The 122,944-nt window shown below is 36.7% G+C and overlaps 1 long non-coding RNA gene across 2 annotated transcripts; it reads right to left on the reverse strand.

Moving 5' to 3' along the window:
- Nucleotides 1-14,813: 14,813 nt before the first annotated feature.
- On the reverse strand, nt 14,814-85,719 carry LOC106039561 (uncharacterized). Of its 2 annotated transcripts, none has more exons than XR_001209349.3 (4): nt 85,609-85,719; nt 85,172-85,227; nt 20,134-20,192; nt 14,814-14,974 (listed from the first exon to the last, which is right to left on the reverse strand). It is a non-coding gene; the product is annotated as an uncharacterized lncRNA (long non-coding RNA). The 2 variants fall into 2 exon arrangements; XR_007166776.2 differs by lacking the exon at nt 14,814-14,974 and adding an exon at nt 16,156-17,689.
- Nucleotides 85,720-122,944: the final 37,225 nt, after the last annotated feature.

The raw sequence follows: 122,944 nt of genomic DNA on the forward strand, positions 1-122,944 counted from the left end.
ATTCATTGGATAAATTCAGTTACCAATTGCATTCATAATTTTTCCATATTAGAATTATAAAGCTAAAGGATAAGACTTTTTCATATTACCAATGACACATTTCTTCTTAGACAAAAAACATTTATCTTTCTGCTCATCATCCTCACAGTATTTCTAAGGCTGAAATAAGGAACTATTTAGCATTTAAAAAAAAATAAGCATAAACTTTGAGTATAAACCATGGGATGCTAATCATGAACTGCTAACTGGTAATATATTTTGGTGAATAAACAAAATATAATCAAAAAATAATAATAATATAATCAAAATAATAACAGCCTATTAGCCAAATACTTTAAATGAAAAGAATTTGATACGTTCTTGTTCAAAATAGTGCATTACACTAACACAAAGCAAATTAATATATTACTCCTTTAACTTTTGCAAAAAGACTCTAGATATTAGAAAGCATAGCATTGCCATATATCTTCTGGATTTAAGTAGGTTAATTTGGTGGGGGATGTTTTTTGCCTTTTTTACTGATATTAACTGCTCACACAGAAAAGTTGAGAAATTGTGAAGAAAGGGATGCACTGAAACACCAGCTCACTGGAACACAGACTAAGTACTAGAAATATTAGGAAAAGATAGCAGTTGGCACAGAATACAGATCTCTCAGCTGCAGTCAGTAACAAAAATACTTTCAATACAAACATTTTCCTTACTAGAGTTGCCTTTGTCTGCATAAGTGATTAGAACCAAAATCATGCAGAATGGTTACTTACTAATGCAAAAAGGAGGCAGTATAGTTTGCTCTGCATGTTTCTCCTGTAAGTGTAAAAAATAACCTAATCTACAAAAAAAAATCCCTCATCAAAGAAGCAAGACTTGTACTAATTCTGTTCTTGTAAGTGTGCCTACACTGTGATTTTTACCACCAACTGGATAATTTCTTCTTGTCTCTTATCCCTCTTTGTTGTGGAAACCAGGGAAATAACTATTTATTAGGATAGACATAACACTGAATACCAAAACTGAGTTTTCACAAATGTGTCGTAACATAAAATCACATTTCAGCCTGGAAAAGGTACTGAGTTATATTGAATCCACAAACAATTCTCCAGCACATTCCTTTTTCTTTTAAGCTGTAGTACATTTCTTTAAAGCAAATTTTCAGGGGGTTTTAAAAGAATTCTTGCAGTACTGTGAAGTACAACCCTGGTACTTTAGATTTTACAAACCCTACAAAATAGGAATAGACTTCTATTCATTCAAGGAACTTACTGTTTTTCAATGGAAAGCACCTTGTAAGGCAGGGCATCTCATGCAGGCTGAAAGGAACGCTAAAGGCTGCAGCACACCATCTCTGTCAACGCTGTGCACAGGCTCACAGGCAGGTAGGCAGTGGGGCTTATTGCGTGGACACTAGAGGCCCCTTAGCCTTTCCACTCGGTGGATGCCAATGCCAGATTCAAAAAAGACCTTTAGTTGTGTGGTGGGGGAAGAAACTGAGAACACCTCCAAGCTCTTTTTGTCAAGAAAATTACAGGTGACATGAGAGACCTTCATCTCCTGCAGGAAGACTTTCTCTCCCATGCCTGCAAATGCTGGGGAAGGAGGTGAGTAACTGGTCCTTACCTTCCAGAGAACTCTTGAATGCAGTATGTTGCCGTCCAGGCCTTTTTTCCTCTCTTCTTGATAGGTCAGGACAATAGATTAAAATTTCCTTATGTTCCACAATAAGATGACACAATTTTAGGGCATACAAACTTTGTAGAACATGTGAATGTTATATACAGAAAAGGGTGCAGAGAGACATACATATCTCCCCACATCTTCACAAGAATGAAAAGGCTCAGTTAAGGATATTTGGAGTCTGTGCTCTGCTACTTTATAAGGAATTAGAAATGGTTTTAATTCACTTTGAACTAACTGTATATAGAGATATATGATCTAACTTTCTCCCATATATGATCTAACTTTCTCCCAGCACAGTATCCCATCTGTCTTAGGTGTTGAATATTGATGACAAAAAATGTGATCAGGCTGGATACTGCTACCCGGCTATCTCTTGTTTTACAATGACACGTTAAGAATACAGTGTCCTATCTAAAGACTGAAAGTTTCTGTTATTTCAGGAGCAGAAAATGTTTTGTTCCTGGCATTGTCTTTCTTAGGAATATAACTGCTTTGTGTATTGTCTTCAGTAATTCTCACCAAGCATCTCATAACTTTTCATATGTACCTGTAATTAGAATGGATGTATAATGTGGACATACATAGGCACAAGGTCGGGATGGAACAAATCTGCCCTCCTCTCTATTTTATCTTAGATTATGTTGGAGTAGCGTGAATTATGCTCACAAGTCAACTGACAGCCCTCATTACATAAGACATGTTATTTTCCTGATTTGTTACAAACCTTGTGCAGTATGATCACTTTCTTGTAAGGTACTGTTAAGGAAATTCCCAGGAAAATGATCCCGTATAGTATGTACCAGTTTCAGACTTAAGAGAAACCAAATGCAAACTCAGTAAACGAAGCTACCTGATATTTTCAGCATTCTCGCCCTTCCACACATAATATGCATTTATATAAAGAAACCACTCATACACAGATTTCAGCCAAACCTCAAGCACACTTGGAATTGTGGTAAGAGTCGCTTATACAGAAGTCAAATTCCCTGTTAGAATTGCCAAGTAGTCAAATTTCTCATTGAATTTCAAGGAGACATTCACTTCAGTTCACTTCACTCATTTGCAATGTATCATTTGGAAAAATCTTTTTTGCCATTATTAACAGATTTGTTCAATATCAAACTACTTAATAATCTGAGTTCCAATACACAGTATTGGAACACAATAAATGTGTTAAAAATGAGCTTCAATTTTTCTGTTTCTGATTCCTTTCATGTTTCTGAAACCAGTTCCTCTTACTTGTCCTTTCCCTTTCTGGCTGACTCTTTGTAATTCGTAAGCTTTTCATTAGAAGTAGGCCCAAACAGGAACCATGCGTCCAACTTGATGATGCTGATTAAAACCTACTTTGATTCCAGACTTCCATGAGGAATGCTTTCAGTACTCCTACAGGATTTGACTAACAACTTCTGACAAACTCAAAGATTCGGCAACTGGGAGTTCATTATCTACACCAACACATGAGCAGAAGCAGGAACTGAATATAATACCCTTGTCTTTATCTCTGAAAGAAACACTCAGGCATGTCTAGCAGAAATAATTGAGACAGGAGTTCATAATACTAGAACATACAAGCAGATGAGTTAAAAAGATTATCTGTGCTCCCTCATGACTTCCTTTGTGATGGACCTTAGACAGTATGGAAAACATACAAACATAGCGGAATCCTGTTTCTCAGTACAGGAGAAGTGTCTGATATGGCATCTCAGTCTTTGCCTTTTCAAATACATCAGTGTTGTCACTTGACACTGGTACAGGCCTTATGGTGTTCAACTTGGGGATCAGTGATTATTGTTTAGATCTCCTTTGAGTCATTCTTTAGTTCTTAAGAAGTTTGAGAGATAAGGCAGGAACACCCATGCTAATTACAGGTACATATGAAAGGTTATGAGATGCATGGCAAGTATTACTTAATACACAAAGCAGTTATATTTTGAGAAAGAAAATGCCAGGAACAAAACATTTTCAACCCTTGAAATAATGAAAATTTTTACTCTTTACTGTCTTGCAAGGACACCATATTCTTATCATGTCATTGTAAAACAGGATAGCCGGGTAGTAATATCCAGCCTGATCACATTTTTGTCATCAATATTCAACACCTAAGACAGATGGGACACTGAGCTGGCAGATCATGAGTCCACCACAGGTGAAGAAAGTAGGAAGTGTGAAGACAGGCTTGTGTTATCACATACTTTCAACAAACCTGCAAGAATGCACATGGAAAGGAAGACCTCCAAACCTTTCTTTAATGACAAAACTCCACTAAGGGGAGGCATCTCACAAAGCGTACTAAACACTATTCTGTCTTCCAGAGTGATGTGACCCATGGAAAATACTACAGGCCAAGAGGCCACATATTTTCTCTAAGGGTCAAATAAGACATAAAAGTCTTAACACTGTCTACACCAATTGTTGGTGGGTTGTGTGTGCATGCGACTATTTTTTTTGTGTGTGTGGTTTTGTTTTGTTCTTTGTTTTGTTTGGGGTAGAGTGTGCCTGTTTCCAAAAACAGGGGAAAATAAAGACTGATTTTGAATCAATTCCATCTGTTAGTATCCTCACAAATGACTCCTATATGGTTGTATTTTCTGCCTCTCATCTTCCTTCATTTTCTCTTTGCATTCTAGTAATCTGTTGGCTAGCTTCTACCAATGTTCATACACCATTCTCAAAGACAAAGATTTAAAGTTTTAATAACAACAACCTGACATTTCTTCATGTAATCAGAACTAATCTCCATGTGCATGTGGACATGTTAGAGCTTCCCTGATAAACTAAACAAGCTAAGCTTATGCTTTAGTCATGATTTTCAAACAACCTTATTTATTTCAGTTTTTACCCCAGTTATTTTTAAATGTACCTAAGCAAAACTATACTACTCAAATGGTGTACTTAGCAACAGCATTAAGGTTAAGGTTAAATAAGGGTTATCCCTAATCCTACAGCTAAGGCTCACTTTCCATAATGGACTAGCAAGAATTAGATAGGCAAATGTCCATAATAAATTTGCCAGTTGCTGGGGAGTGGGGGCGGGGCGGTTGTTGTTTTTAATTTGCTTGGGGACAAAAAAGAGAAATGATGCTTTCCCAAGTTTCCAGCCAGACCTCCTCAACTCTACTCCAATGACTCTAGCAGCCCTATTAACCTTATAACAGAATCATTGATGCGGAATCTATCAAGAAAAGATACAATTAACTGCAAAAGATAACGAGACAGGAGATTTCTCTCACTTCCTATTCAAGTGCTTTATCACTATTTCAATTTTTTTTAAACACATTGGCAATAAACCATCTCACAGAACAAATTTTGCAAAATTATATGAATCCTTACTCATTTACACTGATCTTTAAAAAAAAAGAAAAAATAAAACAATTAAAACACATATTTGGCCACATGGTTTTTGCTCTTGAATTCTGTAAACATGACAAAAATTAAATACGAGGCCAAGAGTATCTTCACTAATAGTAATTAAGTATGAAATCCCTTTTATATAACTTAAAAATTGCAAAACCTAAAACCTTATGAAATAGATAAAAATTGAAGAGGTTACATAAATTAATATCACAACAGAGCAATCTTTTGATCTTAAACACTTTATATTACCACAATTTCACATGCTCACAGTATTTCCCCCTACTTATTGACGTGCCGAGGTGATCGGCTCCAGGGCAGACACATTCTGCAGCTGAGCGGGGGATTGAGACAGGCAGGACTTTTTTTCCACACCGAGGCCACTCGAAGCAGCCGAGGGAGCCACCAGGACCCGGCAGCCCTTGCGAGGAAAGCTGTCGAGGCGTAGGCGGAGCCAGCAGTGCCCCCTGCCCAGCCGTGCAAAGGCACCCACGCAACCAACCAGGAGGGGCAAACACGGTGAGGCGCGTCAGAAGGGTGGGGCGTGGCAGTTTGCACAGGCAGGGCAAGCAGGGAGGGCCCCTCGCCGGTCTTTTGCAGCGGTCTTTCCCTTTGGTACTTGTAACCTGCTTGCGAGGAACCTGGCCATGGTATCAACGAGGCAGAAAACCATGGCTTCCGCATCTCTTGCGGCCTCTCCAGCCACAGTCACCGATGTGGCTACTCAGATGGAGGGTCCGGGGAAACACACAGCCGTCCGGGTCTTGGGCTGCAGCGTGTGCCCGAGTCTTCTGTCAGTATCCGACAGCAGCAGCGAGTGGTATGCCTGTGGCGGGTGTGCCCAGATTGAAGAGCTGCTCAGCCAGGTAGCGGAGCTTCGGGAGGAGGTGAGCAGGCTCAGGAGCATCAGGGAGTCAGAGAGGGAAACTGGTGGAGGTGTACTCTACCCTCTCTGAGACAGACTCAGGAGCCTGCCACAGCAAAAGTATCTCCTGCTACGCAAAAGACAAAAGTTCCCTCATCCCGCCAGGCAGTAGGAGGAGACCTAGGCCAAGGGGGGGAATGGAGGCAGGTTCCTGTTTGGGGTGCTAGTCGAGCCCTGTCCCTGCCCACCTCACCTTCCCATCTACCCTTATATAACAGGTATGAGGGTCTGGAACGCGAGAGTCAGAACAACGAAGTAGACGAAAGCCTGTCCCAGTTGGAGAGGGTGCCTAAGGCAAGGCAGCCTACCCCCTGCATTGCTACATCAGCTCTCAAAAAAGAAAGAAGGGTTATTGTCATGGGGGACTCCCTTTTGAAAGGGACAGAGGGCCCAATATGCCGACCGGACCCAGCCCACAAGGAAGTCTGTTGCCTCCCTGGGGCTCGGGTGAGAGACTTCAATACGAAAGTCAAGCGCCTGGTACGGCCCACCGACTACTACTCATTACTGGTCTTTCAGGCTGGTAATGATGAGGTAGCAACGAGAAGGCCAAGAGCGATCAAAAGGGACTTTAGGGCTTTGGGGCGACTACTTAAAGGATCAGGGGCACAGGTTGTGATTGCCTCTGTCCTTGCAATAGGGGGGGATCAATGCTGACAAGCAGACTCATCACATTAACACGTGGCTTTGGGACTGGTGCAACCGGCAGAACTTCGGGTTTTTCAATCACGGGAAGGTCTATGCGACACCGGGCCTGCTGGCACCAGAGGGGATGCGCCTCTCTCAGAGAGGGGTAAGGATTTTTGCTCAGGAGTTGGCAGGGCTGATAGATAGGGCTTTAAACTAGAGTCGAAGGGGGAAGGGGATAAAACCAGGCACGCCGGTGATGAGCTAAGAGATGGTGTACTAGAATCAGAGGGACTGTGTGCTAGTGAGGCCCTTCGGTCGGATACACAAGGTGCTGCGTGTAGGGAGGTGCATTTGAAGTGCTTCTACACAAACACACGCAGTATGAGGAATAAAATAGATGAGCTAGAAGTCTTGGCCCAGTCCCACAGCTATGACATCATTGGCATAAGCAAAACCTGGTGGGATGAGGCCTGTGGATGGTGTGTTGCAATAGATGGTTACAGGCTCTTCAGAAGGGACAGGCAGGGTAGGCGAGGTGGTGGGGCGGCGATATATGTGAAGCATGGGCTGGACTGTGTGGAACTTCAAGTCGGCGATGGCAAAGTTGAGAGCCTCTGGGTAAGGATTAAGGGACGAACAAATAAAGGGGATGTCGTTGTGGGAGTCTATTACAGACCACCTGGCCAGGACGACAACGCCAATGAATTATTCTTTGCAGAACTAAGAGATGCCTCAAGATCAACTCCCCTTGTCCCTGTGGGGGATTTCAACTTGCCAGACATCAACTGGGATCACCACACGGCTGACACGAGCAAGTCCAGGAGGTTCATAAAGCACCTAGATGAGAACTTCTTGGTGCAGGTGCTAAGGGAGCCAACTAGGAAAGGTGCCCTCCTAGATCTGTTGCTGGAGAACAGAGAGGGTCTTGTGGGAGACGTGGCAATTGGTGGCCATCTCAGTCATAGTGACCATGAAGTGGTTGAGTTTAGAATTTATGGTGACAGAAGGAAAACAGCCACCAAAACTTCAGCCCTGGATGTGGGGAAAGCAGACTTCAGGCTGCTCAGGGAATTAGTCAGCAAGGTCCCCTGGGAAACTGCTTTTGAAGGCATTGGCATCCATCAGTGCTGGTCCGTCTTTAAGGACTGCCTCCTAAAACCTCAAGATCAGGCGATTCCAAAATATTGGAAGTCATGCAAGCGGGGCAGAAGGCTGGCCTGGCTGACCGGGGATCTTCTACTGGAGCTAAGGCAAAAAAAAGAAAGTGTACAGCTGCTGGAAGGGGGGTCAGGTGACGATGAAGGAATATAGGGATGCTGTTTGTGTTTGTAGGGAGAAAATTCATGTGGCCAAAGCCCAACTAGAGTTGAAGCTGGCCATGTCTGTGGGAGACAATAAAAAAGGTTTTTTAGGTATGTGAACAGAAAAAGGAGAACCAAAGAAAACATAGGTCCGCTACTTGACGGGGAAGGTCTCCTCACAGACAATGACATAGGCAAAGCAGAGACATTTAATGCCTTCTTCGCCTCTGTCTTCAACACTGATGATGGGCTTCGGGACCCAGGGTGCCCTGAGCTGGAGGACCATGACGGTGGGAATGACAAACTCCCAACTGACCCTGAACGTGTGCGGGATTTGCTGCTCCACCTGGATCCATACAAGTCCATGGATCCGGATGGGATTCATCCCAGGGTGCTTAAAGAGCTGGCAGACATCATCACGGGACCTCTCTCAATTATTTTTCAATGATCTTGGGAATCTGGTGAGGTCCCATTGGACTGAAGCTGGCAAATGTTGTGCCAATTTTCAAGAAGGGTAAGAAAGAAGACCCTAGCAATTACAGGCCTGTCAGTCTCACGTCAGTGCCTGGTAAAATTATGGAGAGGATGATCCTTGAAGTTATTGAAGCGCATCTGGGGGACAATGCAGTCATTGGTCCCAGCCAACATGGGTTCATGAGGGGTGGGTGCTGCCTAACAAATTTGATTTCTTTTTGTGATAAGATCACCCATCTAGTCGATCAAGGGAAACCAGCTGATGTGATCTTTTTGGACTTCAGCAAAGCTTTTGACATGGTTTCCTGTAGGATCCTACTGGACAAAATGTCCAGCATACAGCTAAACAAAAACATCATACGATGGGTGAGCAATTGGCTGACGGGCAGGGCTCAAAGGGTTGTGGTAAATGGAGCCACATCTGGCTGGCGGATGGTCACTAGTGGGGTCCCTCAAGGCTCCATTTTAGGGCCAGTCCTCTTCAATGTTTTTATGAATGATTTGGATGTAGGACTAGAAGGTGTTTTGAGCAAATTTGCCGACGACACTAAACTTGGAGGAGTTGTGGACTCGGATGAGGGTGGAAAGGCCTTGCAGAGAGATCTGGACAGATTGGAGAGCTGGGCGATCACCAGCCACATGAAGTTTAACAAAAGCAAGTGCCGGGTCCTGCACCTGGGACGGGGCAACCCTGGCTATACGTACAGACTGGGCGATGAGACGCTGGAGAGCAGCCCTGCAGAGAGGGATCTGGGGGTTGTGGTTGACAGCAAGTTGAATATGAGCCAGTAGTGTGCCCTGGCAGCCAGAAGGGCCAACCGTATCCTGGGGTGCATCAAGCATGGCATTGCTAGTCGGTCGAGGGAAGTAATTGTCCCTCTGTACTCTGCGCTGGTGCGGCCTCACCTCGAGTACTGTGTGCAGTTCTGGGCACCACAGTATAAAAAGGACGTGAAACTGTTGGAGAGTGTCCAGAGGAGGGTGATGAAGATGGTGAAGGGCCTAGAGGGTAAGACATCTGAGGAGCAGCTGAGGTCACTAGACCTGTTCAGCCTGGAGGAGACTGAGGGGGGACCTCATCGCAGTCTACAACTTCCACGCGAGGGGGAGTGGAGAGGCAGGTGACCTATTCTCTGTAATCGCCAGTGACAGGACCCGCGGTAATGGTGTTAAACTGAGGCAGGGGAAGTTTAGGCTGGACATCAGGAAGAGGTTCTTCACCAAGAGGGTGGTTGTACACTGGAACAGGCTCCCCAGGGAAGGAGTCACTGCACCAAGCCTGTCTGAATTTAAGCAGCCAATGGACTGTGCACTTAGTCACATGGTCTAAACTTTTGGGTAGACCTGTGCGGTGCCAGGAGTTGGACTCGATGATCCTTATGGGTCCCTTCCAACTCGGAATATTCTGTGATTCTATGATTTTAAATCACTTTAAGGGGATTCTTATGAGGGCTTGATAGGGGCCACAAAGGGGATTACTGCTACCACATATACGTTAGGAGGTAGCAACGCATAGTCTCCAGTCATCTAGTCAGTCACCCACACTTAGTGCCTTTGCTAAAATTACTACTGATAGGTATCCTGAAATAGATAACATATCACATATCTACAACTCTTGTTTTACTGTGAAAAAACATCACATACAATGTGGCATCAGAAAAAAAAAAGCAAACAAAAAAAAAGCACTTTAAGATCTGTCATTACTATAGTGTATACCAAAGGAATCAAGATTCCTAATTTTATTTAAACCTGTAACTTGCATAATCCATTGGATCTCCTTGAACTAAAAGCTCTAGATCTGCCCTTTTCTCCTCTGTACTTTCAACATAATAGGTATTATTGCCCATAACTTTTTATTTAAAAGAATTGTGCAGCCAGGAAAATGAATGAATTTAATTATCAATGCAGCGTGAAAAAAATCATTAGAGCAAGAGCCTGGAACACTACGTATTAAAAATAAACAAAGGCTATTAAAAACAGTTTTTAAAAGTGTCATTCTTTCTTCAATTCTTAAAATGTACATAATACAACACAGAAACAGGAAGAACCATATGTAAATATTTGTAGTTATTGGCAAAAAAATGACCCTAAGAAAATGCTAAATGGCTGACTGGATCATTTAATTTTAAATCTATACTTTATGTGGCAATATGGAGAGGTCATTTGATTGCTACGCATAAAAAATTTAGAATTCTAATATGATCTAAAAGTTTCACCTTCATAAGACAAAATTTTCATTATAAAATTCTCTTTAATGGTATTCATACATATCTGCCACCTCAGTTTAGTAATACTATATTTCTATAGGCTGTCGAATACACATTATAGAAACATCTATTTTAAAATAGTATATAACTTTTTTCCATTAACTTTAAAAATTGTCTAGTTTTCTTCAGGAAAACTTGTGGCCTCAAACACAAAGTACAAGTGTTGCACTAAATAATTTTATCAGCTAGAAATCATCATTTTGCAGCCGCATTTTCTAGGTATGCTCAGCCATATGCTTCAGGCTTCATTCTCTGCGAGTAGACATTTGACCTGAGTCATATTCAGCCTATGAGAAAAGATTTTTATATTTTCATCCTATGATTTCACATAAATTAATGAATAATGTGGGCCATTTTTTTTTTCTCCCCAGTGGCAAACAAAGCCTCCTAAATACTCAAGAGAATAATTTAGACCAAGAGTTGTGGCTACTGAAAAGTTATCAAAAAGAAGAAAGTACATTAAATATGCAGTGTTGTTGTGAAAACACAGGCCAAAATCCTAACTTCAGATATATGGGAGTAGTTTTTAACTGAAGTTTACAAATGTATTTCCAGACTGAATTTGGCCTTGCTGATTAAATTTTAATTTACTGAAGTCCTGATTCAGAACTGCTTTTCAAAATACAGTTATTTACTTAATTATTTGGTTAAAAAAAAATAAAAAAGTAAACCACTTCTATGACATTGAATTCATTCAAAAAAAAATGCTATTAGATAGCACAGCTACACACTCACTAGAAGAGCTGGTATTACTTGTGCCAGGAAGGAATTGTCCTAAGTGTAGCTGAATGAAGTAATACTGATGAATAGGAAATAAACAGCCAAAGAAGATAATATGTAAGGGTAGTAAGTATAGGAATGTATCAAAGGTCAAGCATAAGTCATCTTGAAACAAGCATCATTACAAAATTGGGATATTTCTACTGATGCCTTAATAAAAATACTGATACAGTGTAAAAAGAGCAATTAAAGTATCATAGAGTTTATGAAATAACTTACTGTATTAGGTTCATTAGTGGTTATTTAATATGGGGCTCCTTTTGTTTGGTGATGCCCTTCGTAATGAAGTCATACAACATTCTGTAATCTTTCCCAGCATTAGGCATTATTCTTCAAGCCATTTCAGGCTATTTAGCTTTACTACCGGGAATACTCCCTACTGATTTCAAAGGGATTACTTGTAGAAGTGACTACAAGCAGAAGTATTTGCAGTAGAGGAGTCTCAGATATCTTTTCCCACACTTTTTCCCTGGAGAAATCAGAAGGGAATCCACAGTTTGAGACGTTATGCTAGAGGGCTAAAAAGGTACAAAGAACTAAAATTTTAAGTGAACCATGCCATAATGCCAAGAAATCTTCCAAAGTGCAGTGCTAGAAATTAACCGCAGGTCTTTCTGGGGGAATAACAAGACAGTAAACAGGTTAGAAAGATAGATGTTAATAGAAAACAAATGTGAAACAGATTCACCCAGATTGTTTAGCAGTGAAACTACTGAAGGGCTTAAATTGACAGTACTAATGATATTCATGCCAATCGAAACTTAGACATCTAATTTATCAGACTGCACAGTTTTCCTCCACAGTCAAAGGAGGAAGTCTGGCTCCTCCAGAGCACAATTATGAGCCAAGTCAGTGTCTAGAACTTGGTAGGTCACTCCAGAGAGATGTCTTCAGAGCCTTCCCCCCACCCCTCAGACTCTCAGAGGAGCCCAGAAATGGCGATGTTCCAGCTGACAGGAAAAAGGAGCCAGGAGTATCCTGCACAGCAACCTCTGCCCTGTCTACTCCCCACTCTTTTGTAGATGCCAAACTCACCTATGGCACACCTCTTCAGAACCTGGAGCCCTCATTATGAGGCTTCATGCCCAGTTCCTGCATAGATCAATCTGTTGAGGTTACCAGGAGTAACCTTCTTCCCTTTGCCACTTAGAAGACCATGCCTTCTACAGCAATAGAAAAATAAAACCAGGGAATATAATGGAGATCTGGCCAAAGCACATTCTCTGCCTGCTAACTGAAGCCATTACCTACAGACCTGAGGTATTTTCACATTGAATCATTTGGTGAGATCAGGCACAAAATATTTTATTCCCATTCAGTTTCAGATTTTGAAGCTTTCAGGATTTATTCTAAATGCTAGAAAAAAAATCAGATAGCTAAAGTCAGGGAGGGGGAGAAACGGGAGTCAGATTATATAGGTTCTTTTTGCATTCTCTTATGGGCTCACTGGGCAGATCTCAGCATGGGGCAACTTTCCAGGAGATGCATTCTGCCCACACTCCCCCCGGTGAACAATACATAGCAACAACATAGCAACAATGCTACAAAACCGTCTTGCAAAATATTTGAGATCCTTGGATGAAGGGCATTTATCAAAGGGTTTTTCTGATATTAACTGTGAGAAAAATAGTAGAATAAAGATAGTCCTTTTTCTTGCTCACTTGCAGCAGTGATTTAAAAAAAGATGCACATTATGCCACAGTTTCAATCAGTAATGGAGCAGTGACAATAGACTAACATCAAAGAAAATATTTTGGAGGAATATAATTTATTTTTCATGATTTTATACATAATGCTATAGAATCATAGCTCAATCTTCATATTTGCAAGTGAATAACCTCTATCTGAAAGTACAATTCATATGTGAGCTGAAAAGAAAATGTCTTTCTTTAGCATTCCCACTACTAGACAAGCAGATGGCTAAATCTAAATGACCATGTGAAAGAAAGAAAAAAAAAGACCAACACAGTTCAATATCCTCACCATGATTCCTACATCCCAATAAATACCAAACCATCAGGAGCAACAGCAGAGGGATCAGACAGCATCAAAATATCATTTTAGGAAAAAATCGTAAATAGCTAAAACCAATCTGAAAACAAGCAGCTAACATACTTAATAAAAAGAAAGTAAGTAAAAGCCATAACAGCTTACTCTTACGCCTATGGTTATCTTGTAAGTAGCAAAATAAACCACCATAAACTGCAGTGTATCACACCCATATGCCACAGAGAGAAATATGTCAAAAGGAATAATTAACATTTCCACATAAAACAGACTGTACATTTCTGGTTTAAAAAATTTATTATTATTTTCTTTTTTTTTCTTTTTCTCTTTCTTTTTTTTTTTCCAATGGGCAAAACCTACTCTTTTAGAAATACTATGGTGATGTCAAATAGACAAAGAAATGCCAGATACTAATCACATTAGTGCTTGCTCAACACTGGAGAAAACACACCAGGCCAGCAGGTTTCAGAAATTCAACAGCAAACTTGCAAGCTCTGAGCAGACCTCTCTGCTGGCCGCATCTGAATCCGCGGTCCTGCGACAGGTGGCTCCCTCAGAGGGTGGCATCAAGGAGTGGATCCATTGATTTGTTAAGATTTGTTGCTCTGAGGCACAGCCATTATGTGTGTGTGTCTTCAGCGATATAAACAGACTCGCGAAGCCATTGGCTCTGTCCTGACCTAAACCTTAACTCCACTGACAGAACAAACAAATTTTCAAAAGGCAAGGCAGCAGGTCATTCATACCTATGGATAACACCTCCTGCAGGAAGCAAGGTACACTCCTGCAGCAGAGCTCTTCCAGGTACTGCAGATGATTTAGATACACTCACTCATTCTTCCTGTGCTCAATCTAGCTTGTCAAAGCAGTGTGAACACAAAGCCAGAGAAAGTATCCTCCACCTCCAATAAATAGCAGAAACCTAAGAGATCTGTAAGAATATTTCTCCCTGCACAGTAACTACATCCACAATTACCTCTGAGAATTCAAAGTACTTAAAGTTCTGAGTGCAGACAAGTACCTGTAAAGTACAGGTATTGGTAAAGGCCAAGATCCCCTCATCTTCCCCAACCTTTCCTCCTGTAAGCTAAAGCCATGGAGCTCAACAACCAAACTCTCTCTGGAGCTAGTGGTGAGAACCAGAAATCTGGGATGTGCGTGTATCTGCAACAGGTATCTGCTACACAGTTGGAACATAGATCTAATTCTAAAAAACAAATTAAGCACATAAATCAGCCCTCTGATGGAATTTCTTATCAATAAACTTCACCTGACAAAGCACGTAGTTTAGAAAGGAAAATGGAAGATTAAAAGATTAATGCTAAACTATATACCAGATTATTCCATATAGATATTCTGGGCCTGGACACATCACCTTGTCACTGTACAACACTGTGTAAGGAAATTTCAGCAACCAAGTCTTGTATTACAAAGATTTTTCTTCCCATATTACTTCAAGTGAAACACTGCCAAAGAGGGCTGAATTGCAGGCTCCTTGAAAGGTTCCAAAGAGTTCCTTAAGACTGCTGAATATGTCTTATTAAAGGTTGAGTAATCACCTGGGTAATCAAAAGCAAGATATTAGAAAGCATCTTAGCCATCACCTGTGCAAATTCTCAAATTTCTTGGGCAGAACATTGGATACATGAGCTTTGGAAACAGTAGGCCAAGAGCCAAGTCCCAAAACAATGCAAAAACTCTATGCAGTCCTGATAGAGACTGTTCTACTTTGGCCAGAGTTCACATCTACAGCTTGTATGCATCACTAGATCACTAGAATAAGGTTATCTGTTCTCTGGCATGGATACAAAGCCACTCTATTGCTTGAAATCAATGGACTTTGGAATATATCCTCAATGAACACTTTTTATTTACTTACATAAAAGTCACAAACCCATAAAAATAATAGTTTTAAGAAAAAATATTTTGAATTTTTATCTTAATTTATTTGCCCATCTTCTACTATGATGTTATATCTTTATTAACTCTGCTGTGGTATAATGGTCTATCTGAACCACCAATTTATATACTTCAGTCTGATCCAAGAACTGGTCTGTATAGTGAGATGCCATGAACTGGTCATTATACTGAGCATTTTTGCTTTGAGTTGCCTGTGGATGGAAGGGTGAGCTGACTGACAGTATTTGATTTTTCAATTTTCAAAATTGAAGGACACTAGGAGTGTGAATTATATTGTATTATAAAGAAGCAACAATAATTTTAAAAGCAGGCCACTAGTGTTCAAGTGTTCACTAGTCTTAATTTCAGTCATTTAAACAAAGTTATCCTTTAAGCAATATTTATTTACCTACTAAAAATAGAATTACCTGCATGTATTTCCATACCTAAGCATACTCTATTCTTACAAAAAAAAAAAAAAAGAAAAAAGAAAAAACAAACTCTCTGTTGACAAAGCTAAGAAATAGAATTCCATCTTGAAGCCCAAACGCAAAAATATATACTCTTTAGCCCACTGAGTGTTCCAATCATAGCCGAATATTTTACTTTCTAGAAGGACACATTTGGCCATTACTGTCTTGGGATCATATCTAGCCGTTTAGAACAAGGACAGTTTCTAAGACATGGTGAAAACACCGCAGACAGTATTACTAAACAAGTGCTTTAAAAAGCTCTTAGTATAAAACATCCTACAAATCCCACACATTCTCATACAAACATCTGAAAATAGCCCTGGCTCAAGGCTCTTTAAATCTTTTCTAACCCAACGTTTTATAACCCTGTAAATTTTGCCTTTTATTTTAGACATCAAATAAATACATTGTATTTCTACTGTTATTTGCGTAAAAAAAAAAAAAAAGAGGTCAAAGAGCAAAAAGTAGTTTATTAATGCACCAAATGTAAAATTTGAACATTGCCCAAAAGCAACTATAATTTTCATTTTACCAATGTGCACGTGGCATGCAGTGCAAATTAGGGTGGATTAACTTTTTTTTTTTTTTTTAATTCAGACATCACAAAGCTTTGGAGTTCAGGGCACCCTTATTCGTAGCCTTTGTGGCAGCCTTAACCTGAAATGAAGAGACGTTAAGGGCCTCTGAAGCTGACCTAAGTCAACTAACTTGATATGTCTGAGAAGAATTAAAGGTGAACCACATTTGCTAGAAAAAAAAATAATAATAAAAATATCATGTTTCTAATTTTGTGCCAGCAGTTCATACAGTATGTATAATATTTAAACATGTTCTAATTCTTATGTGTCAAAACAATCATGTTCATTAATATTTCCATTGTGCCTGTACTACTTTCGGTATACAATTTTATAAGAAGCATTCCCTAGATACTTCTCATCGAGGAAACCAAAAGAAATGAGAATCAAAAATTATAACTATATCCAAATTACATATTGACACCATCAGTGCTTAACTAAACTTGTTTAGAGACTTGAAGCAGACCAAAAAATAAATCCAGGAACCTTGTAAAATGCTGCTGATCTTGGAAATCTTTTTCCACCAGGGAGAGAATCCATTTGACTAAGACAACTTTTTTCTTTCTCTCCCTCTCGAAAACATAATCCCCACCCCACCACAGTCATGGAAAAATGCAGTTTCTAATATTTCAATAAAGAGAAATTTTCTAAGCTTTTTGTTCTCTTTAAAGAAATTTCTCTGTACTCCCCAGTTATGTTAAAACATGATATTCAGATAGAAAAGACAAAACAGTAAATCTGAGAAAGGAAAAAAATGCAGAGCACTTTGATGAGTGTTAGCTATTTTCTAAGGAATTTATCAGGCTTGCTTAAAACTTTTATAAACTAGCTGACAATACTTCTCTTCAGACTGGCTGCAGTTATCTGAGAGCTCTTAAATATCATTCATCTTTATAACCTCATTGGCAGTAAGCATTAAAATTACAGAACGATGGTAAATTGGAGTAAAATCTATATCATTTCAGATAGGCTTTCGAACTGTCATTAGAACAAACCCATCGATACAGGATGCAAGTGAAAATAGTTACCGTAGGCAAGGACCAAAGGCACTTTTAATTGTTGGGCTGTATTTCTTGCATGCCCTGGGGAAAAGAAGTTAAGACAATATGCAAAGTCCCTCGGCACTCCTAATGCAATCTCAGGAGCACTGGTATGAATTGTAGAAACAGTTGCTTTTCAATGAGAAAGTGTATTCATTTACATACTGGATAAGAGCATGGGAACAACACTATGCAATTGACTGCAAGTAGGAGAGAAAGAGATCTGAGAATTTTGTCGGGGAGCTTCTTCAATGTTTGTGGACCTCTGCTGGAAACATCTCTGCAGCCTAGAAAGAAACACACTCTGGAAAGCATACAAAACTTAGATAAGCTCCACAAAAATGCTGGATGATTTGGGGCTTTTTTTTTTTTTTTTTTTCCCCTCCCTGCTGTTTTTCCTCCCCCCGGGCTTCTAGTTGTTGGTTTTCAAGATCTGTGGAATAAAGCACCAACTACTCCCTGTCTTCAGCCCTTGACGTTCAAATAGCTGAGCCAAAAACCTCAAAAGTAAAGAACGGACAAAACTGCTGATAAATGTTTTACTGCTGCAAACTGTAACATACAAACTTCTCAGTCCTGGCCTGACTCAGATTCCTAATAAAACTGACACAGGGGTGGCACAGGTTTATCTGATTCTCTGCCTCTCTACTGCATTCTTTGGTGGGAAGCCCTAGCAGCCGGTGTGTGAAGTACAGACTTCTGAGGCAGCTTAAGATGGAGGGTTACCAGGATGTTTTCTCTTTCTAGGAAGTTTTATACTTGCTCCTTCTCCCTAGGGGTTTTCAGTTGTTCTTTCTTTAATCTACAATGAAAATCATCTAGATGGAGGGCATATTTTTTTTTCCTATGGATTTAAAAAAAAAAACACAACACAACAGAGGCACGACCTTCACCTGGGGGGGGGGGGGGGTTGTTACACATATTCCAGGCAGCTCTGATCATATTTCACTACCCTGGAAGTGATTGTGATGTCCAGAACACTGAATTATGTCATTAATTAAGGAATCGGGCAGGAGGTAGCTGATTATAAGGGAGAGAAAATCTGTACTTACACAAAAGCATTTTCATAATCAGTGATGATAGAAAGGGAAATAAAGAAAAATTACCTTGTGCTTAATACAAGTGTTCTGGTATATTGTTTTTAGATATTGCTCTCTGTATAGAAGATGCTATTTAGCTTCAGTGGCCAGCTAAAAGCAAATCACAGGTTTTAATAACCTTGTTTTGCATGAAAAAAAGACACAGAAGGGTTTTGTTTTGGGTAGCAAACTTTCATAATTTTAATTTCTCTCAAAGAACATATGAGAAAAAGGCAGGATAAGTGCCATAATCCATTTAAATTCTTTTTTTTTTTTTTTTAATGTTGACTTTACCTGAAATGTAGTGTGCAGCATGCAGGAGCAAGAATACCATTTACTAGAGTATCAGAGATTAGTTCATTAATGGGTTCAAGCAACTGGCCATGCATCAGCATAACATTAGAGGCTAACTGATTTCCCTCTATAAGCCACTTATACAACTGAGCATTTGCAAATCATCTCAAGATGCATGTCAGAGAGAGAGAGATGACAGTGTTAAAGAAATACATTTTTCATTTATTCTATTAGTAATACACACTACTGAATATGTTATAGTGCAGACAGTAAAAGAGACGTATTTTTAAAGCAGTTTGGCAAGCCAGAACACACATTACCTAGAATGTGTTTTTTCCTGTGAGACACTATTCAAGCAACATTTCACTGAACAACAACATTGGATTTGGTGAAATTATGGTTTTGCCAAATTCCCTGCAGACTTGTATGTGGATTTTCAAAGAGGTATCTGATTTTGTTCTTAGCCATATTTAAAAAAAAAAAAAAACTTTATTGATGTTAAGCAAAACAGCCAAAGGTAGGCATATGCTTAAATTCCTGACTAGATCAGAGCCTTAAAATGAGGAAATTACAGAGGTTATGCAAACCAGTCACTGATGTGCCTTCTTAACCCAAAGGCCAGAAGGGTCACTGTGTAATATGCACAGATGCCAGGTAGAATTTGTAAATTGTCACTAGGTATACCTCACAAGTGCACAAAACATTCATGATTTGAAATACAGAGAAGTGGTTAGGTTACAGATGTAGTTTCCTGTCTCTCCCTGTATTTTTGCTTCAGTTAAAGGCAAGATTACACATAAGATTGCTGCAGCAATCTTTCATTCCTGTATGAATGAAAATATCACTTGTCAGCCATCCTCCAGAAAACTGAATTGCAAAATGACCCTAAAAACAATACTGACTGGCGCTTTATCACTTGCTCACAGAAACAGAAGTCTGTGAGTGTAGCCTTCAAGAGGTGAAGGTAGGCAACATCAAAAACCATCAGGAACAAGTGTCTGAAAATTTTATATACTTGGTTGTTCCAGTAGCAAGAACCAAGCCAACAAAATTAGTACATTAACTAAGATAACAACCTGAGACGACACCAACGCCATATCCCATAACGAGAGCGTAGAACAATTCTGAATGTTAAATTTTAAACAAATCAATTCCAGCTGTTCTTACACCAAAAATAAAATGGTTAACTAGCGTATTTGTAAGTCATAACCAATGGATAGTTCTTGCAGTTTTCAAGGACTACACACAAACGTACACATTGCTACAGGACACCTAAATAATCTGTGAAAAAGGATTCATGGGAAGTCTAAATTTACATTTCCAAGGAAACTTTTACTAGGAAAAGGTTAGAAACTTACATTTTCAAAATGAAAGTCCAAATTCTCTTTTACAGGCACTTCAAATTCGAAGTCTCATTCTGAGAAAAAGAGCACATCACATTGCCAGATTATTAATATTGAACAATTTCTCAGCTGGGTTTCAACATGTTTTTTTGGGGGGGTCTTTTGCTTTAGTCCCCCTCAGAAACATCCATTCCACTATTTTTGTCTTTTCACTTGGAAGACATGGAGTTCTGGAGAGGTAGACTGCAGGAAAAGTCTTTGATATCTTTGTGCTATCACCTGCAGTGTGCATCAGCAGGGAGCGAGAGCACACAGCAGTGTGAAAGCCAGCTTGTAACTCTGAAAACCCACTGCCAAAACTCCACAGCAAGAGAGAGAGAGACAGTGACTTGGCTCGAAGTGTGGCTCCAGCACTATTGCAGCAGAGGTCCCAATGCTTAGCAGACCTGAGGTGGGGAATATCCCAGCTGACAGGCTCCCCATGCAAGCTAGCCTTGTTCACTCTCCCTATATATTCTGTCTTTTTTCTTTTGTTTTTATGTTTACACTTCTAAAGGTTACTCTCTAGCTATAATGCTCTATAAATGAGACAAAACTGCATTGAATCATTAAGCATCTTCATAGCTTTGTTTTCATTTAAGCTTATTTTCTCTTTTCATTCCAAGACCATTTTGCCTCAGGAAATTTTCTTTTTCCATCTACATTCTCAAGCAACAAAGCCTATTTTTGTAAGGCTGAAAAGTAATATTCATCCATTTTTAAATACTGATTTACTGACTACAGAGTTGGGCTGGTTTTATTCCTTCTCTCCCCCCACTACCGCAAATATAACCTGAGCAGCTGCAGATGAATTAAAAAATAATTAAATTGTTTTTAGAAAGAAAGAATTGAGTAGGATAGTAAAGAGAACTTTATATTTCTCCCTTCAGTGTCACTAGTTATCGATATACAGCTGCTCCCTCATGTAAAAAAAAATGAAGAGTTAAACTTAAAAAGTAACTGATGGGAGTTAAAAGTATACCCTGAAGAAATCTAATACTGAAAACATTTAAATCATTTTTTTATAGATATCCATAATAAAGCATCTGATCATGTTTACTAATTTAGGAATACGTGTGCACGTTAACAAAAAAGAACTGTGATTGCTAGATTGCTAAATTCTGCATAACACAATATGCAGGCATTCTTTCACCAGACAAGTACATGATATTTCTTCACATTACAGCAAACTATTCATGGACTTCAGTGGGGATGATGATACACCTCGTGGTATTTATTCTTAATGAGATTACACTAATCAAGCTTAAATTAACACTTAAATAATACACATGTTTGTGCAGAATATTCCGCATGCATATACATACAGAATTAGTGTGGATGTACACATATGCAGGCTGGTGAAAGTATTACTAATCCCAGGAATAATGTGCATGTAGTAGAAAGCTCTTACCATTAAGAAAATTGGTATCGAGAATTCTGCAAACATGCCAGGAGATAAAAGTCAACATATTAGAGCGGTCTGTTTCAGGGACAAATAAAGTATGCTATTATCTCATATACTATGGAATGCACAGAACTACAAACAGAAGTGTTTCAATTCAATACAATATGAAATAATTCAAAATAAAATGAAAAGTGTCTGAAAACAAACCAACAAAATTACACAGCAGAGTTGTTAATTATGATTATTTATGATCATTCAGAACTGGCATCGTTATGATAGTTTTCCTTCCAAATTTCTCTAAGATGAATTACTCCACAGCAACTCAAGGATCTATAGGAATGACTTAGCAGCAGTTCATGACTCTAAAAGGTGCCTTACCTAAGTCTGATGTTAATATTATTATAGCCAAGAGAGCAAGGTTTAATTTATTCAAAATTTAAAGTAGGCAATTGATGACGGACATCTCTAGGAGCATCATCAGGCTAGTAAACAAAATATTTGCAACCACTGAACAGTTCTCAGCTGTGAGCAATCAGCCATCTACTATTCTTAAAAAAACAACCATCACCAAACAAACTCATGAGTGTAATCCATTCAGTCCATTGCTACCTGCTACACTGAATATTTCATCAGAAATGACAAGACTTTTTCCTTCTACCTCACTCCCAACCCTGCTTTTTATATTTGCTCACTTGACAACTTGTCACTGCCACATCACTGCCACGCCGGCTGTCCTTGAAACCTGACCTCTGTAGCTTTTTGCGCCCAGTGGTCATGCCGCCCCTGTCTCACTCCAACCATTTCTGACAGGAGACATGCTGATCTCAACAGCAAGTCCTGGCACCTGAGACACACTGGGATTACACAGGTAAATCAGGGTATTCCATGTTGTCTCCTAGCTAACAACAGAAGGAAAAACATGACATCTTGAACAACAGATCCTACATTCGCATATTCAAAAGATTCATCATGCTTTTACAAGCAGATGGGCAAGATTGTTTCTCCTTGCTCTGAGAGGGCAAATCATACATATAAATAAATTTAAAAAAAAAGGAGAGGATACTTTGTTTTGATTTTAATTTTGGCAGAATTAAAGGGTCTGTTGTTGAGGAAGATGTTAGATAAAACAACTGATTAAAAATAAAGAAGGTGAAAAGAAGGACTTGTTCACCAGTCTAAAACAATTTCTATTACATCTTTTATTAGAAGCATCTGAGTTTATTTAGCCCTCTTGTGAACCACGTGTGCCTAATAACAGGTACGATTTGATTCCACAACAGTACAACCTACTTAAAATAAGGTATATTTGTAAAGAAAGGAAAGGTTTCCCTGTAAAACGGCATGTTTTTAAGTTTTTTTGAAAAGTCTGTGTAGAGAAGAACATGAAGTATTTTGACTGAAATAAACACTTTCATGGAAAACAGTGAACCCTGGAGATTATGCCGATTCTTGAAGAACTTCGTACTGTTTTAAGCAGGTGACAGTAATGTCATCGCCTGAGCTTTTTGCCTTCCACACTTGCACAACAAAAAAAGAAGTTTTACATTGGACAGAAAAGCTCAGAACCACCCGTGCAGACAGCACCTTAGCAGAGGCTACAATTAACGTGCATCAAAAGCAGGTTATTGTTACCATAAGGCCAATACTGCCTTTCACTATGAAAAAGCAGCAGTCACACTATGCCTAAACTGAAAAACCACAGTTGGCATTTAATATATTTTCCTTGCAAGTATTTTAAACATCCTACACCACTACCTATGTCACAATCAAACCAGACCAGGCAACTCGGATATTCCCTACACATTAGCACTGTTAATTGTTCCACAGGATATCATACAGAGCATAAGAAAAAAAAAGTAGTCTTATCATTTCATCTTTTTTTATAAGAAAGAAGATGCCCGTAAGGATAGAAGGATAGCATTTAAATACATTTTTCTGTGCATTTTCAGTGATCCATTTCTCAGTTATCTTTTGCCCTTCATAAATACCTCTAGAAAGACCCTGGATTTCTTAAAATCATTTGTTCCTAAAATAATTCATGCCCTAAGAATATTACATTATATTTGGTGATGTCTCAAAGGCTAATAGTAGCTAGTGAACTACATTTTAGATTAAAAAAAAAAAAAGTTTAATTCCAAAATAAATGTATATCAAAAGTACTCACATGCTTTTTCACAATATGTTATATTAATTATGAGAGATCAAAATCATGGACTTCTGTTTGAATAAGAATTTTAATGCACATGGGCTACATAGCATTCCTTCTCTATGTCTCACACTAACAATTACTATGTATTCACAAGTTTAACAGCCTATTCAAATTAAAATATCCAACATTAGCTCCTCTGGGAGTTGTATGCATTCAAGAGGGAATACACCCTTTAGACACTGCTCACTGAAGAAAAGAAATAGGAAAAGAAAAAAAACATCACACAAAGTATTTCATTCCATCTTTTTATCTGTGTATGCTTCAGGCAACTGAAAGTAAACTACACTACAATTTTTCGCTTGTCACAGATCAACTACCTGGACACACAATCTTTAGCAAGCATCACTTAGTTTAGTTAGGCACTTCTCTATAGTTATTATCAAACAGACTTCAAAAAACAGATCATTCCTTCCTATGCAGATGTAGAAAATAGTCCTTTTTTTTTGGAAAAATTAATGCAACCATGAGCTTGAGCAGGAAAATTTATCACATCAACCACAAGTTCACAAGCTCAGGTGAGAACAAACATCCAGGTATTTCAAGCTACAAACCAGAGTATGCAAGTACGCAGTTGCTCCACAACCCCAAGTCTACATTCAGGGATGAGAGCCAATAGAAGTCCCAAGCAAGTTTGTCCATGCAGTGAGTGTAACTTTCAGCCTCTGGTCTTTCATGGAAGAAAATTTTGATTTTAAGACAATTCCATTGTTTTTTTCACTGCTTAATTAAAGGTGGCAACAGTTTGTAAGGTGGTTTATGAGTCCAAGAGAAATTTTAATTGTTGATGTTTGAGGTTATGAAACTGGAGAAGATGATATAACTGTGTTTATTTGTTGTTGTTTTCTTGTGAACGACACCCTGTCTAATTCTAACAAAGGAATCTCCTCCTTTACACAGAGCTAATACAATTCAGGAGCAAAATTCTATTAGCATACTGTATGCTGCTCTCAGGGAGCACGTTTTTAGTGATGAAGTTTGTGAACTAGAAAGAGTTCACAGCAGGTAAGAACATTCTAAAAGGGTCCAGGCATACCTTTAGCTCAGAAATGTTTTTTGAAAACAGTTAACACCTACAGCAATCTGCTCCAGTGGAGAACTAAAAGAAAAACATGAAAACCTGTATTCTTTCAAAGCATAGTTATCTGTCCACTGATCAGGATAGCTTTAACAATCTTGCCTTAACTGCATCCTCTTGACTGTGAATCAGTAGTGAATTCACAGAGCAACAAAATTCTTGCAGAATTTAACCCCTTCTGTGAATACCCCAAGATGCAACTGAATAATCAGTGCAATGTAACTGATCAGCAGCACTTAAGACAGTTGTGCTTGAAAACATATGTAACCAAGTAGCAGCAATGATAGCACTTTTCTTTCAGAGTAATTTACGACATTTGTCACTTCTGTTATCAAAGCCCATCTGTCTATCAGCATGCTCCCTGAGCAAACGCAATTGAATGCTGTCATCACACTGTATCATGTTCTGCAGCATGCCTGGGAAAGCACTACTGTCCCAGGCTCAGAGGTTTCCTCAAATGCAACCTTCTCATTGCACTGCTGGTGAAATTTTCCATTGGGCTTCTGTGCAGTCCAAAAGCACATTCTTTCTCTACAGATTTAAGAAAACATCCATGCTCTTTTAAAGTTCTTATGCTTGCATATACTCAAAGTAGAATATGCAGCCACTCAAGTTCATGTGTTATGTGGATAAGGATGTAAACTCTAAGCTTCTGTGTCCAGCACAGAGAGCATTTGTTACCACTTGACTCTGCAAATTACAGGAGCAGAGACATGCATAATATCGTGTAAATAAAACCTAAGGAAGCTAAAGGCTCTAAAGAAAAAAATAAATAAACCACCTTCCAGTTCCAGGAACACACATTGTTAAAAATTGTATTTCCAAAAGTCATATTCCAAAAAAGCTAGCATAACTTATGCTACCAAATATGATAACAAAAAGGATATGGTTAAAATCAAAGTCTTCAAAATAGCCCAGCCTCTGCCAAAACAGCTGTGGTAGATTTTTATTCTGCAGTAACAGGACCACGGCTTTAAAAAAAAAAATCACCAGCAACCTATCAAGTTAATCTACCTATTTTTAACTGATTTAGCAGTCACAAAGTCAGCTGTAACACTGACCCAGGTCATTAGCCAAGAAAGAAGTGTCATTCATTAGAGCTAAAAATCCAAAGGAGTATCATTAGGCTTCATAGCTTAAGATCCTTCTTACACTTCAGGAATATGTAACGACATTAAATTTAAAGGAAAAGGGAGTCTGTATTTTTCCAAACAGATTATATTTTCTAAATGTAGGAAGAATAATCACCAAGAGCTCTTAGCAAATGTGTGTCAGGAGTTGATGATAAGATTCTCAAAGCAGGATTCCTGAATATCTCAGGAACTTGGCTTGCAGCACACTCCGCTCTGTGTTTCTCTGTTTCCATAACAAACTTACATTTCTTCAGCTTTAATTAACGTTTGACATATTGAGCGCTGATCCCAGATCATAACCTTTCCATACCTTTACAAATGTTCATTTCTTTTGCAGCAGATCATAAAGTTCAAGGGCATAAGTAGATGTACTGTGATTCAGCCATATGATTCATATGAATTCTGCTTTGCTTAACACAGTCAGGAGGCCCTCCCTTCCCCAGGAGAAAAAGAGTTCAATTCATAAAATACTAATAGCTTCATTATGCATGCTCAGAGGCTGAGCTATGCTGGGGAGTGGAGAAAGGCAGAGCTCGCTCTGGAGAAAAATGGTCACATGCTTAAAAGTCCAGCTTCAGGAATACTATGACGTCAGAGTAACAACCTCCATTTGGAGCAAGTGTGCGACTTTTTGCTTTCTCACATTTCAACTGAACGTTTAACATAGGTGCACTACTACACAGACACTAAGCTGCATGTATGAAGTTTTTTTTAAAAAAAATAGAGATTTGGACTGATGCATTCATCTCAACTTTGAAACCCACTGCTCTGGAGGTCCCAACAATAGCAGACTGTGTAGACAAGTCTTAATAGCCATGTTGAAGCAGAAATATCTGCAGAAAGAGAATCTAACCAAGCTGCTGACCTTTGCTTGGTGGTGCTATGGCAGTATAGCTACAGAAAGTCCAGCTATAAGACCTAAACCACCTCACAGAGAAGATGCCAATTGAACAGTTTAGGTAGTGCTGCTTATCCAGTCCTTTTCTACTTTACCCTCTGATTCATATTTCCTCACTACCTACTTACGTGTTTCTGTGCAGAAATCATATATTAGTTAATATATATTACAGTTCCACATTTCAAAATTTCAACATGATTTTGTACAAAGATGATATCCTCCCAAAATGCTGGCCACTAGCCTAAGGCCAACCAGTTGAATCAGGTTCAGTTTAAGATTGAAATATCAAAACTTAGATCTCTCCATGTTTACTAGGTTTCTCCACAAATGCAACAAAGTACTAGCAAATGAAGCCTAAGAGCTAATGAGTTGACCAGGAATACGATACGTGCTGTAGGTTGAGCCACATCACCACATTCATTCCATTGACAGTACTGATTGCATTTCTATTAAAATAGGCTTAGACACTAACATGCAGACACCAGTATTTATGAATTCATATTCAAAGATTAACCTGAAACTTCAGTCCAAAACCATCTCCAGAGAGCTAAAGAGAAGGCATAATTCATTAGCAGAACTGGTAAAAGATCATGGGGAAAAAACAAACAAACAAAAAAAAAAACTTCACACAGAAGACTTGAATTTCAGAATTCATTCTTCTAAATCATAAGTGCCTTAATTTACTAAGTTAGCAGAATCCAACCAAGAACCCAAAAGAACAGTTACAATATACAACGAAAAAAAACAGTATGACACAAAATCACTGCGATGCTGAGAATGCCTTCCTACAAATACCCTTTGTCTCTCAAAGAAATGTGGTATTTGCATACCAAATATGCCTCTAGTAGAGTTTTACAGAACAGTTACTTTTAGTCTGGTGCACGTGCACAGACTGACTCAGCAGTGAAGATATACAATCCAGATGCCAAACATCCTGTTGCTCTGCCTTAGCGATGGCACCTCTCACAATCCCCCCCATGGTTTGCCTCTGCCATTCCTCTTCAGGTTTGCATCTGTTTTCCCCCAGGAAAAAAAGGAAAGCTTTTGGTGTTCAAATACCCTTCTCTGAGCTTACAGTTTATGATTCTCCTTGCAGCCATTTCCATGAGCATGCCAAACGGATGCACCTTTCCTGCAGGTGGCAGCTTGAGCCCTCGTTGCAATACCTAAGGCAACACCTATCCATGGGATACGATCTAGCTGCCTCACCCTGGGGCGCAGTAAACACTGGAAAACAGCTCCCAGGGAAGGAGCTGGAGGGGAAGCTCAGAGTGACAGATTTTAAATGCACTGAACAATCGTTCGCATGCTGTATCCATGTCTTTGCAGCTGGTTATGAACATTGTGGGAGGAGGAAAAGATTCTCAGCAACTCTGCTTCTATAAATTAGAACAAGACTTCCCTGAAAATGAATTCTCAGAATCTGTCCAGCTTGAAAAATATATTTTTTGGACACAATCCAAAGTACACCTAAGTCAATGGAAAGACTGTACATAAAGAGAAACCAATCATTGTCCAGGAAAATCTATTTTCAAAGTGGAAATGTTTCCACAAAGGAGAACTGAGAGACCCCCAACTTCTTTCATCCACTTCAAATATACTGATGAGAGAAAGTAGGAAGACACTATTTACCACCAGGAGCTAGGGGCACTGTTCAGACTCATGCTTAAGGTCACATCCCACCAGCATCATCAATAAGTATTTTAGTTTATTTATACCCTCATAGTCAAAGTTTATTCCACATGTTTAGCAAGAGAAGTATCAACCCAGAAGGAAGAAATTTCATTTTAGATTGTTATTTCTATATAAAATTTTTACAATGCACTAAATGCAAAGAATCTTACAAAAATGCATGCAGCAATTTATTGTACTTCTGTACCCATGAGTGAATTATTATTTTTAATAGATGAACAATCATGACAGGGTGTTAATAATACTAAATTTAATTTGTCTATTTTAACTCATAACCATCTTTTATTGGAACCTATTAAAAATCCATGTCAATCCATGTAAATGGCTGCATTAAAAGCATATATGCACAATGCAACTCAGAATATTCAAACTCTAAACTATGTGCACATGTCTGTATGCTTATTTTCACTATTCTGCACCAACTGTAAAATTAACTAGAAGATACATCTGCACTGACTTTAATCTATTTCATTTTATGCTGATCAGTAGCTAAGAATACTCCACCATACAGATTTATCACATTAATTAGCTCTGAAATTACTCATAGTAATTAAGTATATTGTTCTTAAACTCTTTAGAGATTATTGAAATACTTTTGCTGCTGCTTAAAGGAAACGAATACTGAGGGAAATTCTTCTTCAGAAGAAAAACTTGTCTACTATCTTTTATTTCTTCTAAGCTTTCCTGTCCTTCCCTTTGTCTTGCCTTGGATGGACTTTATGCTATCTTCTAGAAGCTTAACACAACAAAAATAAATAAAAAATTCTAAAACCTTCATAAATTTTTGAACTGTGACTTACAGTGTGTCAAGTTACCACTGATCTTTGAACAATTCTTGTTTGCATGTGTAGCAATCCCAAATATCACACAATGTACTTCTGTACCTCAGATTGCCATGTCACAAGTGCTGCAAGTATATAGGATTTCTACAAAGGTTTGCCAAGTATCGTGGGGGAACTCAAGAGTGCGTGGTCCCACAGGACAAAACATACAAAAGAAACATATATTTGCATGGTTTATCATCAAACACATGAGGGAGGCCTGACTGAACCAAGAAAAATTTTTAGAAAGTGTAAAATCCAACAGGACTAGATATCAGCATGGAGTGCGCTCCCCCGCCTCCCTTTGCTGCCCCCCCCCCTTTTTTTTTTTTTTTTAAGTGTACAGGACTGGCTTGACATCCCATTGGGCTGGTGCGTCATGTCCCTTTTTGTCAGCCCGTCACGTCACACAGTGTAGTGTGGCATTTCTGTGTAACGGACTGAGACACGTCATGCCAATGACATGTCAAGCTTGTGCATTTCAAAAAGACACAGTTCAGTGAAAAACATGGTTTTCTAACTGCCCTGGAGGTTTTAAACCTTAGGAAAAATAAAAAAAAAATAAAAAAAAAAGTCTTTCTTCTCCAGTGATTTTGCCACTGAAAAGCACATGTTTTTTGGTGTTACCCATGTGTAGAAGCAGGTAGCCGCTATCTGAATATTTGGACATCTTTATTAACTGAATCTTAAAATGCTGATCTAGTTGGATAATTAGGAAAGGTCCAGAGCACACTTGTACTCACTGAGCTGATACTTTGATTATTTCGAGTAGAATACATACATAGTGATAAAACTTATGCCATTTAATGATAAGCCAAGTCTAAATATCCAATTTCCACAACTCTCAATATCATGATTCATCCCTAATACTTGTTATGCATATATATGCCCTTGGTGACTATAACAGTATATTATGCCTCTGCTTGGCGACCAGACAGTAGGCAGGGCACTGAGAGTTTTAGCCTTGCCTACCCTCTATGCCAGTTCTAGATTTGCAAAAAATAAAAATAAAAAAAATAAAAAATAAATAAAAATCTATCTGCAACATTAAGCACCTTACAATTTTTTTTCAAAGCCTGCTTTGTCAACAGTTTTAAAAGTACTTCAAACTGCAAAATGAGTCAACTAAGAATAACATCTTTCTCCCCTCCATAGTGCTATTACTTATTCTTCACAATTCCTAAATGCTAAAGGAAAACATGTCTTTTTACTGTGTCCCAAAATGCTTTTATTTTGCTAACATCTATTTTGGACCTTATTCATAACATGAAGCAATTAAGAGCTTAATATAAAAACTATCATGTTAACTTCTCACTAAAGCAAACACGCTTTTTAAGGAAGTTTTAAAACCAGCTACTTTGCTGATTTTAAAAGCAGTAATGCTTACTCAAATGGACTGCTTTCAAATCATAGAGATGTCACATAAATCCACCACTGTAAACTGAATGAAGAAACTGATAAGCCACTAATACTTCTTGTAGAAAACCAGCAAAATGTGCTCCTGTGCAGATATCCATGTTAGATTTGATGTGCACCAAAGTCACATTGTGGGTAAGTTAATATCATTTTGAGGTTGAAGAGCACAAAGAGTAATTTGATGAAATATAAATATGCAAGAACAGACGCATAATCTCTACTCACCACCAGTACTACACTTCACCTGCGCAGCCAGCAGTGTTTGCAGCTTGCACGTCTGCAGACAGCTTGACATAAGAACAGAGAAATCAAGATACCTCGTTTTTCCTCAGCACAACCTTTTCCACTGTCTCTAAATGGAAAATATATATGATTATCAAAATTCATTTATACATAAATTACTTTGTCTACATCAAAAAACAGGTCCATAAGGAAATGTGTATTTCCTTCGAGGAAATCCAAACCCTAAAAACTGGTGCAACTTCTGCAATATTATCCTGTCTTGCTCTTCCACTCTAGCTTTAACTATTTTGCTGCCATCAGCAATGAACCCATTTACACACCTAGTATTAAAAGATACTGTACAGAGATGCAAGCCTTAGCTTACATGTGTGCTAAAGATTTGAGCTGATAGGTCTTCACTTGTAGTTATAGAAGACTAGGGACAACAAAATCTACACATAACTATACATCAGCTAGCTCTATTACCTGTATGCCAGGACTGGTTTACAAAACATTAAAATATTTCATCTGTTCTGCTGGGGGTGGGGGAACACTATCTTTATGATTAAAAAAAAAAGATTGTCAGGTATTTCCTCTGGATAGCTGATTAGTTACAGACTAATACTAACTCTCAGACAATACCACTTTTATTCCAGAATTGACAACTGTTCTCAGCAGAACATACTTAAAAATTAGATCTGTTACACAGCTTCCATAGCTTTACAAATCTTCCAGAGTTTAGCATAAGCATCCTAAATGAAAGGTAAGACACAAAGATCTTGGCCTTTGGAATAGCTATTTTACTAAGAATCTTTTTTTTTTCTTTTTTTTTTTTTTCTAACAATGACACTGGTTGAAAATGCAGTAACAAGATAGATAATAAAAATAAAAGCACAGCGCTTTTCATTATAAAGCAGCTTTATATGATAAGGTACTTTTCTGTTAATAACAAAAACATTTTAGAGGTTCATAATTGTATTCAGTCACAATGCCATTAGCACGCTACAGTGCTAATAATGGTGAGCTAGGAGCTGCGTTCCCTTCTCGGTGGTGCATATGTAACACACTTTAGAAGAGATCAGTAGCAGCTGATTGGCACCTGGCCTGGGACTCCCTTTCTACATGCAGCTCCCCCTTTCTGCAGAACTTTTACTCAAAACAGAGGCTTTCCCTTCTCCCATCAGCCAGCCTCTGTGCATCAAGAGGCACAGATGTTTCCCTTCCCGGAGCTCCCATTTGTCTCCCTCATCAGGAAGATGGAAGTAACAAACAGTCCTCATTTTGTCTCAGCTAGCACCCAGTTCCTTCTCCTTCCCTTCCATGAGCTTTTAATAGTCAATTTCTGTTATTTACCGTTCTCTTCTCAGTTTGACAGATGCCATTTAAGGCTTGATAAGTACCTTATTCTCTTTTGAAAACTGCCTTAATAATATTAGCACCAGTTTGGTTGCAGCTTCTTTATAGCACAAAACATGGTACATCTCTTTTGACTCTCTCTTGTGGCTTAGGGGAAGAGAAGACCTTGCTTCATCCCTAAGACCAGTTTCCTAAACGACTTCAATCTCAAGGAGAGCTCAGCCTCTGTTCAAATGTCATGGGATTTTCCAAGCCACAGACTTGCTTGTACAAGCCTCAGCCCAATTCAGTTCTTATACTGTTGTTAATAAAATCTGCAGCCTTTCTTTGGTCATAAACTACTTGATAGAGGCTTTTTTTTTTCCTTTGGTGTTGAGATGGATGTAGTTATTTTAATATGATAGAAGCACAAATACAAATCTAAAACGGAAAATCCTCAGTCTTGTTCCTACAGCTGAGAAACCATTAACCTTTCCTCCTCTCCTCCCCCACATGCCAATTTGTATATAAAAACAACCTGCAGGACTTAGACCTTGGGTGGCAGTTTTAAGTCTAAAATCAATTTTTGAGTTATAAACTCTCTGAAAGTAGGGGGCTTATAATGGAACCACTGGCAGACCCTTAACTGTAGCGGCGCTAGCGGGCACCACTATAATATACGAATAAAACTCAATTACATCACTTGTCATCATTAAGAAAAATTTTCATTTCAGTTCTTCATTTGAAAAACACTGTAGTTAATGAATGATTACTGAGCCATGACACCTAAATGACTAAAATACAGGAATTATACTGAGTTCAACTCAAGTATTTTTTAAACCATGAAATTAAGGCATCTTTTTGCTTTGGTATAGAATACCAGTCCTGGCTATTATGCTCCCTTGCAACACTGACTTTGAGCATAAGGGAATGGTATGTATTTCTATATTGGAGATTAAGGTCCCATGCAAATTTAAGAGCTGAACATGATTGCCCAAGAGTGAGGAAGCATGGGATTCTTTCCTATGTTCATACATGTTTCCTTCAAGCACCTGTTTTCTTTATGCTCTTCTACATGTAACTAACTTGAAAACAAAGAATATTTTATGGCAATAGAAGGCAGAAATCTTATTCTTGAAAAAGCATATATAATTATTCAACAGAAAGTCCAGTAACTTAAATTTAGTAACCCGCATTTAAGTATACCAAATCTTTTCAGCTAAGGCACTTAAAAAGACTTTAAGGTGAGACAGGAGTACTGTACTATCATGCAATGCTTTGACAATGCCCTAACCATATCCTGTATATTTTGATCTTTTATTAAGAATGGGAAAGCCTTACTTTCCACGTCTTTAGACTTTTGAAAGAAAATACAAAGAACCAACTGTAATAAATATATAGAGATATATATGCAAAAATTTCTTGCATATGCATTGTTTCCTTAATTTGAAGCCATTTTATATTTCCTTTTAACTTGGAAAATTGAGACACACTCATGAGAGACAGAATAATTTCAATTGCTCAGACAATACAAAGAAATTAAAAGGAGCACAGTAAAGATATGAAACAGAAAAAGGAGGCAAATTTTATTACTGCCGTCCAAAGATTCCAACTCTGTGATACCTCCCCAGTGCACCTACTCTGCTCATGTTCTCACTGCACTGAGTCTGAGCACTGCTGATCATGAAGATTTATCTAACACCTGAAAAAATGCCAAAACCAAGGAAAAAGCATGCAGGGTCTACGATTAGAACACACATCCGAGATTCTAGCTTTATGGATATATAAAGTAGTATTATGCTACTTAGTGTCACCATCCTTAGGTACTTGCGTTTTACTGAGCTTACATCGGGTTAGTAAAGTTGACTAAGCAACTTCAAGATCTCAAAAGATTGCAGCACAAGCATTATTAATTACTTTAACCTCAAAAAAAGAAAATTACACTGAAACACACTTGCACTTATTCAATTGTTTTCATATCAAATTTCACACACGTTTTCCAGTACATACTCCCCAAATGCTACTTTAAGTGTATGTTGCTTCCCAGTCTGCAAAACTGTTACTACTATTTGGAGACAAAAGTAGTAGTAGTAGTGAAGGTTACCAAACTGAAAACATTGAATGTAAACTGCATGTTAATTGTCATCTAGCTGGTTCGCTTGTATTGGGCATGCAGCTAGTGACAGTCATAGATGCTGATGGACTCCGACCCATTTTAAGAAGCTGGCTTTTTGGAAAAAAAGAAACAAAAAACCACAATGGCATAGAAGCTATCTCTGCAGTCTGTGGAGAAAGAAAAGGAGAGAGAGGGGCTTCTGACAGCTCAAGCAGAGGAGGAAAATTAGAAAGGAAAGCCAGTACCACTACCATATGTGCTCATAGCTCGTCAGGACAGCTGGCAAGAAACATTGCTCTTCTCTTCTTTACTTCCAGGGCTTTGATACATTTCTTTATATGGGTATCAGTAATACTGAATGATTAATGCTAATGATTTATGTTAATTTCATTATAAGCTTTATTTGTTGCCCAGTGTTGAATTAAGCCTGTCAAATCATCCTTTTCTACATTGCTAATGATTCTTAAAATGCAAAGCTAAACATAACATCTGATCATTAATATGTTAATGCACCTGTTTCATATATAAACGGGAAAACAAGAAAACAGCTATTTAAAGTTGATTCTAAGAACAGTAGTTCAGGGATCCTGTATGTACTTACTCCCAGTTACTTAAATACTGACAGGAAAAAAAAGGCAAAACAAAGGTTGTTCTGTGATATCAGGTTGCATAACGCCATTCCTTAAACAGTAAATAATACATTACACACCCTTCAGTGAGCAAGCAAGCTCCCTGCTGAGACCCCCGTTTTCCACCATTCTACATTAAGCTACCTCTGACTGTTCAAAGCAAGTGGAAATATGACAAGAAGATGTACAGGATAGTATTTAACTATGCTAACCAGAAATACCTCCTCCAACTCAGACCATCTTTCCTTTCATGTTTTTGTCCATTTTATGGAGGATAACTGTTAATCCGTAACTTCTTATTCTCAGATTGGGTTTCTTGTTATCACCACCTTGGGCTGAAAGAAGGAAGAGGGAAGTCGTTGCTGTTCCAGAAATTCTAATCCTATTCCCTGGCTTCCTTAAAATCCATTTCTGTTAATGCAGCTCATTTGAACCTAGATTTAACCTAGAAAAAGATCCAGACAGAGACCCATACCAGATTACTTTCAAGCTGCGAAGCCACAACTGGACACTTTCCCGCCCTGTAGGGTGGTGAGGATCCCTATATATAGGGACCAACCATCTGTTGTTGACAGAGGAGAGAAATGCTTCCAAATACAAAAAAAAAAAAAAAAAAAGAGAGAGAGAGAGACAGCAATATTCACAAAAGCCTAAGAAACTCCTCCTGGCACAGGAGGACTTGTCCTACATGGCAAGAGGTAGAGGAACAGGGTTTATGTATCCATCACCATACAGTCAGCACGTAATGTCTTAATCGAACCCCTAAGAAACCTTGAGAGGGCAGCAACCTTTAAGCAAACGCTGTCCTTTTTCTCACTGCATGCAATCAACTAAGTCACAAAACAGGGAGAGCAATGTCATTTTCCTGTTTGCTTATAAGGGTGTAAAATATATTAGCCTCTTAATCTAGCAATGAGGAATTGGCAAGTCTTTTTACTTATAAGTTTGCTTACAAATTTTATTTTAAATTTAAAATTATAGTTTTTCTTACAAATGTACTCATAAAATCCACTCATAAATAACTTTGAAATAAAAACAAATACATTAAATACATACAGTAACTACAACTGTTTCTTTGAATTCAGTTTACAGAGCACACTGCCACATGCCTTTCACAAAGGGATTTATTTGGCCCTCTGAGGCTGGAAAGAAGATTTTGACTACTTCTACTATCCAAATGACAAAATGCCCTCTTATTTTTTTTTTCCTGAAGTGCATCCAAAGTGCAAGACTTTGAGACTTCAGAATAATTTGAGCATATATTATAAGCAAAAAGCATTTGAGAGAAAAGATGTGTGGTATCCTTTGCAAGTAATTCAGAATTTTGACTTATGGGCTACATGAGCTCAGATTTCAATTTGTAAAGTTAAAAACTCTTGCCTAAAGTTTCATTAACCTTTCAGTCTGCTCTGGATATTCTTGTTACAGCATATCTTCCATTAAATTCCCCATCATTACCTCTTTTTTTGGAAGAGGATAAGTTTTGGCGGAAGATGGAAGTGAACCCTCTGAGGATTCTGTTTGATCCACGATATAGAGAGACTGAGATAAAAGAATATAACTAGGATAACTACAATTTTATGAGACCTGAATCCTGTCAACTAAAAAGCCATGAAATACAAATTATGTACATTGTATTCATAAGGTGTAATTACAACTTTAAAATATATATATATAAACTATATTGAACAACTTGAAGTTCCTATTTTTCTCCCTTGGAATCTATTACTTGCAGCTTTAAAACTACAATATATAGGTTTTGTACCAAAAAGGAAATATTCTATTTGCTGTTCCTGCTTTTTATGATAGAATTACAGTTCTACCAGTTGGTCTGGGCTATACAGCTAACAAATGTCAAAATGTATAGACCAAACCATTTATCAAATAATCTACTCCTTGAATAGATAGGCACTATCAGCAATCTGGTATTGATCTTTACAGGCTACTGCTATTGTTCATCTGAGCATCCAGAATGCCAGCAAGAATTAATGAAAGAAAAAAAACAATGCATACCAAGCAAGCAGCACACACTTTTTTCTTTTTTTTTCTTTTCTTTTTTTATGAAGTTTGATAAAATTTATGTAGTTATCAGAAATACATTGCTATAAACAAAGTATGCAGACAGGATGGGAGACATGTTGGAAAAATCACTTCCCAAACATTAACTTCTGCAGACTTCCAGTACATTTACTTCTAGATCTCAACTGCACGTAGGTTACACTAATCTAGCATGATAAATTCCGTGCAGTGTGTTACACTGGCATTCACTATAGCTGAGACTGAGATGGCACTTTCATTAAAAGCTCCATTTCAGGACATGTTTAATGTCTTGGACATTTCAAATTGCATCTGGCTGAATCTTGGCATACAGCTTGTCAGTCCAGATGCACATTTTTTGTTTGCTTATTTTTTTTACAGAAAATTGTATAAATTGGTTGCGACATTCATGAGTTCCATTGTGACTAAAAATATTAAACGTTAGTATTTGGGAAAGAGGTTTGTTTTTTGTTTTTTAAAGGAAAACACACATATTTAGTTGTTCCTTTTTCATATTTGTCTGTGCATTTTCTCCTGTATTGCCTTCTGAAAAGTCCTCAAGTTCACCACATTACTCCTTCAAATTCCTCTATTTAATGTATGGTATTTTGATTTCAATGACTAACACTTGAGATCATCAACCCACTATGCAAAAGTTTAAACATACGTGTTACAACCACTCTGTGTTCAGTGGCTCCTGTACAAGTAGCACAGTAGAGGAGATGTGATGGGTAAGCAAAGAAGCTATAACCAGATTTATAGCTAACAATTACATCTAGCAGATCTCCTTCTTAGCTAGCACAATGAAATACAACTACCCAAACTAAATACGATATGCAAGAAAATCTAGTCTTTTCTGCAGGGTTCAGAAAATAAGGTCCGGAACCCAAACCTCAGCTCTCCTCACTGCCTCCTCTCTTTCCACAGATATTTCTCAGGTACCCATCGCAGTTACTTTACTGCAAAGAAATATGAGGGAGGAGTACAAAGGAGCCACTGAGAAGCAAGAGGAGCAGCAAAGCAAACAAGCCTGGACTCAAAATCATTGCTCTGGACATTGTCAATACCACTTCCAGACTGGATGATGCTCTTTTCTAAGGTTCTGCTCAAGCAAATAAGACTGTAACAGCACTGATCTTGTTGACATTTTATGTGGAAGAATCTGTCACACTGTTGTTGTATACAAGCATTCCTCACCATGAGCTTCTAAGCTTTACAACCTCAATTCCACAATGCAGACATAAGTTCAGGAAATAGCTAGGAGTTCAGAAGAACTCTCCTATGTACAGGAGGTTAGTACCAAGTCTAAAGGAATAAAACAAAATCTGATATTTCTATTGACATGACCACTAACAAAGTTCTGAATATTACACGTTTCTGAAACGCTTCCTATTAATTGACTGCATGAGGAGACTCATGAGTTGCAAGTTTTGCCCAAGTTTTGTTTAAAGATATTACTAATTTTCAGTGATTAATATTAAATTTAAGTATGTCAGCACTTCCATTATAAAACCTATTCTCAAGGGTTTATAAAATTATTGGAAAAAAATTATTCTGAGGTAGCACTCAATACTTAGGGGTAAATTTTCAAAGTACAGCATGCAGTTTTAGCTCCCGATCTCTGAACAAAGTCAATAAGAATCTGCAAAGAGGCACCTCTAGTCAATGCTTTGAAATTTTACTTCAACGTCTCACCCCAGGAACAAATTCTGTCACACAAACAAAACAAAACAAAAAAAAAAAAAATCAATTTGACCTCTTCAAATCTGAAGCATTCATGCACTGTAACTACTTTTCATAAAGATTTTCAGTGTTACCTAAATCTGCCCAGCCAATCATAAGCAACAGCTTTGGGGAAAAGGAAGAAGGAGTAGAGAGGATGTACAGTATCTGTAAAGGTAGACCTGTTGTTGCTTTAACCAAAAGCAAAACCAGCATAAATACTTAGAATCATGTTTCCAGCCTGCTCTACAAAAAAAAAAAAAAAAAAAAAAAAATTTGTTCATGTATCAACATGACTGTAGACTGTAGTAAACTGTACTGATTAAATGCAACATCAATAATCAAGAAAGACGACCCTTTTCTATTACCAAGAACCAGGTAAATGACTCAAAACCAGTAAAATTGTTAGACATTTTATACTGAAAGATCTGAAGGGGAATACATTGAACATAAAGATGACTAGTGTTGTGGCATTGAAGGAAAAACATAATTTTTCATTAATGTAAGGCAGCAGAGCTGGAAAGAACACAAATACAACAGTAGATCCATTAACTGTATGACAAGAAACAGTGTTCACATCCACTTACTAAACTGTTTTTGAATCTTTAGTACCAACATGCAGAACGATCCTTACATTATGTTGCCAAGGAAAGCCTAAAATGCATTTATTTCATAATGTAGCTTTCTGCCATTATCATAATAGAGCCATCACAGTTGTTGCAAACACTGTATGGCATCAAACACCTAAGTCCAACTGTTAAATTGGACATTTTTTAAGAGGAGGACATTTTAAACCTCCCTAGAGATTTGTGTTGCCTGGCAAACTCCCAGCAGCAACCATCTATTACTACAAAACCTTGCTTACATGTGAGGGAGGAGGAAATGATCTCAGATAACAAAGGGGACATATTTGGAACCATGACCAGAGAATGGCTGCTTCAAGGCCATAAAAGTTAACACCGTACACTGACATAGCCTTGGGTGGAATTTAGGCTGAACTGATGAGTCTTAGGGAGCTCGTGTTCATTCATGGCAAGTGTTTTTTTCTCTCCTCTGATACCAAATTACACTTTAAACTGTTTTTATCCTGAAGCCCATCCCACCTGCTCCCAACACTTGAACTTTGTGCACAGAGAGGCCAAGATTGGATTGCGAAAGGGAAATATAAGATGGTACAGCAACTGAGACTCAAATAAAAGCTCTGTAAAGTATGCCCTTCTTTAAATAGGAAGAGTGCAATTAACAGGGTTTTTTGTTGTTGCTGCTGCTGTTTTGTTATTTAATTACGGCCTTACTTATCAAACACAGCAACAAGTCAGGGACAGATGGACACTTTCTCCTTTGCTTTAGGGTGAAAGTCAACAATAACATCCTTACAATCTATACTGTAACATCCATGCTTAAGTCTGTTTTAATGTTTCATTAATAGCATCATGTGATATTTTAGTCATGTAGCCACTGTATTGATACTACCTTGTCAATTACCCACTAATTCAAAAGAGCTCAGAATGACTAATCAAGAGTTAAATCTATTTCATATCCATTTAATTTAAAGTATCATTAATTTCACGAGGATTTGTTTATGTATTGAATCAAACTAAGAAACACAGACACCTTTGTTTTGCTTGTCTTTTCATATCAAAAGAGCTTTTAGACAATCAAAAATATTTGTCGTGGATTAAAATATGGCACTTGCATTGATCAATGTGCCAGCTTTTCAGCATGTGTTGAAGTTTTACTCTTGCCTGTAGCTGAGACAATCCTGACAATCAATTCTCTTCTGAATTAGCAATAAAAGTCTTGCTTTTAATTTCACATAAACAGTATTTGCACCAATATGCTGTTTGCACTGAATTTGCATAACCAATATTACAATATTTCATAGAATATCCTGAGTTAGAAGGGACCCACAAGGATCATCAAGTCCAACTCCTGGCACCGCACAGGTCTGCCCAAAAGTTTAGACCATGTGACTAAGTGCACAGTCCAATCTCTTCTTAAATTCAGACAGGCTTGGTGCAGTGACTCCTTCCCCGGGGAGCCTGTTCCAGTGTGCGACCACCCTCTCGATGAACAACTTCTTCCTGATGTCCAGCCTAAACTTCCCCTGCCTCAGCTTCACACCGTTCCAACGGGTCCTGTCACTGGTGATAACAGAGAATAGGTCACCTGCCCCTCCACTCCCTCTCGCGTGGAAGTTGTAGACTGCGATGAGGTCCCCCCTCTGTCTCCTCTTTTCCAGGCTGAACAGGTCTAGTAACCTCAGCTGCTCCTCAGATGTCTTACCCTCTAGGCCCTTCACCATCTTCATCGCCCTCCTCTGGACACTCTCCAACAGTTTCACGTCCTTTTTATACTGTGGTGCCCAGAGTACACAGTACACAGGCACACAGTACTCGAGGTGAGGCCGCACCAGCGCAGAGTACAGAGGGACAATCACTTCCCTCGACCGACTAGCAATGCCATGCTTGATGCACCCCAGGATACGGTTGGCCCTTCTGGCTGCCAGGGCACACTACTGGCTCATATTCAACTTGCTGTCAACCACAACCCCCAGATCCCTCTCTGCAGGGCTGCTCTCCAGCGTCTCATCGCCCAGTCTGTACGTATAGCCAGGGTTGCCCCGTCCCAGGTGCAGGACCCGGCACTTGCTTTTGTTAAACTTCATGTGGCTGGTGATCGCCCAGCTCTCCAATCTGTCCAGATCTCTCTGCAAGGCCTTTCCACCCTCATCCGAGTCCACAACTCCTCCAAGTTTAGTGTCGTCGGCAAATTTGCTCAAAACACCTTCTAGTCCTACATCCAAATCATTCATAAAAACATTGAAGAGGACTGGCCCTAAAATGGAGCCTTGAGGGACCCCACTAGTGACCATCCGCCAGCCAGATGTGGCTCCATTTACCACAACCCTTTGAGCCCTGCCCGTCAGCCAATTGCTCACCCATCGTATGATGTTTTTGTTTAGCTGTATGCTGGACATTTTGTCCAGTAGGATCCTACAGGAAACCATGTCAAAAGCTTTGCTGAAGTCCAAAAAGATCACATCAGCTGGTTTCCCTTGATCGACTAGATGGGTGATCTTATCACAAAAAGAAATCAAATTTGTTAGGCAGCACCCACCCCTCATGAACCCATGTTGGCTGGGACCAATGACTGCATTGTCCCCCAGATGCGCTTCAATAACTTCAAGGATCATCCTCTCCATAATTTTACCAGGCACTGACGTGAGACTGACAGGCCTGTAATTGCTAGGGTCTTCTTTCTTACCCTTCTTGAAAATTGGCACAACATTTGCCAGCTTCAGTCCAATGGGACCTCACCAGATTCCCAAGATCATTGAAAAATAATTGAGAGAGGTCCCGCGATGATGTCTGCCAGCTCTTTAAGCACCCTGGGATGAATCCCATCCGGATCCATGGACTTGTATGGATCCAGGTGGAGCAGCAAATCCCGCACACGTTCAGGGTCAGTTGGGAGTTTGTCATTCCCACCGTCATGGTCCTCCAGCTCAGGGCACCCTGGGTCCCGAAGCCCATCATCAGTGTTGAAGACAGAGGCGAAGAAGGCATTAAATGTCTCTGCTTTGCCTATGTCATTGTCTGTGAGGAGACCTTCCCCGTCAAGTAGCGGACCTATGTTTTCTTTGGTTCTCCTTTTTCTGTTCACATACCTAAAAAACCTTTTTTATTGTCTCCCACAGACATGGCCAGCTTCAACTCTAGTTGGGCTTTGGCCACATGAATTTTCTCCCTACAAACACAAACAGCATCCCTATATTCCTTCATCGTCGCCTGACCCCCCTTCCAGCAGCTGTACACTTTCTTTTTTTTGCCTTAGCTCCAGTAGAAGATCCCCGGTCAGCCAGGCCAGCCTTCTGCCCCGCTTGCATGACTTCCAATATTTTGGAATCGCCTGATCTTGAGGTTTTAGGAGGCAGTCCTTAAAGACGGACCAGCACTGATGGATGCCAATGCCTTCAAAAGCAGTTTCCCAGGGGACCTTGCTGACTAATTCCCTGGGCAGCCTGAAGTCTGCTTTCCCCACATCCAGGGCTGAAGTTTTGGTGGCTGTTTTCCTTCTGTCACCATAAATTCTAAACTCAACCACTTCATGGTCACTATGACTGAGATGGCTACCAATTGCCACGTCTCCCACAAGACCCTCTCTGTTCTCCAGCAACAGATCTAGGAGGGCACCTTTCCTAGTTGGCTCCCTTAGCACCTGCACCAAGAAGTTCTCATCTAGGTGCTTTATGAACCTCCTGGACTTGCTCGTGTCAGCCGTGTGGTGATCCCAGTTGATGTCTGGCAAGTTGAAATCCCCCACAGGGACAAGGGGAGTTGATCTTGAGGCATCTCTTAGTTCTGCAAAGAATAATTCATTGGCGTTGTCGTCCTGGCCAGGTGGTCTGTAATAGACTCCCACAACGACATCCCCTTTATTTGTTCGTCCCTTAATCCTTACCCAGAGGCTCTCAACTTTACCATCGCCGACTTGAAGTTCCACACAGTCCAGCCCATGCTTCACATATATCGCCACCCCACCACCTCGCCTACCCTGCCTGTCCCTTCTGAAGAGCCTGTAACCATCTATTGCAACACACCATCCACAGGCCTCATCCCACCAGGTTTTGCTTATGCCAATGATGTCAGAGCTGTGGGACTGGGCCAAGACTTCACGCAGCACCTTGTGTATCCGACCGAAGGGCCTCACTAGCACACAGTCCCTCTGATTCTAGTACACCATCTCTTAGCTCATCACCGGCGTGCCTGGTTTTATCCCCTTCCCCCTTCGACTCTAGTTTAAAGCCCTATCTATCAGCCCTGCCAACTCCTGAGCAAAAATCCTTACCCCTCTCTGAGAGAGGCGCATCCCATCTGGTGCCAGCAGGCCCAGGGTTGCGTAGACCTTCCCGTGATCGAAAAACCCAAAATTCTGCCAGTTGCACCAGTCCCAAAGCCACGTGTTAATGTGACGAGTCTGCTTGTCAGCTTCGATCCCCCCTATTGGAAGGACAGAGGCAATCACAACCTGTGCCCCTGATCCTTTAAGTAGTCGCCCCAAAGCCCTAAAGTCCCTTTTGATCGCTCTTGGACTTCTCGTTGCTACCTCGTCAATACCAGCCTGAAAGACCAGTAGCGGGTAGTAGTCGGTGTAGCTTAGGTCCCCTCCTGCTGCCTGGCGGGATGAGGGAACTTTTGTCTTCTGTGTAGCAGAAGACATTTGTCCTATGGCAGGCTCGTGAGTCTGTCTCAGACTTTAAGAATTTCAGACTAAGAATTTCTTAGCATTATTTGCATGAATAATTAAATGTGAAAGGTGTGCCTTGGCACATTATATTATCATATGCAGCTCAAAAATAACTATATTAATGTTAACTGGTCAGCAGTGCAGCATCTTGACATTTACTAGGGGAAGAAGTAAATCAGTTACCAGTTGCATTAATAATAGTATCTTGAAAGAGCAAGAGTGAGGAATAGGCTTTATTTTGTTAAGGCATGAATATTGCTTTAGAATTTCTTTGAAGTTGTTTTCCTTACTGTCAACATCTCAGCCCCAAGGGATGGCGGTTTGATATACGCATTACAGATTCTTCTGCAACCTCGTGGCCTGATTAAATAAAGAGACTTTTTCATTTGTGACTGCACAGGTTTTGTGTCACCTCTCACCAGTTGCCTCCCTGTAGCTCAGCTGTATGCTCTAGATCAGAACTTCCTTCTCTGCCAGCGTGATGCCAAGAGGAGCAGAGACACCCTCACAGGCCTCAGAGCTACAGAGCCCCACACCTACTAAGACAGCAGTATCTTATTGGCTGCTAACATATATATGCCCAAAAGCAGCGCATAAAAATTATACACACATTCCCTCGGTGTCCATACACAGTACCTACCTGGGAAAACACTAATATCATTGCTTCAAAAATAGTACCAGTGTCATAGGACATACATTTAGAACTTGGTGTATATATTTTTAGATTGATGTGACTGGTTATGACAACATCTAAAGCACAACTCTCATTTGTAAAACTACATAGTACAATTATAAATATATATATATGCATGATATTAATTTGACAACTTGGGGTAAGAGACAAAGATGTCAGGGTGTGGCTAAGTGCCTACTAACATAGACTTGGCAGTTTATTGTAGGAAAATATAAACACTAATATTATACATTCAATCTTAGGAATGGAATTCAAACATCAATCCTAAACTACAGCTGAAAGAGGGAGCAGCTGCTTTCAACAGCACTTAGCTGGGAGAAAAAAAAAAAGAAAAGAAAAAAGGAAAAAAACATATACTCCACAATCTGCCTAGCTCAGATTACTTATCTGCATACTTGTATTATGCTAAGAACAGCAACAGGCTCAGATGTGTTGACAATTGAAAAACAAAGAGTACAGGGTTCAGAGCTATAGAGGGAAGAAAAAAAAAAGAAAAAGAAAAAGACTGCTTTGTGTACATGATTTACTAACAGACAAAATAGGAATGAGACTTTTACAGAAGTACTGCATTGGATGAAGCATATGTACAAGTTTATCTAGTCCTGAAGAGCTCCACCAGGAGCTCTGTCATGCTGCACACCTTATCACTACATTTTGCCATTCTTGTGAAACCTTCTCCACTTACTTTTCCTCGTAAATCTCTCCAAGCCATGGTAAACTTTAGCGTGGTAGTACCTGAACAGCTTTGGTATTAAGTTCTGTATTCTGAAGCCAGAGCCAATGCTTCTGTGTTTTCTCTGGGACTGCTAGAAATCAGTATTATTCATCTCCATATGCTGTGCTTCCACATGGATCTTTCACAAAACCAACTGTGCATGATGTAAATACAAAACATAATTTTTTACATTTGTTCAAGTTGTGCAGAGACATGTTGAGAGGTTCACATGGGGATCATGAATGTTCTACAGTTTTCAGGACTAGGTACAGTAAATGATATCTCCTTCTTTGCATTCTTTATGTCACCAGTCTCCTCTTGGTTTTTTTTTTAGGCATTTAGCAAAGTCTTGCATATGCAGTTCCACAAAATAGGGCCTTGGTTCTGGTATTTATATAATACTACTAGCAGCTCTTAATTGTGTTTGATAGCTCAAATGTCATCTCACCAATTAAAAGTCACCTGTATTATACAGCTTGAAAATTTTCCAAGAAGTCCAGGCTCTAACAGCCCCTCTCGTTCTATTTCAATTCCCAATGCTAGATATTGGCTCATGAGCCTCTTAAAGGTTCTCCTCCTTCTAATCAAACCCCTAGAGGCACTTTAGCAGCTAACGTTCATGATTATAGGCATTGCTGTTGTGATTTTCTAAATTATAAATGTTTTTCTTAGTCATCAGCTTCAATTGTGCAAAGTTGCCCAACTGTAATGGAAGTTGCATGCAGAAATATTGTTGAAAATTTAATTTGCATGCAAATCTGCCCACTTGCCATCCTTTATTGTGAAGTGTTAATGTCGTCACACAGCGCTGCATTCATGGGTTACCAGGATTTTCAACCAAGCACTATGACTACACCCACTTGAATCCTACACATCCTAAAATGTCCTCACAAAAATTCTTACTTAGGTTCATCACTAACAGATGTGTGCTTGCAGGTATATATATTCCAAAGAACACATTGTTGTGTATATGCCCTTCTATTCGGTAGTAACCACAATAGCTAGAAAAATATATACTTTTTAAAATTGAACCATTTTTAAGTTGTAGTGTACAGAAAGCAAAATGTTTTAAATATTTACATTTTAATTGAAATAAAAAATAAAAATTGAATTGAAAATTTTGAATTTTATTGAAATTGAAAAAAATGAAATTGAAAAAATTAAAATTGAAATTTTAATTGAAAAAAAATAAAAAATAAATTAAAATTGAAATTGAAATTATTAAAAATTATAAATTATAATTTATTAATAATTTATAATTTATTAAAAATTATAAAATATAAAAATTGAAATTAAAATTGAAATTTTAATTGAAAAAAAAAACCACCACACTGGCAAAACTTTTCAGTGTATATCCTGAAGGTATGTCCTGAGGTTTTACACTTGTCTGCTCTCAGGGGGTCCTTCTTTGTCTTTTAATCCTCCTTTATTCACAAAGACACGTACGCTTAAAGAAGGGCAGCTGGCACACTGTACAACACTTATGACTTCAGGCTGCATCAGCAAGTGCCCATCATTATCACCTACCGTGTTTTCTGTCTGATTTTTTTTTATTTAAGAAGTTACTGTAGATTTAGGTAATTAAAGAGTACTGCTCTGGTGTGATGAATAGTCACCACACAATTTGTGTTACACTGGAAAAGTGGAAGTCTCTTTCCTCCTTGCTTCTTAGGCTTTACAAAACAGCTGATGTGCTGCTTTTTATTCCAGATTTTACACTTGCAACATCCTGGATCTAACTAATTTTATTCATATTTTTAATGTACCACTGGTAAACAGTACAAGTTTTTTGTTTTTTGTTTTTTTTTTTTTTTTTTTTTTTTAAGAAAAAGGTGAAAAACTTGCAAGTGCTTGTTCAAGAGTAAAGAGAATTCTCGGTTTGAGACAACTTTGTTTGCTTTTGGAAAGTCTTCCACCTGTACTAATACAAATGCACACAAGAAGTGCATTCTAAACTGACACCCTCTGGTTCTGTAGAAAGTTTACACTGTTGATGGACCTTCATACAGTCACTTCTTTCAACACTTGACTGAAAAAAACAGAAGCAAGAATCACATGCTTCAAAGGTTTAGTACCTGCTTCTGTGGGTTTTGAATCTGAGCACTCCCAATCCACTATGACTTCCTAGTAGACCTGCTGCAGAATTTGGGCACATACTCTTCACAGACAGCAAATGCTCTTTTCCGTTCAGGGAAAATATACCCACCATCAGGAACAAGAACTGCATGATGAGATGAAGGATAATCCAGACACATGTTTCAGAGAACAGACACTGGGACCTAAGCTCTATTAATTTAGTGAAAAGGATAACATTTACTTTAATGAACCAGCAATTATTTGGCAAACGTTTCATACCTTGCTATTCACTTTTCATAAAAGAAGGGAAGCAGAGTCCTTGCTAACAGAATAAGTGCACTAATTCTTTATCTGTAGGGTAGAAATGTGATTATATGGCCCTATCATTACAAAAAGAAGCATTTTCAAAAATTTTAGTAAACGGAAAGGCCTTTTCAGAAACAATTTGTGAATTCCAGATTTTTTTTCGAATTACAAAGACGTAACAAAGCACACAACTATGGTTTTGGTTGTTGGGTTTGACGATGGGGGTAGAGGCAGTGTGTTTTGTTGTTCTTTTCTTGAACCAAGAAAATTCACAGGCTCATTTGTTGAATCACAGGATACAAGAGCCTAGACATGGAATAGGTCACAACAGGTCAAGTATTATTTTTATGTACAACTCGAACACTGTCCCTGCAGTAGCTCTGAATGATACGTGAAACAGTCCCGTAACGACTGTTATCACTTAATTTGGCATTCTTATATGAGATTTCCTCCAAAGCCTTTCCATGTGTTCTAATAGTCTAAAATATCTTCAAAATACTTTATTACTACTACAATAAGCAATTTCAGAACAAGAGAAAATTTTACTTTTAAGTTTGTATCAACTGATATACTGAAATAAATTTCAGAGTGCTAGAAAAGAGAAAAATCAGTAAATAATTAATCTTCCATAAAGAGATGCAAGGCAAGGCATTTAAATTTTACAACCTGGAGACTTACAGCTAGCAGAATTTGCAAGACTAAAACAACACAGCAAGTTTTAGTTTTTTGTTTTTTTTTTTAAGTACTTACTTAATTCTATGTACACACTTAGAAAATCTTTAAAGAAAATAAGAATTAAAAAATCCAGTCTTCTCCTGCCTCTCAGTTCATGTCAAATTCCACTAATAGAGGGAAAGTTGAATGTACTGTTCTTATATACCTGACCTCCAACTACATTTACTGCAGAACTTCTTGCAGAAATACAACAGATCGAAAGCTCTGATGCAACTGATGCAATGGTCTCTTAGGCTCTTCCAATATTATTCATTTTTAAAGCACTCAGTCAAACGCAATAACATATATCCCCCATTATTATTAAGTTCACTTACTCAGAGGAGTTATTCCCTATCCCCCCAACTGTCAGGCAGAGGGCATTTCTATCAAAGAAGTGAAGAGTAATGCAGTCTACAGGTTCTCAGTGTACTCACTGTGTGAGAACTCACTCAGTGAGAACTCTCGGTGTACTGAGTGTTCTCAGTGTAGGTGAAAGAGGAAAAGTTGTCTTTTACTGCATTTCTGAAGTGTATCTGATTTTTAGATTCTTTATACTTCAGTTCATATCAGAACATCCTGACTGGCTCCAAACCCACAGCTGCCCTTGCTCCAGTGCAGCAGACTTCACAAACATGCCAGGTGGAGCCACTCCCACTTTGCACCATGTAAGTTCCTAAAAGATTTAAATGAATTATCTTCAGGTGAAATTTTCTTAGTTAGCCTGAGTCCAGGTGCAGGCTAGTATGCTGGGTGCATGCTTTGAACTAGATTTCTGTTATTGTTACTTTAAAAAAAAATCAATTTAAGTGAAAAACTAGCACTGCACTGCTCTCCCTACTTTTCCTGCTGCTACAATTAGCTCTTTTCAAAGGCCCAAAATGACCTACAAACAGTTTGTTTATAGAATGTCACCAAGCAACAAAAACAGAAGTGAAAAAATGCTTTGCTTTAATACCTACTTAAAAAGGATAAAAAGACTCAAAATTTATCTTCAGTAACCTATAGTTGAGGATTTGTCTTATTTAAACACCTTCTCTTATGACACAAACTCAAATATGAGCTGTCTGCATTAAAACATGCACGCATTAGATACAGTCCAGAATACCTTCAGTTTTGGTGTTACTGGCAACTCTACATACAACAGAGAAAATCTACATGCCTTGCAGAGCAGAGTTCTTGAGATGCATCTACTGTTATTACCCAGTAGAGATTGCTGAGCACCTTCAGTCCAGGGTTCAAGCAAAATGAGTCTGGGCAGCTCCACATCCCTTCTCAGGGTCTCAGCATCTGCCAGCCTCTTCCATTTCCTTCAGGTACATTTTATCTGTGCTTTTATCTTTTCCTCCCCTTATTTTGCTTTATCTATTTTTGACTATAGTGACTAGCACAGTATAACAGCATTATATAAGCTTTTTACAGTGCCATGTTTTGCTTTACAGAGTGAGCATAAATGAGGAAACACTAAGTTAAACTCTGACAGCCAATGCTCGATGTATCGGCTTGGCCTATAAATAAGCACTGATCACGTCCATTTTATTGAACTCATTTTCCAGGCAAGCAAAGACCACAAGATTCCTCTGCAAATTTTCCCTTTACACTCTCCAGCAGTACTGCTAGTGTCAGCTGCGACAGATTTATAGCCTATTCATTCATGGGAACAAAAACCCTGCCAGGGATGGTCAGGCAACATGAAGTAGCAGTTAGTTCAGAAGATAACAGCTGCAATACCTCACTTCCTTATTCAGCACTCTATAGCATACCCTACTTTGGAGATAATAAATGTTTCTTTTTTGTATTTCTTGAGTAATATCAGAGGAAAGGGTCCGCATTACAACAGTATGAAGTGGCACTGCAACACAGGGGGATTAATCTGTGTTTTCATTGTGTTTATTCCTTCTCCAGCTTTATGGTTCTATAAGTGACACAAAAAAGTTACTCCCGACTATTTTTATATACTGTCACTTCCAAGGATAGTCAAATATTTAAATTTTGAATATAGTGCCCATTTAATTTAAAAGGTTATTTTGAATTATATTGAGTACTGAGGTCCTGCAGTATGTAGTGCTTTAACAGCAAGAGACCTTCACTGTTTGTCAGGATTAACCAATTATTTTCCTTTGCTCTCAGGGTCAAAAAATGTGCTTAATCTGAAGCAACTGAACTATAGATTATAAAATTACTAGATTCCTTTCACTGTTTTGAAAAAGTAAACTAAAATGTGTGACAGGATAGTAAATATTCCTTAGTTGCAATGCAATGTGCTGTCAGAGAGAGGATGCCAGACTGAGACCCAAACTGCTTTTTTGGAGGTGGTGCTCAGAGCCAACTTTGAAAGAGATGTTCTTGCAAAAAACATCTGTTTGGGTTACATGCTGGATTATTATTTTTTTTTTTTTTTTTTTAGCAACGCACAGTGGCCTCTTTGCAAACTGGGTAAGCCTTCATCCTTTTCTCTAATGTTCGACTGTGTCTGCTGTAACTACATTTTCTGTTCTTCTGTGGCAACCCGCTCCTTCTCCCATTGAAAATACACACAAATGTTACCCTGAGCTCTAACCACAGGCAGCAAGGTAGACTAAGGCCAAGACCCACCTATGCGCAACTAGTGTGTATCTTCATGGTCCCTTTGAAGGAGAAACTGCAATGACTTGAAAAGTTAAATGAACTTTTAGCAAGTTGTGATCTCCATCTTTTTCACCTCTTTCCACTGCAGGATAATATTGTCTTAATAAAGCCCTAAAGTGTTCCTTAAATTTACTTTTTAAGCAAATTTTTTTCTAAGTATTTCTTAGGTTTTGTGCTGAAAGCTGAACATACTCAGATTTTAGAACTCTTTAGTAAATCAGAAATGCTAATCCCACAGAATTTTGCAACCTCAGTCTTCTTTGAGAAATACATCTTTTTTGTGCTTTCACCAGAAGAAAATGCATAGCAGTTTGTAAAATAGTGGTGCAGACCACAAACACTTAGCATCTTGAATTTCTTATGAGTTTTTATTAAAGTCGTGATCTAATGCCCCAGGTTATTAAAGCAATTTTTAATTTGATCATATGCACCTATATAATATGGCATATTGAGAAGTAGATCTTTCTGTAAAGGTGGGAAATATGAGAATAATCAAAAAAAATCCTCTGAAGTAAGCAAACCATTAGCTAGTCTAATTAAAAAATTAACTTATAAAGACAAGTCTCAGCTCTCTTTGCATACCAGAATATACAACCATTTTACAGAGCAGACCAAAGGTCTGAAGATTACAACTGCAAATGTAAATGCTCAGGAACAAGAAGCTGCTTAGACCACAGCAGCAATCCAACCCACTAAAAGCACTTGTGTAACCTCCTCAAAGTCATGCATATGCTCTAAGAGTGCTCAGCTAGACTTCCAGATTTAACCCTGAACCTCCTTATTTCAGTCACTTTCAGTCCATGAAATGCCTAGAAAATATGGCATCAGACATAAGTTACTGTAACTACATCCTTTGCTAACCAACCAGGTTTTATTGTGTGGACTCCGGCTCAGCTCACAATGCTGGGAAGAAGCTACCGCAGCAGTTTAAAATTTTGCCTGTTTAATAATCCTTGCTAATAGAGGGCAGGGGGGAAACCCACACACTGTGTCAAGGTTTGTAGTAATTACCTAAGCTTTTCCTATTGGGTGGGGAGGAAAGGGAAGCAGAAAGGATCTTCTGAATTTGAAAGTGGGGGAAGAGTGTAAGAAACTGACCACACAATGATCCATCCCTGCATCGTCCTATTCTGGCAATATAAATCTCAATATATCTACATATAGTTAATTGTACAATATTTATACAGAAGCTTTTATGAAGGAGTCCTGTTTTATTTGCAAAAATTAGCTACCCCCTGCTGTAAAAACTGGATTTTTCCCACTCAACATAGAAATACATTCATTCTTATAATTGTTCTTTTCTTTCAAATCACCTAATATAACAAATGCTAGAAGACATTATAGTTCATCTGCTAAGCAGTCTCTTTATGAGTTGAGGCTTCAATGCTTTAATGGGGAAATTGCCTGGTTTCAGTAAATCATGTCACCTCCATCCAAGTAATCACATTTGTTGCAGACTTCTGCTGACCTCATCTCTACAGTAAAAACAAAAACACATTTACATTTTCAGCTTGAGATATTTGGTTCAAATGATTTACAAATAGGTTGTAATGTAAACTAATTTTAGCCTACTCCAAATATACTATTTAAGTTCTCTGTTGCCAGTGTTTACAGATATCTAATTATTGGTTATTGTCATTTAAATAGAGACAACATTGTTACAAAAAAAAGAAAGCAACTTGTGAGATAATTTCTATTAGGTTACTACGTTTAAAAAAAATGTTACCCTTATTATTGTTACCCTAAATGTTACCCTAATTATGTATTTGCTGGGATAAAAAGTTTCAGGTTGTTTTTTTCCATTTGTTTTGATTTTTTTTTGTATATACTGTTTTCCACTCTGCTTCATACAAGACATCTTTCAGAATTGACTTTCTGTATTATTCGCATCATAACTTTTCCATGTGAAATGTTTTAAATTAAGCTCCACTTAACCAGTCTTATGAAATTTCAAGCAAGTTTTAAACAAACGCCAGGGGAGGTTTAGGTTGGATGTTAGGAAGAACTTCTCTACTGAAAGGGTTGTTAGGCATTGGAATGGGCTGCCCAGGGAGGTGGTTGAGTCATCATCCCTGGAGGTCTTTAAAAGACTTTTAGATGTAGCCCTTAGTGATATGGTTTAGTGTAGGACTTGTTAGTGTTAGGGCAGAGGTTGGACTAGATGATCTTGGAGGTCTCTTCCAACCTAGACGATTCTGTGATTCTGCAAACAAAAAGATGTTCATGAAGTTTAAGAAAAGCTGACAATTCATTTAGAAGTAGTGAACAATATTATTTTAATTTAATTTCAAATTTGAAGTACAAAGGTGAGATCTGAGGAAACTGGACAAGGTTTACCTTGTTTACCTAGGTTTATACAAACCTAGTGGAAATCACAGAACCATTGGATTTTGTTCACTATGCCGTGAAAACATTTTTGGATCACCATCAAGCTTTCCTCCCAAATGAGGCAAGTTTTTTTTTTTTTTGCTATGTTTTAACAGTTTAGAATACTTCATAACAGACCCTTTCATGTGTTTTTTTTTTTTTTACTGTTTCAAAGACATTGACATATACATTTTTGTAGTGATACATTTGTGATACATTTAATATCACACTGATATTAAGTTGCCTACCCAGTAGCATAGGATCCTTCAGAAAGGCTTCCTTTATTAACACTTCTTCCGCTAAAAGGAGGGAGTCTCATGTATACTTCTATTGGATACCATTTCTTCTCACCAAGAATAGTTAGAAGAAAAAGGGAGATAAAGAGCAACTAAGCAAGACTCAACATTTTGCTTTAGCTTCAGTCCTTTTTGTGGGAGTCTCTCCACTACAATTCCTTTTCATCCATTTACAGAAAGATTAGCTTGTCCTGAGTTGTTGCAGAAAAATCAGAAGGGAGATGGCAAAAAAGCTTCTATAGGCAGTAAACATAAAGGTGATAATAGTGGTAATATAAAGGTGATAATTTACCTCAATGGTTACTCTAGCCTTAAAGCCTCCAATACTTGCCTTTACAAATGATTTAATGATTAGAAAAGTGCCTAGTAGGTCACAGTGTATCATACCAGAAAAAACTATTTGCTAAATACTTCACTGTCTCACTCTGAAGCATGATCTCAAACCATTCCTTTGAAATTTACAGTAATGAACCCAGATCTGGTTACCCACTTACATGTCTAATACACCAAAATAGCAGTCCCACATGACTTCTGACAAAGGGTTCCCATACTGTTCTCACACTGGGGTGATACAGCTTAATTTTTTACTTACTCCTATTTCATACTCATTCTTTTTCAAATTAATTGAAGGTTCCTATGCGCTAGAACTCAGAACACTGGTGTTTAATTCATTAAGTACCTAGAACAAGCTTAAGCTAGAAGTTTTTTAAAAAAATCTTATTTCAAATTCATACAAATTGCTTTGGGCCCCTGGCAACGTAGGCAATGGTTTTCCCAAAAGCCCATAATGTTTCGGGCAATCTGCATCACTTCTGAAATAAAGTGTACAATTGATTAGATTTGCCTGCCAACAATCTTTTTTTCTTAAATATGCTTTCTATCATTGATGACCGATTTTGCAACATCTTCATAGGTAGTATAGAAGCCCTCTCCTTTAAAAAATGATAATATCGTTGTCTTCATCTTTAGCAAAGAGTCTGGGCTAGCAGCCTCATAAAAAAACATACCCCATAAGAAATAACAGAGTGCCTATATGTGAAGATATTTTTAGTATTGGTCATTAAAATCAACTTCAAAAGCTAAGCATGAAACTGAAGAATATTACCAAAATAATACTGGTGTCCACATTCTCAAAACTAAAAAGTCAAGTCTGGGCCACTAACTGTAGTCTAACACTTAATTTCATAATTTCTACTGCTTTCACGTGGCTACCTTGGATTTGCATCTGTCTCTCCTATCTCTTGCTCACCACAGTAATCAATAACAGTACTTATTAATTCACAGAATACAGGAATGATAGGAACAGGCCATATGCTTAACTACTAGAACTATAGCAAACAGTATGCTCAATCATCTTTATCAATCTAAAAAGAGAAATGTTGGGTTATATGGCTTCATGAACAACAGAGAACTTCAGCAGAAGCTAGCTATCATTTTCCAGAGCGTGCTTATTACCTTAGCTCTGAGATGCCTCGTACAGTTCATACAGTTCATTAAAATAGATATTGCCATAGTCTCTTCCTAGAAAGATGTTATGGTTTGTTACTCCTATTTTCCCCAATGCCCCTTAGTTTAAAAAGATCACATGGAAAAGGGTTTGCTTTTCCCACCTGAACTACAGTTTATCTCAGAAACCACAAAGGCAGCTGGAAAAAGCAGACCACAAGTAGAGGAAATTGAGAGAGATTCTCTGTATCTGTTATCATCACTCTTTCCCCACTGGAACTGCTTCATCTTCAGGTGCATGTACAAGGGCTTTTAGAAGAACTACATGATGCTGTGCAATCACCTTAATTTGGTGAAAAAAATGACCTGGCGGCCTTAGACTTCATATGCCCACATTTGTTCCTAGAATAGTAATTTTTTTTTTCCTCATTAATAATAAGATGTTAAAAAGTCAATTACATTTCCCAATGAAAAAATTGCCCTTACCTCAAAAACCTGCTGATTATTCAATTATTTCAAGGTAGCATTCTAGAGGACCATTCACAAAACTTGAGCAATGATTAATTAAATCTGATTGATGTGTAATGGAATCACTATTCAATGTTTGCAACAAGCTGAAAAAGAAGTCCACAAGCAGTAGAAGCATTTGTAATGGACAATATATTTGAGGCCTTTAAGTATCTCAGAGGAAAAAATGGACAAAACGCTGCTCAAGTAACAATTTGTATCAACATTTCTATATGTACATACAATAGCAAAAATTTGGTTTGAGTTTTTTTTCATTTTTAAAATAATCAATGTTTCTTTTTGTCCTGGGAGGGGGGAGGGTGAGTGAACAGCTGTGTGGTGTTTAGCTGCCGACCAGGTTAAACCACAACACTTTTCTACCCAGTTTTAATTTTTGTCAAAAGTTATTCCTTTTATATGGCATTTTCACGTGAGAAAATTTTCTTTCCTCTTTGTAGCTAGGGACTATTTTTTTCAGTTTGAAGGACTGATCTGATATCAGAAAGATGACAGGTTAAATTTGTCTAAACCATACTGCTAATCACTGGCTTTCCCATGTAAATATTAGCAGACCAAACTCCCCCTAAGGCTTTCCTCCCTGCCTTAAAGATCGGAATTCTAAGAAATTGCAACATACAATTTTCTTATTTAAAGAAAGTCAGAACAGAAGCATAACAAAAACATTACTTTACACGACCCTCTGTGGAACAGAAACAAACCTTCACTAAAACTTGACTTTGTAGGCTTCTAATGACTACAGCCTCATTAGACCTTTCTTGTAATTGATATCTGCCATGTACAAGTAATAAGGTGTACTCAGTAACAAGTCTTCTAACTATCATCCTCCCTGATACACAAAGGATAGTGTCATGTGTTGAGATTAAATAAACTGTGTGTGATTTTATGGGATGCTACTTAGAAAGCAGGCGAATACAAATAAGAAGCAAAGAGGATACATGACTATACAGAGGTGGAGGGAGGAAGAGTATGAGCTCTAACTGCTAGATAAAAATGCAAACCCTCCTTTCTCAGAGCTAAGTCCTTTGTAGCTACATAATAGCTTTGAATGAAGCTTCATATTGAAGTGTGAAAGGTGTTTAAAGTTCTATTTTAAGTTTTGTAAACTGTCAAAAGGAAGCAGAAATTTTGTTTTCAGTATTATTTCTGTCCCTTTTGAATGGAAGGCTCTTAATTTTATTACCGTTACTTCATTTACCTTAAATCCTCTTCTCTGAAGTTCTTTTCCTATCTTTCTCAGCACTTTTTCCTCTTTCCTTCCTTCCCTTTTTTCTTTATAGAGTTGTCTATGTCTTCCCTTTCACAATACATTCATGTAAAGATGACGGTGAAACTGTTCTGCTCACCATAGGATGCTGTTACTGACAATTATAATTAGCGAGCTATCACAATCACTGAAGGAAAGAACTTGCTACAGCCCCACTACGGTTGTTGCCTCTTCAATTTCTTATACTATTGTTTTTGAGATGTTGTTAAAGTTATATTTAATGACTGCTGTTTAGATTCGTTATCACAAAACTTTATACGTGCAGGTTATTCACCCATTTACTTTGAAATCTCCCTTCTATCGTCCTCCTTTTTCATTATCTACCTGTTAACAGGAATTCTGCTTACTAATATAATTAATTCCTTACACTAATATGTTACATACTTATAAATATGTATATTTACATATTTACATATAAAGACATTTGCTTATTTTGCTAATTTATTGCAGAAGAATAGAGTTTGTATTTTCTCCACTTAATTTTTTTTCTTCTCAGTGTTTTTGGGGTATTTGCTCAACAATTGTATTCTGATCAATACAGAGATTAAATGGAATCACACATTTCTCCAATGTATGTTTATTCTTGTGCTGAAAAAAACACCTGTTCACTTTCAAATATTTTCAGTTTTGCTGGCTGGAATTAACTCTTATTAGCTATATTGTAACTTACACTTGGAACAGCCAAGAATTATGAATACATAATGATAATAAACAGCAGAAAATAGTGTAAAGTTTTAGGGTTTTTATTTGGTCTGCTTCAGGTTTTATTGTTTGTTTGTTTTTAATTGTGCTAAGAGGAAAGGTATGATCTTGCATAATCCTTTCAACTAGCAACAAAAAACCGCTTAGGCATGCAAAAACTAAAGTCTTTGGTCACCTTATATTCATAGGTGGAATATATATCAAAGCTGAATAACTATCCATATATTTTTCATCATTGTATTAACTGTACAAACTCAATTCAAGTACTCATATTTGGCATTCAAACATTCTGTCCAAGTAATTCCTATGAATTATTCCAAATTCATGGAATGACAAGCAAGTTCAAGCTGCTGTTTAATTTTGGTTGGGCATATGGCTGATATAACATTGTCTTAACTCTGCAAATAAACAAACACAAATGAAGGATTCAAGTATCTGTTGCAAATAGCCACATGTTCACGAGTTCAGTACTTGCTTTTCCCTGCACGAGGAAACAGGATTTACTTAAGTGATGAAAGACAACAACAGCCAGAGAAAACAGTCACAAAACAAAGCAGGAAGGAAGGAAGAAAGGAAGGAAGAAAGAAAGGAAGAAGGGCTGCAAGCACGCATAGATTTGATTGTGTTCCTCCCATGACTCAATGCCTTTTCTTCTAGCAAGACTTCTACAAGCTGTCCTAAAACAGGCAGTAACCTGAATCTTTTTTTGACTTAGCCTGCTTCAACAACCTAATTACTTCTCCCACTCAAAAACACTCTCAGAACAGTCTTTTGTTATTTATTTTTCTTATCTCTGCTTATTTAGAGACTGGGCCTGCTTACACTACCACTAATGGCTTCATGATAGGATAAACCCAATAAAATAGGGACAAAGATTGAAACATTTACCTTGTAATTTCAGGCACAACTGAGCTACATAATACTAATGATTATTTCAGTTCTCATTTCATTATCTTTGTAGGTTTCTGTAGCAGTTGTTTCAGTTGGAATTGTCTAAGCAAATAAAATCACCTGAAAAAACAATCACCAAATGAAGGAGAAATACCTTCATTTGTTATCTTCTAAAGTATCAATCTGTTGCTACTCTCTCTTCATCTTTTACACATGCAAAAGGCAAAAAAAATGAAGCTCCAACAAGACATGCATGCCTGCTCTCTTACAGTATTTTATCTGATTCAGTATGTTCTCAGCAGTTTTGAGAACTACAAAGTGCGATTTTCTATTTTATTGATGAACTGTTCAATTTTCTTCACATTGTATATCAAAAGTTTAAAGACACTGAACACTACATATCTATAATCAAAAGTTAATTTTTAAGTATAAGATCTTTTGAGCTATATATCTTCTTTTGGCCATACATACTCTAGAACAACACATACTGAACAAGTGTTTTGAACGGATAGTACCGGATCCACGCAAGGAGTCTTGCCATTGTCAGGTTACACATTAACCTGACATGTCCATGCAGGCTTCTTACAGAAGGCAATTAGTTCCTCATGGATTTTGAGCATACTGAATGTAATGTCATCCTAAAGGGACTGCACGTATCCAAGCAAAGACAGACTATTTAGCCCAGTGTTAAACATAGATAGGCAGATGGACAGAAAAACACACACCAGCCAAAGTTTCCTAGCTCTGAGCAGGCAGTAGCACAAGGCTCCCCCTCACCAGAAGGTGGTCAGGGAGATCCTGCCTGGTGCTTTCTCCCCTGTGGCACATGCTGCCTTGACCTTCACATGTAAAACGAATCCCCCTATTACCCATATCTTCAAACAATCCTAGAACAACCTGTCAGAACATAACCCAGTAACACAGTAAACAGTGTTTCTGAACTAATATCACAGCACAGAAGGAAACTGCCTAAAAACATTCTCCTCTTCCTGATACTGCCACAGTGAATGCCCTATAAGCTGCAGCATTCACATGATTTGCTTCAGATGCCATCGTATGCTCATGGGAGACTGAGGGCAAGGGGCACACTTTGACTCTTCACATGCCAAGATGAAGAAAATCAATTTCAATGCCCAAGGGAAGAAATTACTGCTAGAGAAGGTCACTCACCACTGCAAGCTGCTCCATTATCATGTAATCTTGGAAGGCATCCTACAAAAATTAGGTAAGTGTTGAGTCTGAGCTACTAAGTTATAATAAATAACCTGGGGTAATGTAAAAAGTACGTATAGGAACTAAACTTTAAAGCAGGTAAAATTTGCTTATGCATATTTGTTCTAATAAAGAGTTTAGGGTAAGATGCTGTTTGATACTTAATGACAATAATTTGTACACTGCACATATGAAAAAATTGTTCATACTATGCAAAGAAAATTCATGTCAAGTTGGGATTGCTGCTAAAAGGAGAGTGGTGCAATTCTCTGGTGAAAAGAAGTCTAATAATCACTCTCGATATTCCAGGAATAAACCTTTTTTCAGAAATCAACATGTTAATTCAAAGGAAGCCTTACTTACACTATGCGCATAAAATTTTTAGTGGCCAAGGCTGAAGCTCAGCTAAAGAAATGCACAGTCTACCCCAAACACAATCGTGTAAATAGCTTCACAAGCAGAAAATAAACTGGCAAATAAACAACTGTAAGAACAGTTTAAAAAAAAAGTTTACCATTTCAAACACACTACTTAACCAGCACATACTCAAAGGAGCAAAGGACAGCACACTCCAGAATAGACATAGCCACTACACCACAGAAAAGCTAAATATTTAAAATAAATACCAACATAGAAGTGCTAGTAGACAGCTGACTAACCTGGATTTACAGAACTTAATTCCATATAAAAATCAGGATCCAATGTTGAAAACAAAATAGCCAAGTGAGCCTAATTAGCGCCTAAAATGCTAACTCATCCATATACAATGAAATGCTCAATATTGATAAATATTTCAACTATATTATTCATTTCTTAGTATTTTATGCTTTTTATTTTATTTCTTTAGGCTCCTGTGACTTGATAATGTCATTCTAGAAAAAAAAAATCATTCATTTTCAGTCACGTTTTTAAAAGTCAGTTACTATGACCATAGCAGAATAGAAAACAAGGCTCCATATTCACCTTAACATATAAGAAAACAAAAAAAGAAATAAGTTTTAAGGCCTTACTCGAGAGGTACAAATGCTTGGTAAAACTGAATAAGTTAAATGAAAATTAGAATTTTAAGTAAAACAAGTCAAAATGAACAATTATTTTGTGATTATGCTGTACAAAATATGGACAAAAGAAAAAGAAACTGAAGTGGGGACCTTGTTAAATTATTTTTGCTGAAATACTTGCATGATATTTGTAATACTCATGCAGATGCTAGCCGTTTTTGAAAAGGTTTCTTATTACTACTTTTTCATTTTTCCTGACACCACAGGATAAGTACACAGAAACTGAGTCACAATGCCATGCTCAAGGATGACGTAAGAGTGGAAGGGAAAGTACATCAGGTGCTCTCTCAACCCTTAGGAACAGGGCTAGAGAACAGCCAGGTAAAATGCCTGGAAAGAGTTAGCAAGATCCAGGAATGGGAACAAGTCACTGGGGAATACTGGATTCAGTCTTGGAAGCAGCTGGAGAAACACAGGGAAGACAGCAGGAGATAAAGCTGCATTAGGAGATTTACCAGTCTGACTAGAAAGCAAAATACACCTTTGATTAAAACCTCTACTTTGAGTTTCACTGTGTGTAATTTAATTATGGCAACACTCTGCATGATGAATGCTTTGTGAGCACTAATAAAGGACAAACTCTACTGAAAAAAAAGAAAAAGTCTGAAGACTGACAAGTTGACAGAGTAGAGTAGCCCTGAAGCTTGTATGCTATAGATGGGAGAAACAATCACAGTTTTAAGTCTAATGAAGTCTAAATTAACCCCACCTGCTCTCCCTTTGAAATATCTAATAACATTTAATCATTATTCAAGGAGATGGCAAAACAAAGTCCCTTTTCTAAGAGGGAAAAAGAAACTACAGGTGTCAGCAATATTTTTAAACAAAAACACAAATGATAAAGAAACTTATAAAATTAACCCAAAACTCAGTGAAGTCTGTTTCAGCAGTTTGCCATCACACATAAAAATATTTCATGTAAATGAAATACAACACTGAGTTATGAGCCAGTTTCCAAGAATATCAGTCTGAATTTTAAGATGGTGTCAACAGTATCGCAGGTATGAAGATGTTATGGATTTAATTTACACGCATCCCTATTCTCATGCAAGCAAATACACTTTTTGTTTCCATATAGGGTATGAGATGGAAAACATTTAAATTCTGTCCCCACCAACGTAACTGGTATTGGAACAGGTTTGAAAACAAATGAAGTTAAAACAAAACATAGTACTTATATAGACTCCTTGATAGTCAAAAAAAATCATATTTTTTAAAATATAAAAACATGTCAGTTTTGTGTTTTTTGGGTTTTTTGTTTGTTAGTTTCTAATAGATATTTATGGTACCAAGGAAAAGGAATTTCTAATGATATCTCCTTTGGACATTGTGTTATACAAAGCATAATACCAAGTTCAGTCAAGACTGACATAAAATTGGTAACACTACATTATTTTGCTTTTTCCTATTTAATTTTTTAGTCACTGAATGTGCGTAGTATGTCTTCTCATGGGAAATTAACTTTTTTTTCTCCTAGTTGCTACCACCAAATGGTTTGCACAAGACATCGGAGAAGAATTTGTGTATTATGCAGCCAACATCTTTGCAGCTCTACATTTTTCCACTCCACATTACATTAAATCAGTGTCCCTATAGTCCAGTGAGTGTCAGATCACAATAGGAAAACACAATACCTGACACTAATAGAAGATTTTGCCAATAGCTGTTCATAGTCAGCTATGATTTTTGTATTCCACCCCAGATGAAAATGGAAGCAAACCAGAGTTCACCTTGCTTCTGCATTGTAACTTTCCATCAGTACAGTAACATTATCTACTCCAGTTAAAAAGAGAAAAGGAAAAAAAAAAAGCTCCAAAGCCCATTCAAAGGCATGCCATTTTTGACTATTCAAAGTTTCTTGTAAGTCTGACTGAGCCAAACCCAAGACTGAAGTCAATAGAACAAAATCCCTTCAAGAAGGCTGTATTAACATTGCCAAAATGCTTAACCTGTTATTGAGACATTTGTTTTTTCAGCATTGTCAGCTAAAACTTGAAGTCACATCCATTTTAACTTTCCCTATTTTAAGCATTAAGTAAAATATATGACACTAGTTTAATGTGAAGCAATAATACTTGGTATTTTTAAAAAGTTCTAAAAAGTTTTTTTTTTTTTAATTTTTAAATGCAACTTGAACTGATCTATTGATTGCATTAGTTACAACGTTGCTATATTAGCTATGTGTATACATTAAAATTGCAAACCAGTCATCTAAAGCTTGTGACATGTAATGCCCCTTTAATGCAGTCAAGCCCAATTCAAGTGACTTTAGATCCACAAACCCCCTAGAGGCTGACGGCATTCCTCAGTAAGAACTCAGGGCTGACAACAGCAAAGCCGAACTTTACACTTACCTCTGTTACATGCAAACAGAGTATTTATTCCAGCAGTCACCAAAGGTTTTCACTGCATCTCTGGCAAACCCAAAGCAAAAGCTATTATCTGAAAAATATTATCTGCTAGTCTCATGTATAAAAAGCAGTGATTAAGTATCACTTTTGATACAAAGTATAGGGTAGTCAGTCATAAATCTTGGGATGGCAATGTGCTATACTTCCTTTTAATGCTTAGATGTACATTGTTCCACTGAGGCAGTATGCCTCTATACTCACTCAGAACTCTATTTAAAGCGCTAATACTAATGATATCAAAAAAAAAAAAGTTTTACCTTTATAACAACAAAGGGAAGCTGTTCTTTACATCACTATGTACTGCTCAAAGCTAGCTGCGCAGCCAGGAAAAGAAACATAAGTCCTGACTTGTAAATAGCTACTGAACGATATTCACAGAGTTTACAGAACAGCTCAGACTACAGTGAACATATACTTTTGGACATCAGAAAATTAAACCTATATGCAAGCACTGTGAAATGGACCACTAGAACAATTTCCATCCATGCCTGTAAAAGCAAACCACATGTTCCTTTTCCTTTCCAAGTTAAAACAGTGTTGATTTTTTCCTTAAATATATTCATGTGAACAAGATATTTCATCTCACAGATTTTACCCCAGTTCTGTCTATGCACATTTTAAATAAATTAAGATGAAATAAATCTATTTTATTGTATTAGTTTGTGCCACCTCTATGAAATAATGCTCATCTTTGTATTTTGTAAGGGATGTTGACATGACTGAAAATGGTGCATGAAGTATAATCTTTGAGGATTGCACTGCTAGAAAAATAAATCTAAGCCTACGTTTCAAGCCCAGAATGGCACAATTTTGATTGAAATGCCTCTGAAACATCCATTCCAATACAGCTATGCTGTAAAATTCATACAATTGATCACCAGTGTAGCTGTAACAAAACTAGTGACTAGTAGCTTTGTTTTCTAAACATCTGTTCATCTCTCGCAAACATAAAACATTCCCATGAAATAAATTACATGCAATCCTTCAGTTTCGTAAAGGAGAACTGCAAACTCACAGTAGGAAAAAACATGTTATAAAGGAGTGCCAGTCAGATCACAAAGAAACAAAAACCAAGGAATTTTAATGTTTATTAACTGGAAAAGAATAATAATAATAAAAAAATGCATCCCATGAAGGAGTTTTATTCATCACAGGTCTTAAACAAATAAGCTTAAGGTATAGCATCTTCTAACAAGATGTTTCTCCTTTTGTTTCTCACCCACATTCCAAGATCCAGGAATGGATCCCAAACTGATTAAGTCCTTCTAGCAGGACAAAGAAACAAGACTGAGATATACTAAACCAATAGGTTTTCTCATCCTATATGAGAAATATATTCAAACTTGATTTCTGACCAGTTCTGCATGAGGTCACACACTGTGATTAATTTTTAGAATGAAAACACCTGTGAAAAACGCTCATAAAACAGAAGGTTTGGGGGTTGGTTTCTTTTTTAATTCATTCAACTTCTCAACAGCAAGTATCCTGATGAAGGCATTAAAAATGCAAGAGTATTCCTGTCTGGCTAACCATATAGGTAAAGTCAGTTATCCAAATCTCTCATACCACACCACTCTGGATTCACCATATTTTGGATTTCAGGAAGAAAGCAATGTTTATTTGTACCAAATGCTATTCACTATTTCAGAATGCAGGTACACCAAACCACAAGGGAAATGGCAGAATCACTAAGAGCATATTACTCAATTATGAGGACTCTACCACTTCAAATGCAGTGGTCAATGAAGTCATTTTCTCTGCTTAATGTACACTTCCACATAGCTCATTTAGATATATTCAGCCAATGCTTCTATGGTTTTCAAGTAAGGGTATATGGCTGATTAAGTGACAGGTATATCAACACCCTTATTACTCAGTGAACTCCATAGGCCATCTCACCTTTAAATATCTAGATTCTTTGTTAAGAACTTGTTTGCTTAGAAGCTTGATCATTTTAAAGGATTCTGTCTTTTTGACAAGAACATAATTCATGAAAAAGGTGGACATCTTCACCTCATCACAGAACAGCTCTCCTCTGTTTTTACTGAATAAAGTCCAAAATCTGATGAAACAGTATCCTTTGCCAATGAGTATTTCCACATAATGGGTACATCCAGAGATAGAAATTTAGTTAAAAATAAAAATGCACTTTTATGTCTTTAATCCGCACATCCAGGTCTATAGGAATAGATTTGGCATGCAATACAATACAGTGAAATCAACTTTAGAATTTAATAAGTGCCAGGACACTCAGTGCCAGAGTTAAAGCTACTTTATGAATAAATAAATTTAAAAAAAGAGAGAGAAAAAGAAGAAATATGTAGACTGATACCTCCAAAGTCACCGCAGTAAAGATAAGCACTTAAAGCTGTTTTTTCTCTGAGAATTTCCCTCAAGCTAACACTCAGCAGCTGGCAGTATTTTGAATCCTAAAGCCTAAATCCTCTCTTTCTGTTAAGGATACAGTACTCATCATATACTTCCCCAAAGTTAGGAAAGATAACAGCCTATTTTCCCAAGTGTTTTCTGTGACATAAAGGATCAGAGTGTCAGATTTATTCGAAGCACTGACTGCCAGTCAGTTCCTTATTGCAGTCACTGTTGTTGATACATAACAGCATATATCTGCTAGTTTGGGTTTTGTTTTTCAAATACATTTATTTATTGGTTTTGACACCAACTGTTCCAATTCAAGCTGTACAGTTCAAGTTGGCACCCTGTTTGAAGTCAGAAAATTGTCAGTTTTACCATTAACTTCAAGCTCCTTATCCCATTTTGTCCTCTAGAGTGGTTACACAGAGAATTATCAAATATTGACTGTAAGGAAGGACAATATTTTTTTCTCAGTAGCACCTAATTCACTAAGACAAAAATACATTTTGATAGTCAATAGCACACTTACTTAAAAGTGTCTACACCTAAATTGTACCACCTGTCTCAAGATAACAACTCAAAAAGGCAATAAAACATAGATTCATAGGTCAGTTGCACACTTTTCAAAAACTTTCACCATGAACACATTGCTTAGTGTTTATCACGTATGCTGGGAACCAGATGTCATCTGCAGTGACTGTATTTACTTCTTTACATTTATATAGCAAATTTGAACTCTTATTACATTACAGCCTTGCAAAGTACATTATCATATTTCATTATCTAGCACATTGGCAAACGTGTCTTATGAACAATGCTGCATTACTATAATTAGTTCTGAATATCTGGTATAAAATTGTAACGTTATAAAATAATGTAAAATTAACTGTACAGATAAATGTCTGCTACAAAGGACTGGAGCTTAACACTCACATTTTCATTCTAAAGTTTGTCATTGAGAACTTAATATGGTTCTACAAAAAGGTGTACTTCCTTTGTCTCACTAAACTTTATTAACCAGATAGGCAAAAAAAAAAAAAGGAGTAGCGGGAATAGTAACCCACTGACACAGCCATGTTCCAACAAACTTTTACATTTGAACAACGAATTCTAACACTTATGGTTTTGGGAACTACCGAATGACTGTGGTGTAGATATTTCATTTGTCATTAGTTAGCATTAAATATTTGCTTTCATTCAGCTTCTTTTCAGATTTTAAAAGTTACACATACAATGGCAAAAGTGCTATAGTTATATTGGCCTAATATTAAATGCTTAGAGTTTTGCAATATATTTGCAAAACTTTGATTGCAAGACAGAAATGCAGATTATCATAATCTAATATTATATAGACAAAGTACATTCAAAAGGAAATGGAACAAAGACATAAAACGAGAAGTTACTGAAGAAAAAGATTTTGCTACACAAGATTCAATTCCAAGGTTGCAATTCAGTTTACAGAAAGTTTCCATCACCTCCTTTGGAAGATCAAATCTAGTCCTTCAGGTCTGGCTCTCACAAAACTCTTAATCATCCTAATCCTTCTAACTCATGACTGTCAACTCTCCTCAATATTTCTTCTCATTGACTTCAGCAGTAGCCAGATCAGATCTTTTCATTATCTTTCCTCCCACCACCCAGGGTTATCATTACTTACAACACCAACAGCATTTTTCATAAAACCTCTTCAATGTTTTAAATTTATTTTTAACAAAATCAAAATCTATAGCCAATTATTATGTTCCTTGTATTTATTTCTAGAAAGTAAATAAATCTGTAGAAAATAGAGTAATACTACGTATTCCTAAAATCAAGAGTGGTAAGCCTCTGTTGGTCTGAGCGATATTCTGTATGTAGGCCACAGCATCACAGTTAAGAGTCATGTGTAAGATAGACTCACTAGAAAAGGGTAAGTATGACATGAACAGAAATAATGAGAGAAAGATAAAATTATTTAAGTGAGATAGCAAAAAATATTCACAAGAAATATCTGTAAGGAATGAATTGTGAAATATTTCAAATCCACATTTTGTTTAAAAAAATTAAAGTGTTTAGTCTGGGATAATGAATTTCTTGAGAGAGACTATTTTATTAATAATGGATGTTCAGATGGAATCAGATACAGTAGGTGGAAATAACACAGAATCATGTCTTGTCAAATGTGTGATTAATTTTGCACTACAAGTATTGATTTGACAGAACATTTTTTTTTTTTTTACCTGTTCACAGCCATTTAAGCGTAATGGACTTCTTTATTATCCAAATGTTTTTCCTTTGTTTAAGCCTTTCATTTGAAAACACGTTGATGCATTTATAACTTGTTACCAATTCTCCGGATCTTTATATGTGCATTATGTTCTAAGTTTACTCCTCCTCTTTTCAAGTCTATTAGCGTCAATTAGGCTTGCAAAGATGTGCAAGTCTGACAGGCAAACTTGGGTAAAATGCTTGGGCTCATCAACCAAACAAAGATATAATGCTACAGCATTTGTTCCCAATAAGTGATTGCATTTAATAAACATTCCTCTGAATATTTTTTTTAAACATACTAGTGCATATTATTACTTTTATTAATGTCATAGTCATAAAACTACTATCCATTGTGATGTACACACCATTTAAGTATCATTAGTAGTTTGTATACGCTGGTGAGTTAAAGAAATGGTTGGACTTATTTAAACCACAGCGAATAAAGCTGTTTCAACACACAGCAGAATGAAGTCATTGCTCAATAAGCACCCACATTAGGCAGTTGGAAGTGGCTTGGCAGTATTTTGTGTTCAGACCATGTCCTTCAGTCATTGAAAAGAAATGGAATTTTCACCTCTGTTCCCACTGCTATTCCCAAATTAAAAGAAAAAAACTATGACAGTTTTTCATACTTTTAATAAAGCTATATAATATCTTACTCCACAAATAAACACATTAACTTCTGCAGTAAGATCATGATGGCACATATCTGTTATTTAATTTGGTTTTATCTACTCCCAGTAATCATCCTTTAGATGAACAATTTCCTTTGGCCTTTCAGAAGAACCAATCCCAGAAATGAAGAACAAGGATTTGCAAGTGTCAGAATCTGATACTAAATTTACAGACTGCCATGGATAATTGTTAAGTAGGTAAGTAATAACTAATAACTGTAGCTGCTAGGCATGTGAAAATACAGCAAAGTAGATAGAAATTCCAGCTGTAAAATATGGCCTTTGATAGATACACACAGTCTCTGAAATAACACTGATTTCTGAATAGAAAATGCAATCATCCTTTATGTGCAAGACTGTAAAGTGATTAGTTTTGAAACAACAAAAGCAGTAACAGGCCCTAATTTTTTTTTTTCAGCCTCCTTTTCAAATACCTAATTTTTACAATTCACCTTTTTTTTTCCTCTGCTCTGATAATAATGGGGAAAAAACCACACACATACAAAATTAAGATACACCACTGTAAGCATCTGCTGTTCCTATAGCTTCAAATTTAAAACACAAAAAAAAAACCACAGCATTACTTAGGGCAACTTAGAGTATACTTTGGTATACTCACTGTTCTTTCAAAAATAATATTTCACATCACTGTCACTTTTTTAACTGGACTAAACCCCCACTTTGTAAAGTTACAAATATTTGAAATAAAGAGATAAGAAATGTTAAATATTCAAAGGGCAGTTTTAGCAATGTGCCAGTCACAGGATGGCATTTTTTGCCCATACCTTCATTTTACAGTATTTTAATTTTCTAAGCTGGAATATACCTTCTCGTCACTTGCTCCTAAATAAAATTCAGAGATAAATGCAGAAGGAAAAGGGAAAGTGCCAAGTTCTAAATATTAGATGCAACAAAGCATTTTTCCAGTTTCATGAAGGAGACATTTTCAGCAAAAGTCACGTCAGTGGACACACTATGGCAAATTGGATTTTTAAGTACGTGAGGATACAGGATTATAAATGCCATATATAGCACATCCAGCTATTCTTTACTGATATTAACATAGGAGGATTTCTCAATGTTGTTTGAGTTGACAAACAATTCGCTGAATTGGATTTTATCCCTACCACAACCTAGACACCATCTATTGCCGTTCCTTTGCATTTCTCATTCAAATCTTAGTCTTATTTAAGCTGTAAATAAAAATGTTAATAGCAGCAGCAGCATGTTTATATTAATAGGCTACCATATCATTTTTCAGTAACTGAAGTTTGTCCTGAAGTTCTGGAAATAAATGTAAAACAGTTAAATATAGAGTGAGATTAGAGAGAGAGCACAGTTTACCACTTTATTAAAATTGTGATTGTTCACATAAAGACTCAACCAGGTCACACATTAATAATTATCACTGACAATCTTTAACATCAGACTAAACCCACAAGTGAAGCAATATTACATCTCTCTCTCTCATTTATCTTTACTGCTTATGGCCCCTCTGTGGTCAGCATGCTGTGAGCATCGTGGACATTTAATTATGAACACATCATAAATGTGGCTGACAAGGCAGAAGCTGGGTTCAGATGCTCCTGGGATGAAGGAAACATCATTGAAACCACTTAGACTTGCAGTACTTTCATTCTGTTACAATAAACAGCGTTCTGAGTTACCATATACACATCGAATATAAAGCTCCCTCCCTTTCTTCATTACAGTTTTTCATTTCATCAAATGCTACAGTATGCCTGGGTGAAAATATGAGAACGCATTGTTCATGACCCTTTAAAAATAAACCATTTACCTTTCACAATTCAAATTATAATGGTGTAGAATCAGTGCAATAAGGGCCAGATGCTGATTTTTTCTACCTGTGTCTGTAGATTATTGGGAAAATGAACAGAAATGCAACACCTCGGTAACAACACTACAAAGCATTTTGGCTGTGCCAGGTAAGAGAACAGATGCCTCAGATTGTTCAGGCAAAGGAAAGAAAGTGCTCAACAGCACCTATCATTTTTACTATGAGTACCAACATATATTACTCCTCTCTATGCATTCCTGGGTATCAGTAAGATGGAGACAAACCTGGCTTTATGTCTCTTATAGCAACGACCATAATTGCAATACATTATCATAGATCTTAGTCGACAACAGCAGCAGCAACACAGGAAGTTGCCAAGACCAGCAGCTCCCAGATACTATATATCTGAAATAAAATTCTGCTGCAATATGAATATTTTGTCTTGAAAACACACACAGCAAGCAAGACAGAGGCATGCAGGTTAGGTATAAACTAAACAGAGGGGAAAATCTGATAAATCCATTAAGCTACTGCACTGCCACGCTAGAATAAGACAAGTTCAAGACTGGAATGAGAACAATGCTCTTTTAAAAAAATGGTTATTTACATTATATTCTGACTCAAAATAATTTCATATCTCACAGAAGCTGCTTTCTACTCTCTTCTCTACAACAGCTTTAGTTTTGGATTTTGTCTTCCATGTCAATGAAAATCCCTATAGTAAATAGCAGCACCTTAATCGTACTAAGATTCTGTAAATTTCATTTTTATAAAAAGCACTGAATCCTCATCATTTAAAAGCATTACTAACAAGAATACTATTTTAATGAAGCAGCCTATATTGTCTACAAAGCTGTCAAAAATGACACAACGATGTTACTTCCAAGGTGACTTTTTGGTGGAATAATATTTATAACGTTAAGAATTAACATTTGAGCAGAGAATAAATCTTGCAAGCTAACTTGATGCTTAAACACCTAGGTAAGAATAAACGTGCATGCAAAGAACTAACCAGTGTCACGTTTCAAAGCAACTGTCCTCTGTAGTGCTGAGGTACATGTTTTTATACCTCCCCAACAGACTACAAATAGAAAAGACAAAGCATATAATAAAGCCAAGCACAATGAAAGAGCTCTGAAGAGAGAGCTGAAAAGTAGCTATCATGTTGGCAGATAAATTCTACACGCAATTATTCATTCCTAGCCTCTTGACATGTAGATTAATGAGTTTGATAACCCAGGCTTCTAAGAAGTAGATTCAACTCTGTTTCACTAGCTTTCTTCTCCTCTTCTAACTACAAACAACACTTTGGTCTATTGAGGAAAAAAAAAAAAAGACACGATACATTTGCACTGGTCATCAACATTTTTGCAATTGAAGTCCTATGTCAAAAATATGATATCTGCTGTGGGACACGGCTCGTTGCTGGCCCTGTCAAGAATTCACAGGGGCTCATGTGATCACTGGAGGGAGGAGTTCTTGCTTCAGCAGTGTGTGCTTCCATGCCAAGTTCAAAGTCATATAGTAGCCAAGGGAAAAAAAAAAAAAGGAAAAAAACACTCATAGTTATAATGACCCTGTACTCACTGCAATGTGTTGTGTACATAAAATTTTCTATTTCTTCCCTGAGGCCAAATGACCTTTTGTCGACACTTTGGTTAATGTTCACTGATCAAAGTGGATTTTAAAGCAAGTGCTGTATCAGATTCCAGCCATGGTGACTTTGCAGGGGTTGTATCTGCCTTAAACCAGCACACACAGTGATGCACACCCAGAGTGGGAAGAAGGGGAGAGGAAAAAAAAAAAGTTAATGATTTACAGATTGTTCTTTGTTGAGGCAAGCCTCACACAGTAGAAATGCTTCATTCTTGATTGGTAAGCAGCTTTGAGTCCTTTTTTCATCCCAAATGTTATAAGTTCAAATTGTTTCAAGTGCTAACAGACTTATACAGCTGCTTAGGATTTATCAGGAGGTTTAGGAAACAGGGACTGGGTGGGGAAAACAGACTGCTTGCTTGAAGTTCCCCCTTTTTGTGGCTACCCACAGGCCACAAAGTAGTCTTTGGCTCTTAAAAAAGGAATGTTGTGGTTTGTCCTGCTGCAAAACTATTAAGAGATTACTTAGATAATAATTTTAGAATTCTGTTTAGTGTAATTATAACTTTTTTTTTCTTATCTGCAAATGAAAAAATAAAATTACAGTGGGTACTCAATGCATGTTAACCAGGTCATCTTGAGGGGATGAAGAAGTTACAACCACATCAAAATTGAAGTCTGGCTATATCAGACTAGTTATGTACTGGTTGGTTGGGTTGTGGTGGCTTGGGTTTTGTTTGTTTTAATTGCCTTCCTGTAGGATGGGATACCTGGCACTCATGGGGTGAATGAGGTGCTCGAGTAATATCTTACATTCTATCTGCAAGCTTTATGATCCTGCAGCACTACGTGCACCCCTCACAGATCCTAACTGTAAATCTACTGCATGAGAGGTTATTTAGAGATATAAATTACTGTTATACACAATTCTCTTTGTAATCAAATATATCTTCATTTTAGTGTTCACTTTAGAAAGGGCTTATTCCTTTGATGCTCTTAAAGCCAATCCACTGAAAAAAAAATCTGGAGATAAAGTATTATTCTTCAAAGTAAATCATGGGGAGGGAAGTTTTTCCAAGTGATCTTAGAAACAGCTCATGCTGCTGCTTCCAAATATCAGTCCTCAGAAATATTTACTCAAAGTGACCCTGATATGTATCTAATATATTAAGTAATTGTCACATGGACATAACCTTCCCACTACAACAACCAAGGATCTGTGCGCATCCAGCGTATCTAATCTCCAAGTAATCCAGAACATCTACTCCCCAGGAATCTAATCTTCAGACATACTGTAAATTGAGGGGAAAGGAACTACACAGGATAAACTATGAGGCTGTTTATGAAGATGATTTTTCACTGCCTTTTTTTTTTTTTTCCCTTCCAGCACCCCCCAAACCACAAATATAAGCATTTTAAGATTTATCCCAATAATTCACTTAAATTCTGAATTTGGGAGGAGGGCTGGGGATTTATATAGAATTTATACGTCAAAGATCTGCCCTGTTCCTTTCATTTGCTAGTCATACTAAACTATACATCTCTTTCAAGCTACATGATATGCATTATTCCTGTGGCACCTTCTCCTCTAACACTGCTCCAAGTATCTTCACCAGTGTACTACAAATATGGATATACAGTGCACAGAGGTACAATCACCATTGTATAAACTGGTTATTCAACAGCATTAGATAAGGGCCACAAGCTATAGGTATTCCAGACAAAGGAAGATACGCAGAACAAACGTTATTATTACTGGAATATAAACAGCACCAAAATTCCCCAAACCAACATAAACAGCCTGTGCAAAATAGCAATTCACACCATATTTACGTCTGTAGTCTTCAGACTACCAACAAGTGTACACCGTTTAGAAGACTGTTTTAGTGAACTATAAATCACTAGAAATCATTAAGAATTTCAGTGAAGATTAGAGAAAACAATGGCATTGGTGTAGATATATACAACTTTGTTAAATGAGAGTTAAACTGTAGTGTGGAACAGCTTCAGGGTTTTATTGGGATTCACAGCCACTGTGACTGATTTCTGCTCAAAAATGTTGGGCATCTTTTATCCTGATGTTGTGAAAGTAATTGGAATGGTTCGGTGCCAGTGAAACAGATGTAGAAAACTCATAAGACTGGTGTTGGGCGTGACTGGCCCCATATTCAAGGGCATACAAGAAGCTCAAAGTCTGCAGAAAAAGGTAACTTACAAATTCTCCAGGTCCAAATGTGAGCTAGCTCAAGAATCACTAGCACTTTCATAAATCAGCAGTGAGGTTACTACACACATCTTTTAATTTGGTCAAAGAAAAGAGAGGATATTAGCCTCACCTTAAGAGCTTAGTTCTTTGTCTGTGAAGTAGAGATTGTGCTTTTATTTCAACAACATCTGGGGACCCAGTAAATCCTCTTTGTGTAGTTGCTGTTACATTAATAGACACTGGGAACTGAACAACAGAAATTATTTTTTTGCAGCCAAATTGATATGCAGGTGCACATCTGAGCACATTTATCTCTAATTATCTGTTCTTGGGCACAAAACAAGCAGTTAGAGCAGAAAATATTCAGGTATTTTATTCTTGCTCTGAAATTTGTTTAATGCTTGCAAAAATAAAGATCAGTTGTCAGAGAAAGAACAGAGTCTCAAGCCCACTAAATACAGACCTCAACGTGACTTGTCCATTTGAATTTTAAAACTTTCTCTTTAGGCAAGACAGGAAAGGAACAAAAGGAGCATAAACACGATTTCAAACTACTTCACCAGAGCCACTCAACTTTTTTCTTGGGTAGGGGTAGACATGCACATTTCCTACCCCCTTTCTATGTATAAAATGCAATATCTTGGATACGTGCATGTGGTAACAGAGGGTACGTGCCAATTGTTTTAATGGCAAATATTGCCTACATTTTGAAATACCTCGGTATACTGAAGCTGTAAGTTATAAATTTCACCATCCAGAAGTTCTATCACCAACACTGCAGTAGATAACATAAGCTGTATATGGTTTAAGATGTGCATCTCTGCAGATGAGATAACTGCGTATTATTACAGAAGATTCTTTTCTTTTTTTTTGTCCGAGAAAGACTTGTTTTATAGCTTTTATTAAAAAATTCACCTTTTCCTACCTTACAGTACGCTGAGTACCAGGGACTGCTAGTATAGGGATATTTCACTATATTAATTTCAATGGTGTGCATGTTATGTCTAAATTACTTATCGCCATAGAGCACAGAGATCCTTGAGCTAGCCCTAACAAAGGGCACAGAGTAAATTAGCTCCTACAGACCTCTGTGGTATTTCTTATATACCTCTGCTAGGTTTCTTCCAGAATCTGAGAAATCTCTCTACTTCTCTGCAAAATGCAGCACAGATATATCCCAGTATAACAGGCCAATAGCAGAAGAAAAATCCTGATTCTGTAACATATTCCAACATGCTAATCACTGTAACATGCTGCCTCTTATGAAGTCCTTTAAATGAAAGATATTATAGCAGTATAACATTCTTGCTTTCTTTCCTTATTTAAAAAATAAAGAATCTTATACAGACACAAATAAGTGCTTCTTTTCACAGCAGTCTCACACAAAGCAAACAAGGCTCTGAGAGAACCCACTTCCTAAGCAACAGATTGAGTGCCTGAGTACTTTCAGAACAGGATGGACTCGTGCAACATATTTGCATACAGCAAGAGAGATCTCAGGAGTCTGCCCATACAAGAGGCACACAGTAGAAAAGGTTACTGAAAATTAACGCCAAGAGTCTAACAAAGTTTATGTAAAAAAAACACCCAAACTTGAATCATCATCCCTTACTACTGCAGTCTACCCAGTTAAAATGAAATGTTTTAAGTACAGCTTTGAAAAACTGTATCAGTCCAGAAGAAATAACATATTTTACTTAAAGTACCAAGCCTGATGGTTCAGGAGCAGACGCGCGCTCTCTCCCCCTCCCAGCCCTCCGCACGCCCCACACCAGATTCCCAGGATTAACAGGAGACTGGCTTGAGGGTTTCACCAGTAACTGCTGCAAAGCGAGTTCTGATTGGTTGATTCAGAAATTGGGATTCTGGGCAGTGTTTTATAAAAGGATAATGTATCTTTAAGCCTAGGTGCCCTTCAGGGAAATGTATTGGATAAATGTCTTCTGAAAAGCCTGTAAATATTCCATCGCCTCACTGTCATTACTACCATGAAATGATAATGAAGCATGAAAGAAATATAATTCCATATTCAGATGACAGCATTAGCCTTCATAAGCAAACTGAAATATTTATTAGTGAAATGTTCGGTATCTATGCATGTAATCTAAAAAAAGGACAAAAATGTTTTATAATAAAAAAGAGATTGAATGCAGAGGTAAAATCTGGTTGGCTGATTTTATTGCTTATTATTAAATCCAGGCAAAACAATTATTTTTTTCTTTTCATTAGTAAGGCACCCAAATTAAAACTATGCCCTCAGGCTACGAGGTTTACAGTAGTGATTAAAAACAAGAAATTGTGATGCATGGGGTTTTTGACAATGGCATAATCAAATTCATTCATATTGTTCAATCTTTCACTGACAAATATTTTTACAGTGGAATATACCAAACAAAGAAGCACATACAAGTACTATCAATACAGAGAAATTAGGGAGACTTGTTATTATTGCAGTACAGAGCAGACACAATGTTTCTATAATCTTGAACACAAACATTATAGTGTAGTTAATTAGGGTAATTATTGTCTAAATTGTGCTTAATTGTTTTATACTGAAAAGGATTTCTGAAAGAAACCTTTTGGATCTCTACAAGGCACAGAAGTGAACAGCGCAGTTTAAGTATTTAGACGTAATTTCATAAGTTTGATTGTATTTCCTATAAGTCAGGAAATATATCCTGAAGCAGGCTGGGACAGAGATAAAGACGAGCCACATGCCTTGACCTCTGTTTCACCTTATTGAAAAAGAGGCGTAAAATAATCATTTAGTACACTAGCATCAGAGAACATTCACACACTCTAAGCACATTCTTTAAAGGAATAAAAAGGTCTTTGAAGTGAATGAAAAATTAGAAATTCAAGTGACCATGATCAATTCTGAAACACTGCACAAAATTAATTACAGTTTTGCATCAGAAGCAAGAATGTAGATTTCAGACAGTCTATGTCATTTATCTCGTGCCGTACAATATACAAGGCGATTAAAAAGCCAAATCTGTTCCCACCCCCCAAGTCGAAGGCCTATCAGAGGCTGTGAAGTACAAATGATTAACTCCAAATTATTCAAGGGATTGTACAGACGCTTCAACTTGAATGAAATTTGCAGCAAGTCACAGGAGCTATGGAGGGACAGATTTGCTGCTCTTTATCAAAATCTAGTCTGACTATCGCTGACAGAATCCAGATAAATTGCACAGTAATCTGGAGGTGGCTGTGAAAAGCTTGCTCTGCAAAATCCAAATCTCTAATTTCTATCTGTTTTTAATTGCTGGACTTAAATTTGCATTTTTATACAATTGGCTTAAGGGATTTATTCAGGTCTTTAGGCTACTCTAATAAAATCAGGTACCATTTTGCATGGTATCTCAAAAACCTACTTACATTAAATAAGTACGCTGTATTACAAAAATATTTACTGTAGCAGAAAAAGATTCCTTTTTACGTCATGTTCAGAATTAGCTAAAGAATACATGTGTCAGGAAGCTCATTTTAAACTCCCCTAAGAAAACATAACTCAGAATGAACTGTGTAGCACAACAAAGAAAAATATGGGGGAAAAAAGCATTCATTCAACACAGGATAGGCTGGCTAAAAAAAGAAAAAAAGAACACGTATTTATATGAATACATACACACACTCCAAAGAGTATGCACACGTTTAAATACAAGTTAGAAGTTACCCCTCATACAATGTGCTGCTAACCAAGAGTCTTGAAAACAGCCATCCATGCAGCCCTCCCAAATTCTGGATGTTAAAGCAAGATCTTCCATTCTTGTGATTCCCATGCCCTCAAGTCATTAATGGCAGTGCCAGCATCATAATCATTAACAAGTTAATGTCATCTCCTAGATTATAACTAACCTTGCCCCAACCATCAGCTGAGCATCAGAAACCAAGTTCAAGCACGATAAGTGTCTGAAAACTGGCATTCCAGCAGGATAAACAAGACAAAACTAAACTCCCTAAACTATTACACTTGTAATCCCTTTTTAATCTGCATTTAGCCATCCTGGAACTGACTAATGCAATAGATGAGGCGAGCTATTTCAAACACACATTTTAGCTTTCCACCCAGGCTTTGCCAAAACAGTTCCATTATTTAAAAGATACATTATGGCTGTCAAGAGCTATGCAAAGGCTGCAAGCATCTTTTACTTAATTTGAGTATCTATAATCAAAAATACACAAACTTCAGTGTAATTTAACATAATTCAATTTAAACAAGACCTTACATCCTTACAGATTAAGTTCAAGTAACATTTAAAAATCAAACACCACCTATTTTCACCTACCAGTTCCAACAAGGTACAGACCCCTTTCCTTCCAAATCTTTATGAAATAAACCAGCACCAAACAGCTCATCTACCACAACCACAAAGATGTTCTGACCACAATCATAAACAGGATTTGACTCTACATGCTATTATCAGGGCTTGGTAGGAACATCATCACATCTGGAACTTAGTTATGTTCCAGTCTGGAGTGTAGCTGCACCATCACTTGCCTAGTGGATAACATAGCTCCTACTCACACTTACAAAGAAAATCCAAGGAAGAAATCAAGTCAATGAACTGGGAAAAGAAGTCAGACATTAGAGAACATATGCTCTTATTAAATTCCTGATGTAACTACCCATCAAACATGTGGCAATTCTAACTCTACCGTGCAGATAAAGCTATAAAGATATGAGGAAAAAATTATCCAGACAGAATTTTTCCCCTCTTCAATTCAGTGATATTCCTCTGGGATATAAAAGCAGAAGGTGTTTCATCAGAAGGAAACCAAGCCCCCTCAACTGAACAGCCATTCTGCATAGACCACTGGAAACAGGGTGGAGAGCTGAAAGGATGCCACTTCCAAGGGTCAGTCAGTGTTCACAGCAGATTCCAAGTCAGAAAACAATTAGAGAATCCCATCTGAAATTGTTTTAAACAAACACCTATAAACAGTAAGGATAATCAGAAGTTCCACTGCAAGACCTAGAGGAACCTTATTTTGTTGCTCTTACTAACACCCTCTGCAAAACTGCATGAGGAGAGCAAAGCAGTTTCTTCCTAGCGGGCAACGCTGCTCCAGAAACAATGCACTGCAGGAGGGCGGGAGGGTGGGACTTGCAGCCTCCCAGACTATTGCTTTGCAAGAACAGCACTTCTACAGCTTCTGAACAACAGACACTTGTTGGAGGATCTAATGCTAGCTAACATACTGAAATAAAATTCCACCAAAAATGAGTAAGAAAGCCTCAGAAAACAATACACATTGCTGGAAACCACTGCTTAAACAACGAGTTTAGGAAGGGATGACAAAAGTCTGTTAAATGAACATGAAAGCAAAAGTCAGCCTGACACTCAGTGTACAGTCACTTCTTGTAGCTAGCAGAACAGAAAATAACTGTCCATAGCCTGTTCCAGCCCTACCGTGTCACACCCTTACAGTTCAGAAGCCTTCCTGCTCATTCTCACGATTACTGTTACGCACAAAGCTAAACTTTCCCACCTATCTGACATATTCTATATGAGATAGGAGAACAAATACATCCTAACAAGTTGCACAAGGGAAAACAAACGCTGACAGACTCTCTGCAACTTCAAACTGTTTACATCACATCCTTGTAAATTATTTCATTCTTATTTCCTCTAGCATCAGAACAGCCATGCATGTTGAATTTCTGAAAATACAGTAATCAAAACTCAGAATGCATCTTCTGTACTATTCAAGCTTCTTCCTGTCTTCTGACAATTCTGCTTACTTTTTTTTGGTACTATTCCCTCTTTTACCATGTTTTTATAAGGTAATTTATATAAATACTCTGTAAGATTACAGATAAAAATTCCATTTAACTGTTGAATGCATCTTATACGAGTTCCACAATGATAGATTATTTTCTAGCAACAAATTTCTTATTCACCTTTAAATGTTACAATGAAGCAAGACATCCAAGGTTTTAGAAAAAGTCTTCATAAAAATACATTTGTAGTTTTCCTTCTTTCTTTCATAGGTTTTGAATTTTACGTTTCTTTAAGAATTAATATCTGATTTCATTTCCTGCTCAAGGTAGTTATTTCAAAGTATCCCTCCCTTTTCATATTTCTCTTATTTGATTCCTTTGAATGGCTATTCTGTCAAATATTAGAAGTAAAGAGATCTGTCTGGTGAAGCAGAATTCCCTAAAGCTGATTCCTGCCAATGTGAGTCAGTGTCCACGGTACTCTATACATTTTTGTCAGCTAAACAATGCTGCTATTATCTGTGTCATTTTTATAGGATTTAATTCAACTGCAGCGTCAAACTAGCATTCACATCTCACAATGGGCTCATTTTAAAATACACAAATAAATACTCCCCTTCAGCTATTGTTTGGCTTCTCTCCACTGTACGCATTCCACACATGGTGCATACCAACAGTCTTCCGAGCAGACTGCTCTAAGTGATCGACTTAAGTTGCATTGTGTTACGTCTCTATGTTCAGCAGAATTGGTCTAGCAACTGCAATGCACTTTTAGGCCCTGACTTGTGAAAAGACTTACCTTCACCAGGAAACAGGTAATAATAAGCCTATATTGGGATCATCTAACCCTCACAAGCAGACCCTCTGATTTCAACTACAATTATTTGTATGGAAAACAAATCAGCTGTACAATTAAAAATACATACTTTATTTTAAAAAATAGGAATTATTTCATGTACTAATTAGAAAACCTTAATTAAAAGCCTATAATAGCTTATATATTTTTAAAATAAAGTAATGGTCTACTTCTTTATTGAGGCAGAACCTTCCAATTTTAGAAAATATAAACATTTTAGGGTGCTGATATAAAAATTATTTTATGGCAATAATCAGAAAAGCTGAAGTAGAAAGGACTAACAAAGAGCTTTAAACAACACAGCATCGAAAATATTTAAGCTTGTCTGTACCAACATTGCAGTAACTGTTAATCCAGGTAGTAATTCTAGCAAAGGCAAAGGCTGCATTTAACCTTCTGACCTTAATTTGTTCCTTACAAGGACTGGGTGGTGACTTCCCATTGAATAAAAAGCCAGAGGTGCTGCACCATCCGGTAAGATGTCTCAATCATATTGTAAGTTATTCTGGCCATGTTTCATATTTAAGGATTCCTTCCCTGTCCATAGATATAGAGATCAGAAGACTGCTGTTAGCAAATCCTAACTCCACTATACATAAGGACCAAGCCATAATGCAAAGTATAAAACAAAACCAGTATTTTTCCTTAATTGTAAGTACTGTACTTACTAAACCTAGTTTAGCCACCAACATAAGATATTCTGTATTCTGAACTGCTTTTGCAGTGACCTCCAAGAGGGGAGATTTCACAGAAGCAATCCAATTCAACAGTGATGACAAATAGAAAAAAAAGCAAAACACACACACACACACAAAGAAAAAAAACAGTAAAGGCAACAACCAGAAGTTATAGCTCTATCTTTGAAAAGACAAACACTGCTTGTCAATGCCATCTAAGTACTCCATATCACACATGGACCCCACAGAAGCCTTGGATTGCAATCTGATTTGTACCACTAACTGCATGTCTACACAGCGCAGTGCAGCTAGGAAGAGCTGCACATCACAAAGACTTACTGTGGGCACAGAAATATTGCTCCTGTGTTATTACAAAACTCCACCTATGCCAATTATTTCAGTCAAGATACAAGATAAACCTCAGGAACATGAGGTGGTGATACTAAAGCTTCCTGATACTCGAGGTGTCTTATTCAACAGTAGCAAGGGTATCTCTGTATTGCACTGCACATGGGTGCAGTGAGATAATAGTCAATAAATCAATTATTTTCACCAAGAAAGATACTACATTTGCCATAGTTTTTCAGTTACTTCAGTTATAGGTAGGCTGAGTTTCTGCTAACTGCACGCTTTCTCATGATAGTTTTTTCCCCAAGACATCTTAACATGACACTTCAGTGCAAATAAATTCCAAAGAATATTATAATTCATTTAAAAAGCAAATAGTTCCTGTCCCTTCCCCACTCTCTTGCCCTTTCTCTTCCTCTACCTCTCTCCTATGAAACCTCATTCATATAAAACAATCATTTTTAGATTGTAAAGGGCTGTTTATAACTATTATGCTTTACTGATGCAAAATTATCACACAATAACTTTCAGTTGCTTATCGAAAAATTTAAAAAAAATGTTGAAAAATAATGAGTCAACAAGATGCTTAGCAATCAGATTTAGAACCTGGCCTACCAGGTGTTTTTTTGTTTGTTTGTGGAAGAAAAAAAAAAGAAAGAAAAAACAATTAACCAAAAGCTCTAGGAAATCTGTCCTCATTGCATAACTTAAAAAAGAATCTGAAAGCCCTTATTCTATAATTGGGAACTTCCTACAAGTTAAAGATATGTTATTCTAGAGCATATGAGGCAAAAATAACATAAACCACAAATGTGGTCCTAATAGGCAAGAGGGACAAATCTTCTGAGGAACTTGAGATTAAAAGCATATGTTGTACAGAGTATCTGACACTTTCAGAAATTACTTATGCAGTACACAAAAATGGAATGCAGAGGTGTGCATCTCTGTGGTATAATACCAAGAATAGGAAAATGCTTTATAAAAATGAAAATGCAATTGTCTGACCAATAAAAGGTATTCCTGTATGTAATCCCAGTGATAGATTTTTAAAATCCTTACCATTGCTACAATATTATGTATTCATAGTTATTACCTTGTCCACTTCCAAATCCTGAAAGGTTAGATTGTTTAAAGATTTGTTAGCTATGAAATACTTAAAAAAGCAAAGTATTAAACTCAAAGCTAATTGAAAAATAGCTTTTTATCAGATTCTCCTTTGATATTATCTTGTAATGATCATACTTAAGGTATTCACAATACTTCAATAAATATTGAAATTAAAAATATAACATCTTTAGGGCTTTTTAGAGAATGTGGCTGATAACAGTTTATACAGTGTTGGGTTTTTTTAACCATTATTTTGTTATATTTCCCACAATGCTTCACAACAGAAGCAAACAAACTGAATGATTACCCCAAAGTGTGCTAGATGAACTGGAAAAAGTCTATTCAAACAAAGCTCATTAGTTTTGATACCTCCAGGGCTATGACAAATTAAGCGGCTGGTGAATATGCTTCCAGACAAAAGGATGATGCAAAATCTAGGGCTCGTGGTAGGCATTGTGTCAATAAATTCTACTGAAAAAGGTAAAAATTACAACTGAAGCTAAAATGGAATCCCTTTAAGGAACTTGTAGAAAACAGATCATCCTTTTTCTTAAATACATTTATGAATGATAGTGCTAGAAATAATAAAGGGATTGCCCATTGGCTACTCTGAATGTACACTCTGGTGGGTCAGCCTTGGCCTCTGCAAAATTTTATTCTAGAACTAGTAAAAAGCATATGGGGGAATTCAGTCTTCTGAAATTCCTTTGCCGTGCTGAAGATGTAACATACCACAACCACCCTGCATTTGTACAACAACCTCTGCTGAACTTGGAGCAGCCATCATTACACTTATGATCAGACCTTTGGAACTCCGTAGCAAAGACACACAAATTATAAAATTAATTGGCAGATTTGGCCCTGCTCCTTAGGAACACGTCTAAACCATATAGACCGTCACAACCAGAAACCCGGTTGATCTGCTCAGAAAAGACAGAAAGAACAAATTCATTCTCTATCACAAGGTGACCATACTGTGTCATCGCTGAGCCATACTGCTGATCTGGCATTTATCTGCTCTTCTTGTTGCTGATGCTGTACATGCTCTGAGGTGAAATGAAGAATTTGAATGACAGCACTAAAACTAAAATTCCTCAAAAGCTCTATGGGCTTAATCTTGCTGCCTGTCAGCTTCCTTTGTGTTTAATGAGAGTAGGACTGGAGCTTTTCTAAATCATAACTGATTCCTAGCATTTGCTCTTTAGTCACCAAAATGCTTTCTGATGCAAACCTTGTTCTTCTCTTATTTTTGTTTGTTACTTCCCGTCATGATTACTGAGCTTTTATATGAATGGCGTGCTGTGAAACTCCGTAACCCTTATGTACTTAATTTTGTGGATCACATGACATACCTGCTCTTTTATGGCTGTACAGTATTTTTACCTAGATATCAAAGTTTTAGATGATTAACATGGCCTGCATCTGACCTGTGATAGAAGCCATGTTTCTATATACTCCAGTCAGGGAGGCACTGCCTCAGAATGGTCCCTGCCTTAAAACTGCTACAGAATAAGAGCTGGAAGCTGGATTCACTTTCTTTTGTTCCACCAGGAATTCAAAGCCAGTTCACAGACACACTAATCCAGGTTTCCACTGAAAGCAGTTTGTCAGTTTCAAAAATCATTTGCTCTTCTGAAAAAGCCTGATTTTTCAAGCTTTCAGACAACATTACAGAATGCCCTTTCACATCTGATGGATAAACAAATATATTCGACTAAACAGGCCAATTCTGCTCCCGATAAACTGATCAGACTTGTTATCAAAAGGAAATAATCTTTATATAAAATAAACAGCAGAAGTATATATAACAAAATATGAAATGTTTTTAAGAATTCTTTTTAAAAATGCATTATCATATTTTTGAAATAAAAGTTTACAGCAAATATTACTGATCTAAATTCTACATAGAAATATTTCTTAAAATACAGTAAAATATACTACTGTATTTTCTGAAAGTTGTTAGTTCCTGCAAGACTGTATCTATATTTCTACATTTGAAGTCTTTTTTTTTAGTTAAAATCAGATGAAAAATATGGAGTATTTCCCCCAATAGCACAGTTTTTAAAAGAAGGATAAGTCTGTTAACAAACATTACACATACTTTCTACTGTCAGAAACTAAACATGAACTTACAGTTGTAGCTTTCTGCACAGATGAACAAGTTTCAAACTATTATCCCAAGATGAATACTGCAGGAGGAAAAAAAAAAACATACATCAGTTTCTCAATAAATGAGAAGCAGGTTCCAGGTATATTAATTACTGTTTTCAGAATATAAATAAAGTTTTCTAGCTGTTACTACCATCAGTAGGAAGGACATTTTAAGAGCAAAAAATATCATGCAAGTGGGCCTGTTGATTTTGTGGCTTTCAGTAAAGATATACAAAAAACAAAGCCATATAGAAATGTATTCTAAGAGGATCCAGCAATAGGTGAGAGTGTTGGCCTTTGAAACAAAAGCTGCATGCATGCAAATTGCCAACATCTCTCAAGTTTGCCTCAGGAAGTCTTAGGAAGATGAAGGCATTGCCTTGATAAATGCAACAGCAGCCTCCAGAACCCAGACTTACTCATTTCTGCTTACAACTTGCTAAGAGGGGCACCTTATGACCAGGAATCTATTTGCAAATAAACTTGTTTTTCTCTTCCAAGAGTCACTCTCAGCTCCCTTATTTGTTTGCAAGGTAATGAAGCACCTGTTTTCCAGAATCAGCAGAAGTCATTCATTTTATAGGCAACAAAAGGAACGCTTGTTAGTAAGATAGCAGGTTATAGGAAACACCAAGCTCTCTTAATCACAGAACAAGCAGGTGCTTCTTGACCAGTTGCTCTCAATTTGAGTGGGTTTAACTGGGGCTACAGCACATAACTGGCAACAAGATTTTGATCCAAACCTCTGATTTTTGGAGGAATCCAGCAAGCAGTACCTGCTTGGACCAGCATTATTACTACGCAGTTATGAAACTGTACTGTATTTCTGAGCTGTGCACCAGCCAAAACCTCTCTCACAACGTTGCTGTCCTCTAACAGGTGGTGATTCTCTCTTGCTTGTACCACTGAGAGATTTCCCTTGCAACTTATGGACTATCATCTGTCTGTGGGTTTTGACAAAATAGGGATTTTTAATAGGCAGCTCACTGTTTGGCCACCTAATGTAACATATAAAGCAACATTAATTACTTCGGGGGGGGACAGTATTCTGTAACTTATTTAGTCAGAACTGTTCATTAACTATATCATCAGCAAAATGATATATATGTGTACCTATAGTAGGCCTTGTGCAGGTAGAGGAATACCTTTACATTGATTTTGAGTTCTACCTTAGAATTAGAAACTAAAACCATTGGATACTTAAGTTAAATAGCTAAATACAAGCTGCTTGATTTTCATATGTATCAAACCACTCAGGTTACTCATGAATTTTAAGCCAGAATTAAAGCCTTCTAGATGCATGAGAATCAAACTAAATAAAATGCTTATACTTAAGCAGAAAGAATTATAGAAGGATCCCCATTCTAGTCCCCTAACACTCAAAGAACACATACCAACATAATGGAAAGAGTCTTGGAAAAAATAAAATAATAAAATAAAATAAAAAATACACCACGATAGATCAAAAACACTGCTATTCTCTGGAAAAAAAAAAAAAGTATTTTGTTAAAAAAAGAAAACAAGCTAGAGAGGTCTGGATCTATGATTTCCTGTTTTATAAAACATATCATAAGAGAACATGTTTTGTTCCCTACTCATATTGCAAACAGTCTGGAATCTGAGAGTCACACCTGGTTCTATATTCCTGTGCATGTTGTCACCAGTATTAGCAGTTTGCCCACTCTAAGTTCTGCCACCACCTGACCCACACAAATTCACAGTCTTCAAAATACAACCTGACATGTCTGCAATCTTAGAACCACAAACGAATTTGCACAATCCTAATTCATCGGGGCTGCAATCATCATCCTGCAATATGCTGCCTGCCTATGGTTTGGAATTTTGTAGGACAAAAAGCTAGAGAAAAAGGAATGAAGCATTTTTGGTTTGAAGTATTTTGTTCTATCCACGATAGTGATATAATAACTGAAAATGAATCTGTTCTTTTCATTCACTCTTAAAAGCAAAAATATTGTTTACCATTTCCTCTACACACATTTTTAATTTGTATATATTCAGTAAACAACTTTGATGGCTCCAGAATATATTCAGGATGTCAAGGCCTACCTTATTCAAATATTTGTCCAATTAAGTATTTTAAAGCAACTCACACTGTCAAAAAAAAATAAATCATGCAAACCACATTGAGCTGAGTCTGTCCCACACCTTGTCTTTGCCCCAGTAGATAGGTGGCTCTTCATTCTCCATGAACAATGTAAATAAACTCAGTAATTAACCTTGAAGTTGGGAAGTTTAACATTTGTAGCACTTAATCGTGCAATGCCTTGTCCAGGAAATTGCATTGCAGTAGTTTATCCCTATTTTAAAAAGATAAAAAGAGCTGACTTACTGAGATTTAAACCTACAGTTTAGATTTCAGTTCAATTACATAGAATAAAGTTTTGAACAGAAATATCAAGAAAGATATCTCAGAACGCTGAGGAATCATCTGTCTCTTAAATTATTCTTTTGGTTTTCCACATACTGCTGAGTTGAGCTACCATTTTTGGTATCTATTGTGCAATTCCTTTTTTATCATATTTCATTCTTCAAAACTCTATTGTCAGCCACTTCATTATAATCACTGTCAAGAGTAGAAAGCAGGAAAGGCTTCAACTAACATCTTCCTAAACCAAACTCTTTTGTGTTTTCTAAGTCACTAGCGATCTCACATACCATGTCTAGGCTCAAGGAGTGAAATATCAAGAGCGTAATTCTTGCAAATTTTTGAGTATCATAAAGTCTTACTGTGCATATCATCGAGACTGTTATGATGTTACTTCTGTCTTTTGATATGGCAATCAACAAATGTTTATATCCACATGTATAAAAGACATGAATAAAAAATGAAAGAGAAATGCAACTACACAGATATAAAAGATCTGATACATATAAGCATTTAGGCTATAAAGTATATTTCTATATCACTCTGCCTAGTCCATCCAATCAAGCAAAATCTAGCTGAAGGAGTGACTTCATCAATTTTCCCAAGACATATTTATCATCAGAACTAAATTAAAATAGGTCTCTTTTTTAATTTCAAGGTGATTTATGGCAATACTTCATGTTCCTAATCAAAAAGCACTCTCAAACTTTTGGAGAGACAAGACCTTCTCACTGGAAAGGTAACAATGCTGTCATAAGCAAAGTTATACAAGGACACTAGAGTTAGAGAAGGTGCTCCTGTGCCTGCAGCCCCACCTTTCCTTCCCAGTTCATCTTTATAAAGTATTAAGTAGTGAATCAAGAAAGATGTTGCGGGTCAAGATATCCATGCACACAGACGTAACTATGCAAACCTTAAAATTAAGGATGAAGAGTAGAATAAATGTTGGGGAGCAAAGGACTACTACAGATAGGTACATTAAATTTACTTCATAGAATGGCAGCCTGACTTCCTAGCAACATTGTGTGTCCCTTCATTTTCAGCCTGTCCTGTTGACATTTAAACTAGGAGTTGCTCTATAGTCCACATTACTCACTTTTAAATAGTACACTGAAGGTAACACAGACCTCAGCCTGCTGTGAAGGCATCTCAGTGTTTCCTGAACTAGGAAGAGAACCTAACAGGACCACGTCATCTAAAGATTTTACAGAGGGACAAAGGAAGTTAAGTGTATGAACCAGGTTAGTTTTTGAAGCTCTTCACTAAAAGTGAAATAGAGATTGCTCTTTGCAAAAGGATGCTAGAGTAAAATCTTCCAAAGAATTATTTTGAAGGAATTAAAATTTATTCTTCATTAAAAATAACATACCACATTCTAACTGCAGTTAGATCCTCTAATGGGATAACAGTATGGGACCAAATGCAAAAAATACCACCTTCAGAAAAACCAAATGCAAGGTTTATTCCTACAGCTCCCAGGACTTTTCCTGAATAAAAGGCCCTGTTAGGAATTTCAGCGGAAAAAGTCTCATTTTAGTATAGAAGGAAACCACACTGTTCAGTTAGGGAATAAAACAACAAAACAAAAAAGCAAGAAACAGAATTATGAGGTACCCATTTTTCACAGTCTCATGCCAGACAAATCTGTCTTCAGACAGTTCTTGCAAAATCTAAGTTGCTGAACAAAGATAAAGTGGCATGAAAACTCCTCCTACAGGCATTACAACTGAAGTTCACCTTCACATTGATGACATTTTTTTGTTTTCTTGTTTCAAAACCATATAGAGATAATGTCATCTACTCTGACACTGCCAATTCAAAGCAGGACTTGCTTGAGAATTGCAGAGAAGAGACCTACCAGATAACACTGATACTGATGATTCTTCTCACAGAAACTCTTCACATGAATAAAGATTTTTTTTACTTTTTTTTTTTTAATGGAGACTAGGCATAAATACTGGAAGCTTTCCAAAAAGAAAATAAAAGAACAAACTCTTGCATTTCTGTCATAAAAGGAATCAGTTTTTCCAAGATCTTAATTTTCACTCTTTGCCTCCGCATCATGAAAAAGTAGCAGAAACCCTAAGAAGTCCAGCAGATGGTGGCCCCTGACAGCCAGGTGTAAACTGTGACCCACAGCTTAAAATAATACTTAATTTTTCTATTTTTGACTATTCACATTCAAAATGTTGCTTTTATTTAAGCAGTAATATTTTCGAGGTATATGGTTTTCAAATTTGTGTACCACATTATCAAAGAGTAAATTAACTCCTTCACTTCTACCATATCCCTCCATTTCTCTCCTCTATCCCTGCCCATGCCTCCCAGCACCTTGCACTGGTTAGCCAAGATTCGCATGACTTTAGGAAGCCTGGTGCACCTGTTGGGGTGGGTTCCCTTCGTAAGTTACAAAGGTCAGAAGACAGACTGAAAATAAAGTAACCAGTATAAAAGAAAGGGAAAAAATAATGTCTCTGTCCAAACTCAGTTGGTCAGACCTTTCCAATCTGACAATTAAAATCAGAATAAAATATTTTCAAGATCCTTAGGGCAAGGGTTTTTTTATTTTTATTTGTTTAATGTTTATACCATGCCTAATAACTTGTAATGTGTCTATTTTTATTTAGTTGACTCCTTGTACTTTTAATCACATAAACTCAACCTCTGTTTAATATTACACTATTATGGTAACCTTAAAAAGGACATTACAAAAGAATATTACAGCTGTAGTAACAAAATCTTACACCTCATGTTTATGGCATGTCCAAATGTAAAGATTTATTTAAGACCCTTTCTAAAAGGTTACATCATTTTCCTTTTTTTCCATATGATTACATTATTAGCTGTTACTGAAGCTTTCTGTATGGAACATCCCAAAGACATTTATCAGTTAAAAAATAAGGAATGACAAACTTCTACTTTAACAAGTCCAACTGTTCATACACATGCAAGTGATTTCTGGTTTGCCTTTTTACTTACATTCGTCTGCTGGTCTACACAGTAATCATTACTGTTATGCAGCTTCTGGCCTAAATTATACATGTAAATACATATATTTGACTAGAGGAGCAGAAAAATTATATCAGTACATTTGGAAGCATATCTTATTAAAAACATTAAATACATGCATTTAAAAAAATAGTTTAAGAGTGCCATAAAACCAGCATTTTATGAAATTAGTAGTATGATCTTCAAAGTAGAGAATATGTAGACAATGGCTTTTATGTGAACGTTATTTCCAAGGATGGGACAACTAACTTTACAAATTCTAGTCTGAAGGAGAAATAAGGAAAGCTCACATACTATTGTAACAGTCTAAATCTCTTTTCTAACTTCAGTTCTAGTCTACATACACACAATGTCATAATCCATTTTTCATTTAAATTGTCAATACCTTAAGTTTCTCTCCTCTGAAACATATTGCCTCTCAGTAATTCCATTGGGTATTATCAAGGGTTTGACGGTTGTGGGGACCAAATGCAAATATTAGTTCAAGTATTAGTCCAAATTATATAGTTTATATTATTATTATTAAACATTATTATTATTATTAAATATATTATTAATATATTATAATACATTAGTCCAGATGCAAATATTAGTTCAAAACCAACAACAAGAGTTGTTGGTTTTGTTTATTTTATAAATCTCTGCTACCACGAATTAGAGCTAGAAAAGATGCACCAAGCCATATTGTTTCAATTCCAGTAATATTGTTCCCATTGTGTTAATATAAAATTATTCTTAACAGATTTTTCCTTCCATTGCATCCAAGCTATATTTAAATTCTTCATGATGCAACCTCTACTGCGAGTTACACATTTTCTCCTCTAAGCTCTTCCTTAACTTCTCAGCAATGCAATGTATGATAGCTCACAAGCTCAAGCAGCTTTAAACCGAGCAACAAAAGGTAGGCAGCAAACTGTGTCACATTCATTGACAATGACAGTACAACAAGGTTTCTCTGCATCAGACATCACGCACAAACTTTTCAATATCTGTCTACTACTGCAAGTTCACCTCATTTTTCCTCAGGAATACAGTTGGAAATGCTACATTTGAAACTAGAGAAGCTTTTGCTCTAATAAAAGAATTCAGATGTTAACATGGCATACTGCGCACTGTTTGCATATTTGGAGTACAAGGAAGAAGTCTTTTCCTTGTTGCTGTACTTGAAATCTCTCAGTATGCCCAAGACCCAACTATGTTGATCCTATTTGTTTTTGGAGACAGAATAATAATAAATAAAGGTTCAAACAAATAAATGAGGGATACTACATTTAATGGAATTTCATTTCATCCAAATTAAAATAAAGTTCCTGGATGAACTCATTCCACAAAAGCAGTTTTATCTATTTCAGGTCAGCATACACTATTTACACATTCTATTAATGTATACTTTTAAACCTGAAACCATTTTGTGTGCAAATGTTATACAAATTGTAATTCTTCAGTTAAATGATTTTGATGTTTATTCTCGTGCTTAAATAAGCATGATTTACATTTTACCTCTTCTTTTCTTACTATATATATATTGTACATACAGAAGAATAAATGAGGTACAGTATTCCAAAATTGTTTAATGGTAAATGCAGCAAGTAGTAAATGTAGCAAAAATGTAGGTTTGGTTTTTCCACAAAGCATAGTTCAGAAGTAAATGTTCCAGATCTATGCAAAGTAATTTAATGAAAACTATATTCACAACTTACAGGATCTATTAAATATTTTTATTTATGCAGAAAGATATAAACAGCTATTTTGCCTTTTTTGTATTTTTGCATCATCTCACCTAATGACTAGGTATTGGAACAACTTCGGAACAGGCATGAGGAGTTTTTACTAGTATACGTGACTTCTCATATACTAGTAACTATACTTGCTAGCATAAGTAACTTTACTAGTATGGTGACTTCTAATATACCTTAAGCGAAGGTATATTTGAAAAAGTATACAGTTATACTTTTTTATATGTATCCACTCTAGAAAATTTGCTCCCTATCTAGCTATTTCAGCTATATTTTCTAATAGAGACTACCCATCTCCATTAGACTACTTACATTGGTGTGAAATAGATGACTTTTTGACCCAAAAGCATCAGAAAACTCAGAATTTATGAATAATTTTGCATATAGGTCTCTGTAGCACTTAGCCAAAGTCTTTTCACCAACATATTTCAGAGATGCATTTCTTCCACCATAATTCAAGTTACTTTTAATAATGTATTCTTTTCAACTATGTAATTTTGTAAGATATTTAAAACATATTAAAAGTAGATTTTGCTTTCTGATATTTCCTTCTTTTTCCAGTAGTTCTAGTTCTTCTAAATTTAGTAACAGCGTAACCTGTGTGAAATAAGAATGACATGATACTGATCTCTAATCTAATTCAGTATAAGCCATTGTTTCTGTTAATAATACAATTCAGTTCTTACATGTAAAATACATAAAAGGTTCTCTATTTAACATCAGCTGCAGTGATTTTAGCTGCAAGATTCCTGTCCACTTCCTAAGTGTCACCATAAGAATACACAAATTTAAGAGCTGGAGCTCCGGTTCAAAGTGTTCAAGCATGTGACTAAGTATACAAATAACCCTACACCATTCATTAGCTTTAAGTATGCAAGTTTTCCCAAATGTTTATTTAAGTAGTTTACTGAATCATGGCCAATAAGTTTATTTGCAAGAGGTAGTTCAAGGAAGTTTGGAAAAACTTTACTATAATCACTACAGTATGCATTTTTAGACCCATGTGCTTAAAATTAGTCTCAAAAATCAATAATTAGGTATCAAAATAAAGCTGTAAAATCATCAACTACTTGGAACATGTTCAGATTGTACATTACAGGCTCAGAAGAACTTAAGCTTTAGTTAAGCCTGCACTGAAATTGTTGAAGCATCAAGCCAAGGCCCTTGCTGTCTGGCCCTCTAGGTTTTTAAACCCATTAAAACAACACACCAGAGCAATTTGTATGAGTGGGCTAGTGTAAGAGTACTTCATCTCACAGTGCACTCCATTCATAGGTTACTAACTTCTTCTGAATTTCATGTTACCACTCTGCTGCCATACACATCTGTGTCTGGACAATAGTTTTTTTTTCTAACCTCACCAATACTCATCTCTTCACAAGCTGTCAGATACAAAAGTACAAATTCTCTCAAGAGTTTTACATTAAGTGTTAACAGTAGCTAGAATTTAGCAGTAAGGCAACTACCTGTGGCTATTCAAAAGACAAGGGGAATTTAAACTTCACTGACTGCTGTGACAGGTTGGCAGTAGCAAAAAGGGAGTTTCCAGTAATCATTAAAAAGATACACAATGTAATACTAAAATTCCCCTCCCTCCCTTAGCAAATACAATGAAATTTGCTCCCTCCTCCCATACCACTGGCCATGTAAATATTTCCCTTTTGAGTCCCAGCAGTACTCTATTAACAGGGCAATTAGCTGAGGCAGGCAGAGCAGCAGGTGTGGCAAAAAACAAGGTCCTTGTAATCCCATACAGATAGCATTAATCACTAGCAGTAACCACACTGGTTTGCCATATAGCTCCAACTTCTCTGCTCACTGAAGAATAGACTTAATCTTTCTAATTCAGATATGAAGTATAGAATTCATCTCATTTAAGTCTTGGTTATTTTAGCATGAGATATCCAATCTCAGTTAGTTAGACCTACAGAGTAGTAGAACAGCAGCCAGAGAAAGAATGACATGATTTAGACACCTGCTGTAGGCACTCCTAGGCCATGGCTCCTGCCTTCTTATTTCTCTCAACTGACTGTTTAGAGAACTGGCTCGGGTATTGGCATCTGCGCTGTAAATACCTAAACCTAAGTGAGATTAATTTCACTCTAAATAGTGATGCTAGGGTGCTTTAACCCAGGTTACATTACACAGTCTGAACTTTCTCTAAGATTCTTAATTGTTACCTGTATGTAAAGACCTCGTACAAAAGGTGATAAATTTGCAGTGAGTTACACTTTAGTATTAAAGTATTAGCCATTTAATTTACACTGTTTTATTAATGCTCATCCAAACAAGTCCTGAACTCCAGCATAATAAATTCTCATTACTCCATGTTCACACCATTATCTGGCCACCTCTGCCTACAGAACGGGATAGCTCACTGCCCTTCCCAACTCCACTCAGCTCTTAACTGCCTTAGTCATACATATCTCAGGTACAGTATCTGCTTAGTTTGCATTATACGCTGTGTAGTCTACCCAAAGACATACCGCATGCAGTCATCAAATGAAATGCCACAAATGCTAATACCCAGACTACAATTTATATGGAGAAGAAAACATGCTAAACTAGGAAAAAAATATTCCAGGCTGTGAAGTGTAACAAAAAAGGCCCATGATGACAGTTTCACTGGAAAACAGTAGACTGAGACATATTAAAATTGGTTTATTGTCTCCCTAATGAGGCAATGTATGTAAAGCCCAAAATACCCTATAATCAAAGCTACCAGGTAGCGTAAGCTATGAAAAATGAGAAGCAAATCTATAGTTGATAATTAACAACTTTCTTCATTGTTGGCTACACAGGAAAAAGAAGGGTGTTTTTACTACAGTTCTACTCTGTTTTACTGCATTGTGCTACCAATATCACACAGACTGAACAGAATCTCAGAACAAAATAACCACTTGATCGTTTTCCAAAAACTCAGGTGAGTTGCAGTCAGAAAGTAATGGTTTTTGTATACTTATGTTGTTTCCTTAATCATACGGAATTTGAATAGTGTGTATACTTGTAATAAATCATACACTTTCAGGCTTCGCTACAATATCAGGAAGAAGAGTTTCTTATCCAAGTCTGTTTTCCGAGTCCGAGTATAACTCGACCCCGTGCAAACGCAAAACTTTAAATACTGCTTATCACACCTTCAACAGCAAAAAATAAGGATCTGTAGCCTACTATTATGGCTTCAATATAACCTATTCAACAGTAAGAAAATAACTCTAAAGTAAGTGTCTAAACCACCTTATTCTAATCATGAAGCAAGTACTTCAAGTTCCAATGAAAACTATAAAACACTAATAGATAACAGAACTTACACCCAAATCCATTCAATACAACCTTGAAAATCTTTTGAGTAGGCTGCAAAATATGTGAATGGTATCTACAGATATTCCATCTACTGATGAGAAATGATAAAATTTAATTCCAATACTAAGGTTCACCCCTAAGCCCTGGCTGTGCTCAGTGAAGAAATAATGACATACTGATATCTCTGGTACAAGATATTCTTGATCTACACTGAAGCCTACATAGTTTTGAGATTAGGAAAGAACAAAGTGTAAATAGAAATGGACCACAAAAACTCAACAAATGTAAAAACCTGCACGTGTCTCACATCTTCAAAAAAAGAAGACATTGCATTCACATGGGACTTCTTGATAAGCTTTAACTGGAGCCACAAGGTACACATTACTTAAAAACTGTTTCAATCTGGCAGTCTTCTAGTATTTAAACAAATATTGACTTTCATACTACAAAACTGGATAAGAACAGTGAATAATAAAACAGTGTTCTGACCAAATAATATTACAGTTGAGAATTTCTCTTCTTTATTCTGGATCTCATCTAAATGGAAATATTACCTGTGGATCATGTCCCTTCTCATTTGCACCTTCATAAACCAAGCTCCTTCACACCCTTAATCCTGACTCATAACCAAAAGCATTTAGAAGTGTATATATATATATATATATATATTTCCAGGGGTTTATGATTCCATCTGTCCTGCATGAAACTTCTTGAAGTACAGATAAATTCCACTGAATAACACTTTCCTTGGAAAGAAAAAGATTCCTCAGATGCAGCATATGTGGAATGTATGCATTTAGAGCAGCATATGGAAAAGCGATATTAAAAGCATGCCATGTGTGTTAAAACACATGATTTAGAAACAAACAAAAAATGAACGTGGAGGAAAACAGCACCATTAGACTACAACCTGCCTGCAGACGAACAGAAATCCATAGCAAAAGCTTAGGATTCAGGTACAGATGCAGTTGAGTAGAGTATTCAGCATCAACTTGTTCCTGCCAGGACTATTTTCAAAGTGCGTTTCTTTCAGCAGGTCATCTGCACAATAAACCAGGTCTGAGATACGTTCAAACGCCCCTGCCTCCCTCAGTGGTCACTGAATTTCTCTTCCACACAATGCAGAAAGCACTGGCTAGTAAGGCAGCATCCCCAGCTCGACAGGCAGTGGATACACCAAGAGCTCGGCAGGAAGCAGAACCTCCTCTCTGCTGTTTGCTGTGCGCTCCTACTGCCTGCAGTACAAGTAAATCTAGCACTTAATTCTCGGTATGGACAAATACCCTTACAGTATAGTCCATTATGGGTTATTCTGCAATGTTTGCACAGCTCCAGATATGACCTTCAGTTCAAATCATCCTTTGTTAATTTTTGTCCTCTGTAAATGAACTTCACTTTGTACTTCCAGCCAATTTGACAGGAAGAGCCCATAAATCTGTTACATTGTTCAGGATTCTTTAAAGTGTCTTTTTCTAAATTTTTTTTTCCAGATCAACATACTATTTTCTAGCTACCACATGAATAATGTATCTGATTGATTGTACAATTTGTGGAAGTACTGAAGAGGACTCTCTCCCAAACAATTTTAAATAAAGTACGTTTTCTCCTTTTTTTTTTAATTTTGATTTTAAAAAGACAGAAAAAGAAATTAGTCATTTTTGCCTGGATTTTCTGAATACTGACAAAAAAGCATAATCAATAAATATTCTCTGAAAATAACTTATAAAAGTTTTTCTGAATTCATACCATATTGTCATGGACTCACATCTTACAAAGTACATAGAACTTCTTAGGCAGTGGGAAAAAGAAAAGATGAGAAATAATGAACTTAAAAGACAGACAGACACACATGCACAACTGGCAATTATCCCAATAAATCCAAGTGTAATTACTTCACAAACAACCGTAAAAAAGCTCTCATACAAAACATGAATGATTTCATCTGGGCTATCCATTTTCCCCTAAGATGTTTATATTAGAAATAAATCTTAGGGACTACAGCAAAAACTATTAATATCTGAAGTACAGTAATACCAGCCCACAAGTAAGTGTTCTAATTCTATTTTTTCTTTTCTATTTTAATGTCACAAATATATATAATATATATATATATATATGTAAATTGCATGTGCCATTTATTCAGCTTCCCACTATTTTTAAGGAGCCAATTCTGCTGTTGTGTTTTTTGTGGCAATCCAGTCAGAGTTAGCATTCCAGGTAGCACTGTCTCCAAAGCTATATAAACCTTTACTAGCACAAAGAAATTGCAAAGTAGGAAAAAGTTTAAATGATAGTAGAAATAAACCTAGAATATAAATGATGGTATAAAATCCCACTTGTTTCAGCACTTTTTTTTTTTTTATAATACACTGTCACTATCATGTGGCAATTGCAAGAAATTTACTCTTCAAAAACTAGCTGTTAGCTGCTGCTCAAGACCTAAAAAATGCTTTTTTCCAGATGGCCTAATGATAATGGCTTTTCACAGATCAGCCACAAAAGTTGGTTGTTTTGTTCTCACTTCAGTGAAATAAAATGCCAGCAATGCCACAGTCAAGCTAACCTCAAAGGAAAAAGACACAGTGAACACAGAATCAGGGGACTTGTCTAAACAGTGAATTGGGTAAAATGCTATATTCACTTCTGGGGCTGCTAAACCTCATCCAGAGAGGTGGTATAGGAAACCTGAGGCTTCCTCTAAAGTCAGGACCTTTAGGAGTACAAACAAGTTGACACACACACACACACACACACACACACTCACATTAATGGAAGCATAATTTTTGTTAATTGATCTTAAGGTCAGTGCCCAAGTCTGAGTTGGGCCCTGTGAAGGATGACACTAAGAGGAGGAGTATCGTGGGGCTAATTACAGCTCAGTAATTCTGAGACCAGTCTGCGATGGTCCCCTGCTCGAGTTTAAGCCATGAGGGTATTTGCCTACAGAGCACCAGCTCAGGTGGCAGCCACAGGAGTTCATGCCAATGAAGGACTGACTCCCATTGCGCTCCCATTTGCCCTTCCTTGTCAGAGATTCTGAACACCCATGTCTCTAAACCTGAGTGCAGTTTGGTAACCACTTCTGAAAAAGGGATAATAGAACTCAAAAGGGCACAAAAGACAAGAAACAAGAGTAATCAGAAGTACAGAGTTGCAGCTCATAGATTGCTGGTTTCCACAAACAAGGAGAGCATATTTGGGAAAATATAACACTATTTTTGCTTTGCTACTTCTGCTCCTTTCCTCTAAATCCATGAAGGTTTTTGGTCTGCTGTAGAACAGTTGTTCTTAGGACCACAAATTTGAAGGCAGGAGCGAGCACTAGAGTGCCAATTCCCACTTCAGGAAGTTTCAACTAGCCACGCACATGCCAGATCAGACCTTCTTAATTCCCTCACGTTAGAGGATTTAGACCAATTATTTCTCGAGTTCCATAAGTGTATAGGTTATACAAAATACACCATCTTCAACACTTAAAAACCTGACATCTGCATTTTAGAACTGAAGCATCATACTCTGAACAAGAGCATTTAAAATTATCTCAGAGGATGTTACATATCTTCACGGACTTTTGTAGTCTCACATCTGTATCTATAACAAATGAAGAATAAGAAAAGATTCCATCTGACTTCAGTGGAAACAGGATCAATCCACCAAATTAGCACCGATGAAAAATCTTGTTGAATGAATGTATAATAAATTACATACAGAAAAACTGATTTTTTTTTTCTTCCAACCACACAGGAGTAACATCTACAGTGATAAGCAGAACTCACTGCGTCAATATTTCAATGCATTTAACACAAAAAACTCATTTTGGAAACAAAATTTAAGATATTTTTTGTTCCACAAGGCATAAAAACAAGAAAACCCTCATTTTCAGTTCAAAGTTTTCAGCATTTTCAATAAGAAAAAAAAATATTTCTAGTCTTATGGTTCTCATTCCATTAAATTACTATAGTTATCAAATTTAATTATATATTTACCTGACTTAAAACTTTTGTTGTTATTCCTACCTTAAAATATTGAGCTAAGTTATTTAAACCCAGTACTGAATACTTAATATAGTCAGTGAGAATAACTGTGTAGAATTAAAAAAAAAAAGTCATTTTTATTAATTCCTTCTCTTCAACTGGGATACTTTTCGAACAGTCCTTTTAAAAAAATATAGTAGAAGTACCCAATTAATCAAACAAAAATTTCATTTATTCTTTTTAGAAATACTGCCTGTATAGTGTTTAACGAGAATCACTTTTATTCAGACAAAATTTAAAAAACAAAATAAAGAAAGCAAGTTTGTGGCAGTAAGACTTTTTTCCCCTATCCAACTTGTTTGTGCACATAGTTGTTTGCTTAAGTATGAAATCCCGATGAAATGCCATCACCTGTTTCTTATAATTACAGCAAAATGTCTGGTACTAAGCATGATCACATAGGAAGTGGAAATATATCTCAGCTGACAGATACCTTCCCCTAAAACAGTTTCTTTGCATTTTTGATAAAAAATAGTGAAAAATACAGGTACTGAATGTATTTGTGATATATCAGTATTTTCTAAAACAAAATGCTAAGGCAACAGGCATATCATAGCCTGATCTCTGACAGACTGAAAGAAGTAAGAAAAAAAAAAAAGACCTAGCAAAATGAAGGAAGCATAAGAGATGCTAAAAACATTGTACTTCAGCAAAAGTAAAAATCAGTTTAGAAGTACTTTGACCAAGGAACTCTCTCCAAAATTAGAGAGCTTTGAAAGAGTTTCTCGGTCAACCTGTGCAACCTATGTGCTTGCAGCAGCAGCAGCTCTTCTCCAAAGACAAAGCAGAAGCCTCATTTTTAAATCCACTTTCTGCCTTGCAGTACATCACAAGTTGTCTGGTTTTGCTCTTTCCTCTCAGAAATGTTATTTTAACTTCTCATCATAAAAAGATATGATTCTAATGTTTATACTATGAGCTACATTTGTCTTTAAGAGCAAGATGTTGAGTTTATTTCTAATGATGAAAAAAGCCTTTAAAAAGGAAAACTCATCACAACTCATTATGTACTATAAAGGCCACAATTCAAGGATTCTGTAATTCCAGTGATGATCATTTTAAAGTAGATTTACAGCAGAAAATAGTTAGATCCTTTGACTTCAGTTATAATTTTCCATTTTGTAATTTAATACTCCTTTAGTTTATATTTGCACATTAAAAATATAGCATCTAAAAGTCCATCATTAAATACTTTTAATAAGTGTAATAAATAAGCTTTACAGTATGCATAAATCTAAAAACAAAACACAGCTTAAATTGTTAATCTTACACTTTTTCTCATTAATTGCAATACATAAACATATGTTTTATACAAAGATATTTGCTACAAAATAAGTATAATAAATACAGTTTACCACGTGTATTAATCTTAATAGTTACAAGCTGTTAATCTTATATATTAGGTAATAATTTGCAATAAATAATTGTTTATTATCTTGATGTTTGCTTGTCTTGGGTTTTAGCAATATGCAATAAAGTGCAATTTTGAATAATTTGATTGTAAGACTGCTGGGAAAATACTGTAAGTTATAATTAGCTGAGGGAGGATTTTGTTCACTAGATGAACTATATAGATATAGTTCAATAACAAAAACATGCATTATTGCTACCATAAATAATTTAAAAAGTTGACTTCGGTTTCAAGCAATAAGAGATCTTTAAAACTTAAATGCAAATAAAATTAGTAGAATATTTCACATTCTTTACTTCTTTTATCATTTTATGTTTACTGAAAACAGCAACAAAAGAGAAGCCTTTCAGCATTTTCTAAATATTTGCACGTGAATATAACTTACATATACCTGAATACATGTACCCACTTCCAATATTTGTCTGTTCAAAAATAGATTTCAGTATCAAACTATCTTCTGTCCAATTCTAGTATAATGTGCATTTTATCATGTTTACTGATCTTAATAGAAGCTGTTTATCTTACACATAAAGGATAATAATTCATCATAAATAATTGTTCATTATCTTGATATTTTCTCATCGTGGAATTAAGCAATATGCAATAAAGAAATGCAATTTTGAATAATTTGATTGTAAGACTGCTGGGAAAATGGGGACAATTCTAATTGGCTGAGAGAGGATTCCATTCACCTCTGAAGGAGGCTGCTGCCACAAAAAAAAAAAGCTACAAAAGTTTGCTTTTAAGAAAATGTTATCTCAATTTACGCAAACAGATACAGTTAAAGCATTTCAAATGTATCACATCTTCAGAAACAAAAGGACTGCTATGATACTAAATTAAATGCCGGTCCTGAAGCCACAGGGAACTTGCATTGGGCATTAAAAAACAGGATTAGCCTCAGTTAACGTCTCTGTATGTAACACTCAACTGGTCAGCACATAATATGCATTTTTATGCAAATGTATCATTTTGTATGTGTTCATTATTGCCTTAAGTCCTAAAATTGATAAACATAAAAGTGTAATCTGCCTATAAGAAACATAACAAAAAACAAGGCAAAGCTTCTTGTGAACTCTGCTGTCCACTGGCAGCCTCAGCAGGACTGTGACACCCTTTAATCACCACCATGTCAAAGCAGAGTACGTTCGTGCTTCCTGTGGTCTGTATTCAAAGAGCAGGCATTCCTGTCACACACAAAGCAATGTCTTCTTCTAAAGTGAAAACTTATTATGAAATCAGAATTTGCAGAATTGAAATAATTTAGGGATTTTATTCAACTCTGCTTTCAATGCAGTTTCACTCTATTACCCTATTTGATTTCCCTGTAATCTGGCTCTGCTTCCAATCTGTAAACCATGCAGGTTAAATAAAGAGAAATTACATTACAAATGCATGCAGTACAACTGAAAAATAAAATCCATCAGCAGATCACAGTATTTCACAGCTTGCTTATTCCTGAAGTTATTATATGTATACTTATAGAAGCTCCAAAAGTTATCTGCAGATAAACATTGCAATATGTTGCTACTTTTATAAGTAGCATTTATTGTTAAAAAAAAATATTCATGCACTTATGATTTTACAGTGATACATAAATTCCAAATAGTATACTATAACAATTTTTTGTCCCACCTACTCACTCTATATCATTACTTACAGAAATTGCTTGCATTTCATTTAAACCCCACCTAAAAAATTATCTCTACACTCAGGGTATGGACAGTGATGTTCACAATACATAAACCACCTGGATTTTGCTCACGTATAGGAGAAAATAGAAGAGAAACTTCTCATCTCATGATTAGAATCTCGTATATACACACACACACAAAGATACATACTTTGATCTGTGAGGGTGAAAGAAATAATTCACCTCTCTAGAAATTTTTACCTAATTAAATGATAGGCTGTTCAAAATCGTAATGCAGTTTAATAAAATAAGCACCGCTATCATACTGTAAAAAACAGTGGTAAAAGAATAACGTATTTGGAGGTGGATTTACACAAAACTACTGATATGTACATATTTTAAAATAATACAAATCTGAATAAAGGTGCTCATAAATTGGAAATTATTGTTACAGTCTTAAACATTACAGAACTTTCAATACATGATCAAAACAAAGTCACGGTAAAAAAAAAAATCATTCAAATTAAAATTTCTGCTTGCCTTACTAACTTGAATAATCCCATCGATTTTAATGGGACTATTTGAATAAGTAAAGCATGGAAGGATGAACAGGATGAACATAATATCAAATCTGTGATGGGAATGAATTCAGAAACCCTTCACACATTATCCAGGAACGATTTCCGTCTAGAACTTGGGAACTAGAATAAGGCTAGCTCAGGTACCTAAAGGATTTTGTACCCAGCATGTAACAGGAGAAATCAGAAATCCAGATCTTCCATTCACTAAGGATAAAAGGGAAATATCCTTAAAAAAAAAATGTTTTTTGTATCAGATGAAAAGCATTTGTTAAACAAAGAGCAAAAAGTCTGCTATTCAAATGAAACTCTGTACTACAAGAACACAGAGAGACCAGCATTATTAGAGGCTTCACAGCAGATGGAAAAGCTACTTTGTTGTAGCCTAAAGATGTAAAATGCAATACCAGTCCCTAAGTGGCACTGGTACAACTGTGGAAATCATACAGCCAGATGAAGCACATAAATTTCCCGTATGAACAATTGTTTTCATTTTCCTCCCATGCCACTAGATATTATAAGTGGAAAGTAAAACACAAGTAAATATGTTCATTCCACTCTTGTGATCAGTGATAAATGAAAGGCTATTGAGCCTGACAAAGGTCAACCATGGCCTCATTGCAGCTCGGTGATCCACCGGCGCGCCGCAGGTGCGTGTGCCTCCACTCCCACCAACCGGCCACGCGTGGGATCGACCCGGCCCCGCACCAGCCGCGGCCTCGCAGCCCCGCACCGCTCGGCACCACCCGGAGCTGCTTTATCAAGGGTGCGGAGGAAAAGCCAAACGCGACGCGTTCAGCCAGCAGATACCACCAAGAGCCCGCTGCCACGTGCACGCAGCGTCAATCGAGCTGGAGGAAAGGATGACTTGTAGGGAGTGCTGGCTGCTAAAAATCCCCCAAATGCAGCAAGAGCTCTTCAGAGTGTTAATTCACAGAACCAAAGCATGATTTCACTACACTTATGTTTTTAATAAAATCCAAATTATCAGTGATGAAGAGCAAAAAAGTAAAAGATTAACATACAAGTGACTGTCCTAAAAGTTCTCTTTCCTTCCACTTGCCATTTACACCACTACAGATTTTCCCAAAGTTCTTCACGTCTCAGCAATAGCTGCCAGCTAAAAACCCATGGCCAAACACTATTCCCTACAAACCTAAACATACAGGAGGACTCGGGGTGCTTAAAACTAATTTGTTTACGAATTCTATATCATGCTTGCCCGATATTGCCGTATATTTATAAGAGCCATGAGTCAGCCAAATTTTAGAAATACTCTGAAATTTTTATTCATATAACTAATTTCTAATCACTCAATAGTATTGTTAGCCATAGCAGAAAAGGATTTCAGGAAATGGCATAAAATACTCAGAATAAGCAGAACTGGGCCAATGCCTTATATTCTGGACAATTGATTTCATTTCAAAACAACATGTTAACTACTGTGAGACGCTATGATCAGGATACAAAAAGAAAAATTATCCATTACTATTACAACAGAAAAGTTGGAAGGTGCTGCACCAAACTCAAAACTGCATTAGGTGGGGAAAAAACATAAGTGGGAATTTTGGAAATCTGAACATGTATCTTAGAATTCTTAGGGGTTTTTTAAACATTATCCATCCCTCCATTTAATTGCTTGGTAAAGTATCTTAAAATCCCTATTCATGATACAAGTAGAACTTTTTATTTAAAAAAAAAAAAAAAGAAAGAAAGAAAAAAACACCACACACAAACAGGAGAGAGATGGAAATATTCTAGAAAAAGATAAGACCTAAGAAAATATGCAAGTCAGATAAAGCTTTTGGAAGTGGCCAAGAACAAGACATGTTTAAATGAAAAATGCTTTAATTTTTTCAATCACTTATCATGCGTTATTTGACATGGCTGCTCCATCTTTATTTATCAGTCTCAACATCTGCCTTAAACTAGGATTTCTGATACTTGGTTGGGAGTTTACATAGTGTTTATTTTCTAGCAAATAGCACAGAGCAACTCAGAATAGAGGAACTAAAGAACGCAAGTACTGTTATTTACATGTTCTCATTATCCTGGAAGAAGGAAAAAACACTGAAGACATTAAGTCAAGCATTACAAACCCACCATAAATGCCAGGGGCAGCAGTGGAAGACAGAGAGATGCGCAAGGAGGAGAGTTCTGCAGCACAGCTGCATTTCAAGGGGATGGCACAACTGCAAAGCTCCAGAGGATGGGGCATGTGCCACAGAAATCTCAAATGAGAAATCAGATTTAGCAGAAGCATAACTATCTCCAAACAAAACACATACCCTGGAAGTAGTCAAAGGTGCAAGTGACAGCAATCTACCTGCAGACAACTTAATGGGACATGGATGTCTCATTCTCATTTATGCTTCTAAGAAGAGCCTATTTGCAGTTCCTTGTGAATGACAAACCCACGCTTTTGTTGTTATTGTTCGTATGCATTACAGACTTCTCAGATTTGGTTAATTCTTCCTGAATCACCAATAACTTCCTTACGTCTTCAAAATGAAAAGGACGCCATAAAGATAATGCTAGGTATGTACAGAAACAAACAGCAGTCAGATTATGGCTCCATAGTACCATTACTGCAGCCTTGTATATATTTGGCTATTCTGGGGGCTCATGTCCTGGCACCTTCCAGAATCTGGACAGGACACAAAAACAGGTTACATGATGTATTCCAAAGTTCTCAAACCTGTTTTTCTGCCGCATTTTAAACTTCAAAGTTAGGGGTTATGTTGGATATTTCTGGCAACATAGCCAACAAAAGATGTACACAATCTTATGCATTCAAAATTAAAACGGAAACAACTAGCAGAGATTATTGTGAAGTGAAAAAGAATTCTTCAATTAAGGGTGGTATTCCATAAAATATGAATGATAAAACTTTAAAGAAGATACACCACAAAAACCTCACTTCCTACCACAGATCTAATTCTAGATGTAAAAATCCCACAGTTCAACCTTATTAAAAAAAAAAAAATCACTATTTTATCTGGGAAGAAGTAACTCATATCGGGTGTCAGGCTGAATGTTACACTGAATGAAATAGATCACTGACCCCCAGTATTCTTTTGGCAATGAACTTCGTTACTTCCACTTTCTTCTCTTCCTCACAACCTGCCTCCTTTACAGCCACCACCTTCCCTTTCCTCCCTCCAATTCACCACACTGCTTCTTGCCACTGCCTGATGCTGTCTCCTTGTTTTCCCTCCTTTGTTTTTGACCCCTGCCGCTACCTCCCTCCTCCCACAGCTGCCCAATTTGGCAGTGTCAGCACAGGGCCCAGCCTAATAAGCCTGAAAGAACTTATTAATTTAGGCTTCATGCCATGCCTCAATAGTACTGGTGTACCCTGGTAGCTGGGATCCATAACACAGAGAGTTTCTACTGTTTAATGAAAAACTCAAATGCTTCAGAATTAAAAACAGAATTGATAATTAAGATATTCTGTAGGTAGACAAAGTTTGGGAACCATTCTCTACCTATATAAGACATTCAAAGGTACAATAGCTCCTATTCATCCAAATCATTGGTACAATATAAAGCACCGTAATTCCTATGCTGAAGATGTCTTATCTTCATACTGTGTGGGTTTTGTGTAGCTTGGTTCACCAACACACTAGCTATTTTAAGGTAAACCTAAAGAAGACTACTGTACACATGGAAAGCATCACAATTTCATTGCACATCAAGCCATTCAGGGAAGTCTTGTGTTGCTCAGAAAGACGTGTTCCCCTGCACCCCAAAGAAATAGAGAATAAAGTATTTTTTGAAAAATGCCGTATGGACCAAAAAAATGTATTTTTTTTCTAGACGTGATAAAACTGGAAACCATTAGTAACTTGACACCAGAGAGTTAAGCAGCCCATTAATTATCAGTTAGTACTGGCAAACCTGGTAATGTTTATGTATTTTACATACCTTATTTTGCCAACATCATTTGCACTTCATTAGCACTATTAATTCTTAATATCATTTTTATAATGTAAAAACCACCACTACTGTCTCCACCAAAAAGAAATACTTAAAACAGTATTAATATGATACAATGGAAAATTGCTAAACAATAAAATGGATCTCTAAGAAAATTTGATACAGATTTCCTGTAGTTTCCCTGTACTATTTCCAACCCTTCTCACAAGGCATACAGCAAAATGGCAGTGAAAAGTGAATTTCCTGCTGTTACAGCTACTTTGGATGCTCATGCTTCTGTTCCTGTGGAGCCAGCTTGGATCAATTTCAAGAAAATAGCCTTTATCTACACTTTTGCACAGAAAACACATTTTTATTTTGAGGAGATGCAGTATTTGTCTGTGGTCAGTATTTTAATTTGCAGCATAACAGTGTTGTAACTTGCATATAATTAAAGCACTAAATACTATCAGACAAAGATTTGCAAAACAGTTGAAGGAAGATTTTTGAATTTTCCAAATAGAGAAGTATTTAATTCAGGACTCTTAATATCATTTACACAGTGTATATATACTATTACATACACCTGCCTACAGTTTTCTTTATCTGTTAAAGTAGAAACAGAAAACTAACCAAAAAACAGTACCAACACAATACTGGGTCTGAAGATGTTTGTATTGTCATTTGTAGATCATCCATGTCTTCTGAGTTCATCAGGATGAAAAACTAACAGTTAATCCTAATCCAGTCACCAGGTGTGACAGTATTCAATCATTAGCATTATATTGAAGTTTATGGCCTGCTCGTGTCATCAGGAAGATAATGAAATAAGGTTTATTTGTTTTCAGATACAGACACTCAAGTAAATTAATGCACAAAGAAATGAAGTGTGAGGTTACTTGCTACATCACTGAGAAATTAATAATAATCAATGGGCTGTAGTTTCACAGCAAAAGTGAGTAAAGGCACTCGTATACAGAATCACAGAATTGTAGGGGTTGGAAGGGACCTCGAAAGATCATCGGCTCCAACCCCCCTGCCAAAGCAGGTTCCTTAGAGCAGGCTGCCCAGGTAGGCGTCCAGACAGGCCTTGAATATCTCCAGAGAAGAAGACTCCACAACCTTCCTGGGCAGCCTGTTCCAGTGCTCAGTCACCTTCACCGTCAAGAAGTTTTTTCTCATGTTGGTGCGGAACTTCCTGTGCTCCATCTTGTGGCCATTACCCCTTGTCCTGTCCCCACAAACCACTGAAAAGAGGTTGGCCAAATCCCTCTGTCTCCCACACCTCAGGTATTTATACGCATTGATGAGATCCCCTCTCAGTCTTTTCTCCAGGCTGAACAGACCCAGGTCTCTCAGCCTTTCTTCATAGGGAAGATGCTCCAGGCCCCATATCATCTTTGTGGCCCTCCGCTGGACTCTTTCCAGGAGATCCCTGTCTTTTTTGTACCGGGGAGCCCAGAACTGGACACAGTACTCCAGGTGAGGCCTGACCAGGGCAGAGTAGAGGGGGAGGATCACCTCCCTTGACCTGCTGGCCATGCTCCTTTCAATGCACGCCAGGATCCCCTTGGCCCTCTTGGCCACCAGGGCACACCGCTGGCTCATGGTCAACCTGTCATCCACCAGGACTCCCAGGTCCTTCTCCTCAGAGGTCCTCTTCAGCAGGTTGTCTCCCAGCCTGTACTGATACATGCGGTTGTTCCTTCCCAGGTGCAGGACTCTACACTTGCTCGTATTAAACCTCATTTGGTTTCTTCCTGCCCACCTCTCCAGCCGGTCCCCATCTCGCTGAATGGCAGCACATTCACACCATAGCTAGTCTCATCATATCTTGTACTTAAACACCCTCAGAAGTCACAGACTTCAAGGGTGCAAGACCAGACACTTGGGCAGTTTGACAGAACACCAAGCAGAATGTTGGTGAAACTCGAATCACCCAGTAAGCCAGGTCTGAACAGAATCTGACATTCTGTTCAGACAACATATGCGTTACCTGTTTTTTGTTCTTATTTTCAATCTGTTGGATAAACATGGAAAAGCTTTTATAAACTGCACACTCTAAACAGACAAGCCTATTCTGTAATTAAACAAATCAAGCATCTCTGCAAGCTATAAGCACAAGAAACACCAAAAGACTCATCAAATCTAAATTTGAGCACAGACATTCTTGCATGACTTGAAGACTTAAGAGCTGATAAACAATAGCCTAGCTTGGTCCCTGTTTCACTCACCTATATCAGTGCAAATATAAGTGTAAGGTAAATAAAATGTGATGATACACTGGAATGAATGGACTAAATTAATAAATTACCATTTCTTTCTCTGTTGTACATGAACACACCCTACCAAAAGCATTGCTCCCATTACGAATGCCAACCCCCTGGAACAGCAAAAATGTCTACATACATGTAAGCATTATTCTCAGTTGTAGAGGACATAGCAATAGTAATAGTGGATGTAATGTAAAATGTAGTAGTGGAACACAGCAAAACAAGGACACTCCTTCAGCTTTCTTCATACAATTTCACACCAACTTACAGATATTTATAAGGGAAAACAACAGAAGTGAACTACTTTGATTATTGCTAAAACTGTTAGATTTGTCTCATAACAAAGAGTTCAAGTACAACGTACATTAGGTATAGTTCCTTCTCTATATGCTCCATAAATCTGCTTCTTCAATATACAATTCAAAAAAGCCCCTAATTGCTATTGCTATCATGATAAACATTGGAAAGTTCTGCTTGACCTTTTATTAACATTTTTCTATACCAATATGGTTCTTTTGCTACAAGCACCCTAAGGAATTATGAAAAATACTTTTTTCTGTAGTTTAGCCCATGTGCACTTAATAGGCTCACAAATATAATACCATTATAAAAAAGAAAAACTGCCAACACTGCTAAAAAAAATTGTCATAACACTAAATTATTATATAAATATAAAAGGAGTATGTCTGTAAAATATTCACTCAATGAACATCCCAAGGTGATGATTTTGCTATGTTGTTTTTATTCCTGGGAGATCCATAACACATTTGGATATGCCACATGTCACCACATGAATCAGGCAGTTAATGCATGTGCTTTTTAGAAGCAGAGATGTCTTCCCAATAGAATGTGCTATAAAAAAAAAAATGTTGAGATTCTGCTGCTTTGTCTGATAGGCATAATTTAATGTCTTGCTTATAATGCTGCATCTTAAGGAAAAATGTGTGCTGTCCTATGTAGTTATTTACAACATATTACTAAATCTATGCAAATATATTTCCCTGAGCTTGGTATTATATAACAAAGGTCAACAATGTTTGAAATATTTTGAACTACATTCCCAATATATTTTGTATATAGCACTAATGTCCAATATAGATACATACATCTTAATATATTTCCAGAATTTTCTATTAATTTTATCCTACTGTAGATCATTAAATAAATGCAGGGTTTTTATTGTTTTGGGTTTTTGTTTGTTCTTTTAAAGACTGTAGAAATTGGCCTATGTAGCTATGGCTTTTCATTATGAACATTAACCATACATTTGTTCATAATGCATCAGTTAAATTACTATATACTACTATGTCAGCATTATTTAATAAAGTAAATAATAGTCAATATTCAATAGGTAGATACTTGTGAAAAAAAGTTGAGAGGAAAAAAGTGTTATATTCTGCTTCCTACATGATTTATTCCATAATTTCTACCATTCATTTGTTTCTACTAACTTTTAGACAGAAGATCCCCAAGTACTATTTATCTGTCTCCTTTTGCACTTTTGCACTGAGTATTTCTCTGTCTTTTGGGAAAATTCTAGACATTTGATTACATTTACATAGCCTCTTCTCATTTTTACCTTTATGTGCACATTGTTAATGACAATTTTTTCCTGCAAATGAAATTGTACCAGTGATTATTAGTTTGTGAAAACTTGTGCATCTCAGAAAGCAAGAGCAGTTTTTAAAGGGAGTATATTTTTTTCCTCCTTTTTTAACACAGGTTGGGGACAGGGTTCTTTCTCTGCAGAAACTTGGTGTTGTATTTGAACTCAGGACTTCAAAGTTGAAATGTTCCTGTATGGGTAGGATACATTAGATCTACTGAAAAATGAGAACAATTTGTATGATTCCCTGTCAAGTAACTCATGTCTTTCCCAATTTTGCACACCTATGTTTTTAGTAATGTTCCACTAAACTGACACAATGCAAGTTTCACTTAGGAAAGATGTAGAAAATTTCAGAAGTGTATACTACTTGACTAATTTTCTGTAACATTTTAGACCTGTAATGTCATTAATCTGCTGATGCTTTAATTCTCTGTGTGGAGTTGGTTATTATTAGAGTAATTAATTAATTTATTATTAATTAATTTAATTTCTAGTGTGTTTCAGTCATCTCTGACAGGTTGTACTCTTTACCAGTTCCCATCAGTTGCTTATTTTAATATTCCTTTCAGGGACTACTTCATTATTATCTATCCTCATTTTTCAAGCAGTAATAAGGGGTTTTGTTAATTACTTACATAGTTAAATTCTAATTCTAATTCCACCAAACTGGCAGAACTGTAGTTCTGAAATTCTATTCAGGGATATATTTCCCATAGGGAACAACATGTATTTGTGCATGTGATAGTTTGTATTTCCAAATCAAACAGTGTACCATGCAGGTAGTTACTTCATCAAAACTGCATACAAAACCATGCTCGGCAGCGTAATGCAGCTTAACCCTGTTTTCACCATACGTATTTCCAACATTGACAGCAAGACTTCCTACTTTCTCATTAAAATACTCATCAGTACTTTCTCTATTTCTTTCCTTGCTTAGCATGGTCTCTTATCACCTGTGGATCTGCTACATTTTCATTCATCTGAATGACAAAATAGCATGGTAATTTGGAATTGATAATATATACACACAGCTGTGTTCATATCTAGGATCATCCTGGTCAGTCAGGTAGCGGCTTTAGCTCCCAGCAAGCTTTTAAATGTACCAAAGTCATACAGAATATTGATAAAGAAAGCAGATGTTTAACACCATAGTCATACTAAGTAACAGCAATCAAGTTTACTAACAAAAGAAAGCTCTCAAATCATAGTACACACTCAACTTAAACAAAAACAAGACCGCAATGGTAAAAATGCAAATAATATCTACTACTGGCAGAAAGTTGTTATGAAATTCTTTCTGGGAAAATACTTTGAGTTGTGCCCATGATACTTGCCTAGAAGAATTAACACATTTCTCCAGTAATAAGATCCTTACTCAACATTGGAAGTTAGTTTCTTAGTGTTATCCTTCACACGTGTACATCAACATCACTGCAAAATTTTCCAAGGGTCATCGTCTCCACTTGACAAAGGTCGATATTTATTTTAAGGTAAGGGAGACCTGTGAACAACACTCTGCGCATCTCTTCACATTGTTTCCCCAATTCCAATAAAAAGAGGTAGCTTTTCTATTATACTTCACACATTTCCACCCACAGATACACAGAGAAGGTATGGGAGGAAAACTGGCAACATATGATGCATTAAGAACACTTTTCAGAAAACATCTGTACCCCAAAAAAGAACAATACCTCCAGCAAAGCTGCTTCACCTCGAGTTTCTTAGATGTATACTACTGCAGAGGAGGTACAAAGCCATGTCTTTGATGTTTGGGACAACTGTTTGCTTTCTTCTTTAATACCAAATCTCCCCTAGCTATTATGACATTTTCATACCTCTCTAGCATAAAGGAAAAAAGGAAGTGGTACAAAATTTGCAAAGAATCCAGAAGTCTTTTTAAACAAAGACATTCAACAAAACTAAACATTAGGTTTTGTAGAGGACTCTAACCAACATCACCACAAGTGATAGATTGCCATATGATAAGAAGGTACCATTTTCAGACTCCTTAAGAATTAACCTGTCAAATATGAACTTCATGTCATAACAAATTAGTAGACAGTTAATCATGTAAATTTGTCAGTGAAGGTATAGTGACTACAATCTATTGGTATATTTAAATAGTGAGTCGCTTTAATATCATACCTCAATAGTAAACTAATTTAGCCAACTAATCCTGTTTATTTCCTAAATATTGTTCGTTTCTATCAGTTGGATAATTTTTTTTCCCAGACACTTACATAACAAGCATTAAAAAGATACATTCGGCAGCTACAATTGTTAACATAACAAAGGCTATATAGAATCCAGAGGTTATTGCATTCTCCCAAAAGTGTTTAAATAATAGCCTAAAATCTGAAGAATTACTTTAATACTTCAATAAAAATAACCCAATTCAAAACATTTTCAAGGAAACAGAGCTCCTTGCTCTAGGCTACCGAATAATGGCTGAAAGAAAGTATATAGCTTGTCACTTCTGATTAGAGAACTGTGCCTCTGTGCTTTGAATGAGAGGCATGTCTGGTAATAGGAAGTGCAGATATTAAATTTAATAAAATAATGTGGAATACAATATATATGTATGAAACTTGACCAAGTATAGCACAAAAAGTAACATATGTTACCCTGCTCAGTCAACTACTGTGGCCTAACATCTAATGAGAGACTTAATTTCTATTTTCCAAGGAGACTACTACAAAAATACAATTTTCAGATTATACAAATATTTTATGAGACTATACAAAAACGTAAGCAAAATTGCTTTACATATCTACATGAATACATAACAATAGCAGACAATTGCTAGACTACAAGCTGCTCAGCCTTAGAAGTCCACAAAAAAAACATCAGGTCTTGTAAATAATTAGTTACAGAGACCCTGATGCTAATATATCACAGCATCATATTACCCACCGCATATTTCTTCCTTTCCAGACTTAAGGATACATTGGTTTTGGGGTTGGTTTCTTTTCTGTTCTTGATTTTTAAAAACACTATCAGGATACAATATTTACATATTAAATATAAATAAGTTAGCTGCTTATCATTCCAGTATTCCAACAGAAGCCATAACAATTTTGTCTTTCGATACATTAACCCTCAGCACAATTTTCACAATTAAATAACAAGCTCCACACAGTGCTTTCCACTCCCTTTCTAAGATAAAACTATGCTACCTGTGATATGACGCATAAGGGATTTTAAAACAATTCTAAGAGCTAATCCCAGTAAACCCAGAATTAAAGTTCTTGTTTCTATATTTCACTTTCAAAATATTTAGAACTTTGACAGATATGACATTATGTTTTCATTAAAACAGCTGATTTCAAAATGCTGCACTGTGCAAAAACACCATAAACAGTTTATGATGAACTGCCACACTCTTAATTAAAACAATAAATCCAGTGCACAATATTTGTGCAGCCTCTGGTTTGACCTTTGCCTCTTGCTATCCACTACCAGAGCTGCTGCCTCATTCTGTGCACCAGATGTAGAAGGTTTTAAACCATGATCTGAAAGGCAGTAAAGATAAAATAAGAGAAAATGTGCCATTACTCTTTGCAGTTATGATTAATTCAGTTCATATTTTACAATCTGGTTATGGAGTAAAACTGCAGACTTTACATCAAGTATTTGCCATTCAATACACCAAATGTATAAAAATGCCTGATATTTTAGCAAATGGCACAAAGCTAATTCACAACCACCACATGAAGGACAGAAACATGAACAATAAAAAAAAAGGGACTTTAATTAGCTATCCATCTAAAATAACAAAGCTGTCTCTGTCAAAGCCACTTGATGGTCAGTCTTGGCAACAAATGTATCTGTTACAACAAAACAAACCAATGCTTTCCCTTATCTCTCTACCACTTGATTTTAAGATTAAAATATCCTTGAAATCTATCTGGTATGCTCCATGAACAGAAATCAAATGTTATTAACTACTATGGCATGTTGTAATTATACCAAATTTCTTGTATTTTCACAGAAACAAAAGTTGAATGCAGAACAAACTCAAAGAGCTAAGTTTAAGAAATGAGCTAGGATCCTGGAGTACAAGTTAGTCTAGGCAGATATCTTACAGAAAATAAGACTGTAAAATCATTTAAGTTGGAAAAGACCTTCAAGGTCACCAACACCAACCATTAACTTGAACTGCCAAGTCCCACCACTAAAGCACATCCCTTAGTGTCCCAACCACACATCTCTAAAAAACACTTCCAGGGATAGGCACTCCACCACTTCCCTGGGCAGAAGAGAAACATGCAGTTTTCATGAAAAGAGAAACAGATAAAGCACGCAGTTATTGGAGACTTCAATATTTCTGTCTTTCTGTGACTCTCCCCATCTACACTTGGTGAGACTATAAAAAAAAGTTCACAATGAATAAGAACTTATAAATTAAAAATTGGATTATACTTCTGAAGATGTATTTAGACTTTTACTTGTTTTATTTGCATTATCACAAGTCTTACAGAAGTGATTCTAAAAAAAACTATGGAAAAATAAAGACATGAATTATTAAGAGAGCCAAGAATCTCTGATTTTTTAGCCTAACTAAGGCCAATGATTCTTCCAAAGCCTTCTAGACTTGGTGATTTTCCCGCTTCCATTTCCAGATTTCTAAAGAGAAGTGGGGGAAGCTACCGTGCTTGCCTAACAATTGAAGTTGTTAGCTGATTTCTGCAAAGCATGAAATTCTTACAGAATACCTATGCAGGTATGCAAAGGGAGAAATTTCACAGAAGCTTCTTTGTGACATACACAGTACTATACTTCTTAACAATAGTCACCACAGAGAGAAGTATTTACACACATTTAAATTTATCTGAATTCTACTGCATAAATATGAAGCCTATTGTAAGTGCTGCAAATTCCTCTTAATTTTCTTGGGTTGCTTTGTATGAATATACACTATGGTTTAATCATGCATTGCTAGGTGAAAATTCCAGATCATTGCTAGCTGATTGTTTCACATGTGGTCTGAATATTGCAAATCTCAAATTCAGTGTGAAGAAGTTTAATTGCTAAAATATGTCCACAAGCATAATGGAATAAGATGTCCACATCTGTGCAGAAAATACTACACTTCTTAGCGTTTCCAATACTTTCCCCCCCCCAAAAAAAAAAAATCCAAAAGCTTTCCTACATTTCTTAATAACAGAACAAATCTAAAAAACAACAACAAAAAAAACTAAGTCTACTCTAATAAACCCCAAACTCAAAGAAAACAAAGGACAAATATTTTCTATATTACAAAACTTCAATTTCTATGCCAGCAGCATTATTATAGAAGGCCTGAGTCATGACATTAGAATGTTTGGAGTTGACCTACTTATTACTCCTCCACAATTTTCATGGAAACTTTTAAAGATAAGCAAAAAGTCTAACTTGCCATCAAGTAACTATTATTGCATCAAACAATTCTTGTTAAAACTCTCTCACGCACAGAATATGTGTTTTTTACACCAGATTTATATATTCACACACTCTACATATGTACCTTTTCCATCAGAAAAAAAAATGAACTTATTTCCTCACAAAGGTATGAGAACAGGAATACAGAGTGTTTGCTGGAATTGTTCTAACTGCTTCAGCTGCTGAACTGAGCAGTAAAACACCCTTGCAAACAATTTGGCTCAGGTGGTTTGTGACTGCCATGCCAGTTGCAGACACTTTGTACAATGAGGTTCTGTAGCAAGCATTAAGGCTGGGTGAGGGAAGGGAAAAGCACTGGGGGAGGAGGGTGATTTGATGTAAAGAATGACTGAGACTTTTGTCTTAATATAAAATAAAAATGAAAAAGCCAAAAAACATCACAATCTCTTTTTACTCCTCTACAGGAAAATCTGGTTTGGACAAGGGTTACTGTCATTTCATCTGCAACTTTTCCTCTGTCCCTCGTGACACAGCAGGATCCCATCAACCAGCTTGGTTATACAAGTAATATCCAAGTTGGAGTACCAAAACCCCTGCAATTCTTTAGCCAACAAGGAAACTGGAGCCAGAATACTATGCAGTTGGTGGGACAACTTCCAAATAGCTAACTAATCTTTAATGCTTTCACAATACTGAAATTATTTCTTCTAGTGTATCAACAATGACATTTCATCAACAAACATTAAAATTCCAAGAGGTCACTTTTAAGATGTAATTAAATTCTAACATAGCTTTTTCCAAAGCAGAAATCTTGACCCTGACTGCAGCAAACTTACCTGTCAAGTTAAAGCTTTCTAATGAACAGGTGAACATGTACAAGTGATGATTGTTTGTTTTTAAATGGACACTGACATGCAAAAAATAAAATAAAATGTGCCCTTCTTCTAAGTATCTATTACAAAGAAAGAGAATATCAAAGTTTCCAAAAAACAGGTGTAAGGTTATTTGAACATTAACCAACAGCATATTTTCTCTAACTTAGTTCTCAGAAACACCTAAAATGTTTTATTCGAAACACTCAAATGTTTCAGGAACTTGCAAGTTTGGGCCCATAAAAACAGGTGACATTTAACAAAGTTTTAAGACACAGAAAACCAGTTTTTAATTAGAAATATTGGGCAAATTTAAATGAAGAGTGATGCACAGGCTGTAATAACAGTACTTGCATGCCTACAGCAGAAGGGTTCATCCTTTTAGAAGAAAACATTGTGCTACAGAGTATGTCACACAGGGCATAAAATTTAAGTAAGCTTTAAATAGGAATTTTGCCTGAAGATCCATTCTACTCCAGGCTCTGGTAGACGCTTTTTTGAAGAATATTTTTGATTCCATGCAAGGATTAATTTGCCTTCCTTTTCCTTCCTGAAGGAAGCAGTTGGTCAATTTTGATGAGGTTCCTGGTGTAGGCAGCCTCACAAGAAATGGCTTTGCATAACCGATTAAAGTAGTGGACTTCTGATTCAGAAAATATACTGAACACATAACAGAAATTAATACTGGCACATCTATGTATAGAACACAGATTAAAATAAGAAAGTAGAAAAGAAGGCAGCAAACCCTCTCTACCCACCTTTTCAATCAAAAAACATCTGCATGGTTTTCTGTGGTTGGATCACATTAACAGCGCATATCTGAGCAAAGACAAGTTATACCCAGACATAAAACGACCACAACCAGCCAGCAGCAGCCCACCTGTGTGACAAATCCAGAAGCAACCAAGATCACTCCAAGCCACAACCACTTGAAGAGCTGAACAGAGCTAGACAAAGGCTTTAAAGTAATGTCAGTCACTGTAGGGTATTTCCACTAGGTCAATCAACAGTCAACCAGCTGGAAATTATAATTAAAGATTCAGCATGATGTAGAACCACAAGACCACATTCTTATAACACTTTTTATGATCCTTTGAAAGGAAGAATGAAACACATGGAGAGAAAAATACAAATTCACCCTCCCAATCAAAACACTTTTCACTTTAGTGTTATCTTTCCTATAGCACAGTACTCTCAATATTTCAATAAAGAGAAATTAAATTTCATTCTGCAGAAAAAAAATAATTAAAAAAATGTAGAAATACACATTTTTTTTTAACAATGAAGGAGCCAATGAAGTGCTCAGACTTTTTTAACTAAACTTTGGTTTTTAAGAGCTGCCAATTTTTTCAGGATTTCAGCTCACTTCAACAGAACCTGCACATGCTTTGAACCCTAAAAAAAAGCAAAACAAACAAACAAAACAACTATTTTCTCCAAGTTATATTGCAATTAGAGATGTAGTCTGGACTGCATGGTACCTGACTTTGCCTCTAAATTGAGAAAACTTAAAATCAATCATTCAGATTACTAAATTTAAAACAGTCATAATACCAACTGGCTGAATAACAAAGTTCACAAATGTTGCTTCAGTCCGTACATTCACAAAGAGGACATATGTTTGTCTTCAGCAGAGACATTCTGTGTTTGAAAAGTGCATACAATATACTATTAACGTTGCCAGAAACAAATCTGTAACGAGACCTATGTTTTTAAAGTTCTCCTAGAACTAGAAAGATTTAGCATTTTACTTTAAAATAAAATTAATTTCTGCAAAAGCGTATTAGCAATCATATAAAACTCATTGACAGACATTAAATGTGCCCAATAACATAACAGTTCTGAATTATTTATTTCCAAAGTTCTTCTAAAAGCTGAACTTTCATACTTGCTTCTTTATCCTGACTTTGAATAGCAAAGATCTGAAGAACTGGAGAAGAGAAGATTAAGAAAAATAAAATATATGCTTGAGTCACGCTATTCTTTAACATAGACCCTGCAAGAAAACTGGGCATGTGAAGATCAGCATGTGAAAGATAGCTTCCATTAAGGTTTATGCTGCAATGGCTTCAGGTTTCATGAATAACAAATATGAGTTCAGTCAAGAAAAGTGGTTGCATAAAATTGAAAAAGAAATACAATCATGCAAGGCCTAAGAAGTCCACGTTCCTTTGCACTCAGTTAATGCCACTTACCTATTTTTAGAGTAAGAAAAGTATTTAATGACTATTTGTTTAATTTCAAAGCAGACAAGTGAGGAAAAATAAGTAAAAAGGCATCTTGAAGAAAATCTGAATTTTCCAGACTATTATACTCAGATAATGGGTCTTTTCTCACTGGAAAATGTATGTAAGGCATGGAATAGAGTAACTTAACCAATATCTTCAATGCCTTCTAGCTCAGTAAATGAAAAAGTATCTGTAGAGGTAAGAAATCTGTATTGTAACAAAAAGACTAGGAAGAAAGAAAATTGATTTTTTTATAGCCTACATAACAGAGTATTTCTTTTGCATTCAATGGATGAACCCCAACATCTAATCTAAACAGCACTGATGTTCCCCTAAGAGCCCACAAGTGTTTCCAGTGAAAACAAGTTTACCTACTTTAATGACAATAATCCAAAATAGCATGCCTCATATACAGATGACAAGTAGTATAACCCCCTCCTTCTCCCTGCTTGATTGTCAGTGTTAGCAGTATTCTGGAATGAACTGATACATGCTGGGTACATCTGCATACCCATGCAAAGTCTTCAGGGGTCCAAAACATCATATCTACACTCAAATTTGTAGAGATTGGTAGGTGATTAGGTGGCAGATGTAGGCGGCCAATTTAAAAGCCCAGCTCAGAGGAGACTATCTGAACAAGAGTTAACTCCAGATTGCACGGGGCAGCAATCACAAAACCTTGTAAATGAAACAGGTATACCTTTCTGATAATGTTATCCACTGACCATCTGTCACATTTATATAACTGTAAAGAATCTTCCTTTTTAAGACTAAGGAAAAGGAGTTCTGTTTACTAAGCTGACTAAACAAATATTGAATTTATCACTTTCCAGTGTTTTCATAACTTTTTTTTTGACTATTTATATTATGCACTGAAGCTACAGCAGTTCTAAATAAGACAAAAATCTTGCATTAATGTTGTAAATAAATTCTCCCTAAATTAACAATCAGTACCTTTAGGGTACAGACAAAGGAAATCCCAAATATCATGCTTGGAACTACAGAAGACCATTAATAAATATTACCTTCATAGGTGAAAAGAAACACATTCATTTCAAGGAAAGACATATGAATGGGACTGCTAAATGTGAACAATTCAATACAAGGCACACTAAACTCTTCTGAAATTTTTGAATTCTTGGTTTGAATTCTGTGGGCATTATTCAAGGAAAAAGCCCAAACTTCATGAAGAATTGTTCTCGAGTTATACTTGAGAAAAACTTTTTTTGGGAATTACCAGAGGCTTTAGGATATCATTCCTAGACTAAATCAATTGAAAAATCAGTACTACTACACATGGAAAAGCACCACTTAAAAATAAAATAAATAAATAAATAATCCCACAAAATGAGCTGTATTTCATCTTTATAAGAATGTCTTGCTAAGTTCCACCACTGGGATACTGGAAGAAAGAAGAGGGATACATCTCCATCCCATTTTTATGTCTTTCCCAGTGCCATTATAGGACTAAACTATTCTTCCTCTCTCTTTTTTTTTTTTTTTAATTGTGGTAGCACCAATGGGAGCAGGTGCCTTGAAGTGGGGGCACACACCAAGCCTGACCTCCCTGTGAACACCTCTGAATTCCCTGATCTTGTTATGAATATTTTTTCTTCAAGTGCAAAGCTGCAAAATGCATGAAAACTGAAGTAATTCAATTAAGTATCTGGAGCTGGAAAAGACAATTTTGTTAGAACCAGTGGAGCACTAGTTTAACCCTGGTGCTCAGAATTCCCAAGCAAGTCAGCACATTAAGCCAGCTCTCCAGCTTAAGAACAATTACTGTCATTTATCAACCTGAATAGCAATAATGCACAAATCGACAGCTTTTAAGAGGCAAAGAGCGAACTAGGTGTAATGATATGCAAAGCCACAGCACTCTACATTTTGAACTGTCTTCAGCCCATCAATACATCTCGAAGTACCTACAATTTATCAATACAAATGTGGTACCCGATGAAGGCAGGACCAAAAAGATAAATATGAACAGGCTGAAATAAAAGGTTTGAGAATGTTTGAATTTTATAATGATGAAGTACAGATCGCATTCTTACAGCATTTTACATGCAGTGACCTGATCACATCACATTTTATTCAACAAGAGGAAACTAGGATAAGAGATAATCTTTCTTTCAGGCAGTTGTAAGCAGCTGCTCTGCTTTTTTCTCTTTTCTTTTCTTTTCTTTTCTTTTCTTTTCTTTTCTTTTCTTTTCTTTTCTTTTCTTTTCTTTTCTTTTCTTTTCTTTTCTTTTCTTTTCTTTTCTTTTCTTTTCTTTTCTTTTCTTTTCTTTTCTTTTCTTTTCTTTTCTTTTTCTACTTTATTTTTTTTCCTTTATTTTTTTTCCACTTCAATTTCTATTTCAATCATGTACCTATGCAGCAGTTACATAGTAGGGTTACTTTAATTTAAATATATAATTAACAATATCATTGTTTTTATCTCAAGAAAGCACAATATATACAGAAGGCATCATCTGAGTCTCTCTACCTCACAAACCCATTTTAGTAGCTATTGAAGGTTTAAAAGAATACATTGAAATTACCAAATAGCATATATACCAAATGGTATTCTGCTGATGACAGGCTCAAGAATACAGAACTGATTTCATCTGTACCTAGGCTAACTGTGGGGGAAGGGGGGGTGACTTTTTTAACATAAATAGCTCTGTTCTGAATGGAACATTTCAGCAACTAGAGCTATTGCAACAGTTAGAGGCATTCAGCTTCCTCTTCTCATATAGGGCTTTGCAGGCAGGGACAGGCATTTGGATTACCGGTTAACATGTAAAGAGAATAAGGACATCTCTATGTTCTACCACAAGGAAAAAAAATAGGATTGTCATTATTTCACCTGAAAGTCTGGCAGTCCTGAAACTACCTGGAACTGCTAGTTTTATACCTTTTAATTTTCCTTACTTTCTGATTATTACAGCATGTAAACTAATGTTCACTTGAGTTAAACAATTGCTTTGGAATGTATTTTGCACAGAGGATCTCACTGTGCAAGCTATTTTCCTGAACTATGTCCATCTTCCAAAATTTAACTATGTTACAGAAAGTACTAAGATGTTCAGATGGATAAAAGGAGATATGAGCAGAACTGAAAGAGGGCTTTGCCAAAGAGAAAACAGTTTTGTAGTTAGAATAGAGATCAAGAGGTCTGAAGTTTATTCCTAGCTTTGCTAGGGATACTTCTCATATAATTTTGAACACATCAATAAAACCCTTGCTTCCTCAGTTCCCCCAGAGACAGCTCTTTTTCTAAACACAGAAAATAGCTACTTCAGGGGACAGATGACAGTTATTGATCAATTGAAAATAGAACATCATGATCCATGAAGATCTGTGTGGTATTCCTCAGCAGAAATCTGGAACAATATTGT

This window comes from Anser cygnoides, chromosome 12 (genome assembly GCF_040182565.1).
Source record: "Anser cygnoides isolate HZ-2024a breed goose chromosome 12, Taihu_goose_T2T_genome, whole genome shotgun sequence".
Lineage (NCBI taxonomy): Eukaryota > Metazoa > Chordata > Aves > Anseriformes > Anatidae > Anser > Anser cygnoides.